Source organism: Acipenser ruthenus, chromosome 44 (genome assembly GCF_902713425.1).
Source record: "Acipenser ruthenus chromosome 44, fAciRut3.2 maternal haplotype, whole genome shotgun sequence".
Taxonomy (NCBI): Eukaryota; Metazoa; Chordata; class Actinopteri; order Acipenseriformes; family Acipenseridae; genus Acipenser; species Acipenser ruthenus.
Genome location: NC_081232.1, coordinates 6,215,709 through 6,359,887, shown reverse-complemented (window position 1 = coordinate 6,359,887; position 144,179 = coordinate 6,215,709). Strand labels below are relative to the sequence as shown.

Here is a 144,179-nt window from a genome sequence, read left to right as displayed (position 1 = left end):
CTTAAGTCACAAGCACGTAATTCCTATTTCAAGTCCCAGGGCTCACTCCTCGCAGCCCTTGCTCCTGTTCAGTGAACTCTTAATTAAGAGAGAGAGAGAAAACCAGACGGTTATTTATGAGGCAGCAATGGTACATTTCTTCTGTACATTGCTTGCTATTTGCATGATGCCTGGGTTTATCCCTGTGATACATACAAGGCCAGCCTGCCTGTCCCCTGCCTGCCTATCTAGTACCATGCAGGCCTTATTGACAGTCCAGTTACTGTCTAGCTCGCTGAGGCAGCAGCAGTACAGTTTTACTGTACATTACTTGTTATTTGCATAATGCCAGGATTTTATCCCTGTGACACATGAAAAGCCAGCCAACCTGCCAATCTAGTACCAAGCAGGCCTTGTTGACAGTGCAGTTACACTCTTAACAAGCTGAGGCAGCAATGGTACATTCTTTTGTACATTGTTTGCTATTTGCATGAGGCTGGAGTTTATCCCTGTGATATATGCAAGGCCAACCTGCTGAGGCAGCAAATGTACATTTTTACTGTCAATCAATCGTTATTTTATATAACGCCTTTCAAAGTGGACCACCATCACAAAGCGCTTTACAGGACAGTGAGGGACAATGCATAATACATTAAATACAGTGAAATAGTACATTAAATACAAACAGGAAAAAAATAAATGCAAATACATTAAATAGAAGGCTAGAATGTGAATTCTAGACATTGTGGATGCGTGTGTCATACAGAATCATACGAATAAGATGGACTGAAAAACCTGAAATAGCAATTTAGACAGCAACTAATAACAGATATCAGGCTTAAAGAGCATTGAAAGCAAGAGAGAAAAAGTGGGTCTTGAGAGTTGATTTGAAGCGAGCGACTGTGAGAGCTGCACGCACTAAAGCTGGGAGAGAGTTCCAGAGAGTTGGGGCCATGAAGCTAAATCAAGCTAAAAGAGCGCTCTCCGAGTGTGGTGCACTTTTGCTTGGGTATAACAAGCAAGTCAGAGTCAGAGGACCTCAGCTTGCATACAGGGACATAGCAGGTCAGCAGGTTGGAGAGATACTCTGGACCTGTGTGATGAAGGGCCTTGTAGGCAAGCAGGAGAATTTTGAAAGTAATCCTGAACTTTACAGGTAGCCAGTGCAGCTGGGCAAGACGGGGTAATGTGATCATGTTTTTTACATCTGGTAAGGATCCTAGCAGCGGCATTTTGTTCCAGCTGCAATGGGTTTATGGCACGTGACGGAAGACCACCATAGAGAGAGTTGCAGTAGCCAAGTCGAGAGGAAAGGTAGGGACGGACCTTTGAGATGTTTCGGAGGTGGTAGAAGGAGAATTTGACTAAGAGGAGATTTGGGCATCAAAGGAGAGGTTACTATCCAGAAGTACACCAAGGCTTCGTACACTGGCAGCAGCAGACAGTTTCCAAGGTTCAAGAAAGCAATATTGAGATTCTTGAGTTGAGTTTTCAATCCTACTAGAAGTAGTTCAGATTTGTTATTGTTGAGCTGAAGAAAATTGGCAGACATCCAGGCCTCGATGTCTTGGATGCAAGCTGAGAACCGGACCACGGCAGAGGGACATCCGGGGTCTAGTTTTAGGTTGAGCTGGGTGTCCTCTGCATAGGAGTGAAACATTATGTTGGCAGATGAGGTGACCCAAGGGAAGCATGTAGATGTTGAAGAGAAGAGGCCCAAGAAGAGAACCTTGAGGGACACCGCAAGTGACCGGGATAGAAAACAGACTGCATGTGTCCAGATAGGTAAGAGGACAGCCAGGAGAGACAGGTTCCAGAGATCCCAGCATACTTCTGAAGGCAGTGAAGAACAATGCTGTGATCTATGGTATAAAAAGCAGCAGTTAGGTAGAGGAGGACAAGGACAGAGGGAGAAGCAGCATCCGCATTAAGCAGAAGATCATATACAATCCGGAGCAAAGCAGTTTCAGAACAGCCCTTTCAAGAGTTTTGGAGAGAAAAGGAAGATTGGATATGGGACATAAGTTAGATAAGACAGCCGGGTCAAAGGAGGGTTTTTTGAACACTGGCGTTACTCGGGCAGTCTTGAGGGCAGCAGGAACCAGGCCTGAAACCAGGGACAGGTTGAGAGTGTGCATAATGGAAGGAGCAAGGTCAGAAGCACAGAGACGGACGAGATTTGTTAGCCAGGGGTCCCAGGGGCATGTGGCAGTAGTTGATTTCAACAACAACAATCTGAGTAAGGGTGGCGTTCTAGAGGGACACCGCATCATTGACCGAAGATGGGAGAGTACCAGTCAGAGAGGAAGAAGAGACAGATTGTTTTTACTGGCCCGGATGCAATTTTATCTAGCCCAATATATTTATATATTTTTTCGTGATGCTTTTTATTTTCAGTATGTTTCTAACTGTGTATGGTAACCAAAGAGAGCCCACGTCTCAAAAGAAAGTGGCTAAACGAAGCCTTTCAATATATGTTGCTTCAGCCATTTAACATGCACCCATTTGTGTGCTTGTCAGAAAATGAAAATACTATTTGAAAATGTATGTATACAAATGATACTCATTTTTTCACAAGCAAACCCACAACCAAGCTGTTCGAATAGCATTACATATTTGAGTACACAAAAAAGAACCTTATACATTAGCTACTAGTAGAAGCAAACGCGTCTTATGTTTTTTAATGCTGACTCTTTAACACGTGTTACGTCAGTCATAATCCTGTTGTTATTTGCATATTAAACATAAGGACCCTAATTAATTATGCAATGCTTGTAAAGCAACATTCTACAGTAATCATATTCTGTTTTGAAATTGTTGCCAATTTTATTGCCTTGTTTTTAGCTAATGTTAACAGATCCCTGCTTAAGTTCCTCTGTAATGACTGTACACAGCAGCTTCTGCAGCTGTTGCTAGCCAGTCATGAAACAGCTTCCGGGAGCATGGCACCAGCAAACTTTGACTGTGTGAACTGAAATAAAATAATGTGTATAGCAAGTGCTAAAAGAAGTAATCCAAAACTTGGGTAACATCGAAATTAGAAAGGTAATTTAACGTTATGATGAATATAAAGACGTACTAAATGTTAAGCAGAACAACGCAGTGACTAATAAGGAAAGGCAAGATACTTGGAGTTGGAAAGAAGTTATTTTTTAACTCTGGACTGCAGTTCAATGTAAAACATCTACTGTTGACTTTCTGTGAATGGATGGAGTAAAGTCAACATTTGCACTGACCAGTAAAAGTACAGCCAGGTGTCCTTGTGTTGAATTATTTACAGGTTATTGAATAAACAAAGTAACTTGACTTAGATTCATCTGATGTCAGTACTTGATGGCTAGTTGTAATTAGTAATGTTAAACTATTGTAATGTTGGAATGTATTTTCTGTTTTGGCCAGGTTACAATATTTAGACTTAAGATTATTTTATAAATATTATTTGTTAGAATTAAACAAATGTAGAATATTTAGGTTGCTATGACCGGTGTTATTTTATTCTGAATACACTACAGCAAAGATTATTATTTGGTGGTTTGCGCAATATTATGCTACTGTTGCTTTAATTAGAAGAGATACGTGCTGTGATGTTGCTGCTCATTGAGTTCTGTGTTTTAATTCAGTAAACAAAAGGAAAAACTTGTGCCTAAGGAAATAGGGTATTGAACGAAGAAATCTCGTCTTGGACATTGTACATTTTGTGAACCCGGCTAAACTTTACCGGCTTACACTGGTATGCTGACTGCTTGTACACACACACATTTGCTTTTTACTCTTGGGAGCGTAAGGGACCAGAGTTCGGGTAATCGAACACACACACATGTTACATCCTGTGTATTGAAATAGGAAACTATTCGAAATTTCCATCCCCAATCCTAATAATAAACACTACTGAAACAATATTCATAATACAGAATAATAACAATCCTTCTCCGAGCGTTGTCTCTTGTGTAGCCTCTCCCAAGTCCGCTCCAATCTTACTGAGTGATACCAAAGAGTCCTGGAAAGATTGTGAATTAAATTTTTGACCTGAACATATCGGATCCCAAATCAAGAAGTTAGATCGATCGCTTATCTGGGTGTCGATTGGGACGTCTTACTGTGAGACTGGATATGATGTAAACGAAATGTTGAATTCACAACAAATAAAGCTGTTGTTTTAAGTTGAGAAACTGACGCCAAACAAGGCAGAACGTTACTTTTTTTTCCCACTGTCATAATGAAGCCAGATGAAGCGACCACTCTAAATGTTCATCTTCATTTTTTTTCCATAATTACTTTCTTTATGATTTATTGATTTCAGCGCTTTCCTTTTGGCTTATTGGTTGCTTAGTTGTAGAAAACCCAATTTGTAAAAGATTTGCCATATCACAGGAACGAGTACCAACACAGCACTTCGGTACGCAGTCTCAGATTCTGACTGTACAACAAATATGACGTGCGGCGGGAAAGTTAGGATTAGTTTGCAGTTATGTTTTGAAGAAATGGCTTGTAAATTAGTTTTCAGCTTTTTGGCACACTGGCCCATTTCCCTGGATTCATGAAACAGCAGCCATGTGCACTATATAGATATTATACCAGGGGTCACAAATGGAGATTAGATAAAGGGGCATTCAGAACAGAAGATAGGAGGCACTTTTTTACACAGAGAATTGTGAGGGTCTGGAACCAACTCCCCAGCAATGTTGTTGAAGGTGACACCCTGGGATCCTTCAAGAAGCTGCTTGATGAGATTCTGGGATCAATAAGCTACTAACAATCAAACGAGCAAGATGGGCTGAATGGCCTCCTCTCGTTTGTAAACTTTCTTATGTTCTTATATTATACTGGTTAAATGTAACCGGCCCAGTCGGGCCTGTGGTGCTTCATAACTACCGGCCAAGCTGTGATCTGTGCCGGCGCCGGGCCATAATTAATATTGAACCCTGATTGAGAGAGATTTGGACAAGGTTTTTGCTCTACCTGTCCTCGCTCTAACTATCACAGCTCAGACTGCCCTTGGACGTGTGGCCCTTGCATTGTATCGTTTGACAACTATCGATAGTCAAGCCAGTGCATTGTTTTTGTGTAAAGGGTTTTAACAAAGGAAAACTTATTTTTTTATTAAATTTGGAATCGGCAATTATTTTTTGCATTAAGCGCAGAGCTTCTCTGCTCCCCTCAGGTCTGACTCACTGAATCTGCATCCGATTGAGCTCACCTTCTCCCACCTGCCCCGCCCCCTGTGAGTGTTTACTGATGGGACTGCATCTATACAGGAGTCTTCAAAGCAACAGAGCAAGTTAAGAGCGTTGTGCTAGAATTACAAATACTGTATCCAGAGCTTTCGATGTTTCGCAAATTATTTTCTAAAGTAAGACGGCAAGAAAGAAAAGTAAAGAAAGTAATGTTTGGGAAACTCCAGTAACACAACTAATTTGCGTGACCATTTAATGAGATGCAGAGGTCGCGCTAGCCTTTAAAGATGTGCATTTGTAAAAAGCATACCATCTCAAAATCTGCTTTTTCAAACATAACATCTGTTTTTTTTTTTTACATATTAAATCAACATAGTTATATTAATTTTCCAGTGTGACTATTTCAGATTATTGAAGTTAACATGCAAAGCAGTACACAGTTTAAATAATGGTACCGGTAGCAGAAATAGACATAAAACTATTTATTTTGAAAATCCCCCCCCCCCCGTTCACGACGTGTTGTTGAACATGTACCAGTATCTCTGCGGGGAGCTGTCAACATCACGACTACTTACAGTTTTGCTATTTTAAAAGTTATTACATTTTTCTTTTAGCACCCAAGTCAGAAAATTACTCATGCTCTTTCCAAATCAAAGTCTTAATTCTCAGGAGCTTCCATTGAAATTGTCTTGTTTTAGATGATCCTCACGTCAGCTTGCTGGCCTGCCCTTTGTTCTGACAGCTAAAACCCTGTTCTGCTGGTACACTACATGAGACATCTGTGGATTTTTTTTTTTTTTAATTTTTTTTAAAAGAAGCAGTGCAAATATTTTTACATGTTGCATTGCATCAAACTACTTCTTAATATAAACAAAATTGGATAGGGATGAATAGGCACTGCTGTTACTGTTTTGCGTTTTATTAAAATGTGCTGTATAGTTTTTCTCTTGATTGGTTGTTACTCTGACTGGTTATGGATTTAAACAACTTTTGAGTTTTTAACGTGTTAATTGCAATGTTACACAGTAATCCACAGCTGTACATTTATTACTGCTTTTTTTTTTTTTTTTTTAACCCTTCCATAACGTTGATGAATCAATGTAGCAGCTTTTTTGGAGAACGATATATCGATAGTGAAAAATTATTCATCGCCCCAGCCTTACTTTTTTTTTTTTTTTTTTTACATCGCTACAAATAGTTGTGCAGCACACATGTCGCCTTGATCACCTTGTCCACGTTACATAGAAGAAGGTTGATATGCCTTTGGTATACTCTCCATCCAGCTGCGAGTATACAAAAGCGTTCTCAACAGTCTTCAGGGCAGTCTAATTGTAAATGCGGTTCTCCTCGCGGAGATAAAGACCGGGGGACGGTCTCATCAAGTAGGTTTTTAAAGGGAATGCTTGGTCACCCACAATTACATAAGGCATCGGTCCCAACTCGGGAGCTCAAGGAAGTTCACAGTCTTGTGGAATTTCCAGAGTTTTGTTGTTAAGAGCCCGTCCCAGAGTGTTTGAAAACATCCCCCCATCGCTGTTTCTGCTGTAAGATCCCCCCTCGCTAACAGTAAAGCAATAATTAGCATTTACAAGTGCTAAAAGGACTATGGAAAAGGTCCCTTTATAATTAAAGTACTTCAACCCAGATAGAGAGGGAGCTTGTATTAAGATGTGCTTCCCATCCATCGCTCCTGTACAGTTAGGAAAGTTCCACTGCTTGAATCCCTCTGCAATTTCCATCCATCCATTCTCATCTGGTACCTTCATATATACCAGATGCAGGCACTGCCACAGCACTTCTGTCACCTCATTAACCACTTTGGAGACAGGTATACAGCAGCTCATTTATCAAGTTGGTCACGTGTGGTTTTATCAGGTTGGTCCATCTGGTAAAATGAAGTTGTAAGTGAATTAATTTCTGAATTTTGTTTTCTACAAAGTCAAGTTCAAATCTGCTTCTGAAAGTGGTCCAAAATGGCTCTGAATGCATCTGAGAGCATGTACAACCCGAGACCCCTGGCCAAAATATTGGTTTTGCCTCAGGAGTCTCAGTCAAAATGATCGTCGGCCACTTTCACCCGTGTGTGTGCGTGCGTATGTATCTCTCTCTCTCTCTCTCTATTCTGAGTCCCCCAGTGCTCCCAGTAACCCTCCCACTCTCTCTCTCTCTCACTGGTTCCCAGTATGTTGTGGTCCCGACCCGTCGCTCCACAGCCGAGGCGTTCCAGATTGTCCTGTCACACCTGCTGGGGGATGCAGGGAGCCCCTACCTCATTGGAGTGGTAAGTACACCTCAAAACTGAACTTGAGTCCAGCCTTCCCCTCTCCCCAGAGTGGTGAGTGCACCCGAAAAACAGATGCCCACTCCCCTACTCATTCCCTTTCTCTCTCCCCCCTCACTCAAGCTCTCTCTTCTCTCTCTCTCTCTCTCTCCCTCTCACTCTCACTCTCACTCTCTTCCTCCCTCCCTCCCTCTCTCTCTCTCTCTCTCTCTCTCTCTCTCTACCTTTTATTCAATCTCAAATTCAAAAAGGTTTTATTGGAATGACAAATTAAAATTAAGTTTTGCCAAAACACTTCAACAACAAACATCAATAGAGACACAATACAAACAGATAACCCCAGATAAGGTTGTGGCAGGCGACTACATACTGGATAACAAGCTCTGCTGTCTGCTGCTCTTCTACTAACAGGACTGATATTTTCTCTGTGTCGGAGAGTAAAGGGAATTCTGCGGCTTGATTGGCCAATTTGGGGAAGAACATGTCCCTGGTTTGTATTTGGGGCAGTGTAACAGGAAGTGCATCTCTGTCTCGACCTCTCCCAAATCAAAGTGACAGCACAGTCTCTTTTCTTTGGCTATCCAGGATTTATGGCCAGGTAGTGGTCACTGAGTCTGTACTTGGTCAGGATCTGCCTTTGTTTTGTATTGTTGACCCTGACAAGATATTCTGCCAGGGTAAACTTTTTTTTTTTAGGGCCAGATAGCATTATAGTTTTATTATGTGATTTAATTTCATTTTTCCAATGGAATTTTATATTTGTTTTTAAGGAGTCTTTTGTTGGAGTTGTTCTGAAGCTCTCTGGTGTTAATTTGAGCAGGGCGTCCTGCAGCCCGGGACTGCTGTGTTTCAGCATCTCGTTGTTGATGCTGTCGGGCCCACAGGCTTTCATGGGCTTGAGGGCTTGGAATTTATCTTTCAGCTCCAGTACAGTTATTGGAGTGGGTTCTGGTTTTCTTTAATTATTGTTTCTAATTGTTTTAGTTTTTTTAAGATTGAATTTTGATCTGGATTTTGTTAATTTATATCAAATTTTTGGTAGAGCTTACAAAGTATTTTTTTCCAAATATTACCATTGTCAGTTTCTGAAGTATTTAATTTGTTCCATAATTCCCAAAAGGAGTTTTGGTCAATGGATTCCTTCCTTACACATATTCCTATTTTTTCTGTATTTCTGGTTGGATTGTTGGGTTCTGTGTGTTTCTGGTTGGATTGTTGGGTTCTCTGTGTTTCTGGTTGGATTGTTGGGTTCTGTGTGTTTCTGGTTGGATTGTTGGGTTCTCTGTGTTTCTGGTTGGATTGTTGGGTTCTGTGTGTTTCTGGTTGGATTGTTGGGTTCTCTGTGTTTCTGGGTGGATTGTTGGGTTCTGTGTGTTTCTGGGTGGATTGTTGGGTTCTGTGTGTTTCTGGTTGGATTGTTGGGTTCTCTGTGTGTTTCTGGTTGGATTGTTGGGTTTTGTGTTTCTGGTTGGGTTGTTGGGTTTTGTGTTTCTGGTTGGGTTGTTGGGTTCTGTGTTTCTGGTTGGATTGTTGGGTTCTCTGTGTTTCTGGTTGGATTGTTGGGTTCTGTGTTTCTGGTTGGATTGTTGGGTTCTGTGTTTCTGGTTGGATTGTTGGGTTCTCTGTGTTTCTGGTTGGATTGTTGGGTTCTCTGTGTTTCTGGTTGGATTGTTGGGTTCTCTGTGTTTCTGGTTGGATTGTTGGGTTCTCTGTGTTTCTGGTTGGATTGTTGGGTTCTGTGTTTCTGGTTGGATTGTTGGGTTCTGTGTGTTTCTGGTTGGATTGTTGGGTTCTCTGTGTTTCTGGTTGGATTGTTGGGTTCTGTGTTTCTGGTTGGATTGTTGGGTTCTGTGTTTCTGGTTGGATTGTTGGGTTCTCTGTGTTTCTGGTTGGATTGTTGGGTTCTGTGTGTTTCTGGTTGGATTGTTGGGTTCTGTGTTTCTGGTTGGATTGTTGGGTTCTGTGTTTCTGGTTGGATTGTTGGGTTCTGTGTGTTTCTGGTTGGATTGTTGGGTTCTCTGTGTTTCTGGTTGGATTGTTGGGTTCTCTGTGTTTCTGGTTGGATTGTTGGGTTCTCTGTGTTTCTGGTTGGATTGTTGGGTTCTCTGTGTTTCTGGTTGGATTGTTGGGTTCTGTGTGTTTCTGGTTGGATTGTTGGGTTCTGTGTTTCTGGTTGGATTGTTGGGTTCTCTGTGTTTCTGGTTGGATTGTTGGGTTCTCTGTGTTTCTGGTTGGATTGTTGGGTTCTCTGTGTTTCTGGTTGGATTGTTGGGTTCTGTGTGTTTCTGGTTGGATTGTTGGGTTCTCTGTTTCTGGTTGGATTGTTGGGTTCTGTGTTTCTGGTTGGATTGTTGGGTTCTGTGTGTTTCTGGTTGGGTTGTTGGGTTCTGTGTGTTTCTGGTTGGATTGTTGGGTTCTCTGTGTTTCTGGTTGGGTTGTTGGGTTCTCTGTGTTTCTGGTTGGGTTGTTGGGTTCTGTGTGTTTCTGGTTGGATTGTTGGGTTCTCTGTGTTTCTGGTTGGGTTGTTGGGCTCTCTGTGTTTCTGGTTGGATTGTTGGGTTCTGTGTGTTTCTGGTTGGATTGTTGGGTTCTCTGTGTTTCTGGTTGGATTGTTGGGTTCTGTGTTTCTGGTTGGATTGTTGGGTTCTGTGTGTTTCTGGTTGGATTGTTGGGTTCTGTGTGTTTCTGGTTGGATTGTTGGGCTCTCTGTGTTTCTGGTTGGATTGTTGGGTTCTGTGTGTTTCTGGGTGGATTGTTCTCAGTAGTTTTCTAGTTGTTTTATACTCAGTGTCAAACCATTTTTCATGTGGTTTATTTAAGTTTCAGGGTTTGAATTTCAGCGCAGAATCGTGGGAATCACATATTTTGCAAGTTGCTCCCGCATATCTGCAACTTTCAGTGCGGGAAAATCTTGCAGAGATATTTTAAGACACCAAGCTACTGTATTTTCCACCCAATTTAGAATGCCTGAAACGCTGCAATAATCTCTAAGGAAGTGGGTGTCAGTGAAGAAAGTACTATGAGCTGCATTCTGCATAAATAAAGAAATAGAAGTAGTGCTGGATATTTTAAGTGCTGCGAGACTTTATTCTCTCTTACGTGATTCTCTCTTTAAGCATTATAAAAAGTCAGTACATTGCAGTAAGTAAACAGTTTTGAAAAAAAAAAAGACGATATTAAGTCTATCTAGGTGTTGTTTTGCAAGCTGTGACTAGCTTTAAGTCTAAAACTGAACCCCATTCATTTTGGGACGCCAGCGCACCGACAGTTACGCACATATTACTCAGGCAACTTAAAAGCCACCTACCTGGTTCATGGCTTGTTTAAAAGTACAGACTCGGGGGTTTTCCAAAGACGTATTCAGTGTGTGTGTGTGCGGTACACCTAGCCGGAACTACGATCGCCTGAAGTTAAGCCTCTCATCATGTGACAGAGTTCACAGCTTAGGTTTCGTTTTGAGTCTATTGCTCCATTGTTGCAGCTAGACTGAAGGGGCGGTATCGTTGTAAAGCTTAGAAACTCAGCCCCCCCCCCCATATTCATTTCATATTGAGGTTCAATGGTGCAGTGAAATTGTGGCCTTTCATTTGATATGTTACATGCATGCAGTACAAACTATCCAGTAGTTAAACACACATAAATGAAAACAGTGAAAAACAGGCGGAAATAGGGATAAGTGTAAAGAGTTAAAAAAAAAAAAAAAAAAAAGAAATGGCGCGCTGGTTTCTGGTTGGATTGGACCTAATACTGATCCCTGTGGAAAAGAAAAGCACATTTTTCTTCTGCTGCATGCAAAAGCTTCATGCCAGGCAATGGCAAAAGCAATGGAGAGTGCTCTGTGTCACAGTGATGAACAGCTTAGGTCTCCTGAAAGCAGCTTATTTTAAAGCAACACCAGTGTGAATGATGATGCAGTAAAATGGTAGAAAAATAGGAGGAGTGGCAAACACTGTTGCAGCAGCAAAGGTCATTCAAAATTATCTAGACAGCATTCAGAACTGGGCAGACACATGGCAAATGACATTTAATAGAGAAAAGTGTAAAGTATTGCATGCAGGAAATGAAAAAGGTGCATTATAAATATCATATGGGAGATACTGAAATTGAAGAAGGGAACTATAAAAAAGACATAGGAGTTTATGTTGAGTCAGAAATGTCTTCATCTAGACAATGTGGGGAAGCTATAAAAAAGGCCAACAAGATGCTCGGATATATTGTGAGAAGTGTTGAATTTAAATCAAGGGAAGTAATGTTAAAACTTTATAATGCATTAGTAAGACCTCATCTAGAATATTGTGTTCAGTTCTGGTCACCTCGTTACAAAAAGGATATTGCTGCTGTAGAAAGAGTGCAAAGAAGAGCAACCAGAATTATCCCGGGTTTAAAAGGCATGTCGTATGCAGACAGGCTAAAAGAATTGAATCTATTCAGTCTTGAACAAAGAAGACTACGCGGCGATCTGATTCAAACATTCAAAATCCTAAAAGGTATAGACAATGTCGACCCAGGGGACTTTTTCGACCTGAAAAAAGAAACAAGGACCAGGGGTCACAAATGGAGATTAGATAAAGGGGCATTCAGAACAGAAAATAGGAGGCACTTTTTTACACAGAGAATTGTGATGGTCTGGAACCAACTCCCCAGTAATGTTGTTGAAGCTGACACCCTGGGATCCTTCAAGAAGCTGCTTGATGAGATTCTGTGATCAATAAGCTACTAACAACCAAACGAGCATGATGGGCTAAATGGCCTCCTCTCGTTTGTAAACTTTCTTATGTTCTTTTGTTCTTATGTTCTTAAAAGACTAAATCAAGGCATGCCTCCCCTTTAGTCGGTGCCTTGACATATTGCGTTAGGAAGCAGTCATTTGTCATTTCCACCATTTCAATTTTGTCCGTCGTGCTCCCCACCGGGTTCTCCCATTTTATACGTGGGGAAGTTGAAATCCCGCATTAGTATGGCTTCTCCTGTTCTACACGCATTTCGAATGTCATTGTATAACAGATTATTTTGCTCAGCATCTGAATTTGGCAGTCAGTAGCATGCTCCTATTATTATGCCCTTTGACTTTTTGTCCATTATTCTGACCCATATTGATTTGGCGTTGTTTTCTTTGTCCTGATTTAACACCTGGTCTTCAAGACCTATTTCTTAAGTATAGCGCTACCCCTCCGCCTCTTCTGTCCTGCCTGTCTATCCTATACAGTGTGTACCCACTAATATTATATTCGTCTCCATCACTCTCAGACAACCAAGTTTCTGTGACACCTATCACATTGTAGTTACTTGTTAGTGCAGTAGCTTCAAGTTCTAACATTTTGTTTCTGAGACTTCTAGCATTAAGATAAATACATTTAATAGTTGTCTTACCTGAGTTGTTGCCCTTGTTTTTTTGTTTTCTTCCCCCTTACTTTCTAGTTTAAATGCTTCTGGACCTCCTCAAAGATCCTTTCTCCGAGTAGATTGGTTCCCTTTTTGTTTAAGTGCAGTCCGTCCCACCTATATAGATAGTCCTTGTTGCAGAATGTGCTCCAATGTTCAAGAAAGGTGAAGCCTTCCTGTGTGCACCACGATTTCAGCCATGCATTTTGATTTTGTATTTCCAGCTGTCCATATGGTCCTTTGCAAGGTGCCGGCAGTATCCCAGAAAATACCACAGTTTTGGTCTTGTCTTTTAATTTCCTTCCTAGCTCTCTGAATTTGTTTTGCAGGGATCTTGGCCTGTCTCTTCCAATGTTGTTTGTACCGATGTGGATGACTACTACCGGGTCGTCTCCTGTTCGTTCTAGGAGCCTGTCCACGTTCTCAGTGATATGCTTGACAGAGGCTCCTGGAAGGCAGCACACTGTTGTAGTAAGGGGGTCCAAACTGTGAACTGAACTTGCTGTGTTTCTCAATATGGAGTTCCCAACAATCATGACCTCCCTTCTTTTTGCTGCCTTGCCAGCACTGTTTATAGGGTCCTGGATGTTGTTCCTTTCATTCTCTTGATGTTTGTTTTGGTCATCTAAATGTTGAAGTTGTTCAAATTTGTTGGATGTTTGGATTTCTAGTGATTGTGTTTGACGAAGTTTCTTTTTTTCCCTGCTTCTGCCTATCTGAACCCAGCTGTTTTGACTCGCTTCCATCTCCCTGGTGGCTTTCAGTCTGCTAGGGGTACAGACTTCCATAAATTGTGGGTGTGTCAGTTCCTCAAGCTCCTGTTGCTGTCTCATTTCCTCCAGCTCCATTTCTAACAGACTTACTCGTTGAAGCAAGTCCTGGATCGTGTGGCACTTTACACACACTTGCTTGAGCTCTGTTGGGTTTGTTGAGCTCTGTTGGGTTTGTTGAGCTCTGTTGGGTTTGAACAAAGAAAACTACGTGGTGATCTTGATGAGATTCTGGGATCAATAAGCTACTAACAACCAAACGAGCAAGATGGGCTGAATGGCCTCCTCTCGTTTGTAAACTTTCTTATGTTCTTAAGTACCCCTCTTTGTGATAGGGGGAGTCAATTGGTTGTATGTAAGCTGCACACAGATATGTGTCTGATTGGGATTGGAAAATGTATTTTTTAACTGAGCCATAAATGTGTCCCCCCTCTTTTAATAGGGGCAACATAGTCTTGGACATCCCCTGTGTACCACACCATGATGCCCCTGAGTCTCTGCCCCGTTTGGTTTGGGCATTCTTTAGGGAGGGCGAAATGAACTCGCTGTAGCCTGTGGGACAGTTGGTACACACATCTGCACAGGTCCAGCTTTCGTGGAGTATGATTATATCCAAATTGTTGGTGCCGTTTATAAAATCTGGAGTTTTTGTTTTACATCCAAATGTGGATCTGTACAAACTCTGAACCTTCCAACTAGTTATTGAAAAGTTAATTTTAATGGGTGATCATTTTCAATAGAATAAATCATGAAATACTGTGTGTCTCTCTCTCTCTCGCTCTCTCAGGTCTCCGATGCTATTCATTCTCGTTCTCCAGACTCGTTCCTCTGGGAGTTTCGTTCTCTCCAGTTCTCTCTCCTGCTCTGCTCCTTCGTGGGTGTGGTCGGGGGTGGGTTCTTCCTAGCTACGGCCCTCTTCATCGAGAAGGACCGCCTCCGAGCCCAGAGCCACGTTCCCTCAGGTAAGAGACCAGGGACTTATATATAGACAGAGAATCAGTTGGGGTCAATTACTGTTTTTCATTCCATTTCCAATTCCCATTTCCTATTAATCAATTCCAAAATCAGTTTGAGCAGGGTTAGAAAGTCATGCTAGCCCTGCTGATGCACCCAGTCCTGGGGTTCAGAACTCTCCTCAATGATGTCTATTATTATTATTATTATTATTATTATTATTATTATTATTATTATTATTATTATTATTATTATTATTATTGTTATTGTTATTATTATTATTATTATTATTATTATTGTTATTGGTATTATTATTATTATTATTATTATTATTATTCCAGTGGTTTGATTTCATATGCACAACAAATCAAAACTTCAGAAGCAATGGGCTGTTCTGATACATTTACACTCCACTGTATATACTGTGATGTTTTTACAAAATGGTGCTTTTGCTTGGTTTAGTGAAGGAAATGTCATGTCATCCAGAACTATGTAAAAGTGCTGAATTTAGAAACACTGAAAGACACTTAATAAATTCATTGACAAATGTTTCCACTAGAAGTCTTTCTTAGTGTCTTCACTGTAAATTCAGTGACAGACGTTTCCACTAGAAGTCTTTGTCAGTGTCTTCAGTGTAAATTCAGTGACAGATGTTTCCAATAGAAGCAGTGGCGTAGCTAGGCATGGAAATCTGGGTGGGCCTAAACTTTGGGTGGACAGGGAATGACCAAATGTCTGACATCACAGGAAATAGTTGCAAAATGATTTAACAATTTAAAGCCTGTATACATCAAATATTTCCCTGTCAATTCATTTAAAATGTTTTAAGTAGACAAAAAATAAATGTACTTATATGCAGTGAATGCACTTTTATATGTACAGTTATTCTGTCTTTGTTATTTGAAAAGACTAAATCAAGGCATGCCTCCCCTCTAGTCAGTGCCTTGTCAAATTGCGTTAGGAAGCAGTCATTTGTCATTTCCACCATTTCAATTTCATCCATCGTGCTCCCCACCAGGTTTTCCAATTTTATATGGGGGAAGTTGAAATCCCCCATTAGTATTGCTTCTCCTTTGCTGCACGCATTTCGATTGTCATTGTATAACAGATTATTTTGCTTGGCGTCAGAATTTGGCGGTCTATAGCATGCTCCTATTATTTTGCCCTTTGAATTTTTGTCCATTATTCTGACCCATATTGATTCTGCGTTGTTTTCTTCGTCCAGATTTAACACCTGGGCTTCAAGACTATTTCTATATATTGTGAGAAGTGTTGAATTTAAATCAAGGGAAGTAATACTAAAACTTTACAATGCATCAGTAAGACCTCACCTAGAATATTGTGTTCAGTTCTGGTCACCTCGTTACAAAAAGGATATTGCTGCTCTAGGAAGAGTGCAAAGAAGAGCAACCAGAATTATCCCGGGTTTAAAAGGCATGTCGTATGCAGACAGGCTAAAAGAATTGAATCTATTCAGTCTTGAACAAAGACGACTACGCGGTGATCTGATTCAAACATTCAAAATCCTAAAAGGTATAGACAATGTCGACCCAGGGGACTTTTTTGACCTGAAAAAAGAAACAAGGACCAGGGATCAGAAATGGAGATTAGATAAAGGGGCATTCAGAACAGAAGATAGGAGGCACTTTTTTACACAGAGAATTGTGAGGGTATGGAACCAACTCCCCAGTAATGTTGTTGAAGCTGAAACCCTGGGATCCTTCAAGAAGCTGCTTGATGAGATTCTGGGATCAATAAGCTACTAACAACCAAATGAGCAAGATGGGCGAGTGGCCTTGTGACAAGGATGACAGAGGTTTGAGGCTCAGAGACCGTGAAAAGGGCAAAATAACGATCTTTATTAAACAAAAAATAATCAAATAAATAGGCACAAGGGCCAAACAAAATGGTTTTTAAGGCACAAAATAAACACAAAACAAAACTTACAAAAATAAGGCTTCCAGGCTGGGCGTTGCCTTCACTGGATTACCAAAAACTTTACAAAAACAGCACACACAGACAAACACAGTTGCTTCCTCTCCTTCTGGAACTCACTCTCCCAAATGGGAGGCTGAGGCCTCCTTTTATGTCAGATGGCTGGTGACTAATTGAATAATTAATTGACACAATCAATCTGGGCAGGGAGGAAAATTTAACTCCTTCCCTGCCAGTATTTCTAAAGTCAGAGCCCTGCTCTGCCGCACACCTCCCTCCACGTACAAAGTACGGAGGCCGCAATCGGCCAAACTCTCCCCCCCCCCCCCCTTTGAACCCAAGCCCTCCCCACAAGAGTCCCCTTATGTCCCTTGGGTGGGCTATTTCAATGGGCGGTGGTGGGTGGGGTTGATTTCGGCTCCCCCAAGCTTTCTTCACCAGCGGGGGCCCCGGACCTTCCAAGAACATGAACGCTGGCAGGGAGCTTGGACCTTCCAGCAGGAGCAGCGATGGTGGCACCTCTAGTGGCGGAGGCGGGAACGGCGGCCCGTCTCCCTCTGCTGGCGGAGGCGGGAACGGCGGCTCGTCTCCCTCTGCTGGCGAAGGCGGGAACGGCAGATCGTCTCCCTCTGCTGGCGAAGGCGGTGATGTTGGAAGTGGTGGGGTGGCTGCCGAGGAAGGGGCCTCACAGCACCCACACCAGTCAGCTGGTGGCCCATCTGGGCAGGACCTCCACCGATGATCCTCCTTCCCGCACCAGGAACACCACGGGAAGAGGCTCGCTGGGTCCTCCCACAGGGTTTGGGGTGGTGGTGGCAGCTGCTGTTGTTGCTGCTGCTTCTGTCGCTGCCTCTGTCTGCTCTTCTTGCCCATTTTTTTTTTTTTTTTTCAAAAAAACTCACAAAATTCAAAAAATAATAAAAGAAATACTGCCCTGAGCCTCCAGGTGGCGTTATCCCACTCTGACACCAACTGTGACAAGGATGACAGAGGTTTGAGGCTCAGAGACAGTGAAAAGTGCAAAATAACGATCTTTATTAAACAAAAAATAATCAAATAAATAGGCACAAGGGCCAAACAAAAAGGTTTTTAAGGCACAAAATAAACACAAAACGAAACTTACAAAAATAAGGCTTCCAGGCTGGGCGTTGCCTTCACTGGATTACCAAAAACTTTACAAAAACAGCACACACAGACAAACACAATTGTTTCCTCTCCTTCTGGAACTCTCTCTCCCAAATGGGAGGCTGAGGCCTCCTTTTATGTCAGGTGGCTGGTGATTAATTGAATAATTAATTAGTCGATTGCTCCCACCTGACACAATCAATCTGGGCAGGGAGGAGAATTTAACTCCTTCCCTGCCACTATTTCTAAAGGCAGAGCCCTGCTCTGCCACAGGCCTCTTCTTGTTTGTAAACTTTCTTATGTTCTTTAACCCTTTGCGGTCCATTTATTAAGCGCATCTCAGGCGCGTCGGGTCCAATTTATTTTCACACGCGCAGTTTATGTTAGACGTGCTGTTTAAAAGTATTTTTTTTTCACAGTAAAACAGGTTTAAAAGGCACTGCATATCATCAGGACACTCAGTACTGCATCTCCAGCCCGGCCCCACCCCTAGTCGTGCATACAGATAAATCATCTCCTGATCACTCGTTTTATCACCAAACTCCTCAGTAATGCGATCCAAGTCGTTATTTTATTGCTATAACATCTCAAAAAGCTCTGCAAATGTCTGTGATATTCTTTGAGCGCTGGATGCGGAAGCAGCTATCTTGTTTGTTTATGTCCGTGTTATCTCTGTGGTGCCGGGGCTATCTGTATTCATGAGATCCGCCCCTTTTTTTTCCGGCTCCTATCGGTCTCACTCGGCCATTGAATGGTTTTCTCGGCTTTTTCCGCTGAAAAAACGACTAGAGACCGTGTTTTACGTCTTTTTGATGATGTCGGACAGGGACAGGGACAATTTTCCCTTTCCGGTCCAATGTCGGACCAAGTCTGACATAGGACCGCAAAGGGTTGACCCTTTGTTACAGAGGGAAAATTCTAAACTCTGCCTCTAAAATGGCAGTTTCTTGGTCTTTTTCTTGCTCACTTGATAGTAGGTCCTACCCCCTAATATTGTATATCTTTTAAAAAGACCACAAATTGCACTTTATATATATATATATATATATATATATATATATATATATATATATATATATATATATATATATATATATATATATATATATATAGGGATGTGCTTTTGGTAAATTTTTATGAACGTTTATCTTTGCAATGTCAGCATTTAAGCGTTTAAACTATATCTACATACACACACTCTCTTTATATTATATTCTGATACTGACAGCCGTGGTTAGTATTTTCTAAGCAAATAAACCCTAACCCTTTGCAGTCCATTTATTAACTGCGCGTCAGGTGCGTCGGGTCCAATTTATTTTCACACGCGCAGTTAATTTTAAATGCGCTGTTTAAAAGTATTTTTTTTCCACAGTCAAACTGGTTTGAAAGGCCCTGCATATCAATAAATCACTCACTAGGCATCTCCAGCCCCGCCCCACCCTTTCATTCAATATAGCTTTCACATATGCTAAGAAATAAATAGTAATAATAATAATAATAATAGTCGTACATACGGATCAATCATCTCCTGATCACTCGTTTTATCACCAAACTCCTCAATAATGCGATCCAAGTCATTATTTTATTACTATAACATCTCAAAAAAGCTCTGCAAATGTCTGTGATATTCTCTGAGCGCTGATTCAATAACAGCCAGCTTGTTTCCTTATGGCCGTCGTTATCTGATGCCAGGGGCAAGTATGACTATTCATGAGATACGCCCTTATTTATTTTTATTTTTTTCGGCTTGTCTCAGCTCCTGTCGCTCCCACTCGGCCATTGAATTTTTCCGACATAGGACTGCAAAGGGCTAAATAAGCAAATAACGTTTCAACATCGCAAAGACTTAACTACAAAGTAAAAAAATAAAAACAACACCTACACATCAAATTATATATTGGAATGTTTATATTTATGGTTGTAATTAAAGTTGCTAGTGAAGATATAACTATATACTATATACATATTGAACACATTGTCGGATCGTATAATGTTTTTAGAATAGTTTCTTAAAGGTTAATTTAACAACAAAACAGGAACCTATTACATTTTTTTTGTATTTTTTGTTTTGTTATAAGTAACTTTGCCCCAAATTATATGGTTTAATAATAATAACAATCTTTATTTTTATATAGCGCCTTTCATAGTGGACCACCATCACAAAGCACTTTACAAGATATGAGACTAGGGTGTGTGACCTATGCATCAGTCGCAGAGTCACTTACAACAACATCTCACCCGAAAGACGGAGCACAAGGAGGTTAAGTGACTTGCTTTGGGCCACACAGTGAGTCAGTGGCTGAGCTGGGATTTGAACCGGGGACCTCCTGGTTACAAGTCTGTTTCTTTAACCACTGGACCAAAAAGAGATGAACATCACCCACTGTACAACGCGAAAGCCAGTTGTGCTTACAATTGAAAAAAGTTGGAAATACTTTCACTTCTGGAAAGGTAATTACCATGGATAAAATAGCACAATATTTTGTCATTTTAAAGAGCAGTGTGACTGATATTAAAAAGTCTGCCTCAGAGATTTAAAAGTTTGCAATCTTTCATAGTAGCAGTGGGATTTTTGAGATCTATTGTTGCTCGAGACGAGCACAATTTCCGAGTACTTGAATCAAACGCCACTCTCCTCTACATACTGTACTAGTGTACATAAACCTCCCAACATTGCCACAGGTCCTATTATAAATGCCGAATTAACACACAATCAAGTAATTTATTGCCAGGTTTTATTTTTTAATGGGAAAAGGGTAAAGTCAACGTGAATTGATTAACCATTTCCACAGTTTATCCTGTGTTTTCCGGTGTTTATTAGCTATCCACCAATTTCATTTTTTTTGTATCGGGGGTGTTTAATCGGTTAAAACCGAAAATCAGAAGCCCTAATTATAACACACAAAAAAGAAAACTGTGGATGAAAAACAGTCTGTTGCAAAGGAGATATATACAGTGCCTTGCAAAAGTATTCAGACCCCTGACCAATTCTCTCATATTACTGAATTACAAATGGTACATTGAAATTTCGTTCTGTTTGATATTTTATTTTAAAACACTGAAACTCAAAATCAATTATTGTAAGGTGACATTGGTTTTATGTTGGGAAATATTTTTAAGAAAAATAAAAAACTGAAATATCTTGCTTGCATAAGTATTCAACCCCTGTACTGTGGAAGCTCCCAGTTTACACCGATGAAAGAAATTGCCCTAACGAGGACACAATTACCTTACCATTTGCCTCCACCTGTGAACCATTAAAGTTGCTGTCACATTTTCTGGATAAAAACCCCACTGTTGAAGGATCATTGGTCAGGCTGTGAATCTGAAGGAAAATGAAGACCAAAGAGCATTCTACAGAAGTTAGAGATAAAGTAATACAAATGCATAGATTAGGGAAAGGGTACAAAATAATATTCAAGTGTTTGGATATCCCAGTGAGCACAGTTGGATCAATAATCAGGAAGTGGAAGCTGCATCACACCACCCAGGCACTGCCAAGAAAAGGCCGTCCCTCAAAACTCAGCACTCAAACAAGAAGGAGACTTGTGAGGGAATCCACAGAGAGGCCAACAATCACTTTGAAGGAGCTACAGAGTTCAGTGGCTGGGAGTGGAGTAATGGTGCACCAGTCAACCATATCAAGAGCTTTGCATAACACTGGCCTGTATGGGAGGGTGGCAAGAAAGAAGCCGTTACTCAAAAAGTACCATCTGAAAGCATGTCTGGAGTTTGCCAGAAAGCATGAGAGTGACCCAGCTGCGATGTGGGAAAAGGTGTTGTGGTCAGATGAGACCAAGATAGAGCTTTTTGGCCAAAACTCAAAGCGCTATGTGTGGCGCAAACCTAACACTGCCCATGCCTCAAGACACACCATCCCTACAGTGAAGTATGGCGGTGGCAGCATCATGCTGTGGGGATGCTTCTCATCAGCAGGGCCTGGGCATCTTGTTAAAATTGAAGGAAGAATGGATGGAGCAAAATACAGGGAAATACTGCAAGAGATCCTGCTTCAGTCCGCTAAAAAACTGAAGATTGGGAGGAAATTCACCTTTCAGCAGGACAGTGATCCCAAGCACAAGGCCAAAGCAACATTGGAGTGGCTCAAGAACAAAAAGGTGAATGTCCTACAGTGGCCCAATCAAAGTCCTGATCTCAATCCCATTGAGAATCTGTGGCACTATTTGAAAATTGCGGTCCACAAGCGTCGTCCAACCAACCTGAACAACCTGGAGCAAATCTGCCAAGAAGAATGGGCCAAAATCACTCCGACACTGTGTGCAAAGCTGGTACATACTTACCCCAAAAGATTTAAAGCTGTTATTGCAGCGAAAGGTGGCTCTACCAAATATTAATGTGTGGGGGTTGAATACTTATGCAAGCAAGATATTTCAGTTTTTTATTTTTCTTAAAAATATTTCCCAACATAAAACCAATGTCACCTTTACAATAATTGATTTTGAGTTTCATTGTTTTAAAATAAAATATCAAACAGAATGAAATTTCAATGTACCATTTGTAATTCAGTAATATGAGAGAATTGGTCAGGGGTCTGAATACTTTTGCAAGGCACTGTATATATACACACATACAGTGCCTATACAATGCCTATACCCTCTTGAACTTTTTTCACATTTTGTTGTGTCAGTTGAGTTTCATGCATTTAAATGAGGATTTTGTCCCACTTGACTATACATCATACTCCACACTGTTAAGGGGGAAAAAAATTATATATTAAAAATACAAAACTGAAAGATCATAATTGGATAAGTCTCCACCCCCATGAGTTAATACTTGGTGGAACCACCTTTGGCAGCAATTACAGCTGTGAGTCTGTTGGGATAGGTCTCTACCAACTTTGCACACCTAGATTTGGCAATATTTGACCATTCTTCTTACAAAACTGTTTCAGCTCTGTCAAGTTCCTTGGGGAGCGTTGATGGACAGCAATCATGCCACAAATTTTTGATTTGGTTTAGGTCGGGGCTCTGACTGGGCCACTCAAGGACATTTACCTTTTTGTTCCTTAGCCACTCCAGTGTAGCTTTGGCTGTGTGCTTTGGGTCGTTGTCATGCTGAAAAGTGAACTTCCGTCCCAGTTTCAGCTTTCTTGCAGAGGGCAGCAGGTTTTCCTCAAGGACTTCTCTGTACTTTGCTCAATTCATTTTCATTTCATTTTCCCTTCTATACTGACAAGTGCCCCAGTCCCTGCCGATGAGAACAACCCCATGATGCTGTCACCACCATGCTTCACAGTAGGGATGGTGTAAACGCTTTGCATTTAGGCCAAAAAGTTCCATTTTAGTTTCATCAGACCACAAAACTTTTTGCCACATGGCTACAGAGTGTTTTTTTGCATACTTCAAACGGGATTCAAGATGGGCTTTCTTGAGTAATGGCTTCCTTCTTGCCACCCTACCATACAGGCCAGATTTGTGGAGTGGTTGGGATATTGTTGTCACATGCACACTTTGACCAGTCTTGGCCATAAAAACCTGTAGCTCTTGCAAAGTTGCCATTGGCCTCTTTGTAGCCTTTCTGATCAGTCTCCTTCTTGCTCGGTCATCCAGTTTGAAGGGACAGTCTGATCTAGGCAGGGTCTTGGTGGTGTCATACACCTTCCACTTCTTAATAATCGTCTTGACCATGCTCCAAGGGATATTCAAGACCTTTGATATGTTTTTTATACCCATCCCCTGATCTGTGCCTTTCAATAACTTCCGGAGTTCCGGAGTTCTTTTGAAAGCTCCTTGGTGCTCATGTTTGAGTCTTTGCTTTGAAATGCACTACCCAGCAGAGAGAACCTACAGGAACTGCTGAATTTATCCAGAAATCCACGAAGCTTAAAATCTTAAGGGTCTTAATCTTTAAATCATTTACTATCCATGATACTTTTACTTGCATTAGTAAAGGAATAGTATATTGCATTGGCTGCATCAAATATAACAAGTTATCTATTGGTGAAACAAAACAACGCTTGGCTGATCGCTTCGTGGAACATCTGAGAAGTATATGAATTAACACCTCTACCTTTCCTGTCGCCAGACATTTTAACAGAAATGACCACACTATAGAAGACACCACAATTTGTGGGATGGTTCAATGCTATGGAACTAATGCTGTCAGGAAACAAAAGGAATGTGAACTTATTTTCAAACTAGGCACTTTGGAGCCATTTGGAATGGACATTCTATTCTGAGGTCATCATCATCATCATCATTCTGGAATTTTGTTTAAAAGACTACTTGTTTGTTTTTTATCAACTTCTTAAAGCACTGTTTTTTTGTATTCAGCCGATGAAGGACTTGTAGTCCGAAACGTCCGGATAATTGATTTGTAATTTCTACCTTTTTAAGTACCTGAAATATCCTTTTCTCTTTTCTCTTTTTTCTTTTTTCTTTTATATATATATATATATATATATATATATATATATATATATATATATATATATATATATATATATAGTTAGCAACATGTATAGACAGTAAAATAAACATTTTATATACATAAGAAATATTCTAGTTTTTTTTTATGTAAAATATGTACAAAATTACGCACACAATATATAAAAGGAATACAAAAACATATTTTTTGTAAAATGAAATACTACACAGTGCCGAGAAAAGGTTTGTGAACCCCTTAGGATTTTCACATATTTCACATATTTCAAACCTAAAATGTTATTAGATCTTAATCTAAGTCCTGATAATAGATAAAGATAACCTGATTAAACAAATGACACAAAACATGATACTTTTTGACATTTATTTATCCACAAATGATTCAACATTCAATATCCATGTGTGAAAAAGTATGTGAACCTTTAGATTCAGTAACTGGTGGCACCCCCTTGAGCAGCAATGACTTCATCTAAGAGTTTCCTGTAACTGTTGGTCAGTCTCTCACATCGGTTTTGAGGAATTTTGGCCCATTCCTCCTTACAGAACTGCTTCAACTCAGTGACATTTGAGGGCTTCCTTGCATGGACAGCTCGCTTCAACCAAGTAATGTTGTTGAAGCTGACACCCTAGGATCCTTCAGGAAGCTGCTTGATGAGATTCTGGGATCAATAAGCTACTAACCACACTAGAATCTTCTGATACAATGCAGAATTCATGGTTGCAGACCTGCTAACCTCTCTGCATTTTGCGTATCCGCTACGCATTTTGGTAATACGCGGGTACGCTTTTATCAGAGATGATACGCAATAATACGTAATCCATATTTCGCTCATCGTCTATGATGTTGCCTGTAGTTAGAGAAAGTGTTGCATCTAACGTCAGGGCCGGCCTTAGGGCAAGGCAAGCAAGATAGATTAACCAATCAGCTTTTGAGTTTAGTTGACGATCCAACCTCCGTTTAAAAAAAAAAAAAAAAAAAAAAAGTTATCGTGGGTTGACTGACAGAAATTCCTAACACCCAGTTTCTTTGTATAATCACTGACATTCTACTGTAGCCTATCAGGCTTTGTTGAGCTGACTCGCTTGTGTTTCAACTGCCAGTTTCGGACACACTGGAGGGAGTGTGAAGTACTGTGACTTGTGAGGAAATTATTTATTTCAAACTGGCTACGGTACGTTTAAAAAAAAAAAAAAAAAAAAGTGCTGGGTTTAGATAAGTGCATCGCATGAAAAGAAAATACAGCTGAATGAGGATTTTACGAGAATGGAGAGGGAGTAAGTACAAACATTTATTATAATAATATAGTACAATATTTAAGTTTAATACTCTGTTTTTGGCTCGTTGTCCAGTTTTTCACAAATGCCTGTTACCATACAGGGATGTCAGTAAAATTCGATTTTATAAAAATGAGCGCAGCATTAACATTGTTAATGTGGTTAAGGTACGTAAGGCTTCTGTTTACTTTGCAAGTAGCGTACAATTACATTGTAGATAAATGCCGTTTCATTGTGCTTTAAACAAGTCATAAACTGCTGGTTTGTGATTTTATATTGAAGTTCAGTAAGATCATTAATGTAGCATTATGGATTTTGTTAGCGGTAAAATATCTTTATGTAAGCACTGGGAATCACCGACCTGCATAAGTGTAATCCTGTTTAACTGTGTAGCTAAATATTTATGAAAACAACGGCCATACAAGTAAGTGTGTTGTAGTGGGACCTAATACTACTACTACTACCAATAATAATAACGTAATATCAGAACTACCAGTACATGCTTACTGGTATTAACTTTTTATGAAGCGCTCACTATCATACGAATGGGTCCAGTCTTTTTTTTTTTTTTATTCTCTTTTAATCTCTGAAATCCTGTAGAAGGAAACTTTATATTTCTGTCCAGAACAAAAGAATCGGGCATTACTGTAATGTTACCGCGCTAGGCATTTTGGTCATCTTCCACAGTAATGCTGACTGTGAAAGAGTGTTCAGCTTGGTGACCAAAACAAAACCCAACACAGAGCCAGCCTGAGCACAGACATGCTAAGATCACTGGTAATGCACAAAGTCATGATGTCAGCGAAGCAGCAAGTGTGTCACACACAGACAGCTTGCTCAGGAAAGCCAAGTCAGCCACCTGTGAAGCTAAATATTCAAGATCTGAAAGTTCAGTTTGACCTGTTGGATTCCTTTCTGTTCCAAACAACTCACTTTGTGGATAGCTATTACATTTGGTGCTGACTCAGTGACTATTTACAAGGTTTTTTTTTTTTCCTTTTTTGAAAGTGCATTGTTTCTCTGTTTTTAGAAGCTTATACATTTCAATTTGTTATGTTTTGACAGTAAATAAAATACAAACATACTACAAAAATGGCTATTTTCTGTACTTGAAATAATTTCCAGTTGGTAAAAATTAAAAAGGTTTCATCTATACTATAGTAAACAAAATTACATTTAAACTGGAACAATCGGCTAATCTCGTATTTTTTTACTGAAAAATTCATACTCAAAACTCACCAGAGTGTATCATTTAGCTGTTTTATACCCTAAAACAATTCTGTGGGGAAGCCCCCGGACCCCCCCCCCCGAGATGTCCGTGTGAAAGAGTGCTACTCAAAAAAAAAAAATGTCAAGGTTGGCAGGTCTGTGGTTGTGTCAATGATGGCAAGCCGTCCCGGTCCTGAGTTAGTTGAGTCATGAACACTCACATTTGCCAAGGCGAGAGTGGCCTGCAGATCCTTGGATGTTACTCTGGGGTTCATTGTGACTTCCTTAATGATTTTCTGGTTTGTTCTTGGAGAGATTTTGGTAGGATGACCGCTCCTGGGTAGAGTGACTGTGGTCTTGAACTTTCTCCATTTTGTAGTCTATCTGTCTGACAGTGGAGTGGTAGAGCCCCAAATCCTTAGAAATGGTTTTGTAACCCTTTCTAGACTGATGAGCATCAATAACTGTTTTTCTGAGGTACTCAGAGATTTCTTTTGATCGTGGCATGACATGTTTCCACACACCTGTATGGTGAAGACCAAACTCACAAAGTTTCTGATCTTTATATAGGATGGGGCCTCCCAAACTCACCCCTGAAGATCTACCTAATTATGTAAACACCCGATTCTAATTATCCCCTTAATTGAGCTGATAAAACCAGGGGTTCACTTACTTTTTCACATACCCTGAATCTTAATTACTCATTGTTTCTCTAATTCATATATCATTTTGTTTCAAAAGACAAGGAATTGGTTAATATAAACCCTATTGGATATTTAAGAAGAGACAAGGTTTTGATTCAAGAAGGCTATCATGGTAAAACTATGGAATTTCCATAATTATCATTGGGGTTCACAAACTTTTTCTTGGCACTGTATATACTTTAGATTGTTGATTGTTTCCTGTGGTATCTCCAACTCTTCTCAATGTCTTCACAGATAGATAGGGATTTTTGCACAGAATGCAATTGAATAATAGTCACCTGATGATTTTGATCTCTCTGCTTCAAGACACATATTGCATTACAAACACAGCCTTAGGACATTGTGAAAGAGAGAGAAGAAATCTGAGCTGGAAATCTCAGTAAAAAGAGGACGTAGCGCCGTGTTTTTGTTTAAGAACATAAGAACATAAGAAAGTTTACAAACGAGAGGATGCCATTCGGCCCATGTTGTTAGTAGCTTATTGTTCCCAGAATCTCATCAAGCAGCTTCTTGAAGGATCCCAGGGTGTCAGCTTCAACAACATTACTGGGGAGTTGGTTCCAGACTCCCACAATTATCTGTGTAAAAAAGTGCCTCATATTTTCTGTTTTGAATGCTCCTTTATCTAATCTATTTTTCAGGTCGAAAAAGTCCCCAGGGTCGACATTGTCAATACCTTTTAGAATTTTTAATGCTTGAATCAGATCACCGCGTAGCCTTTGTTCAAAACTGAATAGATTCAATTCTTTTAGCCTGTCTGCATACGACATGCCTTTTAAACCCGGAATAATTCTGGTCGCTCTTCTTTGCACTCTTTCTGGAGCAGCAATATCCTTTTTGTAGCAAGGTGACTAGAACTGAACACAATATTCTAGATGAGGTCTTACTAATGCATTGTAAAGTTTTAACATTACTTTTAAATTCAACACTTTTCACTATATATCCAAACATTTTGTTTGCCTTTTTTTATAGCTTCCCCACATTGTCTAGATGAAGACATTTCTGAGTCAACATAAACTCCTAGGTCTTTTTCATAGATTCCTTCTTCAATTTCACTATCTCCCATATGATATTTATAATGCACATTTTTATTGCCTGCGTGCAGTACCTTACACTTGTCTTTATTAAATGTCATTTGCCATGTGTCTGCCCAGTTCTGAATGCTATCTAGATCATTTTGAATGACCTTTGCTACTGCAACAGTGTTTGCCACGCCTCCTATTTTTGTGTCATCTGCAAATTTAACAATGTCATATGCTTTGCAATTATCCATTGTCGATGTTGCATCCTCAAAAAAATCAAGCAGGTTAGTTATGTTTATTTGTGTAGCAGAGGACTAGCGGGTCGGGAGCTGCAGCCACAGAGCCAGCACAGACCCCACAGCACGACTAGGACTGCACAGCAGAGCACAGCACAGCACAACAGAGCACCCCTGCACTACAACCAGAGCACTTTCCCATGCACTTGTGTTATTATTTCGTGAAACCTTTTTGTTTGGGTTTTCAGTCCCAAAAAAGGTTTCACAAAATAATAACACAGTACAACAATTATTAATTTAAAATCAGACTGTTTTAGTAATTAAGAAAAAAAATCACCCACACCACTCACCACCTAACAGGCATGTTATTATTATTATTATTATTATTATTATTATTATTATTATTATTATTATTATTAATAATAATAATAATAATAATAATAATAATAATAATAATAATAATAATAATATTTATTTCTTAGCAGATGCCCTTATCCAGGGCGACTTACAATTGTTACAAGATATCACATTATTTTTTACACATTATTTTTACATAAAATTACCCGTTTATTCAGTTGGGTTTTTACTGGAGCAATCTAGGTAAAGTACCTTGCTCAAGGGTACAGCAGCAGTGTCCCCCACCTGGGATTGAACCCACGACCCTCCGGTCAAGAGTCCAGAGCCCTAACCACTACTCCACACTTTGTATACAAAGAGATCAGATTGAACAAAAAAAACTAATGAATAAACGGCAAACCTTGACGTACGCAGGTACGGCTTGGTACTGCAAGAGCTCTTTCATTTGACGTATATACGTAGGTCCTGGAGCTGAAGTGTGTGCATATTTGGAAAGATATATATATATATATTTTTTTATGTTTGATAAATTTTAAAAAGCGGACGGGCTCTGATGGGCTCTCCATCGGGAATGTTCTGATGTATTAATTTCTTCTGACTGTGTTGGGTGGAGGAAGGAGAGTGGAGATCGATTGGTGATTCATTTAATTGATCATGTATTCATGTTATTGTCGTCTCATTGTCTCTCTCAGACGATGAAAGGATCGTGGTGCCGAAGCGAGGCCGCTCCACAAAGGTCCCAGTATCCAGCGTCCTGATTTGACGAGAGCTGAGGGGGCGGAGCGGGCGGGAAAGATGCAGCTCTCCCATTGGCCAACTGACAGGAATTTCAAGCAAGGAGGACCAATGTTACACGCGACCGGAGAGAGTGAATCTTATAGTTTTGTGTGCACTTTCTTTTTATTTAAGTTATATGAATAAACTGATAACTCAACACATAGCTGTTTCTGAATTCTTCATAACATATATATATATATATATATATATAAGCAACTAATCTTGAATTTTATTTTTCATCCTCTCGCTCCTCTTCTCTCCTCACTCTCCTTCCTCGCTCTTCTTTCTCCCCCTCTTCTCTCTCCTCTCTATCTGTTCTTCTGTAAATTAATTAAGGATTGTTTAAAAACCTGGCCACTAAACCTCTGTTTTGGTTGATCTTTGTGTTTAGTTTAGCGTTTTGTTCATTGGCTTGCAGTTCAAACTGAGAAGGACTGTGAAGTGCAGAGGAGTCGGGCTCAAGTAACACAGGAACACAAACATTTCTACTTAAAAAAAAAAAAAAAAAAAGATGTCAAATTAAAAATTATTTTCAAAAATCGAAAACTGTCTTTCATTGTCAACAAGTAACAACTATTTGCACCTTTATGGGTTTTGCAGTGGTTCTGAGCAGTGGCGACTCCAGGATTCTGGGGAGACGAAGGGGTATCATTTGTGTGTGATATGTAGCTCTATTACTTACTGTAATGCATACAGTAAAATCTAATATCAATGCAATAAAGTCAACTTTTTTAATAGTTTCACCTCACAGAGGAAGTAGAACATTATCCATCCATGACCCATTTAATCTCTAGTAATGCAGTATATTATCAATACTCACTAGAATCCTGTAAGACATCAAACAAATAGTTTTAAAACTCAGCAGGCACATTCCAGCAATGCAGTTTACCAAGACAACACATTCATCTGTTTTTTAAATTATTTTTCCAACAGCATTCGTAATTCATATGTTTTTCATACTACTCAACATTTCTTAACACGTTTACTTTTTTCCAAGCAATACAGAAAATGTGCTCTTTGTAAACCGTCACACAGTAACATACTGGCTCAGTGAAAGCATATAATTTTGAATGGAGTATGTGAAGTTGTACTCAAATATGAATGGAACCTACACGTTCTAAATTATACATCACACACTCTTCCTGTGTCAGCAGGGTTTTTATGATTAGCCCCTTTTCCGTGCATACATCGATTCGTAAGCATTAACCCAAACACCATAGCGCTTGGGTTTCTTACAGCCGTGTGTGTGTGTTCTACACAAGGTTCTTTATCAGCTCAACGGCACTTTTTTCATTGAGCTTTGACACCGACTCTGGAATTACGTTACTTGGGTCCTGTATTTAACATCAAATTCTTCATCTCAGTTAACTTATTAAAATGTACCATGGAATAGCTTACAAGCTCACACTAGAGAGTGACATTAGGACAGGACTCCAGTGGTCAAGGTATGTCATACAGCAAGAGGTCAAAAGAAAGAAATCAATCTCTTCTTTTTCTTAACTATCACAGGACAGGATGGGACCTTTTTTGACAAGACGGGATGTGGCGGGAATGTACGGAACAGAGTATGGGATGGGAAAGATTCTGGTGGGAAAGGATGGGAACAAAAATGGGGACAAGAACAATTATGATGGGACAAGATGGAACGGAACTCATGTTTCATTCCTGTGTCACTCTCTCGCTCACACCACAGCAAAATAAAATAAAGAAATACATCAATTATAAAATATATATGTTATACAACAGTTTATTTTAATATTATAGACACCTTTCTTACTGCAGTTGGTACGAATCGTGGGCCCAGTTTAGTTTGCTTCTCAAGTGAGTAAATGTTTCAACCAAATGCACACAGCACTGACAATGACTGAGTAGCTTTCAAATGTTCTTAATTCTTACTCTGATTGGCTGTAAAGGTAATAAGGCTAACCATAGATTGGATAATGCATTGTTGGGTGGATTTTTCTCTTGTACTATTGCCTAGTAACTGAAGACATGGTATTCTGGAAGTTTTTAGTGGGTATTTTAGGGAGCCGGGAGTAGAGGTGCCCGCCACCCCTGGCGCTACTGGTTCTGAGTGATTCTTTTATGGGGTTTGCAATGGTTCTGAGTGATTCTGTTATGGGGTTTGCAATGGTTCTGAGTGATTCTGTTATGGGGTTTGCAATGGTTCTGAGTGATTCTTTTATGGGGTTTGCAATGGTTCTGAGTGATTCTGTTATGGGGTTTGCAATGGTTCTGAGTGATTCTTTTATGGGGTTTGCAATGGTTCTGAGTGATTCTTTTATGGGGTTTGCAAGGTTCTGAGTGATTCTGTTATGGGGTTTGCAAGGTTCTGAGTGATTCTGTTATGGGTTTGCAATGGTTCTGAGTGATTCTTTTATGGGGTTTGCAAGGTTCTGAGTGATTCTGTTATGGGGTTTGCAATGGTTCTGAGTGATTCTGTTATGGGGTTTGCAATGGTTCTGAGTGATTCTGTTATGGGGTTTGCAAGGTTCTGAGTGATTCTGTTATGGGTTTGCAATGGTTCTGAGTGATTCTTTTATGGGGTTTGCAAGGTTCTGAGTGATTCTTTTATGGGGTTTGCAATGGTTCTGTTCTGAGTGATTCTTTTATGGGGTTTGCAATGGTTCTGAGTGATTCTGTTATGGGGTTTGCAATGGTTCTGAGTGATTCTTTTATGGGGTTTGCAATGGTTCTGAGTGATTCTGTTATGGGGTTTGCAATGGTTCTGAGTGATTCTTTTATGGGGTTTGCAATGGTTCTGAGTGATTCTTTTATGGGGTTTGCAAGGTTCTGAGTGATTCTGTTATGGGGTTTGCAAGGTTCTGAGTGATTCTGTTATGGGTTTGCAATGGTTCTGAGTGATTCTTTTATGGGGTTTGCAAGGTTCTGAGTGATTCTGTTATGGGGTTTGCAATGGTTCTGAGTGATTCTGTTATGGGGTTTGCAATGGTTCTGAGTGATTCTGTTATGGGGTTTGCAAGGTTCTGAGTGATTCTGTTATGGGTTTGCAATGGTTCTGAGTGATTCTTTTATGGGGTTTGCAAGGTTCTGAGTGATTCTTTTATGGGGTTTGCAATGGTTCTGTTCTGAGTGATTCTTTTATGGGGTTTGCAATGGTTCTGAGTGATTCTGTTATGGGGTTTGCAATGGTTCTGAGTGATTCTTTTATGGGGTTTGCAAGGTTCTGAGTGATTCTTTTATGGGGTTTGCAATGGTTCTGTTCTGAGTGATTCTTTTATGGGGTTTGCAAGGTTCTGAGTGATTCTGTTATGGGGTTTGCAATGGTTCTGAGTGATTCTTTTATGGGGTTTGCAAGGTTCTGAGTGATTCTGTTATGGGGTTTGCAATGGTTCTGAGTGATTCTTTTATGGGGTTTGCAATGGTTCTGTTCTGAGTGATTCTTTTATGGGGTTTGCAATGGTTCTGAGTGATTCTTTTATGGGGTTTGCAATGGTTCTGAGTGATTCTGTTATGGGGTTTGCAAGGTTCTGAGTGATTCTTTTATGGGGTTTGCAATGGTTCTGAGTGATTCTTTTATGGGGTTTGCAATGGTTCTGAGTGATTCTTTTATGGGGTTTGCAATGGTTCTGAGTGATTCTTTTATGGGGTTTGCAATGGTTCTGAGTGATTCTTTTATGGGGTTTGCAATGGTTCTGAGTGATTCTTTTATGGGGTTTGCAATGGTTCTGAGTGATTCTTTTATGGGGTTTGCAATGGTTCTGAGTGATTCTTTTATGGGGTTTGCAATGGTTCTGAGTGATTCTGTTATGGGGTTTGCAAGGTTCTGAGTGATTCTTTTATGGGGTTTGCAATGGTTCTGTTCTGAGTGATTCTTTTATGGGGTTTGCAATGGTTCTGAGTGATTCTGTTATGGGGTTTGCAATGGTTCTGAGTGATTCTTTTATGGGGTTTGCAATGGTTCTGAGTGATTCTTTTATGGTGTTTGCAATGGTTCTGAGTGATTCTGTTATGGGGTTTGCAATGGTTCTGAGTGATTCTTTTATGGGGTTTGCAATGGTTCTGAGTGATTCTTTTATGGGGTTTGCAATGGTTCTGAGTGATTCTTTTATGGGGTTTGCAATGGTTCTGAGTGATTCTTTTATGGGGTTTGCAATGGTTCTGAGTGATTCTGTTATGGGGTTTGCAAGGTTCTGAGTGATTCTTTTATGGGGTTTGCAATGGTTCTGTTCTGAGTGATTCTTTTATGGGGTTTGCAATGGTTCTGAGTGATTCTGTTATGGGGTTTGCAATGGTTCTGAGTGATTCTTTTATGGGGTTTGCAAGGTTCTGAGTGATTCTTTTATGGGGTTTGCAATGGTTCTGTTCTGAGTGATTCTTTTATGGGGTTTGCAATGGTTCTGAGTGATTCTGTTATGGGGTTTGCAATGGTTCTGAGTGATTCTGTTATGGGGTTTGCAAGGTTCTGAGTGATTCTTTTATGGGGTTTGCAATGGTTCTGTTGTGAGTGATTCTTTTATGGGGTTTGCAATGGTTCTGAGTGATTCTTTTATGGGGTTTGCAATGGTTCTGAGTGATTCTTTTATGGGGTTTGCAATGGTTCTGAGTGATTCTGTTATGGGGTTTGCAAGGTTCTGAGTGATTCTTTTATGGGGTTTGCAATGGTTCTGTTCTGAGTGATTCTTTTATGGGGTTTGCAATGGTTCTGAGTGATTCTGTTATGGGGTTTGCAATGGTTCTGAGTGATTCTTTTATGGGGTTTGCAATGGTTCTGAGTGATTCTTTTATGGTGTTTGCAATGGTTCTGAGTGATTCTGTTATGGGGTTTGCAATGGTTCTGAGTGATTCTTTTATGGGGTTTGCAATGGTTCTGAGTGATTCTTTTATGGGGTTTGCAATGGTTCTGAGTGATTCTTTTATGGGGTTTGCAATGGTTCTGAGTGATTCTGTTATGGGGTTTGCAAGGTTCTGAGTGATTCTTTTATGGGGTTTGCAATGGTTCTGTTCTGAGTGATTCTTTTATGGGGTTTGCAATGGTTCTGAGTGATTCTGTTATGGGGTTTGCAATGGTTCTGAGTGATTCTGTTATGGGGTTTGCAAGGTTCTGAGTGATTCTTTTATGGGGTTTGCAATGGTTCTGTTCTGAGTGATTCTTTTATGGGGTTTGCAATGGTTCTGAGTGATTCTGTTATGGGGTTTGCAATGGTTCTGAGTGATTCTGTTATGGGGTTTGCAAGGTTCTGAGTGATTCTTTTATGGGGTTTGCAATGGTTCTGGGTGATTCTTTTATGGGGTTTGCAATGGTTCTGAGTGATTCTTTTATGGGGTTTGCAATGGTTCTGAGTGATTCTGTTATGGGGTTTGCAAGGTTCTGAGTGATTCTTTTATGGGGTTTGCAATGGTTCTGAGTGATTCTTTTATGGGGTTTGCAATGGTTCTGAGTGATTCTTTTATGGGGTTTGCAATGGTTCTGAGTGATTCTTTTATGGTGTTTGCAAGGTTCTGAGTGATTCTTTTATGGGGTTTGCAATGGTTCTGAGTGATTCTTTTATGGGGTTTGCAATGGTTCTGAGTGATTCTTTTATGGGGTTTGCAATGGTTCTGAGTGATTCTTTTATGGTGTTTGCAATGGTTCTGAGTGATTCTGTTATGGGGTTTGCAATGGTTCTGAGTGATTCTTTTATGGGGTTTGCAATGGTTCTGAGTGATTCTGTTATGGGGTTTGCAATGGTTCTGAGTGATTCTTTTATGGGGTTTGCAATGGTTCTGAGTGATTCTTTTATGGGGTTTGCAATGGTTCTGAGTGATTCTGTTATGTGGTTTGCAAGGTTCTGAGTAATTCTTTTATGGGGTTTGCAATGGTTCTGTTCTGAGTGATTCTTTTATGGGGTTTGCAATGGTTCTGAGTGATTCTGTTATGGGGTTTGCAATGGTTCTGAGTGATTCTGTTATGGGGTTTGCAAGGTTCTGAGTGACTCTTTTATGGGGTTTGCAATGGTTCTGAGTGATTCTGTTATGGGGTTTGCAATGGTTCTGAGTGATTCTGTTATGGGGTTTGCAAGGTTCTGAGTGATTCTGTTATGGGGTTTGCAAGGTTCTGAGTGATTCTGTTATGGGGTTTGCAATGCAACTTCCTGAGGTGCCCCTGTTTTTCACACTGAAGGCACCTCATTAACTCATTGCTAACAAAAACAGTATGATTAACACTGTCGATATTAAAACTCCACGAGACATCAATAACAGAATTTGGATCGTTTAAGAGAACAAAAGCCTGCCTCCTAAACGACAAAACATGCTTTACTTCAGGATGCTCACACCCGAGTGGAATGGGTTTAATCAGGGACAAAACATGCTTTACTTCAGGATGCTCACACCCGAGTGGAATGGGTTTAATCAGGGACAAAACATGCTTTACTTCAGGATGCTCACACCCGAGTGGAATGGGTTTAATCGGGGACATAAGCTTCCCATACCGAGCAAGTTCCCTGGCTAACTTCTCATTTTCAATGAATGGCGGCACATTTGAAAGAATAACCTTAGTGACGGGGGAAGATAGCGGCAACACGCTGACAAAATTTTCATTTATAGTTAGCCCCTCAACTACAACACGGTGTACTAGCTGCTCATCATTAAGAAACACCACAATCGCCTTATTCATTCGGGAAGCCGATTTGATATTACTGTATCCAATGTTTTCACCAACTGCTAACAGAACGTCCTCTATGGAAACATTATCATCGGGGATGCATTTAAAACCATGCCTGCAGGACAACCCGCTCCCCCCTGAGTTAGAGCTCATAGCAGAGCTTACTTGCACTAAATAAATAAATAAGTAAATAAATGAAATAAACTCTGATTTCCACTCACTCAGAATCCGCTCCGAACTCACTCCACTTTCCAGCCCCTCCCACTACCCACAATCCTCACAGAGAGAGAGAGAGAGAGAGAGAGGCAGAGAGAGACACACACAGACAAGCAGAGAGAGAGAGACACACACAACATTTTAAAAAATTGCAATCTATCAAATTCATTTTTATTTCTGGTGTAATATTTTTGATAACAGCAAAATACACGATACACAATATTAATAAATATACCTCCCTTTTCCCTTATTAAGCACCGTAAAAATCTTTTAAAATCAAATATATATTTTTTTTAAATCACATTTTTTTTATATTAGTTTGTGTTTTAAGCACTAACCACAAAAAACCTAAAAACAGAGAAAGACTTTTTGTGAAAACGTCTGTCATTGAATTTACACTAAAGACATGAGAAAGACTTCTAATGGAAGCGTTTGCCCACTCTAATGTGTACTTCTAATGGAAACGTTTGCCCACTCTAATGTGTACTTCTAATGGAAACGTTTGCCCACTCTAATGTGTGCTTCTAATGGAAACGTTTGCCCACTCTAATGTGTACTTCTAATGGAAACGTTTGCCCACTCTAATGTGTGCTTCTAATGGAAGCGTTTGCCCACTCTAATGTGTGCTTCTAATGGAAGCGTTTGCCCACTCTAATGTGTACTTGAATGTGGAATCATATTTTTTAGATTGTCAACTTTGCGAATTGATTACAGCCATTTTCAAAATGACACATATGGCCTCAAGAAAGCTGTGTTTGCATGCTTGCCAAAATTGGACACATTCGGCAATAGAGAAAGTCTACACAACTGGCATGTGCTTTGTACAACGTTAATATGGATGAAGCTGCAGTTTCAGTCTCGTTCAACAAATAAAGCGCAAATTAAATGATCCAACATTAACTGAAGTTTTAGATGCTTGCAACTTGATATGTTTCCAAATATGCAAACACTTACGAGTTTTGATAATGCATAAATCTGGCAACTAGTAATAAAGTTGTCAATAAGCGGCATGCAGTTGCTAATAGCAAACGTAATACCGATCCACAAAAAGGGAGACAAAACCAAAGCAGGTAACTACAGACCAATAAGCCTGATTTCTATTATATGTAAACTTATGGAAACTATAATAAGATCCAAAATGGAAAATTACCTATATGGTAACAGTATCCTGGAAAACAGTCAGCATGGTTTTAGGAAAGGGAGATCGTGTTGAGCAGATCGTTTCTTTCTTGAATAAAACTAAAGGAGTTAGGGGTGTTGTACAGAGGGAATATTTTCCTAATGATCAGTTGTTTATTTATTCCCGCTGAAATAGTGATGAGGAAAGCCACATTAAATGAGCTCGATCAGAAAAGATACAGGCTAAAGAAACTGGTCTCAAAGGAAAAAATGGATTAATGAGCAGAAGAAAAAAACAAAATAGTTTTTTAAATGGCTGCACGGGGGGGTCACGTGATGACACTGATCTGAGGGGAGCAAAACCGCTGATCTCTTCCTGCCACCGTCCCATTTTCCACATTAAAACATATAAATCTCACAAAATTTACTCTGAACCACTTAAAGTTTGCTGTGAACATATCTTCTAAAGAAATGTATCAGTCTGGGGCCGAAGCTGCATCAATGACACATATGGCCTCAAGAAAGCTGTGTTTGCATGCTTGCCAAAATTGGACACATTCGGCAATAGAGAAAGTCTACACAACTGGCATGTGCTTTGTACAACGTTAATATGGATGAAGCTGCAGTTTCAGTCTCGTTCAACAAATAAAGCGCAAATTAAATGATCCAACATTAACTGAAGTTTTAGATGCTTGCAACTTGATATGTTTCCAAATATGCAAACACTTACGAGTTTTGATAATGCATAAATCTGGCAACTAGTAATAAAGTTGTCAATAAGCGGCATGCAGTTGCTAATAGCAAACGTAATACCGATCCACAAAAAGGGAGACAAAACCAAAGCAGGTAACTACAGACCAATAAGCCTGATTTCTATTATATGTAAACTTATGGAAACTATAATAAGATCCAAAATGGAAAATTACCTATATGGTAACAGTATCCTGGAAAACAGTCAGCATGGTTTTAGGAAAGGGAGATCGTGTTGAGCAGATCGTTTCTTTCTTGAATAAAACTAAAGGAGTTAGGGGTGTTGTACAGAGGGAATATTTTCCTAATGATCAGTTGTTTATTTATTCCCGCTGAAATAGTGATGAGGAAAGCCACATTAAATGAGCTCGATCAGAAAAGATACAGGCTAAAGAAACTGGTCTCAAAGGAAAAAATGGATTAATGAGCAGAAGAAAAAAACAAAATAGTTTTTTAAATGGCTGCACGGGGGGGTCACGTGATGACACTGATCTGAGGGGAGCAAAACCGCTGATCTCTTCCTGCCACCGTCCCATTTTCCACATTAAAACATATAAATCTCACAAAATTTACTCTGAACCACTTAAAGTTTGCTGTGAACATATCTTCTAAAGAAATGTATCAGTCTGGGGCCGAAGCTGCATCAATGACACATATGGCCTCAAGAAAGCTGTGTTTGCATGCTTGCCAAAATTGGACACATTCGGCAATAGAGAAAGTCTACACAACTGGCATGTGCTTTGTACAACGTTAATATGGATGAAGCTGCAGTTTCAGTCTCGTTCAACAAATAAAGCGCAAATTAAATGATCCAACATTAACTGAAGTTTTAGATGCTTGCAACTTGATATGTTTCCAAATATGCAAACACTTACGAGTTTTGATAATGCATAAATCTGGCAACTAGTAATAAAGTTGTCAATAAGCGGCATGCAGTTGCTAATAGCAAACGTAATACCGATCCACAAAAAGGGAGACAAAACCAAAGCAGGTAACTACAGACCAATAAGCCTGATTTCTATTATATGTAAACTTATGGAAACTATAATAAGATCCAAAATGGAAAATTACCTATATGGTAACAGTATCCTGGAAAACAGTCAGCATGGTTTTAGGAAAGGGAGATCGTGTTGAGCAGATCGTTTCTTTCTTGAATAAAACTAAAGGAGTTAGGGGTGTTGTACAGAGGGAATATTTTCCTAATGATCAGTTGTTTATTTATTCCCGCTGAAATAGTGATGAGGAAAGCCACATTAAATGAGCTCGATCAGAAAAGATACAGGCTAAAGAAACTGGTCTCAAAGGAAAAAATGGATTAATGAGCAGAAGAAAAAAACAAAATAGTTTTTTAAATGGCTGCACGGGGGGGTCACGTGATGACACTGATCTGAGGGGAGCAAAACCGCTGATCTCTTCCTGCCACCGTCCCATTTTCCACATTAAAACATATAAATCTCACAAAATTTACTCTGAACCACTTAAAGTTTGCTGTGAACATATCTTCTAAAGAAATGTATCAGTCTGGGGCCGAAGCTGCATCAAAATCTACCAGAAAAGAAAGTCGAAGGAAAACTCAGGTTCCGGGCCCGGACGCTGAGAACAGTAATGATGGCGCCTCAGAGACGTTGAAGGATGATTCTGCGCAGATAGTAAGCGAAATCACAAAAAACATCACCGAAGTGATGGAGAACAAATTTTCCAAGTTCTCCAGTACACTAGATTTAATATCTACTGAAATTCAGGACAATGCAAAGCGCTTGGGTGAAGCTGAATCCCATATTTCGAATACGGAGGATACAGTGTCCGCTATGGAAACGAAATTAGCCGAGGCTGAAAAAAACATCTCAGCGAAGGCAGCGAAGCTTGATGATCTGGAGAACCAGGGGAGACGGGAGAATATTCATCTAATTGATGATCTGGAGAACCAGGGGAGACGGGAGAATATTCGTCTAATTGATGATCTGGAGAACCAGGGGAGACGGGAGAATATTCGTCTAATTGATGATCTGGAGAACCAGGGGAGACGGGAGAATATTCGTCTAATTGGTTTACCGGAGGGCACAGAGTTTTTTCGAATCCTGGCTACCTAAACTACTTGGCTTAGAGACAAAACGGGGTTATGTAAAAATCGATCGGGCCCACAGATCTCTGGCTACTCCACCCAGAAATAATGAGCGACCACGACCACTGATCACACCATGTAACAATTTTTTTTTTTATTTTTTGTTCCTGGGTAGTAAGTGTTATTATTTCCTAATTGCTTATGCCTCAGAAGTATAGAAAATGGCTATTATTCCCCACAAACTTTGCTTTTGTGACCAGGACAGTGATATTTTGAAATTTACCTATTTTCCAGAACATTCCAGATAGATTCAGTGCTGAGTAAACTTGGAGTAACTTCTAGAACTTTCTAGAACTTTCCAGTAATATAAATAGTAGTATAAATACAGGGGCCTTAAGCCCACCAGTTCAGTTTAGTTCCAGCTGCCTAAGTGGATACATATCTGCATTTTTCTGAGATGGCATCAAGGTCATAGGAGACTTCAAAATGGTGGCATTCCTGATGGGTCTCCAAGGCGGTTTTACCAAGTTTCCCTGCTATCTTTGCCTTTGGGACAGCAGGGACACCAAGGTGCACTACCACAGGCGGGACTGGCCACAGCGGACCGAGTTCTCTGTGGGGAGGAACAACGTCAAGTGGGAGCCACTGGTGGACCCCCGGAAGGTACTGATGCCACCACTGCACATCAAATTGGGCCTTATGAAACAATTTGTCAGAGCTCTAGATAAGGAGTCGACAGCCTTCAAGTACCTTCAAGACTTCTTCCCTAAGCTGTCTGAGGCAAAGGTCAAAGCCGGTGTCTTCGTCGGACCACAGATAAAGAAGATCCTGGAGTGCAATGAATTCCCCAAGAAGCTCACTAGTAAGGAGAAAGCGGCTTGGAACAGCTTTGTCGCAGTGGTTCGGGGCTTCCTGGGCAATCACTAGGCCGAAAACTATGTGGAGCTGTTTGAGACTCTGGTGAAGAACTACAGCACAATGGGCTGTAGGATGTCCCTCAAAGTCCATATCCTTGATGCTCATCTTGATAAATTCAAGGAGAACATGGGAGCGTACTCGGAGGAGCAAGGCGAGCGCTTCCACCAGGATATACTGGACTTTGAACGCCGCTACCAAGGACAGTATAACGAGAACATGATGGGAGACTACATTTGGGGGCTGATTCGTGAAAGTGATTTACAGTATAATCTTAAATCTCGAAAAACTACTCACTTCTAAATCTTTTGTAGTCATTTTTGTATTACTTTAGTATAAATACATGTTAATTTGGATTCATATGTTGTTTTTTTCTGACTTTATGTGAACGAAAAGACACAAATTCGCCCGTTTTCTCATTGGAAATAGGTAAATTTCAAAATATCACTGTCCTGGTCACAAAAGCAAAGTTTGTGGGGAATAATAGCCATTTTCTATACTTTTGAGGCATAAGCAATTAGGAAATAACACTTACTACCCAGGAACAAAAATTGTGTTACATAGTGTCATTAAACTGCATAATTTCCAGGATAAACAGCGAATACTGACAGTCCAGAGCTAAGGGGCAGCTGTTGCACGACGGGCATAAACTTTTCATTTTTCAGGATTTCTCTGTAGCTGTGCAGCAGAAGAGAAGGCGCTTCAGTGACATCTGTGGGCAACTTAAAGATACGAACATTTGTTTCAGGATGCTATTCCCAGCAACTCTGAAGGTGTTTTTTTCATGACAACACCAAATCTTTCAACTCTCCCAAGGATGCACAGGCGTTCATGAATGACACCGTACTAAATATGGTTTGCAGCTATTTCTTTGATGTGGTTTAGAGTTAATGAAGGTAGCGATGCCGTTTGGGCACCGACTAAACTTAAACTTGACTGTTTCTCCCCCCCCCCCCCCCCCCCCCCCCCCCTGGTTTTTGTTGCTTCTTTCCGGGGTTTTTTTTGAAGTATTTGAGGAATAAGAAACAATCTACACGTTTGTACTTCAGTACTATTAAAATATTCCAGGCCTACTATATATTATCATACCCCAGAAATTGACATTATCTGATTTAATTTTAATAACGGGGTTCCTCTCATTCAATATCTTACTTTTGTAGATATTGAACTAACTATAGGTTACATCTGCAGCTCTTTTTTTATTTATTTTATTTTATTTTATTTATTTATTTATTTATTATTAAAATGTACTAATCTATCTTATATTGTGATAACACTTTTTTATTTAATTTTATCATTATGAATAACGATGTTACCACATTAGAGGGTCATATTAGAAGCCTGATCTGGCTTTCTTTAACGTTGCAATGTTTTCTGTTTTGTCCTTCTTTCCGTCCCCCCTCCCCCCTCTTTTTTTCCCTCTTTTTGCTCCTCTTTTCCTTTTTTGGCTTTTGAGGGAGGGGGTCTGGAGAATGTTGGTTTAAATAACTCAGTTGGGACGGTGGGGCTGAGTAATTGGAGTGATTGATTCACTATGCATAGCTTGTTGGTGTTATTGTTCTTGCTGGTGTTTCTGTATTTTTCTCCAGGCGGACAGCTTGCTTTCAGTATTACGTGCTCCGTTTCACGTGTACAGCTAAAATCTATTTTCATTGTTTTTCTTTTATTGATTTCGTGTATTTGGGTTTTTGGATTTTCAGGGTTTGATTTTTTGTACTGTGCCTTCCCATCGTTTGGGGATGGGTTCTGTTTACTAAGCAGTGCTTTTATGGAAAACGCATATAATATATCGAGGGCTATTATGCAGAGTCTTTTTCTGTTTAAAGACAAAGAAATAGGGTATGTGTATATTGTTACTTTTTCTGTCTTCATGTCATTTAGTTTTTTTGCGTATTTCTGACTCAGCTATTATTGGCACCTGTGTCCTCCTCTGTGTAAGAGTCTCCCTTGCTCTTCAATCAATATTTGTACTGGTTAATAAATATGAGCGTGACAAAAATATATTCGTGGAATGTTAAAGGAATAAACCATCCAATCAAACGGAAAAAGATTATCTCTTTGCGTAAAAAAGAAAATGCCCAGGTCACCCTTTTGCAAGAAACCCATCTAACTGACGCTGAACATGAAAAATTAAAAAGGGGCTGGGTAGGGCAAGTTTTTTACTCTTCTTTCAACTCGCATAGTAGGGGGTAGCAATCCTGATTCACAGACGTTTGCCTTTTACTTTAGATGCTATTCTAAAAGACTCAGAGGGTCGTTATGTTTTAATTACAGGCTTCTTATATGGAGAACATGTTTTGATTGGTTCTGTATATGCCCCTAATTCATTTGAGGCCACCTTCTATTCAGGGCTGTTAAGAGACATATCCTCAGTATTCTTGCCTTACTCTGTTATAGGTGGGGATTATAATTGCGTACTGAACCCTGAAATTGACCAAAAACCGGTGACCTCTAAATTTTCTTCAAGAAAATCTAAAGTTATAAAGGAGCTGTGTAGGGAGGGAGTTGAATCCAGGAGAGAAGGATTATACATTTTTCTCTCCTCCACATCAATCTTTTTCTAAAATTGATTATTTTCTGACTTCCAGACTGCTTTTAAATAGAGTTAAAAAATGTAGTATTGGTTCTCGTACTATATCGGATCATGCTCCAGTTAGCATTGATATTGCTCCCCCTATTGGGACCCTGCCTCACGAATGTGGCGTTTAAATACATCCCTTCTAAACAGCCCGGCCTTTTTGGAATACTTAACAGATCAATGGAATCTCTATATAGCTATTAATGATACTCCTGAAATTAGCGCTTCTACACTATGGGAGGCAGCGACGGCCTTTCTCAGAGGTGCTATAATCTCATATGCTACCGCAAAGAAAAAGAAGACACTAAAAGTACAGCTAGAGCTAGAAGATAGGATACAGGATCTAGAGACAAGATTTAAAAGTACACTATCTAAAACGTTTTTAAAGAGTTACAGGCCACTCGCTCAGCTCTGGATCAGTTATTAACTCAAAAAGCTGAATCAGCGATTTTTTTTGCAAAACAGACTTTATGAATCAGGTAACAAACCAGGCAGATTTTTTGCATGCCTGGTTAAGGGCAGAACTGCCTCTAACTTGATTTCCTCACTTAGAGATAGGGAGGGCAAAAGACACTTTGTATCGAAGGAAATAAATAGAATTATGAAAGACTATTATTCAATGTTATATAGTTCAGATCTCACAAATTCTAGCGACAGAATTCAGAATTTCATGAATAAAATCTCCCTTCCATTACTTTCTGAAGAAAATAAAGCTAGATTATGTAGGGAAATATCAAAAGAAGAGATTTTAGGAGTTATTCATTCTCTAAAGAGGGGCAAAGCTCCTGGTCCGGATGGGTTTGGCCCAGAATTCTACAAAAAATGTAAGAACCTCGTGGCTGGCCCTCTGCTTTGTATGTATTCAGATTCCCACCAGAAAGGTTTTTTGCCTCCCACACTTAACCAGGCAAATATTTCTCTAATATTGAAAAAAAATAAACCACCAGATGATTGCGTGTCATACAGACCTATTTCGCTGATCAATATGGATAGTAAAATATTGTCTAAGATCCTCGCAAGGAGATTGGAAGAGTTTTTACCAAGTCTGATCAAGCCGGACCAAACTGGTTTTATACAGCAAAGATACTCTTTTTCAAATGTTAGACGTGTTCTCAATGTAATTCAATATTCTAGTCACACTCAGCAGAGGGCTTTGCTTGTGTCCTTAGATGCTGAGAAGGCTTTTGATCGCGTTGACTGGGGGTATTTATTAGAGGTTCTTCGTTGATTTGGGCTGGGCACTGAATTCATTAGATGGGTCCAGGTGAAGTATCACTCCCCAATGGCCTCAGTATTGACAAATGGCATACGTTCTCTGCCGTTTCCCCTGGGCAGAGGTACGAGACAGGGCCTTTATCCCCCCTTTTATTTGCAGTAGCACTTGAGTCACTCACGGAGGCCATTAGATGTCATCCTGATATAAAGGGAATCCACATCAGGGACTCAATTCATAAGATAGCTCTGTATGCCGATGACATATTATTATTTATCTCAGAGCCTGAAACATCAGTCCCAGCTTTAACAGCGTTAATTAATATGTTTGGCTCTTTTTCAGGTTACAAAGTTAATTACAATAAATCAGAGGGTATGCCATTGGGTAATTTTGGCGATCTAGCTGCTTTAACTGAGTTCCCCTTTAGATGGTCACAAAAAGGGTTCTCTTATCTGGGGGTCAGCGTCTCACCCAATTTGAAAGATCTATTTAAACTAAATTTCCTCCCAGTTGTTAGGGCAGTAAAGGGCGATCTGGACAGATGGTTAGATCTACCGATCTAATCAAAATGAATGCCCTCCCAAGACTTCTATATCCCTTACAGATGCTTCCGCTATGCCTGACAAAAAAAGTTGTAGTAGACTTGGAGAGACACTTATAAGAACATAAGAAGAACATAAGAACATAAGAAAGTTTACAAACGAGAGGAGGCCATTCAGCCCATCTTGCTCGTTTGGTTGTTAGTAGCTTATTGACCCCAGAATCTCATCAAGCAGCTTCTTGAAGGATCCCAGGGTGTCAGCTTCAACAACATTACTGAGGAGTTGGTTCCAGACCCTCACAATTCTCTGTGTAAAAAAAGCGCATCCTATTTTCTGTTCTGAATGCCCCTTTATCTAATCTCCATTTGTGACCCCTGGTCCTTGTTTCTTTTTTCAAGTCAAAGAAGTCCCCCGGGTTGACATTGTCTATACCTTTTAGGAATTTGAATGTTTGAATCAGATCGCCGCGTAGTCTTCTTTGTTCAAGACTGAATAGATTCAATTCTTTTAGCCTGTCTGCATACAACATGCCTTTTAAACCTGGGATAATTCTGGTTGCTCTGCTTTGCACTCTTTCTAGAGCAGCAATATCCTTTTTGTAACGAGGTGACCAGAACTGAACACAATATTCTAGGTGAGGTCTTACTAATGCATTGTAGAGTTTTAACATTACTTCCCTTGATTTAAATTCAACACTTCTCACAATATATCCGAGCATCTTGTTAGCCTTTTTTATAGCTTCCCCACATTGTCTAGATGAAGACATTTCTGAGTCAACATAAACTCCTAGGTCTTTTTCATAGTTCCCTTCTTCAATTTCACTATCTCCCATATGATATTTATCATTCATATTTTTATTGCCCGCATGCAATACTTTACACTTTTCTCTATTAAATTTCATTTGCCATGTGTCTGCCCAATTCTGAATGCTGTCTAGATCATTTTGAATGACCTTTGCTGCTTCAACAGTGTTTGCCACTCCTCCTATTTTTGTGCCGTCTGCAAATTTAACGAGTTTGCTTACTATATCAGAGTCTAAATCATTAATGTAGATTAGGAATAGCAGAGGACCTAATACTGATCCCTGTGGTACACCACTGGTTACCTCGCTCCATTTTGAGGTTTCTCCTCTAATCAGTACTTTCATTCTTCCTGTGCCAGATAAATTTATCAAAATTTATCTGGCACAGGAAGAAACCCAGACTTAAAATCCAAAAGCTACAGCTACCAACTGAGAGAGGTGGCTTGTGCTCTACCAAATTTAACTTTTTATAACTGGGCTTGCCATGCTCGCATTATTTCAGAGTGGATCCGTAATGACCCAGAGTCCACGTGGGCTTATATGGACTCATGGTGTTCCTCACCATTCTCATTGCTAAGTGTGTTGACTGCTAATGGGGACAAAGTCACTCCTGAAATTAAGACTAATCCACTCGTACAGAACACTGTCAGGGTATGGAGAGACATCACTAAATTTATCGGTAGAAAGGGATTCTCTTCAGCTTTGGTGCCTCTAATTAAAGATAAGTCCTTTACTCCTGGTATAAAAGACAGTGTCTTTCATATTTGGCATCGTAGGGGTGTCAGATTCATTGCTGATCTGTATGACGGTGACACATCCTTACCAAACGCGTGCAGACTCTGGCCGAGGGGTAATAAGATAATTAACAACTAGTTAATCCCTCAGCCAGAGTATATAAACCTGCAGCTCTCTGCACTCGGGGTTGAGTGTAGAGAGGAGAGTACGGGAGAGCGGAGAGAGAGAGAGAGCGCGAGGAGAATAATACTACAGAATTAACAATTGCTAAAACGTGCTGGATTAGCCAGCAAGACACTTACTTGTTTGTCTGTTTATTCGTTTGGCCCTCGTGCCCTTTGGTTTCTGTTTTATTTGTTTAAATCTTTTGTTTTGTTTGTTTATTAATAAATCCACGCTGAATGCCGTTGCATTCAGCTTCAACTGCCCATCCACTGTTTTGACTCAGTTATTTCCTGGTGCGTGACGTCACCACTGCAAGCCAGCCTGTCACATATGGTGTCCTGCGTGGGACAAAACAAACGCCTCCAACAGTCGGACCAGGAAGGATAAGGACGTTTTTTTGTTTTTTCCAAAGTGTTTTTTGTGTGTTTTTAAAAAAAAAAAAAAAAAAATGGGGAAAAGTAGCCAGAGGAGAAAGCAGCAGCAGCAGCAACAACAACAGCAGCAGGAGGTACAGGGGCCCCGCTGCTGTTTCCAGCGCCAGAGGGAGAGGAGCCATTGCTGCCGTCTCCAACGCCAGAGGGAGAGGAGCCATTGCTGCCGTCTCCAACGCCAAAGGGAGAGGAGCCATTGCTGTCATCTCCAACGCCCGAGGGAGAGGAGCCATTGCTGCCGTCTCCAGCGCCAGAGGGAGAGGAGTCATCGCTGCCTTCTCCAGCGCCAGAGGGAGAGGAGCCATCGCTGCCGTCTCCAGCGACAGAGGGAGAGGAGCCATCGCTGCCTTCTCCAGCGCCAGAGGGAGAGGAGCCATCGCTGCCATCTCCAGCGCCAGAGGGAGAAGAGCCATCGCTGCCGTCTCCAGCGCCAGAGGGAGAAGAGCCATCGCTGCCTTCTCCAGCGCCAGAGGGAGGAGCCACCGCTGCCGTCTCCAGCGCCAGAGGGAGAAGAGCCATCGCTGCCGTCTCCAGCGCCAGAGGGAGAAGAGCCATCGCTGCCTTCTCCAGCGCCAGAGGGAGGAGCCACCGCTGCCTTCTCCAGCGCCAGAGGGAGAGGAGCCATCGCTGCTTTCTCCAGCGCCAGAGGGAGAGGAGCCATCGCTGCTTTCTCCAGCGCCAGAGGGAGAGGAGCCATTGCTGCTGTCTCCAGCACTAGGAGCAGAGCAGCAGGAGCTGCCTCTGTCTCCACCACCACCAGGAGCAGAGCAGCAGGAGCTGCTTCTGTCTCCACCATCGCCAGGAGCAGAGCAGCAAGAGGTGCCTCTGCCTCAGCCACCTCCACCAGCAGAGGGTGAATGCCTGCTGGTTCTGCCTCAACCGCCGTGGGAGGACTGCTTGCCCCTCCCACCTCCACCAGCAGAGGGTGAATGCCTGCTGGTTCCGCCTCAGCCGCCGTGGGAGGACTGCTTTCCCCTCCCACCTCCACCAGCAGAGGGTGAATACCTGCTGGTTCCACATCCACCGTCATGGGAAGGACTGCTCCTGCCCTGCCTCGCACCGCCCAAGGATGCCTGCCTCGCACCGCCCAAGGATGCCTGCCTCGCACCGCCCAAGGATGCCTGCCTCGCTTCGCCCAAGGATGCCTGCCTGGCTTCGTCCAGAGATGCCTGCCTCGCTTCGTCCAGAGATGCCTGCCTCGCTTCGCCCAAGGATGCCTGTTTCTCCGCATCGCCTGGGGCTGCCTGTTGCTCCGCATCGCCTGGGGCTGCCTGTTGCTCTGCATCGCCTGGGGCTGCCTGTTGCTCCGCATCGCCTGGGGCTGCCTGTTGCTCTGCATCGCCTGGGGCTGCCTGTTGCTCCGCATCGCCTGGGGCTGCCTGTTGCTCCGCATCGCCTGGAGAGCCACCAGTTACAGGGAACGAGGGAGAAGTGGAGCTGCCGCCTCCATGGCCAGGGGCTCCCCTCCCGAGGGTCCGCTGCTGCTGCTGCTGTCGCCTCCCGAGGGTCCGCTGCTGCTGCTGCCGTCGCCTCCCGAGGGTCCGCTGCTGCTGCCGTCACCTCCCGAGGGTCTGCTGCTGCTGCCGTCGCCCCCCGAGGGTCCGCTGCTGCTGCCATTGCCTGCCGAAGGTCTGCAGCTGCTACCTTCGCCTCCCGAGGGTCCTGTTTTGCCTGGGGTCGCTACCAGTCTGTGGCTGGAGCCCCATGAAGGGCAGCTGCCGGCCACGAAGAAGGGGGGGGAGGTCAGAATACCAGCTCCCCCAGCCGCACTTTCGCGGCAGGAAATACTATGGGTGGAACCCCATTAAGGGGAGCTGCCGGCCATGGAAAAGGGGGGGGGAGGTCAGGAGACCAGCTTCCCCCGCAGCAATTTCGCTGCAGGAGAAAGGGTGGCCGGAGCCCCACGGAGGGGAGCTGCCGGCCATGAAGAAGGGGGGGGGCAGGTCTGGAGACCACCCCCAAACTTTTTCTGGCCAGAGGAACCGGCCTGTGCGTGGTCCACTGGAACGCTACAGTTGTTTGGGTGGGAGGAGAACATCCCACCGTGACCGCCACCTTTGGTCCGTTGCTGCCCCTGTTCCTGCGCCAGGACTGCTAACCGGGACTTTAGGGAATAAGGGGGGAGGTGGCCGAAAAGGCCATGTGTGCTGCGCACAAGGGGGGGCATGTGTGGCGGAGTGTCCCGCCCCTATTTATTATTATTTGTATTTTTGTTTGCGGCGCGGATAAAAGCGCCGCGTCTTTTATTATTATATTTAAAAACCCCGTGAGGATGCATGGCTGATCAGCTACTGATTATTTAACTAGCTGACAGTCATGCATCCTTACCAAACGCGTGCAGACTCTGGCCGAGGGGTAATAAGATAATTAACAACTAGTTAATCCCTCGGCCAGAGTATATAAACCTGCAGCTCTCTGCACTCGGGGTTGAGTGTAGAGAGGAGAGTACGGGAGAGCGGAGAGAGAGAGAGAGCGCGAGGAGAATAATACTACAGAATTAACAATTGCTAAAACGTGCTGGATTAGCCAGCAAGACACTTACTTGTTTGTCTGTTTATTCGTTTGGCCCTCGTGCCCTTTGGTTTCTGTTTTGTTTGTTTAAATCTTTTGTTTTGTTTGTTTATTAATAAATCCACGCTGAATGCCGTTGCATTCAGCTTCAACTGCCCATCCACTGTTTTGACTCAGTTACTTCCTGGTCCGTGACGTCACCACTGCAAGCCTGCCTGTCACAATGCTGTAGGGCGCACTCTCATTTGTAATAGAGCAAGGGAGACTCAATATAAGGTTCTGCATCGCATTCATACAACACCCTATGTTCTTCATAAAATTAACCCTCATAACTATCCTACCTGTTCCAAATGTAAAAAGGACTCTGGGACATATATACACTTGTTCTGGTCTTGCCCACTGATAGCCAACTTTTGGTGTAAAATAAAACAAGAATTAAACAGAATGCTAAACTGCAGATTAGAAAAAGACCCATGGCTCTTTCTCCTGGGACTGATGTCTGGCACGATAGGACTGACCTCAGCCCAGCTAAAACTGATGACAAAATTGTTATTTGTTGCCCGAAAATGTATACTGATCAACTGGATCAAAGATAACCCTCCAACCACCAATCAGTGGTATACTGAGATTTTTAAAATTCTCCCCTTAGAGAGACTTAGTGCAGTTGTGAAAGGTGATGAGGAGTCCTTCCTGTCCATCTGGTGTCCTTTCTTGGATCTCCTCCCTAATGACCTGGCTAATATAATAGAGAATGGGCAAGTGCTCTTCAGGTGGAGTAGGTAAAACGCACTGCTGGGGTTTTTAAAAAAAAAAATTATCCTTGTTGTTTTTCATTATTGTTATTGTTAGTTAGTGTTTTAAAGAAAGAAAGGGAAAAACGATTGTAACATTTTATTGTTTGTGCATTGCCTTTCTTTTTCACGTGTATGTATATGTGTGTGTGTGAGTATATATATATATATATATATATATATATATATATATATATATATATATATATATATATATATTTTTTTTTTTTTTTTCCGTCAATTGTTTTGCGTTTTATATTTCAATGTTGTTATAAGAGAAAAACCAATAAAGTTTTCATTTAAAAAAAAAAAATGGCTGCACAGGGTTTCATAGGTTTTTTTCTTCTCTGTGTCTGGTTTTTATTCAGCGACTCCCACCCCCATTCAAGTAGCGACTCTTAACATGAATGGGGGTAGGAGCAGCTCCTGATTGGCCAAATAATGGAAAAGCACAGTATTTTATACTAGTTAATAAATGTAAGGGGACTGTTTTCAAATTCTCATAGCTGAAATGATGACACCTAGCCTCTGAATCTTCAAAACTGGATAACTTCTTGATCGCTAGTTACTGAACATCTCTCTCTCTCTCTCTCTCTCTCTCTCTCTCTCTCTCTCTCTCTCTCTCTCTCTCTCTCTCTCTCTCTCTCTCTCTCTCTCTCTCTCTCTTTAATTACTTAGGTCAAGAAATTAGTTTTATTTTTAAATGTTTAATCTTTTAAATGGAGACAGATGCTCCCCTCTCTCTCACTCTTTTTCTCTCTCTCTCTAATTCTCTCTCTCTCTCTCTCTCTCTCCATTTCAGTTTGACACTACCCCATATAACACTCTGTGGAGTTTATGCCACAACCCTGATACATAGGCATGGAGACAGGAAGTGAAGCTGGAAGGTAGTTTTTCAGTGACACTGCCAATTTCCTGTGTGCTCAATAACATGACCAGAAAGCCACAGAAAGATAAAGTGAAATGGAACAGCTGAGCTAGAGAGAGAGAGACTGACTGACTGACTGACTGACTGACTGACTCACACTCACTGGTTTTATAGGACTGATCTGTGGAGAAAGGGTTAGTGTTAAGAGAAAGGCTGAAAGAATTAAATCTGTTTAGAGTAAAGAAAAATCGATACTTGAAGTACACAAACCAGGACCAGAGGAAACACAGTGTGGACACAGTGTGGAGACAGACTTAGGAGACACTTCTTCACACACAGAGTGGTGAGGGGGTGGAATGGGTTACCTAGTCCTGGTGTCGATACTGAATCACTGGGATCCATTAAGACCCGACTTGACAAAGTTCTGAGATCAATCAGCAGTTCGGAACTGGACGAGCTCTGATGGGCTGAACGGTCTCCTCTCCATCGGGAATGTTCTGATGTATTAATTTCTTCTGACTGTGTTGGGTGGAGGAAGGAGAGTGGAGATCGATTGGTGATTCATTTAATTGATCATGTATTCATGTTATTGTCGTCTCTCTGTCTCTCTCTCAGACAATGAAAGAATCGTGGTGCCGAAGCAAGGCCGCTCCATAAAGGTCCCAGTATCCAGCGTCCTGATTTGACGAGAGCTGAGGGGGCGGAGCTGAGCGGGGAGGATGCAGCTCTCCCATTGGCCAAATGACAGGGATTTCAAGCAAGGAGAACCAATGTTACATGCGACCGGAAAGAGTGAATCTTATTGTTTTGTGTGCACTTACTTTTTATTTAAGTTATATGAATAAACTGATAACTGAACACATAGCTGTTTCTGAATTCTTCATAACATATATATATGATCCCTTATTGATTATTGATGTAACCTGTTAAATCCACTTCAATCAGTGTAGATGAAAGGGAGAAGCCTTGACACAATTGAGACATGGATTGTGTATGTGTGCCATTCAGTGGGTAAATGGGCAAGACAAAAGATTTACAGTAAGTGCCTTTGAACGGGGTATGGTAGTAGGTGCAGGCGCGCCAGTTTGAGTGTGTCAAGAACTGCAACGCTGCTGGGTTTTTCACGCTCAACAGTTTCCCGTGTGTATCCAGGATGGTCCACCACCCAAAGGACATCCAGCCAACGGCAGGCCAGTGGTCGAAAACGGCTCATTGATGAAAGAGGCCAAAGGAGGCTGACACGAATTGTGCAGAGTCAACTGACAGTCCAGTACAACATTGGTGCTGAAAGACCCATAAAAGAATTCACAACTCGTCCTACCTTGACATGAATGGGGTATGGCAGCCAACGACCTAACAGAGTTCCACTTCTTTCAGCAAAACACAGGAAACTGCGGTTGCAGTGGGCTAAGGAACGAAAACACTGGACACTGGAGGATTGGAAAAACATTGGCTGGTCTGATGAATCCCAGTTCCTGCTGTTTCACGCTGATGGGAGGACTAGGGTATGGAGAAAACCACATGAGTTCATGCATCCATCATGCCGCGTGTCAACATTGCAGGCTGGTGGTGGTGGTGTGATGGTGTGGGGTGTGTTTTCATGGCACACATTGGGCCCCTTGATAAAAGTGGAGCAATGTTTGAATGCCACAGGATATCTGAACATCATTGCCAATCAGGTGCATCCCTTCATGGCAGCAGTGTATCCATCTGCTAATTGATTTTTTCAGCAGGATAATGCCCCATGCCACAAGGCTAGGATTGGCCAGGAATGGTTCCACGAACAAGACAGTGAATTCAGCTTACTGCAGTGGCCTGCCCAGTCACCAGATCTCAATCCAATTGAGCATCTGTGGGATGAAATAGAACGAGCTATTCGGAGTAGAGATCCACTACCAGCCAACTTTACACAACTGTGGGAAACATTGGAGTCAACATTGGCCGCATCCCTTCTTCTCTCTTCTGTCCTCATTCTTTCATTACTCGCTCTTCTCTCTCTCCCCCTCTTCTCTCTCCTCTTTATCTGTTCTTCTTCAAATTAATTAATGATTGTTTAAAAACCTGGCCACTAAACCTCTGTTTTGGTTGATCTTTGTGTTTAGTTTAGCTTTTTGTTCATTGGCTTTGCGGTTCAAACTGAGAAGGACTGTGAAGTGCAGAGGAGTCGGGCTCAAGTAACACAGGAACACAAACATTTCTACTTAAAAAAAAAAAAGATGTCAAATTAAAATCGAAATCTGACTTTCATTGTCAACAAGTAACAACTATTTGCACCTTTAGAGTGATTCTTTTATGGGGTTTGCAATGGTTCTGAGCCAGGCGACTCCAGGATTTTGGAAGAGGGGAGGCGAAGGGCTGGCAGACAGATGGGCATCAGGGGTGGAGTTTTTTTTAATCCTAACCCTAACCCAGCACACACATGTTTCTCACACACACACACACACACACACACACACACACACACACACACAACACACACACACAATATCATGAAAGAAACAGGTAAACATTATTCAGAAAAAAAACACATAGGATTTCTGTATAAAAGATGAATTATCAAACTGAACGCAGTAGGGATTCAAGGAAATGCATTGACATGGATTAGGACGTGGTTAACATGTAAAAAACAGAAAGTAATGATTAGAGGAGAAACCTCAAAATGGAGTGAGGTAACCAGTGGTGTACCACAGGGATCAGTAAATACAAAATCAAAATGCATGGCGAAATCGTGGTGCACACAAGAAGGCTTCATCTTTCTTGAACATTGGAGCACATTCTACAACAAGGACTATCTACATAGGCGGGACGGACTGCTCTTAAACAAAAAGGGAACCAATCTACTCGGACAAAGGATCCTCGAGGAGGTCCAGAAGCTTTTAAACTAGAAAGGAAGGGGGGAGAAAACAAAAAAACAGAAGGGAGACCACATCAAAACAAAGGCAACAACTCAGGTAAGACAACTATTAAATGTATTTATCTTAATGCTAGAAGTCTGAGAAACAAAACGTTAGAACTTGAAGCTACTGCACTAACAACTACGATGTGATAGGTGTTACAGGAACTTGGTTGTCTGAGAGTGATGGAGACGAATATAATATTAGTGGGTACACACTGTATAGGAAAGACAGGCAGGACAGAAGAGGCGGAGGGGTAGCGCTATACATAAGAAATAGTCTTGAAGCCATACTAGGGGAATTTCAGGTCAAAAAAGTCCCCTGGGTCGACATTGTCTATACCTTTTAGTATTTTGAACACTTGAATCAGATCACCGCGTAGTTCTAGAAAGAGTGCAAAGAAGAGCAACCAGAATTGTCCCGGGTTTAAAAGGCATGTCGTATGCAGACAGGCATAAAAGAATTGAATCTATTCAGTCTTGAACAAAGAAGACTACGCGGTGATCTGATTCAAGCATTCAAAATCTTAAAAGGTATAGACAATGTCGACCCAGGGGACTTGCTCTTCTTTGTACTCTTCTTTCTAGAGCAGCAATATCCTTTTTGTAACGAGGTGACCAGAACTGAACACAATATTCTAGGTGAGGTCTTACTAATGCATTGTAAAGTTTTAACATTACTTCCCTTGATTTAAATTCAACACTTCTCACAATATATCCAAGCATCTTGTTAGCCTTTTTTATAGCTTCCCCACATTGTCTAGATGAAGACATTTCTGAGTCAACATAAACTCCTAGGTCTTTTTCATAGTTCCCTTCTTCAATTTCACTATCTCCCATATGATATTTATAATGCACATTTTTATTGCCTGCATGCAATACTTTACACTTTTCTCTATTAAATTTCATTTGCCATGTGTCTGCCCAATTTTGAATGCGGTCTAGATCATTTTGAATGACCTTTGCTGCTTCAACAGTGTCTGCCACTCCTCCTATTTTTGTGTCGTCTGCAGATTCCGTCTATGGTATAATTATGTTGTAGAGTGAATGTAATGTGTACTGTTTCTCCATATATCTGTGCCCCCCCTCCCCACCTAATGGATTCCAGAACCTCCAGTTCAAATTTAGAATTCTACAAACGATTCAGTAAAATCACAGCGTGGCATAAAGGTCTTAAGCTGTCTGAGACTTAGGTAGGTAAGTCCCTTTGTAAAAACTCTTCGACAAAGCAAAATGTTGAATGTTTTAGGTAAGAAGATCCTTAACTAGTTGTTGCAGTGAGTGCCTTTTATAAAATACTCTTAAAACAAATCAGAATAAAAAATATATATATTAATGATATTGTAGTGCCGGCCTGTCTTACAGACACAACGGGCTTGGAACTGCATTGATCTGAAAATAAATAATAACAATAATATTACTACTAATAATATAAACTATATAGGTAATGTAATGACAGATGGAACCAACAGAGCTTTATTTATAACAGCTGTATCTATTTTTTTTGTTGTAATACAGTAAAGTATTTATTAAGAGTATCCAGATATTTTAACAACAACGTCAGTACAAACTGAAAATAAATTTAAAACAATTAGATATTCATTTATGGCTGAGTTATAAATGCCTGTTTTCATTCTTCTAATAAATGGAAAACTTAAATTAAAGATACTTTTATTATGTGTTTTTCTTTTTTTATTATTATAAAATCAAAGTTTACACCAATAAATTTAAATATAGTTGTTTGGCCTCAACCCGTTTCAATGTGAAACTGCGCTGCATATTAAACATAATCTGAGGCTGTGTGGTCCAGTGGTTAAAGAAAAGGGCTTGTAACCAGGAGGTCCCCGGTTCAAATCCCGGCTCAGCCACTGACTCATTGTGTGACCCTGAGCAAGTCACTTGACCTCCTTGAGCTCCGTCTTTCAGGTGAGAAGTAATTGTAAGTGACTCTGCAGCTGATGCATAGTTCACACACCCTAGTCTCTGTAAGTCGCCTTGGATAAAGGTGTCTGCTAAATAAACAAATAATAGTAATAATAATCTTTTAAATACATTTGAATGATATATAAAGACTTTTGATGGATATGAGGTTGAAAGTACTGTAGAATATTTCTGAGGAAAAATAAACAAAGCTTTCAGTGCATACTTCTACATGATTTGCATGGAAGGCTCCACCACAGTTGGCTGAGTTTTTATCTTGCTCTTATCTGTCATATATTTCCGTTAGAACATGCTTTTGAGTACAGTGGCCAATGTACAAAGTTTTGGATCCTCAGCAGCCTGGGACGTCAAGTCGGACAGACTGGGACAAATGTGTTCTGTGTGAGGAGGACACACCGGAGGCTGTGTGGTACAGTGGTTAAAGAAAAGGGCTTGTAACTGGAGGTACTCCACTGTCCAGCTGATTCAAGACATGGTACAGAGGGAGCAGTTACAAGACCCTAGTTGACAATCTCATTGGTTTCAACAAGATTGGTTGCTTGCCAAGAACAATACAGTTGTCACGACTGGATGATGGTGAGGGCATTGAAGCAACGAACCGTCCAGACTGTAGTTCAATAAAACAAAACTTCATCAGACAGAGAAGAGGAAATCGTCTGGTGAAGACAATGCAGATGTGCTCAAGAAATACTCTTGAGGGTCGTGGGTTCAAACCCAGGTGGGGGACACTGCTGCTGTACCCTTGAACAAGGTACTTTACCTAGTTGCTCCAGTAAAAAAAAAAACAACTGTATAATTAGGTAATTGTATGCAAATAAATAAATAAAAAAATAAATAATAAAAATATAAATAATGTGATATCTGTATAATGTGATATCTTGTAACAATTGTAAGTCGCCCTGGATAAGGGCGTCTGCTAAAATAAATAAATAAATAAATAAATAATAATAATAATAATAATAATACACTGTCAAAGTGTGGGACAAGCACCCCCTTCTACTGTAATATGTTTCTTTTGTGGCGGACCTGCAGCTGGAGAGACGTGTGAAGCATCAACATTTAATCTTGATGTCAAGGTCAGGCAGTGTGCTCTCAACCTGCAGAACAAGCGTCTGCTCGCCAAACTCAGTGCTGGTGACTTGATTGCACAAGAGGCCAAGTACCACATCAAGTGCTTGGTCTCTCTGTACAATAAAGCACGAAAAACCAAGTCATCTGAAGAAACAGATGTCAACGCTATTAACCACGACATCACATTTGCTGGACTAGTGTCCTATATTGACAGCCTTGTGGCAATCTGCGTGACATGGCTGCACTGGAAGTCCAGCATCCTGATGTCTTTGCAGAGTGTGGAGTATTGGTTAGGGCTCCAGACTCTTGACCGGAGAGTCGTGGGTTCAATCCCCGGTCGGGGACACTGCTGCTGTACCCTTGAGCAAGGTACTTTACCTAGATTGCTCCAGTAAAAACCCAACTGTATAAATGGGTAATTGTATGTAAAAATAATGTTATATCTTGTAACAATTGTAAGTCGCCCTGGATAAGGGTGTCTGCTAAGAAATAATAATAATAATAATAATAATAATAATAATAATAATAATAATAACAGAGTTTCTCAAAAGGAACTTTACGCTGAAGCAGACGGCACATGCGTTCTGTGCTATAGCCATAGACTAGGTCCACGAGCAGAACAACGCTACAGTCAAAGGTGATGGCAGGGTTGTGGCTCTGACTGAGAGGATGGTATCTGGTCCCGAGATGGCCCGGGTGATTGAAGAGTTGAAGCCTCAATGGAGAACAGAAAGAAGACAGAACTCCAGCATCATGCGCAGTCACGACGTGCACACATGGGTTTTGCGTGAGATGTCAAATCGCTAACAGGTGTCATAGAAGAGATGGGGAATCCATTTAGTGATGACAGCAATGATCTCCTCATACTGAACAGCAGAGAACTTGACGATCCAACTGTCATAGACACTGTACGCCAGATTGAGAAGCTTGGACAAGAGCAGTATGACACCTATATCAAAGAGCACCTTGTCAACCAAACAAAGCCCATTGCTGATCCTATCAAGAGGAACAACCTCCCCTTCTTCAGTTGACCTCCAGTCCGACAGAAGTCAAGAGCACAGCTACAGCTGTCATCCCTGAAGAACGACTGTTCCCTCTTCTCCAGGCTGTACATTGCATCACAGATACGAGATGGAGACCTTGACAAGTTCTTTGAGCATGAAAACCAGGCATGTCCACACACGTTATCACAAATGGGCAAGCTGAGAACAAGCTGAGAACAAAATCTGACCTTGTAGGTTGCTTGGAAGATCTGGTCCCTGCACTAAACAGTGCTCCCATTCCCACTGCTGAAGTCATTATCTTTGATGGGGCTACTATCTTGAACATGCTACAACCTGGCCCTGCCAAGACATTCAGTGATTATGCAACACAAGCGTTCCTGCCATACATCGAATCCCAGCTGCAGCAAGCAAGTCAGGTAGATGTTGGGTGGGATGAGTACTTCCCGGAGAGTTTGAAAGCAAGTACACGAAGCAAGAGGGGAAGGGAGTTCTGAGTCGTATGGAGCCATCCAGTGCAGTTCCTCAAACCTGGCATGAGCTTCTCAGAATTGATGACAACAAGATGGAGCTGTTCTTCTTCCTAGCTACCAATGCAGCAGCCATGGACACTAATAAACAAATGGGGTAAAGATGGGAGTGGAGAGATGAGGGAATGGGAGAAAGAATGGGGTAAATAGGAGAGGGAGAGAGGGAAAGAGGACAGAGGGGAATGAATAAGGTCAAGGGGACAGAGAGGGAAAGGGATAGAAGGAGAGGAGAGTGAGAATGGAGAGTGAATTGAGGAGAGAAGAGAGTGAAGAGAGGAATGATTTTTTTCTATTCTGGGTGAGGGAGAGAGTAAAGTAAAAAGAGGAGTGATGGTATTCTATTCTGGGTGAGGGAGAGAGGAGAGTGAAGAGAGGAGTGATGGTATTCTATTCTGGGTGAGGGAGAGAGGAGAGTGAGAGAGGAGTGATGGTATTCTATTCTGGGTGAGGGAGAGAGGAGAGTGAGAGAGGAGTGATGGTATTCTATTCTGTGTGTGGGAGAGAGGAGAGTGAAGAGAGGAGTGATGGTATTCTATTCTGGGTGAGGGAGAGAGGACAGTGAAAAGAGGAGTGATGGTATTCTATTTTGCGTGAGGATAGCTGTCAGTTTTACTGAATTGTTTTTCAAAATCTTATATAAAGATTCAGTTTTTTTTTTTAAGTTGTTGTGGTTTCATCATTGCAGCCGAAAAAAACCGACAACTTCCTTCCTGCAGGTTATTTCCTGTTTGAGAAGCAAGAGATAGAGAGAGAGAGGAGAGAGAGAGAGAGAGAGAGAGAGAGAGAGAAAGAGAGAGAGAGAATTAGAGAGAGAAAGAGAAAAAGAGTGAGAGAGAGGGGAGCATCTGTCTCTTCATTTAAAAGATTAAACATTTAAAAATAAAACTAATTTATTGACCTAAGTAATTAAAGACTAAACTAATTAATGAATTAATTAAATAATTAAAAGGTTCACTTCAGGATTCTTTTTTTTTAGCGTACGAAAATTTTCGTAAAAAATTTACCGGAAAACAGAATCAAGCACATTTTCATCAGAAAAGGTAAGAACTTAATTTTAAAAATAACGTACAACCCTGATGATTTAAATTACATTTAATTCTTATTTTCATAGATTTTAATTGTATGTTTTTTCATATTTAGTGTTTATTAAAAAAAAAAAGGGTTTATTAATTGTAATTCCTCCCACCCCCATAACTTCACAAACATAAATGATTATGTTTTAATTTTATATATATATATATATATATTAAGCAGATCAATCATTCGGCTACTCCCTCCACTACTTGAGAGTCAAAATGCTTTTTGCTTGAGTTTAGTTTATGAAGGCATTAGAGCCCAACCTTGTCTGTTTGACTCAGTCTCTTCTAGTTTCAATAGCACTGATGAAGGCACTGGAGCCCAAATGCTTGTCTGCTGCTTGACTCTCTTTCTTATTTTCTTCTATTTTTTTCACCCTATGCAGTTTCTGATTGAGTGTTTTGAAGTAGTGGATGAACTACCCCTAAATTTCACAAGATCCACTCAACACATACACAAACAACAGGAGAAGAAGCAGATACATCCAATATATCAATTCAATTTTCAATTTCAAGTGCTTTATTGGCATGGCTGATTTTTCACAAGTATTGCTAAAGCAATGATGGGTAAATTCCATCTTTACAATGAACATTTAAAACATATGTAAATAAAACAAAAACAACACTGTATATTTAAAACAAATCACAGCAACAATAATAATGAGAATAATGATATTATATATATATGTATGTATTTATTTATTCTTCTTTTCCTCCCTGTGTGAGGAGCCTCAGTGTCACTCCCTGTCCCTCAGGCTGTGTGAGGAGCCTCAGTGTCACTCCCTGTCCCTCAGGTTTTGACAGCCGCTTTTGAGTTGGGCTGCCTGTTTAATGCAGCTTGTTTCCTCTCCTAAGAGGATGGGGAGTTTTTTCTGTTCTGGCAGGTCTGGGAATTGTTTGCTGATTTTCTATTTTTGGGAAGAAGGCTTCCCTTAATGGATTATATTTGGAGCACTGCACTAGAAAGTGTAACTCTGTATCTCTCTCTCTCTCACACACACACACACACACAGACACACAGACACACACTGACACACTCATGTGTGTGTGAATCACTCGGAGGTGAACTTTGTGGTTTGCTGCGCGTTGGAGGCATTTTGTATGAGCCGTGCAGAGCTCTCTCTCTCTCTCTCTCTCTCTCTCTCTCTCGCTCTCTCTCTCTCTCTCTCTCTCTCTCTCTCTCTTTCTCTCTCTCCCTCTCTCTCTCTCTCTCTCTCTCTCTCTATATTAAGCTCAGGTCAGGGTATTGTGTATTGCAGTACAGCTCCATGTAATCTGTGGTGTGTGTGTTCGTTTGTGGTCACTGATGTCTAGCTGAAATGGTCATTTTGTGGTTGCACTAGCGTTCTGCACTGCACACAGAATAAAGGCTAGTTAAACCCATGCTTTCTGAGTGCTTCATATTATTTTTTAAATGTTTGTGATAACTCAATTTTGCTTTGACTGTGAGTTCAGGAGCTGCGCTTCAGATTTAGTTGTACTGCCATCGACATGTGTAACACAGGCTGACCAGACAAACTGTCTTTCCAGAAGAGCCAGCGCCCTCCTAGTGATCTGCCATTGTGAATCAAGTTTATCTTCTCTCTATCTTCTCTCTCTCAGATGTCTCCCCCATTGCTTGTGTCTATGCTGTGGTCTTTCTTCTTGTTGCTGCCGTTAGTCCTGCTCTCCACACTGTGCAGCTACTGCAGACAACAACGTGAGTATCTCTGTGTCTGTCTGTCTGTCTGTCTGTCTGTCTGTCTGTCTGTCTGTCTGTCTGCCTGCCTGAATGTCTATGTGTCTGTCTGTCTGCCTGTGTCTGTCTGTCTGTCTGTCTGTCTGTCTGCCTGCCTGAATGTCTATGTGTCTGTCTGTCTGCCTGTGTCTGTCTGTCTGTCTGTCTGTCTGTCTGTCTGCCTGCCTGAATGTCTATGTGTCTGTCTGTCTGCCTGTGTGTGTCTGTCTGTCTGTCTGTGTGTCTATCTGTCTGTCTGTCTGTCTGTCTACCTGTGTGTGTCTGTCTGTCTGTCTGTGGCTCTGTCTCTCTCTTTGTGTCTCTCCCTTCTCTCGCTCTCATCCCCTCTTCTCTCTTTCAGGACGGATTCAGCAGTCAGTGGAAGATTATGAAATCAAGTGAGAAATCTTTAATTCTGAGTCTCTATAATTACAAAATTATGTGATTAATATGTGATTAATATCCTCTCTCTCTCTTCCGCCTCTCTTTCTGTCAATTCAAATTCAAAAAAGCTTAACTGGCATGAGCATTTGTATTTAAAATAAAATACAATACATATATGGAATAAACCGATATTTATAGAACATTTCATATTTAACATATATACAGAGTGTGGAGGCTGGTTATTTACATTGTTCACAATTTGGCCTCTCTGTCTAGCTGTGGAAAGTCGAGAGCCCTGCTTGTGAATTGGGGGTATAAGTCTCTCCGGCCTGGGTGTGTTTTGCACAGTCCAGAGTGAAGTGTATTTCTGTTTCTTTTCCCCCGGATCCACACTGGCCACACCTGTCTCTGGGTTTCCAGGTTTGCCTGTGTCAGCCCGTTTCCACCTCCAGACTGTGATCGCAGTCTCTGTACTTTGTCAATGTATGCCTCAGTTTTGGTTCTTTTATTTGCACAGGGTACTCTGCCAGGGGATAGTCTCTATTTCAGCTCTGTAACACACCAGCGTGTTTTGTGTTTCAATTTAAGAACATAAGAACATAAGAAAGTTTACAAACGAGAGGAGGCCATTCAGCCCATCTTGCTCGTTTGGTTGTTAGTAGCTTATTGATCACAGAATCTCATCAAGCAGCTTCTTGAAGGATCCCAGGGTGTCAGCTTCAACAACATTACTGGGGAGTTGGTTCTATACCCTCACAATTCTCTGTGTAAAAAAGTGCCTCCTATTTTCTGTTCTGAATGCCCCTTTATCTAATCTCCATTTGTGACCCCTGGTCCTTGTTTCTTTTTTCAGGTCAAAAAAGTCCCCTGGGTTGACATTGTCTATACCTTTTAAGATTTTGAATGCTTGAATCAGATCACCGCATAGTCTTCTTTGTTCAAGACTGAATAGATTCAATTCTTTTAGCCTGTCTGCATACGACATGCCTTTTAAATCTGGGATAATTCTGGTTGCTCTTCTTTGCGCGCTTTCTAGAGCAGCAATATCCTTTTTGTAACGAGGTGACCAGAACTGAACACAATATTCTAGGTGAGGTCTTACTAATGCATTGTAAAGTTTTAACATTACTTCCCTTGATTTAAATTCAGCACTTCTCACAATATATCCAAGCATCTTGTTGGCCTTTTTCATTGCTTCCCCACATTGTCTAGATGAAGACATTTCTGAGTCAACATAAACTAGATTAGGAATAGCAGAGGACCTAATACTGATCCCTGTGGTACACCACTGGTTACCTCGCTCCATTTTGAGTTTTTTCCTCTAATCAGTACTTTCTGTTTTCTACATGTTAACCACTCCCTAATCCATGTGCATGCATTTCCTTGAATCCCTACTGCGTTCAGTTTGAGAATTAATCTTTTATGTGGAACTTTGTCAAAAGCTTTCTGGAAATCTAAATAAACCATGTCGTATGCTTTGCAATTATCTTTTGTCGATGTTGCATCCTCAAAAAAATCAAGCAGGTTAGTTAGACTCCAATCTCCCTTTCCTAAAACCATGCTGACTGTCTCCCAGGATATTGTTACCATATAGGTAATTTTAGATCTTATTATAGTGTCCATAAGTTTACATATAATAGAAGTGAGGCTTATTGGTCTGTAGTTACCTGGTTCGGTTTTGTCTCCCTTTTTGTGGATCGGTATTACGTTTGCTATTTTCCAGTCTGTCGGTACAACCCCTGTGTCAAGAGACTGTTGCATGATCTTGGTTAGCGGTTTGTAAATAACTTCTTTCATTTCTTTGAGTACTATTGGGAGGATCTCATCCGGCCCAGGGGATTTGTTTATTTTAGGAGCTCCTAGTCCCTTTAACACTTCTGCCTCTGTTATGCTAAAGTTATTTAAAATTGGATAGGAACAGGTTGACATGTGGGGCATGTTGTCTGTGTCGTCCTTTGTAAAAACCTGTGAAATAATCATTTAATATATTTGCTATTTTTTTCTTCATCTATGATTTTGCCATTTGTGTCTCTTAGACATTTAACCTCCTCTTTGAATGTTCTCTTGCTGTCATAATATTGGAAAAACATTTTGGAATTGGTTTTAGCCCCCTTAGCAATATTGATTTCTATCTCTCTCTTGGCCTTTCTAACTTCCTTTTTGACTTGTGTTTGCAGTTCAAAGTACTCTTTCTGTGTACTTTGTTTTTGGTCCCTTTTAAACGTTCTATTAAACCATTTTGGCTATTTTGTTTTAGATTTAGATTTGTCTACTTTTGGGATGTAATTGTTTTGGGCCTCTAGTACTACATTTTAAAAAAACAGCCATTCTTTTTCTGTGGATGTTTTCTCTATTTTACTCCAATCTACTTCTATTGGTCTCCGTTTCATACCTTCATAGTTTGCTTTTCTAAAATTGTAAACCTTAGCTTTAGTCATTACTTTTGGGGTAATAGTTACTTTTTGAGTTTGCCAATGGCTCTCTGACCTCTGTTTTAGTTATTCTGTCTTCATTATTTGAAAAGACTAAATCAAGGCATGCCTCCCCTCTAGTCGGTGCCTTGACAAATTGCGTTAGGAAGAAGTCATTTGTCATTTCCACCATTTCAATTTTGTCTGTCGTGCTCCGCACCAGGTTTTCCCATTTTATATGGGGGAAGTTGAAATCCCCGTTTAGTATGGCTTCTCCTTTTCTACACGCATTTCGAATGCCATTGTATAACAGATTATTTTGCTCGGTTTCTGAATTTTGCAGTCTATAGCATGCTCCTATTATTATACCCTTTGAATTTTTGTCAATTATTCTGACCCATATTGATTCGCCGTTGTTTTCTTTGTCCAGATTTAACACCTGGGCTTCAAGACTATTTCTTATTTATAGCGCTACCCTTCTGCCTCTTCTGTCCTGCCTGTCTTTCCTATACAGTGTGTACCCACTAAAATTATATTCGTCTCCATCACTCTCAGACAACCAAGTTTCTGAAACACCTATCACATCGTAGTTACTTGATAGTGCAGTAGCTTCAGTTCTAACATTTTGTTTCTCAGACTTCTAGCATTAAAATAAATACATTTAATAGTGGTCTTACCTGAGTTGTTGCCTTTGTTTTGATGTGGTCTCCCTTCTGTTTTTTTATTTTCTCCCCACTTCCTTTCTAGTTTAAATGCTTCTGGACCTCCACAAGGATTCTTTCTCCGAGTAGATTGTTTCCCTTTCTGTTTAAGTGCAGTCCGTCCCATCTATATAGATAGTCCTTGTTGTAGAATGTGCTCCAATGTTCAAGAAAGGTGAAGTCTTCCTGTGTGCGCCATGATTTCAGCCATGCATTTTGATTTTGTATTTCCAGCTGTCCTTATGGTCCTTTGCAAGGTGCCGGCAGTATCCCAGAAAATACCACAGTTTTGGTCTCGTCTTTTAATTTCCTTCCTAGCTCTCTGAATTTGTTTTGCAGGGATCTTGGCCTGTCTCTTCCAATATTGTTTGTACCGATGTGGACAACTACTACCGGGTCGTCTCCTGTTCATTCTAGGAGCCTGTCCACATTCTCAGTGATATGCTTGACAGAGGCTCCTGGAAGGCAGCACACTGCTGTAGTGAGAGGGTCCAAACTGCGAACTGAACTTACTGTGTTTCTCAATATGGAGTCCCCAACAATCATGACCTCCCTTTTTTCTGCTGCCTGGCCAGCACTGTTTATAGGGTCCTGGATGTTGTTCCTTTCGTTCTCTTGATGTTGGTTTTGGTCACCTAAATGTGAAGTTGCTCAAATTTGTTGGATGTTTGGATTTCTAGTGATTGTGTTTGACGAAGTTTCTTTTTTCCCTGCTTCTGCCTACCTGAACCCAGCTGTTTCGACTCTCTTCCATCTCCCTGGTGGCTTTCAGTCTGCTAGGGGTGCAGACTTCCATGAATTGTGGTGTGTCAGCTCCTCAAGCTCCTGTTGCTGTCTCATTTCCTCCAGCTCCATTTCTAACAGACTTACTTGTTGAAGCAAGTCCTGGATCGTGCGGCACTTTACACACACTTGGTTGAGCTCTGTTGGGTTTTCTCTGATTTCCCACATCATGCAGTTGTCACAGATTACTGGATTGAAGACCTTTTTTTTTTGGGAAGTTTAGTTCAGCGTCTGCAGCTGTCAACCTGCTTTCAAACTGCTTCTAACTGTGATGTACTTGTCCACTTGTACTTCTCCCACGCTGTTGCAGTGAATACTGGCTGCTTTCTGTTTGTTTTCTGTACTCCCAAAATTACCGTACCCCTAGTTTTAAAAAGCTCTTTATTTAAATGAAAGATAATACATTGGATTTATTTAGCACCTTTCATCCCATAGGATCCCAAAGCTCTTTACACGCGGCAACTATTCTGTGCCAGCACGCTAAGAAATAAATAAGCACACTGACACAGCAGTTAAAGTGGGATGTTGCATCCTCAAAGAAATCAAGCAGGATAGTTAGTCACGATCTCCCTTTCCTAAAACCATGCTGACTGTCTCCCAGGATACAGTAACCATACAGGTAATTTTCCATTTTGGATCTTATTATAGTTTCCATAAGTTTACATAGAATATAAGTCAGGCTTATTGATCTGTAGTTACCTGGTTCGGTTTTGTCTCCCTTTTTGTGGATCGGTATTACGTTTGCTATTTTCCAGTCTGTCGGTACAACCCCTGTGTCAAGAGACTGTTGCATGATCTTGGTTAGCGGCTTGTAAATAACTTCTTTCATTTCTGTGTTTCGACTCTCTTTCAGGCCCTATCAATACACTAACCCTAGTGGAGGATTTACTGTGATCCGACCAAACTGTAAATATTATTATTATTATTATTATTATTATTATTATTATTATTATTATTATTATTATTATTATTATTATTATTAGCATCTATATTATTATTGATGATTATTTTGTGTTTTTCTTTTCAGATGCCCCTCCTGGGATCCTCCCGGTTCGCTCAGTCACGTCTCCCACTCACTTCCTGTCCGTTCCGTGAGTTTCTTCTCCACACTTGCTGTGCACTAGATAGAGCTGACTTATATAAAGATTGGCTGATCTAGCCTTTGTTCCGTGTGTCTATGGCAGAGCAACTAGAACTGAAGAGCAGCTCCTGAACATAAGAACATAAGAACATAAGAAAGTTTACAAACGAGAGGAGGCCATTCAGCCCATCTTGCTCGTTTGGTTGTTAGTAGCTTATTAATCCCAGAATCTCATCAAGCAGCTTCTTGAAGGATCCCAGGGTGTCAGCTTCAACAACATTACTGGGGAGTTGGTTCCAGACCCTCACAATTCTCTATGTAAAAAAGTGCCTCCTATTTTCTGTTCTGAATGCCCCTTTATCTAATCTCCATTTATGACCCCTGGTCCTTTTTTCAAGTCAAAGAAGTCCCCCGGGTTGACATTGTCTATACCTTTTAGGATTTTGAATGTTTGAATCAGATCGCCGCGTAGTCTTCTTTGTTCAAGACTGAATAGATTCAATTCTTTAAGCCTGTCTGCATACGACATGCCTTTTAAACCCGGGATAATTCTGGTTGCTCTTCTTTGCACTCTTTCTAGAGCAGCAATATCCTTTTTGTAACGAGGTGACCAGAACTGAACACAATATTCTAGGTGAGGTCTTACTAATGCATTGTAGAGTTTTAACATTACTTCCCTTGATTTAAATTCAACACTTCTCATAATATATCCAAGCATCTTGTTAGCCTTTTTTATAGCTTCCCCACATTGTCTAGATGAAGACATTTCTGAGTCAACATAAACTCCTAGGTCTTGAACTCAGAGTCTGTGTGTGTGTGTCTGTCTGTTTGAATGTGTGTGTGTGTGTGTGTGTGTGTGTCTGCACTGACATCATTAATACAGATCCTGCCTACTGTGCCAAATTACAGCTGCAACTCTCATACAACTGGGAGAATGCAACATGAATTATTCATTCATTCTCCCACTCTCTCTCTCCCTCCTTCCCCCTCTCTCTCACACTCTCGCTCCCTCAGATCCCCCCATCCAGCAGAGAGCCGTCGGAGTTCCTTCGCTAAAACAGATGACGACGGTGAGAGGGGAGGGGAGAGGGGAGAGGGGAGAGGGAGGAGGGAGGGTCCGTCATACACAGACACATGATTCGAGAGAGACACCCAACACTTAGAAACTTATTATAAGAGACACCCGACACACCACAGATTAATTTATATAAAACTGAGGTACAGTGAGTGGGGAGAGGGATGAGGGAAGGTTTACATACAAAGAGTGCAAAAGAATGAAACACACTCCTGCATGATTAGAGAGAGACACTTAGAAACATATTATAAGAGTCACCCGACACAAGATAGTGGATTTTGTAGCCTTGGTTTGTGCTCCATTAACGTTATGTTTTTTCTTGGTTTAATTTCTCTGTCTGTCTGTCTGTCTACAGAAAGTGCACCGAGCTATGAAAATCAAGGTGAGGTTCTATATATTATTATAATTAGTTTTTAAAATCTTGAAATTCATAATATTCGGGGTGTTTAACGTAACCCAGCCTATAAAAATGATGATGATAATTATTATTAATTATTATTATTATTATTACACTATGTAACACAATTTTTGTTCCTGGGTAGTAAGTGTTATTTCCTAATTGCTTATGCCTCAAAAGTATAGAAAATGGCTATTATTCCCCACAAACTTTGCTTTTGTGACCAGGACAGTGGTATTTTGAAATTTACCTATTTCCAATGAGAAAACGGGCGAATTTGTGTCTATTTGTTCACATAAAGTCAGAAAAAAACAACATATGAATCCAAATTAACATGTATTTATACTAAAGTTATACAAAAATGACTACAAAAGATTTAGAAGTGAGTAGTTTTTCGAGATTTACGATTATACTGTAAATCACTTTCACGAATCAGCCCCCAAATGTAGTCTCCCATCATGTTCTCGTTATACTGTCCTTGGTAGCGGCGTTCAAAGTCCAGTACATCCTGGTGGAAGCGCTCGCCTTGCTCCTCCGAGTACGCTCCCATGTTCTCCTTGAATTTAACAAGATGAGCATCAAGGATATGGACTTTGAGGGACATCCTACGGCCCATTGTGCCGTAGTTCTTCACCAGAGTCTCAACCAGCTCCACATAGTTTTCGGCCTTGTGATTGCCCAGGAAGCCCCGAACCACTGCGACAAAGCTGTTCCAAGCCGCTTTCTCCTTACTAGTGAGCTTCTTGGGGAATTCATTGCACTCCAGGATCTTCTTTATCTGTGGTCCGACGAAGACACCGGCTTTGACCTTTGCCTCAGACAGTTTAGGGAAGAAGTCTTGAAGGTACTTGAAGGCTGCTGACTCCTTATCTAGAGCTCTGACAAATTGTTTCATAAGGCCCAATTTGATGTGCAGTGGTGGCATCAGCACCTTCTGGGGGTCCCAGACGTACTCATCATACTTCAAGGCGTCCAGCAAGGTCTTGATGCTGTTGTAATCCTCTTTGAGGTACACTGAGTGAGCCAGGGGAAGAGACGGGTACTTGTTACCATTATGGAGCAGCACGGCTTTGAGGCTCCTGGATGAGCTGTCAATGAAGGACAGTATAACGAGAACATGATGGGAGACTACATTTGGGGGCTGATTCGTGAAAGTGATTTACAGTATAATCGTAAATCTCGAAAAACTACTCACTTCTAAATCTTTTGTAGTCATTATTGTATTACTTTAGTATAAATACATGTTAATTTGGATTCATATGTTGTTTTTTTCTGACTTTATGTGAACGAAAAGACACAAATTCGCCCGTTTTCTCATTGGAAATAGGTAAATTTCAAAATATCACTGTCCTGGTCACAAAAGCAAATTTTTTTGGGAATAATAGCCATTTTCTATACCTTTGAGGCATAAGCAATTAGGAAATAACACTTACTACCCAGGAACCAAAAAAAATATATATATGTTACACGGTGTAATTATTATTATTATTATTATTGTTGTTGTTGTTGTTGATGTTGGTTTTGTTGTTGTTGTTGTTGTTGTTGTTGTTGTTACCTTCATCTTTATAATTAATGATCATTGATTGTTATTGATTTTCATTGCTATAATTGGTCATTATTGGTAATTATTTATTGTTATTATTACAGTAGTAGTGGTATTTGTAGCATTATTAATGATTATCTGCCCCCTGTTGGATGTGAGTAGCATTTGTTCTGTGTAGTATTTCTTACTGCTGTATTTCATTACATCTTAGGGGGCAGTGTTGCTGGTTATAATGATACAAGACTGCTGTATTCAGGTCCATATGTATATATATATATATATATATATATATATATATATATATATATATATATATATATATACAGGAGTATATATATTTCTTACTGCTGTGTTTCTCCCCTCCACTAGGGGGCAGAGTGTTGCAGGGAGTAGGTTAATAATAACGGCTCCACTCTGGTGAACCTGCTGCAGAGTTTAGATTTAGACATGATTCTGAGAGCTCTATTGAGGCCACAGGGTTTGCTTTAAACTTTAAAAAAAAGTGCCCAGGATGTGACGAGTGGAACAGAAATACAAAGTGAATATGAAACAGGGAAGAAGACGAAGTTGATTAACGAGTTGAGATAATTTCGGATTCTCGTTGCAGATCAAAACCTGGATAGCGACTACGTCAATGAAGACAACGAGGAGCAGGAGAGACCAGGAGAGGGATACATGTGAGTGTGTGTGTGTGTGTGTGAGAGAGAGTATGTTTGTCGTATGTGAGTCTGTGTGGCTGTGTGTGTCTGTGCGTCTCTGTGTGAATCTGTGTGAGTCTGTCTGTGTGCGAGTCTGTGTGTGAGTGTGTCTGTCTGTATGTGAGTCTATGTGCCTGTGTGTGAGCCTGTGTGTCTGTCTGTGAATGCGTGTTGTATAATGATATTAATGACATCACTGGTGATGTCACTGTCTTTGTCTCACAGCGTCGTGCTGCCAGACCCCCCGGCCCCGCCCACACACACAGAGCCATGCCCACAGACAGACGACCCTGCCTCCAACCGGAGCTCAGGTACCGGGTGATTATGATGACATCATTCAATGACATCATTCCATTCTTCTGCTTATCATTATTATTATTCTTATTATTCTTATTATTATTACTATTGTTTTATTTTAGTTACAGAAGAATACGTCAATGTGCCTGATGACTCAAGTGATAGAATCGGTGGGTCCAAATCTGTGCCTGTCTGTTTGTCTGTCTGTCTATCAGAGTGAATTGATTTTTAAAATATTATTATTATTATTATTATTATTATTATTATTATTACAGATTCCAATAGTGGAGACTACGTCAATCTGAATGAAGAAGACATTTCCAGTATCTCTCATGGTAAATATCTCTCTGTTCTAACTAGCAGTGTCAGCAGCATTAGTGTATCAGTAATATAAGTGAGTCCCTCTGTGCTTTGCTGTGATTCCAGTGCTCCAGGACGACTATCACAACGACAGCGAGGACGATGGACCAGACTATGTGAACGCACCAGAGAGAGGTGAGAGAGAGTGGTGGGAGAGAGAGGAGAGGGGGAGAGTAGTTCATTAAAAATAGTTTCAACAAAATTAATAACACTTGGTTAGTTTTGGATACTGAAAATGAGACTGAAAACGACTCTGATTTTAACTTTATAAATGTGGCTGCTCCATGTGACGTTTCAGTGGCACAGCATGACAGTGGAACTGTATGTGTAGAGGGACCCGAAAAGGTACATATTGATGAAAGGCAGGAGGTGAGTGTGGACTGTGTAACTGTTAGAAAAAGTACAAAGAGGAGGACGACACCGAGCAGTCAGCATAGAGAGGAGATTGATCTAGCTAATAGATTCCAAGCACTGAGCAATGACGACCTAGTGCTGGATGAACACAGGGGTGAGGTGTTGTTAGTAGGTGATTGTGACAGTCTGGCTGAGTGGTGACATCAGAAACAGGAAATGAATAACACAAAAAAGGACGGATGAAATGGTAAATGCGCTTGCTTGCGCCACTTTATTGTAAATAAAAAGGTTGAACAAAACAGGAAAACACGGCACTTTGGGCCAAAATAAATAGACGAACAAGACAGACAGTGGACGAACACTAAACAAGTACGGTGCTGGTACTTCCAGCACTCGTAGCAATTATTTATTTTCCTACTTTTTTATTCTCCTCTCCACACCTGTTCTCCACTCACAAACACACAACCCCAAGTAAGTAAAACGTGCATCTATATATACTGTTGTGCCGGGATTCAATTACTAATTAATTATTCACTTGAATCCCAGCATGTGAACTAATTCTGTGCAACCCCGTGCTCACATACTATTACATACTTTAAATGCATGTGAAGTGAAGTGCAATCCCCGTGCCTAAATACAATTAACATTTTAAATAACTCGTGCTGCACACACCCATTTATATCGCGTGCAGCCATATCTATACACCAACATTAACACACGCAACATACAACATAAAACACAAAAATACACACAGGTGCGGGGCACATTGCCACATTGATTCAATTATACGCTGTGTTGACAGTGATTTCAGCCGTACAAGATCCCATAAATAAGGTTGTTACCTGCCTCCCTGGAGCAAAAGTAAAGGATATTGAATCACGAGTGCACAGATTATTAAATCACAAAAAAGAGTCACTGTACATGCTGGTACAAATGACATGAGGAACAGAAAATCTGAGGTTTAAATCATTAACAAGACAGCTGAAAAAGTTAGGATGCCGAATTATTCTCTCAGGTCTACTGCCTGTTGTTGGTGGTGGGGATGAAGTATTCAGTAGAATTAGGGCCTTAAATACTTGGCTGGCTGGTTGGTGTGTGCAAGAAGGGCTGGGAGTTATAAACAACTGTGATTGCTTTTGGAAAATAAATTGATATTATAGGAAAGATGGACTGCACCTAAATAAGTCAGGGGCAAGCAGGCTAGCTGATAACATCGAACATCACCTAGCAAGGTATTTAAGCTAGGTACTGGGGGGGGGGCGAATCTAAAGAGGCATGTAAAATTCAGGTTAAAAGATACTGCCTTCCCGCTACCTGCTGAGTAAACACAGAGGTGTGTGCTACAGTAACCTTCGTCAAATTCTTATTACCCCTGCGCAATCACATGCTCTTGATTGGACCAATTTGTGCCTAGGTTTATTCAATGTCAGGTCTCTGTCTAATAAGGCTCTGTTAATTAGTGATTTTATTCAGGATTACAACATTGATATTCTCTCTTTATCTGAAACCTGGCTTGGACCAAATGACAATGTTTCCCTGATTGAGGCTTTCTACCTAACTATTCTTTTTTTCCAGAAAGCTTGCTCTACTGGGTGGGGAGGTGGACTTGCTACCATAGTTTTCCATAGTGAACTTAGAATCAAACAGGAAATTGTTGAAGATTATTCATCTTTTGAAGTTTCCATGCGGGTCAATTTACGCGTGAAATGGTGATGCGCGTGTACGTTTGGGAGAATTACTCGGATAAATCAGGTTTGTGGCCAAGAAAAACGGCCAGAGAGAGGGATAGGGTAAATCTCATTTACTCGTGTAAATGATGAAACACACTGGAAATCCATGCCCAGTTTTGTATGGAAACCCGCATTTCACGTGTAAATGTTAATGAGCGTATTGCAAGGGATCAGGTCAGTTGTTACTGTGGATTCCAAGACGGCAGAAAGTAGTGGCTGATGGGCAATTTTATGGTTAGCAGTGGAGTAGTTCACCTGAATGCTAATGCGGGCGGCCTTTTTTATTATTGTTTTTTGCTGTGTCTGGTCTGTCATGTTGTATATATCTTGTAGGTTTACAGTTCTGTATAAAACCACTTACCACAAAATGCATTATGCATTTGTTATAGTATTAAAGCAGCTGTTTGAGAAAACCCTTGCTGTAAAAACTACACTAAAGTTAAACACGAAGAGCAAGTGAGCTGCTTAACTGAATTAACTCCTGTCCTTTTTATGATCCCAGCTATGTCCAAAGACAACGCGTGTCTGCCCTCCACGTTAATAGTTTGTGAACTGGATGTCATAACCCAGCTTGATCGCCCAAAACAACACAACAACATCCAAGCCCTTTGAGAACTGACCAAATAAAATTGCAAATGAACGTATTGATTGTGTTTTATTTGTTTGCATCATTAATATTTAACACAGCAGTAAATCCAACACAACTTAAAGAAAGGAGAGCATCTCTGACGGCACGAGCCTCCTCAAATCACTGCTGTCATAAGAACATAAGAAAGTTTACAAACGAGAGGAGGCTATTCAGCCCATCTTACTTGTTTGGTTGTTAGTAGCTTATTGATCCCAGAATCTCATCAAGCAGCTTCTTGAAGGATCCAGGATGTCAGCTTCAACAACATTACTGGGGAGTTGGTTCCAGACCCTCACAATTCTCTGTGTAAAAAAGTGCCTCCTATTTTCTGTTCTGAATGCCCCTTTATCTAATCTCCATTTATGACCCCTGGTCCTTGTTTATTTTTTCAAGTCGAAAAAGTCCCATGGGTCGACATTGTCAATACCTTTTAGAATTTTGATTGTTTGAATCAGATCACCGCGTAGTCTTCTTTGTTCAAGACTAAATAGATTCAATTCCTTTAGCCTGTCTGCATACGACATGCCTTTTAAACCTGGGATAATTCTGGTTGCTCTTCTTTGCACTCTTTCTAGAGCAGCAATATCCTTTTTGTAACGAGGTGACCAGAACTGAACACAATATTCTAGGTGAGGTCTTACTAATGCATTGTAAAGTTTTAACATTATGCATTGTAAAGTTTTAACTAATGCATTGTAAAGGGAACTATGTTAACAGTTTTAACATAGTTCCCTCAGCACTTAAGGTAGCGGCGGTAAAGCCTATGCTTAAGAAACACAATTTGGACCCTAAAGCCCTCAATAACTATAGGCCAATGTCCAACCAACCATTCTTTGATAAGGTTCTAGAGAGAGTTGTTGCAATTCAATTACAAATTACTAAGTGCTGCCTTTGATACTGTAGACCAGTGGTCTTCAACCCTGGTCCTGGAGATCCCCAGTCCTGCAGGTTTTATAGGTGTCTTTACATTATCAGTGGCTAAAGATCTGGAACACCTGTTAATCTTGACTAATGAATAATTGGTGCAATTGAGTAACTGAGAACTCAGTTGAAATGAAAACCAGCAGACCCAGTAGCTCTCCAAGACCAGGATTGGAGACCATTGCTGTAGACCATTCCATCCTACTGAATCGTCTTGAAAGCACAGTGGGACTGTCTGTCCTTGTCCTATCCTGATTCAAATCTTATCTTTCTGATAGGTTTCAGTTCGTCTCTATTGGGGAGGTAGAATCTGCATTATCAGAAGTTGTCTGTGGTGTTCCACAGGGCTCCATTCTAGGTCCCTTGTTGTTTTCATTATATATGCTACCGTTGGGTGACATTATCCGCAGACACGGAGTGAACTTCCATTGCTATGCTGATGATACCCAGCTAGATTTGTCTCTAAAGCTTGTTTCTTCTGCCTGGGTGTTATTAGCTAATTGCCTTACAGACATCAAGCATTGGATGTCACAGAATTTTCTAATGTTGAATTCAAATAAAACAGATGTTATGCTAGTGGGATCACAGAACCAGCTGAAAGGAAATGTGGGATTACATCAGCTCAACCCTTGCAGTCTCTCATCAAAACATCTTTGATCCTGATTTATCATTTGAGACTCATATTAGGGAAGTTACTAAAGTGTCTTTTTACCATTTGAGAAATATAGTCAAACTTAAACCAATTATTTCTGTATTTGATGCTGAGAGTCCAATGCATGCCTTTGTTTCGTCTAGAATTGATTATTGTAATGCACTTTCTTCTGGTGTCTCAAAATGTGTGGTATCCTGCTTGCAGCTTGTTCAGAATAAAGCCGCTAGAATTCTGACTAAAACCAGAGAAAGTGAACATATTACCCGTTTTGGCCTCTACACTGAGATCACAGGATGTGAGGCTGCTGGTTATTTCTAGGGTCAACGGGAGGTACGAATTTTTCTTGTAGAGCTCCTAAATTATGGAATGCTCTGCCTTCATTTGTCAGGGAAGCTGGGATAGTTACAGTTTTCAAGTCAAGACTAAAAACACACTTTTGTAAAATGGCTTTCTTATCTTAGTAGGTTTGAAGGTGACTTTCAAATTGCTGCTTTTGTATTATTATGTGTATACTGTTGTTTAAATGTTATTTAAATGGTCTGACTTTGGCAGTTGTATGTGTGACATGCTATACAAATGTAGTGGTTTGTTCTGTTTTTCAGCTATGTACTGTACAGTGCTTTGCTATACTTTTGTTTAAAAAGTGCTATATAAATGCAATAAATAAACAAATAAATAAGAGGGAGAGAGAGGAGAGGGGGAGAGAGTGAAAGATAACAGAGAAGCGATACAGTTCTGTCTGTCTGTCTGTCTGTCTGTCTGTCTGTCTGTCTGTCTGTCTGTCTGTCTGTCTGTCTGTCTGTCTGTCTGTCCTGGCATCATTAATACAGATTCTGCCGACTGTGCCACGTTGTATCTCCAATAATACAACTCTCTCTCTCCCTTTGTCTCCACCCCTCTCTCTTTCTCTCCCCCTCCCGCTCTCTCTGCAGCTTAGCAACAGACTTTGAACCCAAGATACCAGTGACTGGCTCAATTGGAGGAGAGTCCAGATAAACTGCTGGAGAGAAACACCTGAACAAATACTGTGCACAATCAAATATAATGAGAGAGGGGAGAGAGGGGAGCTGCAGTTATATATTAGTACTTTTATTCTGATTACTTACATAGATACTATCCCTTATAAAAGTCTACCATAGTAAAAGCACAGTAAAGCATAGAGAAGCATTGTAAAGAACAGAGAGGTATGGTAAAGACTATATTATAGCATGGGGGGAAACTGCAAAAATACTGTGGTAAACTTTTATAAGGGGTGAATGGTACAGAAATGCTGTATATTTTGAAAGAAAAAAAGGGTTTGTTTAGTTATATTATTTCATTTTATTTAGTTTGTTTAAAGATTAGTTTAAACTAGGGGTTTTAATCTGACGTTTTCGATTCATTGATTAATCAACTGATCTACGCTATCGATTTAATCGATTCATCACACCAGTTTGCTTGTGATATGAAATTGAATTGAGACAAGTAATCCCTTCTAGTGACATAATCTGACATTTTCTAAAAAAAAAAAAAAAAAGAATTAATAATACATCGAGATCATATCTATTACTGTAAATGAATACTGTAATATATACTGGAATACTGTGTTTAACAAATCACAGATACTGTGAGCTTCAGACTTACTGAGTTAGCTGAAGAGAAATGCAATTTACTGAGTGATGTCTTATCTAGGTTAGCTGAAGAGAAATGCAATTTACTGAGTGCTCTTTTATTTTAGCTGAAGTATGATAGAGCTGTTCATTTTTTGATACCGTTTGACTAAAAAGAAAAAACAGCGTACCTGTGACTAAGATGGTATGATAAGTGTGTAGCACTGCTGTGAAAGGAAAGAAGGAAAGTTCATTTTCTCGTACTATTTTTAATTAATTGCATGTGTAGCCTATTAAAGCATCCATTCAATTAGACAGTCACCAATTTGCCTATTTAGACAATATTCCAAGATTTTCAGTTCCAGTGGTTTGATTTCACATGCACAACAAATAAAAACTTCAGAAGCAACAAGGTGTTTTATAAATGTGCATGCCACATTTATAAAATGTGTGTGTGTGTGTGTATATATATAGAGAGAGAGAGAGAGGAGAGAGGAGAGAGAGAGAGATAGATATAGCTATATAGATATAAGCAATGGAGTGTTCTAATACATTTGCACACTACTGTATAATATCTTTTTTTATATACTGCACTTAGGTAGACAAGATTAATCAATTGATTATTTTTTAATCGATCAAAGCCCACAGGTGTGATTAATCAATTATAGATTCATCGATTAATCATTAATCAATTAAACCCCCTGTTTATCCCTTTTTTGTTTGTGTGTGTTTATGACTTATCCTGAGAATAATTTTATTACAATTGCTGTTTAATAATTTGTTATATATATTTTTTGGTTTTGTTACTTAATCTAAATTAAATTAGCTTTTTGAAAAAAATGAATATATCGTATAGCGTCCTGAGATCCAGTTCAAATAAAAGTGTTTTAAATTCAACACTTATAGAGTGCTATTGTATATATTTAAAAAATATATAATAATAAATCAGAATTTAATTCTAGGTGTTTTTGATAATAATTTTATTTTTGTTAGTTCAGTTTTCGTTTTTGTAAAAATTATATTTTAAAAAATAAAATCAGATTTGAATTGCGGATATTTTTTTCATAAATGTTTTCATCTCTGTTGTATTAATGCTTCTACTGACACTTCTGTCATGTAAGAAATTTATTTAGAAATCAGGTGATAAAATCAGGAGATTTGAGACAAATCAAGAGCTTTCAGCGAAATCTGGAACTATATAGACATTAATACATGACTGACAAGCCTGAAGATTAGACAGAAATCAGGAGATTTTAAAGAATTTAGACAACAATCAGGAGATATGATAGAAATCTGGTGCCAGTTTCACAAAGCCCTGCTAGCAACTATCTTATTTCTACCTGTTTAAAGAAACAGTATTTAAGATAGAACGATGACATTTAGTAGCAATCCACTCAGCAAGTCTATATGATTAAAGGATGCTTGTGTTATTTTCTTTAGTTTATTTTTATTTAATGGAAGTGAATTGGATTGAACAGACTCCTACCAAGAACTGCTTTGTGAAACTAGCCCCTGCTTTGTGAAACGTAATAGAAGTCTGGAGGTTTACAACAATTAAAATAAATCAACCCCACAATCTTATTGAACTGTATAACCTGAGAGAAGAGATCTAAGGTGATTTTATTTTAACAATTAAAAAATATATGAGAAAAACAAATGCTTTTCCTGAGAAACTGCTGAATATCGTGCTACACTGAAATAATCTGTTTAATAATGCTGACTGCGTGTCTTATAGATAAATGTGTGTTTTCTTGTACAATAAAACTCTTCTAAAAATATTATTATGTTATTATTTTTTTAATTATTATTATTATTACTAGTAGTAGTCGTAGTCACCTCGCTACAAAAAATATATTGCTGCTCTAGAAAGACTGCAAAGAAGAGTATATTAAATAGACATATTAACTGATAGAAGAGACAGGGTCGACCAGACATATTAACTGATAGAAGAGACAGGGTCGACCAGACATATTAACTGATAGAAGAGACAGGGTCAACCAGACATATTAACTGATAGAAGAGACAGGGTCGACCGGACATATTAACTGATAGAAGAGACAGGGTCGACCAGACATATTAACTGATAGAAGAGACAGGGTTGACCAGGCATATTAACTGATATAAGAGACAGGGTCGACCAGACATATTAACTGATAGAAGAGACAGGGTCGACCAGACATATTAACTGATAGAAGAGACAGGGTCGACCGGACATATTAACTGATAGAAGAGACAGGGTCGACCAGACATATTAACTGATAGAAGAGACAGGGTCGACCAGACATATTAACTGATAGAAGAGACAGGGTCGACCAGACACATTAACTGATAGAAGAGACAGGGTCGACCAGACATATTAACTGATAGAAGAGACAGGGTGGACTGGATATATTAACTGATATAAGAGACAGGGTGGAATGGACATATTAACTGATATAAAAGACAGGGTGGACTGGACATATTAACTGATATAAGAGACAGGGTGGACTGGACATATTAACTGATAGAAGAGACAGGGTCGACCAGACATATTAACTGATAGAAGAGACAGGGTTGACCAGGCATATTAACTGATATAAGAGACAGGGTCGACCAGACATATTAACTGATAGAAGAGACAGGGTCGACCAGACATATTAACTGATAGAAGAGTCAGGGTCGACCAGACATATTAACTGATAGAAGAGACAGGGTCGACCAGACATATTAACTGATAGAAGAGACAGGGTCGACCAGACATATTAACTGATAGAAGAGACAGGGTCGACCAGACATATTAACTGATAGAAGAGACAGGGTTGACCAGGCATATTAACTGATATAAGAGACAGGGTCGACCAGACATATTAACTGATAGAAGAGACAGGGTCGACCAGACATATTAACTGATAGAAGAGACAGGGTCGACCGGACATATTAACTGATAGAAGAGACAGGGTCGACCAGACATATTAACTGATAGAAGAGACAGGGTCGACCAGACATATTAACTGATAGAAGAGACAGGGTCGACCAGACATATTAACTGATAGAAGAGACAGGGTCGACCAGACATATTAACTGATAGAAGAGACAGGGTCGACCAGACATATTAACTGATAGAAGAGACAGGGTGGACTGGATATATTAACTGATATAAGAGACAGGGTGGAATGGACATATTAACTGATATAAAAGACAGGGTGGACTGGACATATTAACTGATATAAGAGACAGGGTGGACTGGACATATTAACTGATATGAGAGACAGGGTGGACTGGACATATTAATTGATATAAGAGACAGGGTCGACTGGACATATTAACTGATATAAGAGACAGGGTGGACTGGATATATTAACTTATATAAGAGACAGGGTGGACTGGACATATTAACTGATATAAGAGTCAGGGTCGACCAGACATATTAACTGATGCAAAAGACGGGGCCTATTAATATTAACTCGTACAAGACTTATGTAATAATTTGGTGAATTGAAAAAGGAGCGTGAATTCTGAGGAGTAATTCAATCTCTATTTGCCTGGACGTGACTTGACCGTTTGCCCCATTCCCTAAAGCCTGGGACTCTGCACTCTGAATAGAGGACGTTGTTTGTGCTGAGTCATCATGACAGCAAGGTGTCTTCTGCAAACTGCAGAGCCTTTATAAAAACGTGAACGAGCATGAGGAAAACTCACACACACAGCATGGAACAGGGGACAGAGGTAAGGCTCATAATAATCTTTTTTGATTAAAATGTAAATAAAATACTTTGTAAGGAAATGGAAAAATTGATTTAAAATAAATAAATGCATAATAATAATAATGACATTAACAGCAATTATATAATAAATAATTATTAGTAATTATAAATGATAGAAATGAGAATATTTCTTTATTCATCAATATTCATAAAAAAAAAAACAAGAAAATGCAGACGGTCCCTTCTATTCCTGCTGAGAGTAAAGTTATTTTATCATGTTACATAATTCTTGGGGGGGGCGGGGGGCGGGGGGAGGGATCAGCCAGCCCAGATGTGAGGGAGAGACTGAGATTTATAATCCTTTATATTCCTGATGCACACAGGCGGAGAGAGGTCCTGGGTGTTGGTGAGTACATTTGAAAATACATTTTTCTACATAGCTGCAATTCTCATTGGAGTATTTAATTTAAATCGCTTCTTCTTTTATCTCGAAGTGCGCTGATTTGATATCAGTGTGTGGAAAAGGGAAAGAAAAAGAAAGAAAGAAAGAAAGAAAGAAAGAAAGAAAGAAAGAAAGAAAGAGCAAGGCCCTTCTCAAAGTTTACTGCTTTGGTATCACTGGTAAAAGCACAGCACAGTGTAATAAAGCACAGAGTAGATAATGAACCAGCCCCTTCTCAAAGTGTATTGCTAAACCCATTCTACCAGCCTTATCCCATTGCTGCCCTGTACTTGTGCTACCATTTCCGCTCAGTATAATACAGAACCATTATTGCTTGCTATTGTACTGCCACTGTCTGTTTGTCTGTCTGTCTGTCTGTCTGTCATTTGGGATAATTACCACATGTTGACCTGTTCCTATCCAGTTTTAAATATCTTTAGCATAACAGAGGCAGAAGTGTTAAAGGGACTAGGAGCTCTTAAAATAAACAAATCCCCTGGGCCGGATGAGGTCCTCCCAATATTACTCAAACCGCTAACCAAGATCATGCAACAGTCTCTTGACACAGGGGTTGTACCGACAAACTGGAAAAATTGCAAATGTAATACCGATCCACAAAACCGACTTCTATTATATGTAAACTGTAGACAATGTGGGGAAGCTATAAAAAAGGCCAACAAGATGCTCGGATATATTGTGAGAAGTGTTGAATTTAAATCAAGGGAAGTAATGTTAAAACTTTACAATACATTAGTAAGACCTCACCTAGAATATTGTGTTCAGTTCTGGTCACCTTGTTACAAAAAGGATATTGCTGCTCTAGAAAGAGTGCAAAGAAGAGCAACCAGAATTATCCCGGGTTTAAAAGGCATGTCGTATGCAGACAGGCTAAAAGAATTAAATCTATTCAGTCTTGAACAAAGAAGACTACGCGGTGATCTGATTCAAGCATTCAAAATCCTAAAAGGTATAGACAATGTCGACCCAGGGGACTTTTTCGACCTGAAAAAAGAAACAAGGACCAGGGGTCACAAATGGAGATTAGATAAAGGGGCATTCAGAACAGAAAATAGGAGGCACTTTTTTACACAGAGAATTGTGAGGGTATGGAACCAACTCACCAGTAATGTTGTTGAAGCTGACACCCTGGGATCCTTCAAGAAGTTGCTTGATGAGATTCTGGGATCAATAAGCTACTAACAACCAAACGAGCAAGATGGGCTGAATGGCCTCCTCTCGTTTGTAAACTTTCTTATCTTCTTATGTTCTTATTAGATAAAGGGGCATTCAGAACAGAAAATAGGAAGCACTTTTTTACACAGAGAATTGTGAGGGTCTGGAACCAACTCCCCAGTAATGTTGTTGAAGCTGACACCCTGGGATCATTCAAGAAGCTGCTTGATGAGATTCTGGGATCAATAAGCTACTAACAACCAAACGAGCAAGATGGGCCAAATGGCCTCCTCTCGTTTGTAAACTTTCTTATGTTCCTATGTTCTTATGTGTTTATCAGTTACTGGGAGCGTGTTGGGAATCTCATACTGGGAGTGATGAAAAGTCAAAAGGCATATACTGAGCAGCTGAAGGATGTCAAGGAGGTGTTCCAGCGATTCACACTGAAACCAGTACAGGGGGTCCCGCTAATGAAGCCCATTGCTGATAACTGGGAAAAGGTGGAGAGCTTCCGAGCCCAGCCCACCGACCTCCTGATTGCAACCTACCCCAAAGCAGGTGAAATACCCTAACCCTAACCTACCCCAAAGCAGGTAAAATACCCTAACCCTAACCTACCCCAAAGCAGGTAAAATACCCTAACCCTAACCCTAACCTACCCCAAAGCAGGTGAAATACCCTAACCCTAACCTACTCCAAAGCAGGTGAAATACCCTAACCCTAACCTAAATATCCTCAAATACCCTCAAACACGAAATACCCTGAAATACCCCCAAATACCCTCACATACTCACAAACAAACAATCACAAATACCCTTAAATACTCTGCAGGTCAGAGACGGAGACACAGACAGACAGACATGCAGACACACACACACAGACATACACACACACAGACATGCACACACACACACTCACACAGACACGCACACAGACACAGACACACACAGAGACAAGCACACTCACACAGACACACACAGACACACAGTCCTGAAGTCTCTCTCTCTCTCTTTCACCTCTCAGGCACCACCTGGATCCAGGAGATGGTGGATCTCATTCTAAACAATGGAGATGCAGAAAAATGCAGACGTGCTCCGATTGTTGAGAGAATACCATTCCTGGAGATCTTCTCATCCCCCACCATCCCCTCAGGTGAGTCTGTCTGTCTGTCTGTGTCTGTGACTGTGTGTGTATCTGTGGGTGTCTCTCTGTGTCTGTATGTGAGTGTGTGTGTGTGTGTGAATCTGTATGTTTGAAAATGTGTCTGCGTGTGTGTCTCTATGTGTGGGTCTGTTTGTATGTGTGTGTTTGTCTGTGGCTGTGTGTATGTCTGTAGGTCTGTATGTGTGTCTGTATGTGTGTCTGTTTGTGTGTGTATGTCCGTCTACATGTATATCTGTCTATGTCTCTGTGTGCGTGTGTGTGCACATTTGTGTGTGTATTTGTGTGTGTATGTGTGTGTGTCAGTATGTATGTGTGTCTGCGTCTGTATGTTTGTGTGTGTGTGTGTCTCTGTGTGTGTGTGCAAGTGTGTGTGCAAGTGTGTCTGTACCTCTCTGTGTGTCAGTCTGTCTGTATGTGTGTCTTTGTGTTTGTGTGTGTCTGTGTCTGTGCTAGTGTTTATGTGTCTGTGTGTGTGTCTGTGTGTGTGTGTCAGTCTGTATGTATGTGTGTCTCTGTGTGTTTGGTTATTAGTAGCTTATTGTTCCAGAATCTCATCAAGCAGCTTCTTGAAGGATCCCAGGGTGTCAGTTTCAACAATATTACTGAGGAGTTGGTTCCAGACTCCCACAATTCTCTGTGTAAAAGAGTGACTATTATTTTCTGTTCTGTATGCCCCTTTATTTAATTTCCATTTGTGACCCCTGGTCCTTGTTTCTTTTTTCAAGTCGAAAAAGTCCCGTGGGTGCACTGTCAATACCTTTTAGAATTTTGAATACTTGGATCAGATCACCATATAGTCTTCTTTGTTCAAGACTGAATAGATTCAATTCTTTTAGCCTGTCTACATACGACATGCCTTTTAAACCCGGGATAATTCTGGTTGCTCTTCTTTGCACTCTTTCTAGAGCAGCAATATCCTTTTTGTAACGAGGTGACCAGAACGGAACACAATATTCTAGATGAGGTCTTACTAATGTATTGTAAAGTTTTAACATTACTTCCCCTTATTTAAATTCAACACTTTCCACAATATATCCGAGCATCTTGTTGGCCTTTTTTATAGCTTCCCCACATTGTCTAGATGAAGACATTTCTGAGTCAACATAAACTCCTAGGTCTTCTTCATAGATTCCGTCTTCAATTTCAGTATCTCCTATATGATATTTATAATGCACATTTCTATTGCCTGCGTGCAGTACCTTACACTTTTCTCTATTAAATGTCATTTGCCATGTGTCTGCCCAGTTTTGAATGCTGTCTAGATCAGGCAGTGTGGTCCAGTGGTTAAAGAAACGGGCTTATAACCAAGAGGTCTCCGGTTCAAATCCCACCCTCAGCCACTGACTCATTGTGTGACCCTGAGCAAGTCACGTAACCTCCTTGTGCTCCGTCTTTCGGGTGAGATGTAGTTGTAAGTGACTCTGCAGCTGATGCATAGTTCACACACCCTAGTCTCTGTAAGTCGCCTTGGATAAAGGCGTCTGCTAAATAAACAAATAATAATAATAATAATTTTGAATGACCTTTGCTGCTGCAAGAGTGTTTGCCACTCCTCCTATTTTTGAGTCGTCTGCAAATTTAACAAGTTTGCTTACTATATTATTTATTATTATTATTTATTTCTTAGCAGACGCCCTTATCCAGCACTATACCAGAATCTAAATCATTAATGTAGATTAGGAATAGCAGAGAAACTAATACTGATCCCTGTGGTACACCACTGGTTTCCTCGCTCCATTTTGAGGTTTCTCCTCTAATCAGTACTTTCTGTTTTCTACATGTTAACCACTCCCTAATCCATGTGCATGCATTTCCTTGAATCCCTACTGCGTTCAGTTTGAGAATTAATCTTTTATGCGGGACTGTCAAAAGCTTTCTGGAAATCTAAATAAACCATGTCATATGCTTTGCAATTATCCATTGTCTGTTGCATCCTCCAAAAAGTCAAGCAGGTTAGTTAGACACGATCTCCCTTTCCTAAAACCATGCTGACTGTCTCCCAGGATACTGTTACCATATAGGTAATTCTAAATATCATATGGGAGTGTGGAAGGGTGGTGGGTAATTCACTGACACACAGGACACAGAGAAGTAACTTAGGAACACCGCACAGGTGCCCAGTTTTATTATGGGAGCTTAATTTCTTTTCAGCCCGCAGAGGGCGCTGTCGTCTGTGGTCTGCCGTACCAACTATGGTAGCGACAGAGCCACAGCTATACCGGGGGCGGTACAGGATACAGAGGTTCAAACAAAACAATAATCAAAAGGCGAAAGGAACAGGGAAAATAAAACACAGTAAACAAAACTACAAATAAAAGGTGCTGCGCTCGGCAGCTTCACCCCAACCGTCGCTACCCGCACGGCCCGGGTCTCCGTCCTACACTATCGGCTCCCTCAGCCTGCTATACACTGTTTACCGGGGCTGCCCAAGGTTTTTCCCCGCTACCGCTAATTCTTTTATTTATTTATTTATTTATTTTTCTTGTTGGGATTTCCGTCCCTGCTGATTTTTCTCCAGCGCTTCCGCACACCGTTTACATCTCAGAGGGCGGACCTGAGGGAACAGCAGAACGTTAACTTATAGGGCCAGCAATTCCTCCAAGACCCGCCTCTCAGCCACTCAGAGAGAAGGAAAGTCTGCACACCCACTCTCTCACCTCTCCTTGTCACTGCCATGACTGACAGGCGGATATTGACGGGCTGCTGCCCTCTCCCTGCAGCACTATGAACACGTCAGAAGAGTCAGCACAGGTCTCCCCCTGTTACAGGGAGATACTGAAATTGAAGAAGGAATCCATGAAAAATGTCTTCATCTAGACAATGTGGGGAAGCTATAAAAAAGACCAACAAGATGCTTGGCTATATTTTTAAAAGTGTTGAATTTAAACAAGGGAAGTAATTAAAACTTTACAATGCATTAGTAGTAAGACCTCATCTAGAATATTGTGTTCAGTTTTGGTCACCTCGCTACAAAAAGAGTATTGCTGCTCTAGAAAGAGTGCAAAGAACAGCGACCAGAATTATCCCAGGTTTAAAAGGCATGTCATATGCAGACAGGCTAAAATAATTGAATCTATTCAGTCTTGAACAAAGAAGACTACGCGGCGATCTGATTCAAGCAGTAAAAATTCTAAAAGGTACTGACAAAGTCGACCCAGGGGACTTTTTCAACCTGAAAAAAGAAACAAGGACCAGGAGTCACAAATGGAGATTAGATAAAGGGGCATTCAGAAGAGAAAATAGGAGGCACTTTTTTTGCACAGATAACTGTGAGGGTCTGGGATGAACTCCCCAGTAATGTTGTTGAAGCTGACACCCTGGGATCCTTCAAGAAGCTGCTTAATGAGATTCTGGGATCAATAAGCTACTAACAACCAAACGAGCAAGATGGGCTGAATGGCCTCCTCTCGTTTGTAAACTTTCTTTCTTATGCAAATATCAGGACCTTGAAGTTACTGAAATAAGCACTTCCAAAACCCGACATTTGCCATTTCCCCTAGCTCTGATGGAACTGTGTGGTATCAAACCAAAAATATGCAGTTGTGCATTTTTTTTTTTAATTGGAAAGTTTAAGGCGGGTGTGTTGGAATGTTTTTCATGAGTTATAAAATGCCCATAGTGTTCCTTGAGAAACTGCTGGTCTTCTGAGTGCAATTACTGGTAAATTAACTAAGGGTGAAACAAATCTCAATTCAAGCAATCCCTTTGTAACAGCTGATTGGAGCACTTATCTGCAGAGCCATCGGGCAGGATTTTCAAAAAACAGTGTTACTGTACTGAACTCATGGTATAGTAACGAGAGCTTTAGTAGCAAGTGATTTTCAAATGAAATGTGTTAATTAAATCAATCCATTAATGCTTTAAAATTGAGTCGATGAGGTCGTTAATGAACACATTTCTCATTAAAAAGCTTAATTGTTGCAGGTCACCTACATCACTTTGTCTCAACGACTAGATAAGGGGAATTCGTTAATCAAAATGCATGTTAACGAGTTTAAGAAAAATGAATGGAAGCATAATTCGGTTTTATTGAAACTACTAGCGTACAGGGAGGCGGCTCACCTACCAGCGAGCAGCAGCCAAATAGAAATAAAAAATAATGGGAATATCTATGTTGTGTATATTGTAATCTTAATTTAAAATTGTGCATTTTGTCATGCAGAATGTACATTTATTTAGAAAACCTCACATATAAAATGCTGATTTACGATTTTCTGCTGTGTGGGTAAAAATCGAACGGCACGGATTAAAAAAAATTAAAAATTAAACCCCATTAGTAATTTACCCTTAATCGGGGGGATATTTTGCCACAGTTTACTATATACAACTCTTTGAATATGCATTTTGCAATCTTTTTTTGGTTAAAAAGAAGACATTCCGTAAGATATCTATGTATATTGATTGGAATTATTTTTTTTATGTTGATATCTACTTTTCTATGTATTTTAATATGTATGATTGTAGGCTATAAATACATACTGTAGCGTCGGGTCAAACAAGATAACAAATGAGGACTTTGTGTGTTCTGTGCTGAACTGGCCTCCCGATTGTGATCATCACTGTTATTTTATTGCTGTGTGTGTGTATGAGCTGCTGCTGCCTGTTACTTTCTCGTGTGTGTGTGTCTCTGCCTGCCTCTTGTTGTGTGTGTGCACCGTCCCCTGCGGGGTGAGTGGTGGAAGGTTATGCAAATCACCTAATGCAGGGCTTCTCAAACTCGGTCCTGGGGACCCCCTGTGGCTGCTGGTTTTCATTCCAACCAAGCTCTCAATTACTTAACTAGACCCCTAATTGAACTGATAATTTGCTTAATTAGACCTTTTTACTTGTTTTCAGCTCTTAAACAGTTGCAGTTCAAGTAACTTATCAAATGTTATAGCTTACTTGAAATATGCAACTGTTCAAGAGCTGAAAACAAGTAAAAAGGTCTAATTAAGCAAATTATCAGTTCAATTAAGGGTCCATTTAAGTAATTGAGAGCTCAGTTGGAATGAAAACCAGCAGCCACAGGGGGTCCCCAGGACCGAGTTTGAGAAGCCCTGACCTAATGTAACCCCAACCAATGAGCAGTGAGGATGAGCCTATATTAAGCGCAACCTGCACGCTGCAGTGTTGTGTTGTTGCTGGGAGTGTAAAAGATTTAAATGTGTCTTTTTGAAAGAGCTAAAAAATTAAACAGCACATTTTAGAGCCAAAAAGAAATTGCTACTAGCGTCTTCATTACCGCCGTTGAGGAGCCACCACATGCTGCCGCTACTATAGGTTCCAAGAGCCATGTGTGTTTGTAGTTGTTAGTTATTATACATGTATACCATGTATGTAACACTTCATTATATATTTATTAAGCTTTTAAAATACGATAGAACTCCCTACCCAATACACAGTTTGTTTATAATGAATTGTTCGGTGAATCTTCTACTCATGCATTTTCGCTGGTGCTCCTTGCTCGGCTCTGCGATAAACTCAACATGATTAGAAGCAGCCACTGAACGCTTACAGTATTATAAGAACATTGTATATGCATACAAACGTGTGAAAGTGAAAGTTTACATTGTACATAAAGTGTGTGGGGGGGGGGGGGGGTGGAGTCTGACTACATTGCGAAATACGTTTAGGCAAAATCCATGTCAATGATCTCGATCACATTCCTAGTGCATCGCTGTGTCTTTGACGCCTGTTCTTCGTTCTTGTGTGTATTAATTAACCACAGATGGCAAATGAATACACATTTAATATCTGAAAAGTGTATATATTTGTATGCAAAATTGTACAACTTAAACGACATAACCAAATTAATAATAATTATAAAAATGAAAGTTAAATCATTGGTGTAACTTCGGATGTACCGCATGCTAACCTGAATCTTTATGTAACTTTTAAGTGGAATACAATATATCAATTGTTCCATTGTTTTCGGTAAATTAGCATTATTGATTGCCCAATGTTCCTAAGTCTATGGTGATAGGATTACAAAGATAAAAAAAAAAGTTAGCAAACAAACATAGTTGAAAAAGTGTGTGGGCCTAATTGGCATGTTTACCGTTATGTAACAGAGATCTTTGTTATAACTAGCTGTAGTCATAAGTAACCAGTGTTTACACCCTGTAGCAATGTCATTGTTATTTAATAAACATTAATTATAACTTTTATAAATATTTGAAAATAAATCACATTTAAAAAAAAATGGATTTAAGTAATTTCAGTGGACACTAATGTTTTTAATGTATTGTAACAGGGCGAGGTGCCCTGTACATTGATTTGTTTATTTTATTTTAGAACGGGGTCCCCCTCCACCCCTGTATTATTATTATTTTTTTTTTTTTTTAATTTTTGTCGTTGCCAATTAGTTTTTATTATTTTCTCCCCAATTTGAAATGCCCAATTATTTTATTATGCTCAGCTCACCGCTACCACCCCTGCGCTGACTCGGGAGGGGCGAAGATGAACACACGCTGTCCTCCGAAGCGTGTGCCGTCAGCCGCCCGCTTCTTTACACACTGCGAACTCACCATGCAGCCGCCTCAGAGCTACAGCGTCGGAGGACAACACAGCTCTGGGCAGCTTACAGGCAAGCCCGCAGGCGCCAGGCCAGACTACAGGGGTCGCTGGCGCGCAGTGAGCCGAGGACACCCTGGCCGACCTAACCCTCCCTCCCCCCGGACGACGCTCGGCCAATTGAGCGCCGCCCCCTGGAAGCTCCCGTCCACAGTCGGTTGTGGAATAGCCTGGACTCGAACTCGCGACGTCCAGGCTATAGAGCGCATCCTGCACTCTAGCGAGTGCTTTTACTGGATGTGCCACTCGGGAGCCCTACCCCTGTATTATTTTGTATTTGTTTTGTATTATTATTATTATTATTATTATTATTATTATTATTTATTTATTTATTTATTTATTTATTTATTTATTTATTTATTTATTATGTGTAGAAGACAGCGAAGCGCCGCGGGTTTTGTTATTGTTTATTATTGTTTTTATAGATGACGGCGTAGCCGAATGTTTGTTTGTTTTTGTATTAAGTAGCGTGGATGGGAAGCCCCATCCACACAGTGATTAGAAAGCTTGTGCAGAAGGTGGTCACCTGTATAAAAAACCTGCAGCTCTCCAACTCGGGGTGGGAGTTCAGAGGAGTGTAGAGAGCGGGAGCAGAAACTTAAAAGAAAACATAACATACATACAGGAACAGTGAAGGCTATTGCATAACATACATACAGGAACAGTGAAGGCTATTGCATAACATACATACAGGAACAGTGAAGGCTATTGCATAACATACATACAGGAACAGTGAAGGCTACTGCCCAGCCTGACCTGTCTGGTTGTAGTGTTCGTGATTATACACTATGCAACACAATTTTTGTTCCTGGGTAGTAAGTGTTATTTCCTAATTGCTTATGCCTCAAAAGTATAGAAAATTGCTATTATTCCCCACAAACTTTGCTTTTGTGACCAGGACAGTGATATTTTGAAATTTACCTATTTCCAATGAGAAAACGGGCGAATTTGTGTCTTTTCGTTCACATAAAGTCAGAAAAAAACAACATATGAATCCAAATTAACATCTTTTTATACTAAAGTAATACAAAAATGACTACAAAAGATTTAGAAGTGAGTAGTTTTTCGAGATTTACGATTATACTGTAAATCACTTTCACAAATCAGCCCCCAAATGTAGTCTCCCATCATATTCTCGTTATACTGTCCTTGGTAGCGGCGTTCAAAGTCCAGTATATCCTGGTGGAAGTGCTCGCCTTGCTCCTCCGAGTACACTCCCATGTTCTCCTTGAATTTATCAAGATGAGCATCAAGGATATGGACTTTGAGGGACATCCTACAGCCCATTGTGCCGTAGTTCTTCACCAGAGTCTCAACCAGCTCCACATAGTTTTCGGCCTTGTGATTGCCCAGGAAGCCCCGAACCACTGCGACAAAGCTGTTCCAAGCCGCTTTCTCCTTACTAGTGAGTTTCTTGGGGAATTCATTGCACTCCAGGATCTTCTTTATCTGTGGTCCGACGAAGACATCGGCTTTGACCTTTGCCTCAGACAGCTTAGGGAAGAAGTCTTGAAGGTACTTGAAGGCTGCCGACTCCTTATCTAGAGCTCTGACAAATTGTTTCATAAGGCCCAATTTGATGTGCAGTGGTGGCATCAGCACCTTCTGGGGGTCCACCAGTGGCTCCCACTTGACGTTGTTCCTCCCCACAGAGAACTCGGTCCGCTGTGGCCAGTCCCGCCTGTGGTAGTGCGCCTTGGTGTCCCTGCTGTCCCAAAGGCAAAGATAGCAGGGAAACTTGGTAAAACCGCCTTGGAGACCCATCAGGAATGCCACCATTTTGAAGTCTCCTATGACCTCCCAGCCGTACTCACTTCAAGGCATCCAGCAAGGTCTTGTTGCTGTTGTAATCCTCTTTGAGGTGCACCGAGTGAGCCAGGGGAAGAGACGGGTGCTTGTTACCATTATGGAGCAGCACGGCTTTGAGGCTCCTGGATGAGCTGTCAATGAAGAGGCGCCACTCATTCTGGTTACAGGCGATTCCGATTGCCTCAAACAGACGCAGAGCCCATCTTGATGGGTGAAGAAGCTGGAAAAAGGTTGGTGACGCTTCCTCTGCGACTTGCACACTTTCATCCAGCAAGTTCCACTGCTTGAGCCTAGACATCAAAAGCTCGGCATTGGACTTGGTGAGACCAAGATCTCTAATCAAGTCGTTGAGGTCTTTTTGGTTGGGGTAGTATAGGTTTCTCTCCTCAGCTCCACCTCTGAAATTGTCATCTGGATCTACAACGTCTTCCTCGCTCTCTGACTTGCTGCTCTCTTCTAAAGACGGCTGCTCTCTCTCCGGAGGAGTGGGTACGGGGAGCTCATGGCAGTGTGGCACCGGGGCGATGGATGAAGGAAGGTCCGGATACGTGATAGCAGGTGCATTCTTGCCAGTCCGACGTCTGGAAGGGTCCACCATGCAGAAGTAGCAGTTGCTTGAGTGGTCAGTGGGTTCCCGCCAAATTCTTGGGATAGCGAACTTCATGGCTCTCTTTTCCCCTCTGTACCATCCTACAAAAATACATTTATTTCACCCATGACTAATGTGTAAGAGATTCTCGCAACATTTTTCATATATAATATATTTTTTCAATAACATTGAAAATTGTAAAACATTTTAAAATTAAAAACTTTTACAATTTTAAAAATTTTAACAAATTTTATAACATAAAATTCCGAGCAACAATTGTCCATCTTACCTTCCAGTGTTTTTTTGCAATGCTCGCAGGTGAAATGAGGTGCCCAGGGTTTGTCTTGATCCCCGACAGGCATGCCGAAATATGCCTTGTAGGCCTCACACATCTTAGCAGATGCTTCCACGGAGTACTTTTTCGCTCGTCTTGATAAATTGGCCGCAGACATAGCAAAATGCCTCTGCCGGATGCTTGCAGCCTCTTGATGCCATCTCAGAAAAATGCAGATATGTATCCACTTAGGCAGCTGGAACTAAACTGAACTGGTGGGCTTAAGGCCCCTGTATTTATACTACTATTTATATTACTGGAAAGTTCTAGAAAGTTCTAGAAGTTACTCCAAGTTTACTCAGCACTGAATCTATCTGGAATGTTCTGGAAAATAGGTATATTTCAAAATATCACTGTCCTGGTCACAAAAGCAAAGTTTGTGGGGAATAATAGCCATTTTTTATACTTTTGAGGCATAAGCAATTAGGAAATAACACTTACTACCCAGGAACAAAAAAAAAAAAAAAGTGTTACACGGTGTTATTTTTGTTTACCTTTTTTATTTCGCTCTGTAAGCACAGTCTGTTTAAACCTTTGATTTATTTTTGTTGTTTGAAAATAAAACGGCGCGCCGCGTCATTTACTTTAAACTGCAGTGCCTGGTGTCAGAGTTCTTCCTTCCTGCTTCTGCCGTGACGTCACCGCCCAGCCACCCTGCCACATGTATATAGATATAAGTTAAAGTTACACATATATATATATATATATATATATATATAATTACTCATACCTTGTGTGCCCTCTTCTGTCAAAATTTCAATGCAACTGTGCTTGCAACAACCGTGCATGTGTTTCTCCTTCTAAAATGTGACGCCTTTCTTTTTGCGTCACTGTAGAGGTGGAGTTAGAGGCGGAGTTATAAGGGTACCAGGCTTGGGGTGTGAGGCGTGTGACGTCCGTCTTGCAAGTATACACTGTTGACGGATTTTGCAGACTGAGCGTGAACAGCTTTGGGATGTCGGCTGCTGAGCAGACAGAGAAAACATGGAGGCCGAATTGTGTGAGACCTTATTGCAGAAGAAGTGCACGCATTAGAAGTTTACTTATTCCTCACAAATGTGATATCTTCCTTAATTATCTAAATTGTATTGAAATGCACTACGTTGAATAGTGTTTAAACATAGCAGTTTTACCAATTTACCAAACTTGGTTGTCTGAGAGTGATGGAGACGAATATAATTTTAGTGGGTACACACTGTATAGGAAAGACAGGCAGGACAAAAGAGGCGGAGGGGTAGCGCTATACATAAGAAACAGTCTTGAAGCCCAGGTGTTAAATCAGGACAAAGAAAACAATGTAGAATCAATATGGGTCAGAATAATGGACAAAAATTGAAAGGGCATAATAATAGGAGCATGCTATAGACCGCCAAATTCAGACTCTGAGCAAAATAATCTGTTATACAATGACATTAGAAATGCGTGTAGAAAAGGAGAAACCATACTAATGGGGGATTTCAACTTCCCCCGTATAAAATGCGAGAACCCGGTGGGGAGCACGACGGACGAAATTGAAATGGTGGAAATGACAAATGACTGCTTCCTAACGCAATTTGTCAAGGCACCGACTAGAGGGGAGGCATGCCTTGATTTAGTCTTTTCAAATAATGAAGACAGAATAACTAAAACAGAGGTCAGAGAGCCATTGGCAAACTCAGACCACAACATGGTCTCATTTGAAGTATTTTTTAAAACCCCAAAAAGTAATGACTAAAGCTAAGGTTTACAATTTTAGAAAAGCAAACTATGAAGGTATGAAACAGAGACTAACAGAAGTAGATTGGAGTAAAATAGAGAAAACATCCACAGAAAAAGGGTGGCTGTTTTTTAAAAATGTAGTACTAGAGGCGCAAAACAATTACATCCCAAAAGTAGACAAATCTAAAACTAAAACAAAATGGCCAAAATGGTTTAATAGATCAATTTAAAAAAATATTCAGCGAAAAAAGGCACTTTTCAGAGCGTTTAAAAGGGACCAAAAACAAAGTACACAGAAAGAGTACTTGGAACTGCAAACACAAGTCAAAAAGGAAGTTAGAAAGGCCAAGAGAGAGATAGAAATCAATATTGCTAAGGGGGCTAAAACCAATTCCAAAATGTTTTTCCAATATTATAAAAGCAAGAGAACATTCAAAGAGGAGGTTAAATGTCTAAGAGACACAAATGGCAAAATCATAGATGAAGAAAAAAAATAGCAAATATATTAAATGGTTACTTTTTACAGGTTTTTACAAAGGAGGACACAGACAACATGCCCCACATGTCGACCTGTTCCTATCCAATTTTAAATAACTTTAGCATAACAGAGGCAGAGGTGTTAAAAGGACTAGGAGCTCTTAAAATAAACAAATCCCCTGGGCCGGATGAGATCCTCCCAATAGTACTCAAAGAAATGAAAGAAGTTATTTACAAACCGCTAACCAAGATCATGCAACAGTCTCTTGACACAGGGGTTGTACCGACAGACTGGAAAATAGCAAACGTAATACCGATCCACAAAAAGGGGGACAAAACCGAACCAGGTAACTACAGACCAGTAAGCCTGACTTCTATTATATGTAAACTTATGGAAACTATAAGGAAGGTGCAGGGATTTGGCCACATCTCCTCTGTCTGCGCGCAGGTTGTTGGTGCCGGTGTGGATCACGATGTATTTTGGGCTCCTCTGTCTGTTTTTGGACAGAATTTGCAGGGCGCTCAGTGTCGTTGGGCACTTGATCTTGTCGACACTTCGGCCAGGGAAAAGCCATCTTTCATCCAGGTACCTCCCATTAGAATTTATTAGGATGAGCACCTCCGCACTGCCTTGTTGTTCCGACTGTGTGGCTGGGGCTGTCTGTGTGTCTGTCTGTGTGGCTGGTGCTGTGTGTGTGTTTTGGGCTGTCTGTGTGTCTGCCTGTGTGGCTGGTGTTGTGTGTGTGTGTGTGTGTCTGGGTTGTCAGTGTGTGTGTCGGTGCAGGCCGTGCGGGTGCTTTGTTGCTCTTGTGCTGCTGGTGTGCGGAGCTGGATGCCTCTCAGTCCCTCCAGCTCTCTCTGCAGGCTCCTCAGCAGGCTGTGCTGCTGTGCTGTCTTGCTCGTCTCCTCTCTCAGTCCCTCCAGCTCTCTCTGCAGGCTGCTCAGCAGGCTGTGCTGCTGTGCTGTCTTGCTCGTCTCCTCTCTCAGTCCCTCCAGCTCTCTCTGCAGGCTGCTCAGCAGGCTGTGCTGCTGTGCTGTCTTGCTCGTCTCCTCTCTCAGTCCCTCCAGCTCTCTCTGCAGGCTCCTCAGCTGGCTGTGCTGCTGTGCTGTCTTGCTCGTCTCCTCTCTCAGTGTCCGCAGCTCTGTCTTCATGGCCTGGTTGTCCTCCTCCAGTCCTCTCATCGCCGCTCTCAGCTCCTGCACCTTGGCCCTGTGCTCGGTCTTCAGCCTGTTCACCTCGTCCCTGAGCTGCTCTGATGGGCTGGCCTGGCTCAGGGTGGCCAGCTTGTGCTCAGTGTGTTCCCTGAACTCCATGAACTCCAGCTCCAGCACTGACAGGCACTCCTTCAGGGCTTTGATGTTGTTGAACTGTCTGGGGGAGTCAGTGACGGGGTTGTGCTGGGGGTGGGGAGGCTGGCTGCTGGGTTGTGCTGGGGGTGGGGGGAGAGGCTGGGGGTTTGCAAGCTCCGGTATTGTCTTCTCTCTCTCCACACGCTCTCTCAATGCTGGGAAGCTGTGTTAAAACAAGTCCAGACAGTACCATTGTTGTAGACATTGACGGTGAGCATGATGCTGTCAGCATCACTGTCCTCGAACACGGTCAGCTGCCTGCCTCTGCCGATGCCTCCCTTGGGGATGTTGCAGTAGGTGCTGCACAGCGCAGAGTGCCAGCCGCTGGGGTGCTCGGTATAGAGCAGCAGGTTACACTTGACCCTGCAGTTGTCCACTGTGGAGTAGTTTGATATTAGAGTCTCTGGGGACTCCCTCAGCACTCTGTAATTTTTTCTGGCCTTTGCAGAGCTCAGCTCCTCTGGGTATTTAATCTCAATGCTGCAGCAGCTGTTGATGCTCAGTGGCATTTGGGGGGCCCTCTTCAACAGTCACTTCACTCTGCATTTTTTAAATTTCTCACAGCAGTTTCTATGAAACTACACTGATTTTTCTTATAGATTACGGATTACGGATGATGATGATGATTATTATTTTTTGATTGGTATTTGTTGTTTTATCTATCTTGCTGGTTATATAGATTCTTACCTCCTGTCTCTGTGCTCTATTCTGACTGGCTGTCTCTCTGTTCTCAGTATTTCTGCTGTCTTCTGCTTGTTTTTTTTCTTCTTTTTTTCATTATTTTTATTTAATTTCTCCTTGTCTTCAGTAAACCTCCATTTAGTATTTTATGCAAACAAAAATCACAATTTATTACTTTAACTACTATTAAAACACTAATGTTTAAGAGCTCATTTTCTCCTGCTGTCTCTCTCTCTCTCTCTCTCTCTCTCTCTCTCTCTCTCTCTCTCTCTCTCTCTCTCTCTCTCTCTCTCTCGTGTGTTATTAACTCTGTCATTGATTCTCCTCTCATATCAGGAGTGGAGTTGCTTGAGCAGATACCTTCTCCGCGGGTTATAAAGACACACCTCCCCTTCCAGCTCGTACCAAAGTCCTTCTGGGAGCAGCGCTGCAAGGTGAGCGCACACACACACACACAGAGGGAGACACACAGACACACAGGGAGACATACACACACAGACAGAGGGAGACACACAGACACACACACAGAGGGAGACACACAGACAGAGAGTGAGACACACAGACACAGAGAGAGGGAGACAGACAGAGAGGGAGACACACAGACAGACAGAGAGGGAGACACACAGACACACACACACAGACACACAGGGAGACACACACACAGACAGAGAGGGAGACACACAGACACACACAGAGAGAGAGGGAGACACACAGACACACAGACACACAGGGAGACACACACACAGACAGAGAGGGAGACACACAGACACACACAGAGAGAGAGGGAGATACACAGACAGAGAGGGAGGCACACAGACACACACACACACAGACACACAGACACACAGGGAGACACACACACAGACAGAGAGGGAGACACACAGACACACACACACACACAGACACACAGACACACAGGGAGACACACACACAGACAGAGAGGGAGACACACAGACACACACAGACAGAGAGGGAGACTGTGGCGGAGTGTCCCGCCCCTATGTATTTATTTATTATTATTTGTATTGGTTTGCGGCGCGGATAAAAGCGCCGCGTCTTTTGTTATTGTTTTTATTATTTATATTTAAAAACCCTGTGAGGATGCATGACTGATCAGCTACTGATTATTTAACTAGCTGACAGTCATGCATCCTTATCAAACGCGTGCAGACTGTGGCCGAGGGGTAATAAGATAATTAACAACTAGTTAACCCCTCGGCCAGAGTATAAGAACCTGCAGCTGTCCGTTCTGCGAGGTTGGTTGTTGAGTGTAGAGAGGAGAGTACGGGAGAGCGGAGAGAGAGAGAGAGAGAGAGAGAAAGAGCGAGAGCGAGGAGAATACAGAATTAACAATTGCTAAAACGTGCTGGATTAGCCAGCAAGACACTTACTTGTTTGTCTGTTTATTCGTTTGGCCCTCGTGCCCTTTGTTTTGTTGTTTTGTTTAAATCTTTTGTTTTGTTTGTTTGTTAATAAATCCACGCTGAGTGCCGTTGCATTCAGCTTCACCAGCCCATCCATTGTTTGGTTTCAGTTACTTCCTGGTCCGTAACGTCACCACACCTCACCACTGCGAGCCAGCCTGTCACAGAGACATACAGACACACAGAGAGAGGGAGACACACAGACAGAGAGGGAGACACACACACACACAGACAGAGAGGGAGACACACAGACACACACACACACAGAGACAGAGAGCGAGACACACGCACACACACACAGAGGGAGACACACAGACAGAGAGGGAGACACACACCCAACAGAGAGGGAGACACACAGATACGCACACACAGACAGAGAGGGAGACACACAGACACACACACACATACAGAGAGGGAGACACACACACACACACAGACATACAGAGAGGGAGACACACACACAGACAGAGAGGGAGACACAGAGGGAGACACACACACACACAGACAGAGAGGTGAGACACACACACACAGAGGGAGACACACACACAGAGACAGAGAGGGAGACACACACACACATACAGAAAGGGAGACACACAGACACACACAAACACAGAGAGAGGGAGACAGACAGAGAGGGAGGCACACAGACAGAGAGGGAGACACACAGACAGACATACAGGGAGACACACACACAGACAGAGAGGGAGACACAGACACACAGGGAGACACACACACAGAGAAAGGAAGACACACAGACAGAGAGTGAGACACACAGACACACACACACAGAGAAAGGAAGACACACAGACAGAGAGTGAGACACACAGACACACACACAAAGGGAGGGAGACACACAGACACACACACACACAGAGGGAGACATACAGACACACACACACACACAGAGGGAGACACACACACATACAGAGGGAGACACACACAGACAGTTTGTCAATTTTTAATGATTCCTTTTCATTTATTTACTTGTACTTTATTGATGTACTTTGTAACTGCTTTGGCAATGCTACTAATGTTGTCATGCCAATAAAGCACCTTTGAATTTGAATTTAAGAGATGGAGAGAGTTATATTATTGTAGATACAATTTGGCACAGTTGGCAGGATCTGAATTCATGATGTCAATACAGGCAGACAGACAGACAGGCAGGCAGGCAGACAGACAGACACACAGACAGATAGACCCTGTGTGTATACCCTGACACTGTATTGTGTTCATTTTCTCTCTCTCTCTGTGTTTACAGGTGATTTATGTCGCTCGCAATGCGAAGGACAATCTTGTCTCCTATTTCCACTTCGACAGAATGAACCTGACCCAGCCTGAACCCGGGCCCTGGAGTGGCTACATCACCAAATTCATGAGGGGAGAGTGTAGGTACCCTGAAATACAGAACAGGGGGGCACAGTTACCCTGAGATAGATAGATAGATCAACAGAGAGACAGACAGACAGACAGACAGGTGGATAGGTAGATATATATTTTTAATTTTTAAAATAACTTTATTAACAAATATTATTCACTATTACAAAAACGCACATTGAAAAAAATTCCATTTACAAATTCTAGACAATTTTCAGTATTTTCAATAAACAACCAAATACAATAAAATATATACATATATTTACATTGATTTTCTTTTTAAATATTGATTATTTAAAATACATGTATTGTGCACACTTTCACCTTCTTGCATTTGGATTATTCACAGGTTCATACATAATTGTCCCTCCTCAATTGAGCACAGCACACCCTCCATTCCCCAAACCCTCTGAAACAAATCCAGTTGGTGCTCCAGTCTATAATAGGTGAACTCGAGTCTGATACGAGACAACACCAGCACCACACATAGGCAGTGAGTTATATGGGCCCGTGGTGTCCGTGCTCCACCAATATCCAGGAACGTGGGCCCCGCTCCACCAATGTTTGCGCTTATATTTTACATATATTTTGATGTGAACGTTAGCTAAATAGGTCAGATTCTGCACATAATCTGCGTAAAATGATCTCCGTGAATGCACTCAGCATTTAAGAACATAAGAACATAAGAAAGTTTACAAACGAGAGGAGGCCATTCGGCCCATCTTGCTTGTTTGGTTGTTAGTAGCTTATTGATCCCAGAATCTCATCAAGCAGCTTCTTGAAGGATCCCAGGGTGTCAGCTTCAACAACATTACTGGGGAGTTGGTTCAAGACCCTCACAATTCTCTGTGTAAAAAAGTGCCTCCTATTTTCTGTTCTGAATGCCCCTTTATCTAATCTCCATTTGTGACCCCTGGTCCTTGTTTCTTTTTTCAGGTCGAAAAAGTTCCTTGGGTCGACATTGTCAATGTCTTTTAGAATTTTGAATGCTTGACTCAGATCACCGCATAGTCGTCTTTGTTCAAGACTGAATAGATTCAATTCTTTTAGCCTGTCTGCATACGACATGCCTTTTAAACCCGGGATATTTCTGGTTGCTCTTCTTTGCACTCTTTCTAGAGCAGCAATATCCTTTTTGTAACGAGGTGACCAGAACTGAACACAATATTCTAGGTGAGGTCTTACTTATGCATTGTAAAGTTTTAACATTACTTCCCTTGATTTCTGCCAGACAAGCAGTGGGCGTGCTCTTCATTTCCTGCTTGTGTTAACTAGCATCTGATTTGCTGGTCCCATCCAACCAGCGGATCAGTTTTGAAAATGCTTTGTAAGTACGTGTGCTCGATGTAAACAAACAAAAACAAAAACAAAAAAAGCGGGCCGCTGTTCTGACAATCTGAGCTTCCACTCAGGATGAGCGACCTGCACAAAGTGCGCATGCCCACACAAAATTGCATGCGCCGTGGTATTTTTTTGACTTTACTTCCTCCCTCTTCGATACATGCCCATAAATCCGAGCTACCATTTTTGGTAAGTTATAATATATTAGCTTATAATAACTTTGTACAGGTATCAAATACAGTCAATATTGCTATTAACTAGATAGGAAAGCATGTATGGGCTATCCAAAACCAGTGCAAACGTAATACCGATCCACAAAAAGGGAGACAAAACCGAACCAGGTAACTACAGACCAATAAGCCTGACTTCTATTATATGTAAACTTATGGAAACTATAATAAGATCTAAAATGGAAAATTACCTGTATGGTTACTGTATCCTGGGAGACAGCCAGCATGGTTTTAGGAAAGGGAGATCGTGTCTAACTAACCTGCTTAATTTTTTTGAGGATGCAACATTGACAATGGATAATTGCAAAGCATACGACATGGTTTATTTAGATTTCCAGAAAGCTTTTGACAAAGTCCTGCATGAAAGATTAATTCTCAAACTGAACGCAGTAAGAATTCAAGGAAATGCATGCACATGGATTAGGGAGTGGTTAACATGTAGAAAACAGAAAGTACTGATTAGAGGAGAAACCTCAAAATGGAGCGAGGTAACCAGTGGTGTACCACAGGGATCAGTATTAGGTCCTCTGCTGTTCCTAATCTACATTGATTTAGATTCTGGTATAGTAAGCAAACTTGTTAAATTTGCAGACGACACAAAAATAGAAGGAGTGGCAAACACTGTTGCAGCAGCAAAGGTCATTCAAAATGATCTAGACAGCATTCAGAATTGGGCAGACACATGGCAGATGAAATTTAATAAAGAAAAGTGTAAGGTACTGCACGCAGGCAGCAAAAATGTGCATTATAAATATCATATAGGCTGTGTGGTCCAGTGGTTAAAGAAAAGGGCTTGTAACCAGGAGGTCCCCGGTTCGAATCCCACCTCAGCCACTGACTCACTGTGTGACCCTGAGCAAGTCACTTAACCTCCTTGTGCTCCGTCTTTCGGGTGAGACGTAATTGTAAGTGACTCTGCAGCTGATGCATAGTTCACACATCCTAGTCTCTGTAAGTCGCCTTGGATAAAGGCGTCTGCTAAACAAACAAATTATAAAATAAAAATAATATAGGAGATACGGAAATTGAAGAAGGAATCTATGAAAAAGACCTAGGAGTTTATGTTGACTCAGAAATGTCTTCATCAAGACAGTGTGGGGAAGCTATAAAAAAAGGCCAACAAGATGCTCGGATATATTGTGAAAAGTGTTAAATTTAAATCAAGGGAAGTAATGTTAAAACTTTACAATGAATTAGTAAGACCTCATCTACAATATTGTGTTCAGTTCTGGTCACCTCGTTACAAAAAGGATATTGCTGCTCTAGAAAGAGTGCAAAGAAGAACAACCGGAATTATCCCGGGTTTAAAAGGCATGTCGTATGCAGACAGGCTAAAAGAATTGAATCTGTTCAGTCTTGAACAAAGAAGACTACGCGGTGATCTGATTCAAGAATTCAAAATCCTAAATGGTATAGACAATGTCGACCCAAGGAACTTTTTCGACCTGAAAAAAGAAACAAGGACCAGGGGTCACAAATGGAGATTAGATAAAGGGGCATTCAGAACAGAAAATAGGAGGCACTTTTTTACACAGAGAATTGTGAGGGTCTGGGATGAACTCCCCAGTAATGTTGTTGAAGCTGACACCCTGGGATCCTTCAAGAAGTTGCTTGATGAGATTCTGGGATCAATAAGCTACTAACAACCAAATGAGCAAGATGGGCTGAATGGCCTCCTCTCGTTTGTAAACTTTCTTATCTTCTTATGTTCTTATTAGATAAAGGGGCATTCAGAACAGAAAATAGGAGGCACTTTTTTTACACAGAGAATTGTGAGGGTCTGGAACCAATTCCCAGTAATGTTGTTGAAGCTGACACCCTGGGATCATTCAAGAAGCTGCTTGATGAGATTCTGGGATCAATAAGCTACTAACAACCAAACGAGCAAGATGGGCTGAATGGCCTCCTCTCGTTTGTAAACGTTCTATGTTCTTATGTTCTTAATCATCAATATTTACTTGTGTGCCCAATTAATCGATTGCTATTTTGAGGCTTAACTGACAGCCCTATTGTGTACCATATCATTTATTTTGTTTCTGTCTGTGTTGTTGCTTTAAAATGACTCTGAAGTATTGTTTACACTCCTTGCTTTTGAAATTAAATGCTGGTTTAATCATTTGAAGTTAAACACAGTGTTTGGGCGTCCAGAGCAGCAACACAGAGAACTTTGTCAGTTTACCTGGAAACAATTAGAACATCACAAAAGTAGGAGCTACTTTTTTTAAAATGTAATTTTATGAAGTATTTGCTTTAGTATCAGCACTTGGTTGTTACTGTATTCCGCAGAGTTTTGTCGTTTATCCTCTAATATACCATTTTATAGGACAATGTACTCCAACTCAGTATGTCATATGAAAGCAATAATATATAATAAAATAGACAGCTAAGTACTACCACAATGCGTTTTTCTTACGGCAGTGGTTGTATGCAATATAGAGAAACTGTTAAACGTTTTACTGTTTCCAATCCATCCATACATTATTATTTTTATTTTTTTTATTGGACTGCAAGTATTGGAGGCGGGACTGTGACCCCTGCTGGGCACCACCAAAAATTATATAAACCCGGCTCCTATGTCACCACATCCCCGTCAGCACCACATCCCCCGTCAGCACCCCTCTCTCCTGGTTCTTCCGGCTCTTTAGTATTCCCAGTTTGGCCTGACCCAAGAGAAAATTATCCAGCGGCACTCTATGCTTTTCCCCCTTGTAGGACCCCAAATATAAAAACAGTTGGAGAAAAAGTTAACCGCAGACCAGTAAACAGGTCCTTTAAAAAACATAAAAGAGGATGTAACCTTGAACAGTGCAAATAACAATGGAATATGGTTTCTCTGCTATTGCAGAAAATACACTTATCAGAATCCCCTTGTTGGATAATTCTAAGGAATAAGTTAGTGGCCATAACGGTGTGCAACACTCTCTACTGTTAGTCTCCTACCCGCTTCTGCAGTGGTGGCTTATACAAAGCCCTCCAGGCTGGAACAATGGCCTCTTCTACATTTAATTTTTCATGCTAACATGTGTCTGGAAGTTCCTTAATGTTTTTAAAGTGTTTTATTTTCACACACAGTCTATACAGTTCTTTCTTATCAATTTCACTAAAGTGTATTCTATAACGGTCCCCAAGCTGTAAAAGCTTCCCTGGGCTGTCCCGACTCTGCTCTACAGCTGGTCTAGCCTGTATCTCAAACGCTGGGGGCTCTAACGCTAGGCTGACTGTACCTGTAAAGAACTCCTTCAGTACAGCCAGACCCTCTCCTGACAGGGCAGCACGCAGCTGCATTAAAAACACACCGATGAATCTCACAGACCTCACCCCCAACTGATCCAACAGGAACTCAGGGCTTTTCCAAACTCGCCTGTCCAAATGTAATAGATGGGCCATCTTAAGGACTCCTCTAGACATTACATTTAAAATTGGATAGGTTAAAGCCTGATTATATACCAATGGTTCCTCCAGTAACCAATACAGTACCACTTTACTCATGTCTCGCTGAACCCTAAACAACCTCCATGCAATCTCCTTATAAAACCCAGGCAGAACAGACAGGTTGAGCTTTTCAGGATTTATTAAAAACATCTGTCTATCTGTCTATCAAAGTTCAGATTCCCCACTTTGTAAAGTGACAATCAGGGTCAAACAGCAGCCTGTGCAGAGACTGGAGTCTAAATACTGCAACCCTGCTACACACATCCACCAAGCCCTGCCCACCCTCCTCTACAGGCAGATACAGCACACTCTGTTTAACCCAGTGAATATCGCCCCAGAAAAACTGTGTAGAAGTCTTTGGATCTCCTTTACCAGAGACGGTGGGGGGTCTACACACCTGAGCTTGTGCCACAACATTGAAGTGACCAAGTTGTTAATAACCAAAACCCTACCCCTAAAGGACAGTTTTGTAATAAACCAACTCCAGCTCTGCAGCCTTCCTTTTACCTGTTCAATAACCCCACTCCAGCTCTGCAGCCTTCCTTTTACCTGTTCAATAACCCCTCTCCAGCCTTCCTTTTACCTGTTCAATAACCCCACTGCAGCTCTGCAGCCTTCCTTTTACCTGTTCAATAACCCCTCTCCAGCTCTGCAGCCTTCCTTTTACCTGTTCAATAACCCCACTCCAGCTCTGCAGCCTTCCTTTTACCTGTTCAATAACCCCACTCCAGCTCTGCAGCTTTCCTTTTACCTGTTCAATAACCCCACTCCAGCTCTGCAGCTTTCCTTTTACCTGTTCAATAACCCCACTGCAGCTCTGCAGCCTTCCTTTTACCTGTTCAATAACCCCACTCCAGCTCTGCAGCCTTCCTTTTACCTGTTCAATAACCCCACTCCAGCTCTGCAGCTTTCCTTTTACCTGTTCAATAACCCCTCTCCAGCTCTGCAGCCTTCCTTTTACCTGTTCAATAACCCCACTGCAGCTCTGCAGCCTTCCTTTTACCTGTTCAATAACCCCACTGCAGCTCTGCAGCTTTCCTTTTACCTGTTCAATAACCCCACTCCAGCTCTGCAGCCTTCCTTTTACCTGTTCAATAACCCCACTCCAGCTCTGCAGCTTTCCTTTTACCTGTTCAATAACCCCACTGCAGCTCTGCAGCCTTCCTTTTACCTGTTCAATAACCCCACTGCAGCTCTGCAGCTTTCCTTTTACCTGTTCAATAACCCCACTGCAGCTCTGCAGCTTTCCTTTTACCTGTTCAATAACCCCACTCCAGCTCTGCAGCCTTCCTTTTACCTGTTCAATAACCCCACTCCAGCTCTGCAGCTTTCCTTTTACCTGTTCAATAACCCCACTGCAGCTCTGCAGCCTTCCTTTTACCTGTTCAATAACCCCACTCCAGCTCTGCAGCCTTCCTTTTACCTGTTCAATAACCCCACTGCAGCTCTGCAGCCTTCCTTTTACCTGTTCAATACCCCCCTCTCCAGCTCTGCAGCCTTCCTTTTACCTGTTCAATAACCCCACTGCAGCTCTGCAGCTTTCCTTTTACCTGTTCAATAACCCCTCTCCAGCTCTGCAGCCTTCCTTTTACCTGTTCAATAACCCCACTCCAGCTCTGCAGCTTTCCTTTTACCTGTTCAATAACCCCACTGCAGCTCTGCAGCTTTCCTTTTACCTGTTCAATAACCCCACTGCAGCTCTGCAGCCTTCCTTTTACCTGTTCAATAACCCCACTCCAGCTCTGCAGCCTTCCTTTTACCTGTTCAATAACCCCACTCCAGCTCTGCAGCTTTCCTTTTACCTGTTCAATAACCCCTCTCCAGCTCTGCAGCTTTCCTTTTACCTGTTCAATAACCCCACTCCAGCTCTGCAGCCTTCCTTTTACCTGTTCAATAACCCCACTCCAGCTCTGCAGCTTTCCTTTTACCTGTTCAATAACCCCACTGCAGCTCTGCAGCTTTCCTTTTACCTGTTCAATAACCCCTCTCCAGCTCTGCAGCTTTCCTTTTACCTGTTCAATAACCCCACTGCAGCTCTGCAGCCTTCCTTTTACCTGTTCAATAACCCCACTGCAGCTCTGCAGCTTTCCTTTTACCTGTTCAATAACCCCACTGCAGCTCTGCAGCTTTCCTTTTACCTGTTCAATAACCCCACTCCAGCTCTGCAGCCTTCCTTTTACCTGTTCAATAACCCCTCTCCAGCTCTGCAGCCTTCCTTTTACCTGTTCGATTTTCAGTTGAAGGTCTTAAATTATTTTTTTCTATAAAAGTAAAAAACATGATAGCACAGATCAAGTTCTGAAAACTGCCATGCGTATCCGAGTATTAAATAAGAAACCGCCCGTACCCTAAACAATGATCGCTAGCAAACGTGATTGTAAGTAAATGAAAACATACAACAAATAAACTAGAAAATATCAGCACGAACAAGGCACAGTAAATGTTTAAGATTTAGATGTTGACTATAAACCGACTACACTTTTCATCACTGACTTCTATTAATTTATCGAACCAAATAAGTATCATCAGTGCACTCGTCACACAAAGGATTCGGTCAAATGACGTGAAATGTTGTAAGCACATACACCAATGCAGATCATCAGAAAGCGAGCTCAATTGTGTTGTGGGGATTTGGATTTTCTGTATTAAAAAATGAATACAATATTATTCCCATTTTTTAAAAAAATGCCGCTTAACCTACCTTAACTGTGCCTTTGACATAAGTGACATTTCCTATCATGATCGCTCATTGAAGGAGCAAAGAAGTAAATAATTGTTATAACTTGTTAACGCCGAAGCAGATACTGTGTGTGGTAGTGTGCGCTCTCATTAGAATCAATTTCTACAGTCACTCGTATTCGATATCCCTTTCAAACCCCTCCTGTATTGCTAATTTAATCAAATACGAGGAGGAGGGGTGTGCGTCTGTGTGTGTTGGAAATAGAGAGAATGTAGATTACGTTGTTGCATATTTAAACCTATAACAAACTTGTAGTAGCTAAAAGTTGTATTCTAGTCTGTTCAAAAGCGCAGCACTCGCTCGTAGTACAAAATATTTATGAAAGTCTTCAAATTATTCATCTGACGACCGCTTGACGGCCAATCTCCCACGCCAATCTTTTAATCTAATAAATATTTTGTACTAGGAGCGAGTGTTGCGCTTTTTGAACAGATTCGATTTTATTATTTTGGATGCACCTCGACTCGAGTTGGTTCAGAGCACAGACGTCAATGAAATAAATATTGACATTGCTACAGCCTAATGTTATAACTGTTATAAACTTGTTTTTATCGCAATATTGAACATTTCTGCAGTATATGTCCCTGAAGTATAAGTTCTCATGCTGGAATTTGCAGATGACATTAGCAATATCCACGGTCCTATTATACACACATAGTACTTACATATTCACAATGCATTACTGTATGCTTTCAATTATATAGATACGAATAATGATACTGTAATATGTGTTTATAATTGTTTTTGGTCAGTGGTAGAAGTCCAAACACAAGCTGAAAGACCACCTGGAAGTTGGTTACTGATTCCCGGTTCCTTATTTGCGATGCAGTTGACAAAGCAGCGCGTCCTTTTTCTGTGTGTGTTAACTCACTTACACATCTTGCTCAATTAATATATTGCTACTATTGAACAAATAATCGCTCCTTCTTTAAAAAAAAAAAAGAAAATATTAATAACAAATCTGTATCAGCAGCATAGCAGTACCCTATATTACCCGCTTGTTTCGCCTCATTTACCCCCTTAGACACCTTGTTCACTAAATATCCAGCTATCCCTAGATAGGTTATAAACCCCTCTTTGCAAAAACACTAAAGATTTTATTGAGCAAGCCGTACCCCACGATCAGCAGCACCCCAAATTGTAACCCATTATAACCTATGCAGAACGCATGGGGGCACGTCTTTGGATGACCCATTTACCCCCCTTAGACGGCTTGCTCACTAAAATCTTGTTTTGCAAAGAGCAGATGATAACCTATTTAGGGATACCTCGATATTTAGTGAGCAGAGTGAGCAATTTATCCAGCCTGGCTAAAGAAATATTCCCAGCGCTCCCTTTAACCCATGTGTATTGCCTGATATTATTATGTGTTGACCTCCAGACATCCAGAAGATCATTTGCATTTAGAACTGAAATCAGTTCCCTGACTGACTGCGGGTGGGGCTCAGAGCCATTCCTGTCAGACTGATAGTCAATAGTGCAATTAAAATCACCTGCAAATAAAACAACCTCTTCCGGCTGACACTGCGATGAGACACTGTTCGGTGTCCATCATTGGGAGCATACATATTAATAAATATAAAAGTTGTGTTTTTTTACACAAGCTTTTACCTGTAACAATTGTCCCTGTACTACTTCAGTAGTAGAAAAAGAATCAAGTTTAAAATCTTTTGCAAATAACATTGCAACCCCTGCTCTGAAATTAGTTCCATGACTTAATATGACCTCCCCCCTTCCATTCATTAGACGAGTCTGCTCGATTATTTCTATCAGTGTGTGTCTCCAGAAGATAAGCAACACTCACTTTCTTCTGCAATTAATAATCAAACATAGCTGCCCTCTTTACTGTATCCATCCTGCCACTGACATTTAAAGTACCCAGCTTAATGTTCTGCACAAGAAATAAAAAAAACAGATAATCAGGATAATAAAAATAGATCTTTATTAGACCATTAATCCTTTTTTTAATGAACCTCTAACTTTACTAATAGGATTATTTATCCTATCTTTTTCTTTCTTTTCAAGCCCCAGTGTTATAGCGTCCCGCATCACCTGCTGAGCAGAACTTAAAAATAGCACCAGATCAGGAAAGTGTTCAACCACACTAATCCCTCTTTTTCTGTTTATCATTTCTAAAAATTCCCATATGCTCTGAGCACTATACCATCCACTAACCTGCTGGCTAAGAGAGAGCTCACAGCTGTACAAGGAGTCTGTCACGAGTGCCGCCACATCACTCGTTATTTTCACTCTCAGCTGTGCTCACCTCACTCTGAGGTGCTGCACATTTACAACAACCAGAGTCTCCCATTTCTGACACGCCTCCCTCTGCTCTCTCAAAACAATCAGCACTTTTCTCTGAGATCATACTGCGTTTCGCTAAACTATCAATGTATGTTGTTTTTCTTACTCTTTCTCTCAGGTATTTTAAACTCTGCATTGTCTATCAATTCTACCTCTACTTCAGTAACCTCCTCTCCCGAAACCACAGTCACTGTCTCCCCCTGCTCACTGACCTGAGTGTCGACATCTTCCTCACCCCCCTCCCCAACATTTCCTTTGTCTACCTGTGCAGAGCCAACACTCCCTCCCTCACCCTCTGCCTCATTAATCACCACCGTCATGTTAGCTTTCTGGCTTCTCAGCTCAGCAATACTTTCATCTGCTTCATGTTCATTCTCTTCTGGGTTATCCTCTGCAGATCGTTTACAGCAGTGGTCGGCAGGTAATTTAAATAGCGGGCCAATGATCCCTTGGCAGCCGCAGAGCAGGCCAATAGCCGTTCCCCAATAACACCACCCCCACCCCCCCACCCCCCCGACATGAGGGATTATTATTTTTTTAATCATTGAGATGTATACATATGATCATACGTGATTTAAAATTGTAACAGCCAACTAAAATTTACAAACTATAGAAACTGAAAATTAACTGACAGCTCAACGATCATGTCATTATTACCGATAGACCTTCTCTGTCTGACCTGCCATCCCAGCATGCACTGGGGGACGCGCCAGCAAATACGTTCTTATTATAGTAGTGCATGTTGGTAACAACATTATTGTGCGACAATGTCCCTCTCTACCCTTAAACGAAAAGTCGACGTAGAAAACCGCAGCTTTAAGGATGATTGGAAAGAGAAGTATGTGTGTATTTTACCATCCTTTTGCGAACGCTAAACCTTTGTGTCTGTTGTGCAACAAGAGTATCTCAGTAATTAAAAGAATTAGGGTTACCATATTTGAACTTACAAAAAAGAGGACACTCTGGAGAGGGGGGGGGGGGGGGGGTTGGTGTATCTACCAACTCAAGTTGTATTAATATGTGTTTATATATATTATATATATATATATATATATATATATATATATACACTGTGTACTACACGTCTACACATCTACAACAAGTGTTATAGCCTCAGAAATCAATGTCATTCAAATTTAAATGTACCTTTTTACATGTGGTGAGTCATTTTCTTCTGTGCTTCCTCCTGATGTGCTCATCAAGTAGCCATAAAAGAAAGTCTTTGCCTGAAATGTGATCCCTTTCAGTGTCTATTTATTTTTTTTAAAAAAAAGTGTAATGGCCTAAAAAAAACAACGAATTTAAATGTCTTTTTACATCCACCAGTCCTTTTTCAGTCCTCTTCCTCCTGATGTGCCCATGCATACTTCTCTGTAGATCGCACCTTTCTCAGCAGTGGTTGATTGCTCATCAAGTAGGCATGAAAGTCTTTGCAAGACGTTTGTCTGAAACTGTACTGTACAAGTAGAATCCCTTTCAGCGACTCAACAGTCAAGTGGTTCCTTTCCTTTGTCCACTGGCTTTGTATCAGTGAGAAAACTCGCTCTACATTTGATGTTCGAAAAATGTCTTAATCACCGTGGATAGTTTGTCCTGTGACAGAAAGAACGACTTAAAGGCCGGAAACATCTGTAGCAGCCTTGTAATGCCTGGGAATAAGGACAGCCATCGTGTCTTGCTGTGAGAAAGCAGCTTTCTGTATTTGATATCAACAAACTCACAGTACTCTTTCAGATGCTCAGTTCGGACAGTATTGGTAAATTTTAAAAATAATGTTCTCAATGTCAACATCCAGTGTGTCTGCCCCATGATGGACATAATTGTTCAAAATGTGTGCTGGGCAACCCACACCGATTAAAGTCCTCTTCTGCAACAAATTCTTTAAGTTTGCAAACACGTTCTTTCCTCCTTCATCACGCCGGAGTCATCCGAAATTTGTATTGCAGTTTTCCCCCGTAAACGCGATACACTTCTCAAACAAACCGTTCTTTTCCAGAGTTTCCTTGACGTATTGCGCAATCGTATCGGCAGTCTCATTAGGTGTGTTCTGGACCTCGATTAATTTTGACTGCAAACCGCCGTTCTTCCAGTCAAAATACTGAATTATTACGGGGAATATTTTCACTGAACCGTGATTGCTTCCATCTGTAGCAATTCCACAGTAAGCTATGTCATTTTGTTCAAGCGCTTTTAGAGCAGTGTCAACAGAACGCGGTGCAAGCACAGAGTTAACAATCGCTTCTGTCTTGGTTCGAGCACTGGAACATTTCTCAGACTCAGGGAATGTCTTCTTCAACAAGACAGAAAGAAGTGCAATCCATTGACTTGAAACTATTGTGATGCTTAACGGTGTGAAATGCTAGAGCACCCTCAGCTGCAGTAAGAGCATCCTCTGATTTGCTGCCTGGTTTTACAAAATAATCTGTTAATTTTGCTAATGAGCTCTCTCCTCGAACTGCCTTCTTATGCTTCTCAATTCCACATGAGATTGTAAATCAATAGCACCTTTATTTGCCACAGAGACGTAAGTACCAGCTCTACATACCAAGCACTCGGCTTCCAATTCTACTCGACCACTTCGAAAACACGGAAATTTTGTTTTTAATAGTAATACTGCAGTCAATTTACACTTTCGTTTTGGCATTGTGTTCGGTGGTAGGTGTCTTCATTTAAATAAAAGTGTTCAACAATTTCAAATCAAATTCTAGACTATTTCGCACCTGCTGCCACTTACCCCGCTTCTAGCTCTGCAGTGTCAGTTGGCTACGCTCGTGCCTGCACTATGGAAGCGTATTGCTGCCACACATAAAAAAAAAAAAATTATTACTTAATTACTTGATGACGATCACGTAATTACGTGATAGGGAACTAACACCTCGTGGAAGCTCACAGGAGCTGCTGACAATCCTTAACAGCAAGTTCCAAAGAGTAGATATTATTAAAGTAAATAATACGATCGAGGCTGTATGCAAGTTCAGTTTGTTCTTATTACGTGATAACTCCATATCACGTAATTACGTGATATATATATATATATATATATATATATATATATATATATATATATATATATATATATATATATATATATATATATATATTTTATGTGTGGCAGCAATACGCTTCCGTACTGCACAGACGTTAAAGGCCTCTTCTAAACACGCACGGCACACACCGTTCGTTATAGGGTATATGCACACTCGGAATTGTAGTTCAATCGAAAGAGCAGGGCAAAATCCCGGAGATTTTTAGAAATTTAAAAAACCCGGCCGGACGGAGATTTAAGGACCAAAAAAGAGGACATGTCCGGGAAAAAACGGACGTATGGTAACCCTAAAAGAATATAACTTGAGGCGCCACTTCGAGTCCGGGCACAAAACATTTATGAATAACCCCACTCCAGGGGACGAAACAAAACCATCATCGACCTGGTGGAAAAACTGGATGCTTTTGGGAAGAAACAGGATATATTTCTGTAAGACTTAACATCACATAGGCTGCTGCACTTCAACTGGCTACGCATTCAGCCCATCTTGCTCGTTTGGTTGTTAGTAGCTTATTGATCCCAGAAATCTGTCACACCTGATGTTCTAAAGCTGACCGCAGAAGGAAAATGTAATTTTGCTCATTGAATTTGCCATGACGCAGTTAAGCTTTTGCAATGGATTTTGTTTTTCATTCTGTGATGTTGAGTGTAGGGGTCGCAACTGTAGCATTGGTTTACAGTTTTTTGCTAAATGCTCTACCCGACTACAAGAAAAACATCTTGTTAACTCAGGAGTGGCAAAGACTACATAGTGACTGCCCTCTACCCGAAACCTGAAAGCGACATTTAATTAAATATTGATGTCATTTAGCAACATATACAGCTGTCTCCTAAATGAGACTACATGTTTTAATTCTTGATCTTTACAGCCCAGTGGAATTATTGTAATCTTTAACATTATTTGCCCATGGCGGTTCAGCTCTCTGATTAGTAACTTATTCTTTATAAACGGTCTGACATTTGAAATAATAACTTTTTTCACCGGAACAGCGAGAGGCAAAACAGAAACCAAAACATCATTAATTACTAAACCCTCCTGAACAGCTGTCTGAACTAAATCTTCACTGTTCAGAAAGACAACCACTACCTTGTTCATTCGAGAAGCCGATTTTATGTTTTTATACCCCACTACTTTTCAACACTGACAATGGCATCAACTATGATTTTAATGCTGTTTCTCCTTGTAATATTGTCAAAACCAGAGCCGTGCCCTCTCAGGACTCCCCCTCCCGTGGCCATAAGGCCATCTCTATTTAACCAAACAAACCAACCATAGAAAGAAAAAAAAGACTGGGGACAAAAACCCCTTACTTACTCAGAAATTCACTCAATCCCAGCATGCACAGCGACAGACAACACCAACAGATAAATAGATACATACATAGATAGATACATATATAGATAGATACATATATAGATAGATACATATATAGATAGATAGATACATATATAGATAGATACATATATAGATAGATACATAGATAGATAGATAGATAGATAGATAGATAGATAGATAGATAGATAGATAGATACATAGATAGATAGATAGATAGATAGATAGATAGATAGATAGATAGATAGATAGATAGATAGATAGATACATAGATAGATAGATAGATAGATAGATACATACATAGATAGATAGATAGATACATACATATATAGATAGATACATATATAGATAGATACATAGATAGATAGATAGATAGATAGATACATACATATATAGATAGATACATATATAGATAGATAGATACATATATAGATAGATACATAGATAGATAGATAGATAGATAGATAGATAGATAGATAGATAGATAGATAGATAGATACATAGATAGATAGATAGATAGATAGATAGATAGATAGATAGATAGATAGATAGATAGATAGATAGATAGATAGATAGATAGATACATAGATAGATAGATAGATAGATAGATAGATAGATACATACATAGATAGATAGATAGATAGATAGATAGATAGATAGATAGATAGATAGATAGATAGATAGATAGATACATACATATATAGATAGATACATATATAGATAGATAGATAGATAGATAGATAGATAGATAGATACATACATATATAGATAGATACATAGATAGATAGATAGATACATAGATAGATAGATAGATACATAGATAGATAGATAGATAGATAGATAGATAGATAGATAGATAGATACATACATAGATAGATACATAGATAGATAGATAGATAGATAGATAGATAGATACATACATACATACATATATAGATACATATATAGATAGATAGATAACAAGGAGTTTGATTTGATGTGGTTTTCTTCTATCCATTCATCTATCTCTGTGTCTCCTTCTGTCTCCCAGTGTCGTGGGGTTCCTGGTATGATCACGTTAAGGGATACTGGGAGGAGAGAGAGAAGAGAGGGATACTCTACCTCTTCTACGAAGAAATGAAGCAGGTAAGGGGGAGAGAGGGGAGAGAAGAGTGAGAGGGGAGAAGAGAAAGAGGAGAGGAGAGAGGAGACGGGAGAGGGGAAAAGTGAGAAGAGAGAAAGGAGGGAAAGAAGAGAGTAGTTGTTTTTTCATTCCAATTAAACTCATGTCTCTGTGCTTCTCTCAGAATCCTCGACAGGAAGTTGTGCGGATTATGCGCTACCTGGGTCGGTCCCTTCCTGATGACATCATTGACAAGATAGTTGAGCTCACGTCCTTTAAATCGATGAAGAGCAACCCAATGGCAAACTACACCTTCTTCCCTGACTATATCTTCGACCATAAAGTGTCTCCATTCATGAGGAAAGGTCTGTGTGTGTGTGTGTGTGTCTGTATGTGTGTGTGTGTGTCTGTGTGTCTGTCTGTACTGACATCACTAACCCTTTGAGTAGTACAAACATACCTACGTTTGCTGCTCTCTGGTCCCCAGGGAGTACAAACATACCGGTACATTCTGCAACTTTAAACTTGAATTGCTGAGCCTGCAAACTCCCTGATCACATAATATTGTAACACTAGGTTTCTGTAGCACCTTTTATTGGTCTCTTGCGCCCTCTGCCAGATATTGACTGAATTACATATAATAAACCCAGTCACAAAAATGTCAACAGTGTTTGTAAACCGGCGAAAATCACTCAGTGAGAAAGAAGTATTAGTATAAAGTTAAATTCAAATACATGCAATTCATCCACTGAATCGGATGTCAGCGAGTGTGTCAGTGAAGACATAAGCAAAGAATATTTACCATCAACATCAAATGACAGCGAAGAGGCGGCGCCAAGCTCTGTGCGTTGCTCCATGCTTCAGGAATATCATACACTGAAGCATTAGACACTCTCACTCCCTCCGCCCCCACAACCTGTTTACCCGGATATGATTTGTTCATCTCTCTCTCGCCCTTTTTTTTGTTAGGATGGGTCGTTGTGGTTGTTACACCCCGTTGTTTACTGTTTATTGCCTACATGTTATTTTTTAGTCAAAACCTTTCCCTGTGACAAAATAAAAATATATATTTATTTGTTTTATTTAATTACATACATACATACAACATATAGCTTTCAGCTTGTTTGTACGATGTACTCGTAATAATCAAGCCCATGCAGAAGACAAAAAAAAAAAACTCACTCCCGTAGGACCAGCAGTGCATTTTCGAACTCACTACTCAAAGGGCTAATGTAGATCATGCCTACTGCTCCAATTTTCAGCACCAGAAATTATTATTTTTGTTAATGCTATTGATTATTATTATTATTATTATTATTATTATTATTATTATTATTATTAGGCTTCCAAGCTGGCTTAGGTAGCCTATTGTTTTGTAAAGATTTATTTATTTATTTATTTATTTATTTATTTATTTATTTATTTATATTGTCATTTTTCCTTCCAAAACTTTAAACTGCTCCTGTTCACACGCTGTGTAACCAATCAACATGAAACTTGGCAGGTATCATCCCGTGTAGTTTACAGTTCAGATGCTAAAAGAATTGCGCTCCTGCGTCAACCAAGATAGATGTCATCCTGCCTGTCTTTCCTATATTGTGCGTACCCACTAATATTATATTCGTCTCCATCACTCTCAGATAACCAAGTTTCTGTAACACCCATCACATCGTAGTTACTTGTTAGTGCAGTAGCTTCAAGTTCTAACATTTTGTTTCTGAGACTTCTAGCATTTAGATAAATACATTTAATAGTGGTCTTACCTGAGTTGTTGCCCTTGTTTTGATGTAGTCTCCCTTCTGTTTTTTTGTTTTCTCCACCCTTCCTTTCTAGTTTAAATGCTTCTGGACCTCCTCAAGGATTCTTTCTCCGAGTAGATTGGTTCCCTTTCTGTTTAAGTGCAGTCCGTCCCATCTATGTAATGTTTACTATGGAACACATATAGGAACCCATATATGCTCTTTTCAGAAATTGCCTTGTCTGTGACCTTTGATTTCTCCTTAAGGTTAAATGTAACACTAGCTTACAACTCCTTACAGTGTGTAGATAGGGTCATGGTTAATGTGGTGTTTAAAGTTATAAAGTATCATGAGATGATGAACTAATGTAGTATTTTGAATTGAAACTGCTCCATAAAACTGATCTGTTGCTGACACTTGTGCTGCAGTGCTACAGCTTGCCAACATTTTATACTGAACTTGGAAGCCGTAAAACTGCCTGGCCATTCTAGTTATTATTATTATTATTATTATTATTATTATTATTATTATTATTATTATTAATAATAATATTAACGGCTATCAATGATCAATAATAATAATAGTAGTTCACATGCCTCCATGCTTTACTATTTATAATAATAACAGGGATGGGAATCACACTCCTATTGCACATTACTTGCTTATTTAGCAGACGCCTTTATCCAAGGCGACTTACAGAGACTAGGGTGTGTGAACTATGCATCAGCTGCAGAGTCACTTACAACTACGTCTCACCCGAAAGACGGAGCACAAGGAGGTTGAGTGACTTGCTCAGGGTCACACAGTGAGTCAGTGAGTGAACCGGGATTTGAAACGGGGACCTCCTGGTTACAAGCCCTTTTCTTTAACCACCGGACCACACAGCCTCCTTCTTCTTGTTTAATAATCAGGGATGGAAACGCATAGCAGTTTGATCAATTCCCTGGTTTCACCTGAGCTTGTTACCTAGACACACTGCGGCTAATCAAGCTGGTAGTAAAACCTGGAATGGGTGACAACGCTGTGCAATAGGAGTGTGATTCCCATCCCTGTTATTATTATAAATAGTAAAGCATGGAGGCATGTGAACTACTATTATTATTATTGATCATTGATAGCTGTTAATAATAATAATAATAATAATAATAATAATAATAATAATAATAATAATAATAATAATAATAATAACTAGAACGGCCAGGCAGTTTTACGGCTTCCAAGCTCAATACCAGTTGGAAATGTTGGCAAGCTGTAGCATTGCAGCACAAGTGTCAGCAACAGATCAGTTTTATGGAGCAGTTTCAATTCAAAATACTGCATTAGGTCATTATCTCACAATGCTTTATAACTTTAAATACCACAGTAACCATGAGTTGTACGCTAGTTTTACATTTAACCTTAAGGAGAGGTCAAAGCGTAGGAGCACAGTTTTTTTTTTTGCATCTGCACTGTAATCTACACGGGGTGATACCTGCCAAGTTTCATGTTGATCGTTACACCACTTGAGAACAGGAGCAGTTTAAAGTTTTGGGAGGAAAAATTACAAAAAATAAATAAAAATAAATAAATCTTTACAATAACAATAGTTACTACTACTACTAATAATAATTATAATTATTATAATTATTATTATTTATTATTATTATTATTACTTGGAAGCCTAATAATAATTATAATACTACTAATAATAATAGTAATAATACATGTGTGTGTTATTGACAGGGGAGGTTGGAGACTGGCAGAACCATTTCTCTGAAGAGGAGAGAGGGATTTTCGATGCTCACTATGCAGAACAAATGAGAGGATCGGAGATCCCATTCAAAACAGTGATCTGAGGGGAGCGTCTGCAAACTAAAGCCCCTCACTGATACCATCACCAGCACTGAGGGAGCATCTGCAAATTACAGCCCCTCACAGATACCATCACCAGCACTGAGGGAGCGTCTGCAAACTACAGCACCCCATCGACACCATCACCAGCACTGAGGGAGTGTCTGCAAACTACAGCTCCTCACCGATACCATCACCAGCACTGAGGCAGTGTCTGCAAACTACAGCCCCTCACCGATACCATCACCATCTGTTGTGTAATAACTGTAGAGAAAATGATCGATTTTGAATGTGAAAACGCAATTTCTTTGTACCGTGAATAAAATAAAGCCCTACACTGCACACTGAAGTCAATCAGTGGAGACACCTTACACACAGTGTATTAAAGTATCAGTGAATGGTTATAAATCACACAGAAGAAGATTCTCAGGAATAGCTTTAAAATGACAAATATTTTTTTATTTTAGAAAAACACAGTTTTTACACCCCCCCTACTCCCCCCCCCCCCCCCCCTGGAATTTTGGCAAATACTTCACTGTGATTTATAACATATTCTGTTTATTAATCATCATTTTATCATTATTATTTTTATCGTTATTATTGATCATTACTCTTATTATAATTATTGTGAATTGATTAATTTGTCATAACCCCCTCTCTCCTCTCCTCTCACTTTTAATTGAAGTATTAAATATTACTGATTATTAAACTATTGTGTTTCTGTCTGTGTTGTATTTCAATATTTGGTTTCTATACAAACCGATTCTCCAGTAAATATAGATTTAAACACCCTTTCTATTGCCTGCGTTATTACAGTTGTTATATAACCAGACTAGCCCATGCACTTTATAGCGCTGAATGCCCCTTTATCTAATCTCCATTTGTGACCCCTGGTCCTTGTTTCTTTTTTCAAGTCGAAAAAGTCCCCTGGGTCAACATTGTCAATATCTTTTAGAATTTTGAATGCTTGAATCAGATCACTGCGTAGTCTTCTTTGTTCAAGACTGAATAGATTCAATTCTTTTAGCCTGTCTGCGTACGACATGCCTTTTAAACCCGGGATAATTCTGGTCGCTATTCTTTGCACTCTTTCTAGAGCAGCAATATCCTTTTTGTAACGAGGTGACCAGAACTGAACACAATATTCTAGGTGAGGTCTTACTAATGCATTGTAAAGTTTGAATATTACTTCCCTTGATTTAAATTCAACACTTCTCACAATATATCCGAGCATCTTGTTGGCCTTTTTTTTATAGCTTCCCCACATTGTCTAGATCAGGGCTTCTCAAGTTAGCTATAGATATATACACATACAGACGTGCTCAAATTTGTTGGTACCCCTCCACAAAAAACGAAGAATGCACAATTTTCTCTGAAATAACTTGAAACTGGCAAAAGTAATTGGCATCCACCATTGTTTATTCCATATTTAATAGAAATCAGACTTTGTTTTTGATTTTTTATTCAACATAATATTGTAAATAATAAAACAAATGAAAATGGCATGGACAAAAATGATGGGACCGCTAACCTAATATTTTGTTGCACAACCTTTAGAGGCAATCACTGCAATCAAACGTTTTCTGTAGCTCTCAATGAGACTTCTGCACCTGTTAGCAGGTAGTTTGGCCCACTCTTCCTGAGCAAACTGCTCCAGCTGTCTCAGGTTTGATGGGTGCCTTCTCCAGACTGCAAGTTTCAGCTCTTTCCATAGATGTTCGATAGGATTCAGATCAGGACTCATAGAAGGCCACTTCAGAATAGTCCAATGTTTTGTTCTTATCCATTCTTGGGTGCTTTTAGCTGTGTGTTTTGGGTCATTATCCTGTTGGAGGACTGTCACAAAGACGGCCAGAGTGGGTGGCGTCAGACCGGAAGCAGGAAGGAATACACAGAGAGATGTGGTTTGGTATAAGCTGGGCGCGTGATCGCGCTCAGCATTTAATAAACAGAAAATAAAAGGTTTGAAACACAAAAACACGGGACACGGCACTATACGCCAAAATAAAGAGACAAACAAAACAGACTAAACAGTGAACAGACAAACGGACAAACACGGTGAGTGAAAACACTAATTACTTTACTTTACTTTTGACTTTCTTTTCTCCTTCTCTCTCTCCCGTTCTCCACTCACCGAACACCAACCCCGACTGAGTGAAACTGTGCATCTATATATACTGTTGTGCTGGTATTCAATTACTAATTAATTACTCACTTGAATCCCAGCACGTGAATTCATTACGTGCAACCCCGTGCCACACATTATACACATTTTATCTGCACGTGAAGTGATGTGCCATCCTCGTGCCTAAATATAATTATACACTTTAAACACACGTGAAACACAGACCCGTTTATATCCCGTGTACCAATCTATACACCAACATTAACATACGCACGCATATACACAACACAGAACACACAAATGCACACAGGGGCGGGGCACTTTGCCACAAGGACCCATGACCTGCGACTGAGACAGAGCTTTCTGACACTGGGCAGTACGTTTCGCTCCAGAATGCCTTGATAGTCTTGAGATTTCATTGTGCCCTGCACAGATTCAAGGTACCCTGTGCCAGACGCAGCAAAGCAGCCCCAAAACATAACCGAGCCTCCTCCATGTTTCACTGTAGGTATGGTGTTCTTTTCTTTGAAAGCTTCATTTTTTCGTCTGTGAACATAGAGCTGATGTGACTTGCCAAAAAGCTCCAGTTTTGACTCATCTGTCCAAAGGACAATCTCCCAGAAGGATTGTGGCTTGTCAATATGCATTTTAGCAAATTCCAGTCTGGCTTTTTTATGTTTTTCTTTCAAAAGTGGAGTCCTCCTGGGTCTTCTTCCATGGAGCCCACTTTCGCTCAAAAAGCGACGGATGGTGCGATCAGAAACTGACGTACCTTCACCTTGGAGTTCAGCTTGTATCTCTTTGGCAGTTATCCTTGGTTCTTTTTCTACCATTTGCACTATCCTTCTGTTCAATCTGGGGTCGATTTTCCTCTTGCGGCCGCGCCCAGGGAGGTTGGCTACAGTTCCATGGACCTTAAACTTCTTAATAATATTTTCAACTGTTGTCACAGGAACATCAAGCTGCTTTTACCTTTACCATGCTTGTCTATTATTTTCTTTCTGATCTCCTCAGACAAAGGGGTCATAAATGGAGATTAGATAAAGGGGCATTCAGATCAGAAAATAGGAGGCACTTTTTTACACAGAGAATTGTGAGGGTCTGGAACCAACTCCCCAGTAATGTTGTTGAAGCTGACACCCTGGGATCCTTCAAGAAGCTGCTTGATGAGATTCTGGGATCAATAAGCTACTAACAACCAAACGAGCAAGATGGGCTGAATAGCCTCCTCTCGTTTGTAAACTTTCTTATGTTCTTATGTTCTTATGTTCTTATGTAACTCTCTCCTTTGCTTTCTCTGGTCCATGTTCAGTGTGGTGCACACAATGATACCAAACAGCACAGTGACTACTTTTCTCCATTTAAATAGGCTGAATGACTGATTACAAGATTGGAGACATGTGTGATACTAATTAAAGAAACTAATTAGTTTGAAATATCACTATAATCCAATTATTTATTATCTTTCTAAGGGGTACCAACAAATGTGTCCAGGCCATTTTAGAATATCTTTGTAGAATCAGCAATAATTCATCTCTTTTCACAGCTTCTTTGCTTTATTCTATGACATACCAAAGGCATGCAAGTATACATGATAAAATAGCTTTTAATTTCATCACTTTTCAGGAGGAATGAAGCATTGTTTCAATGAGCTGTAAGGGTACCAACAAATTTGAGCACGTCTGTATATATATATATACACATATATAGATAGATATACATACATATATACTGTACATACACATACATATATATACATACATATACATATATACATATACATATATATACACAATGCTGTGAAAAAGTATTTGCCCCCTGTCTGATTTTCTGCACTTTTGCACGTTTTTCACATTGTATTTGGTCAGATTTTTTTGTGGGTTGTAGTAGTATATAGAGGGAATCAGAGAGAAAAAAGGACAACAAAGTTTGGTGCTTTTTTCATTTGTTTTGTGTGCAAGGCAATCAAACATGCAATCTTCAGGTGTGAAAAAGTTATTGCCCCACCCCCTCCCCTAGTTAACTCAACCCAATTAAAGGGATATTTAGGGTCAGCTGTTTGAGTACTTTGGTTAACAACCAGGCCTGATTTGGGCCAGCCCTGCCCAATATAAATCTGACTAACTTTGGCCCTTACCATCAGAGTGAAGTTGTCTGCACACAGGTTCTAGAGGCACATCATGCAACGAACAAAAGAAATTCCTGAAGACCTCCGGAAAAAAGTTGTTGATGTCTATCAGTCTGGAAAGGGTTACAAAGCCATTTCTAAGGCTCTGGGGTTCCACTGAACCACAGTCAGAGCCATATTGTCAAAATGGAGAAAGTTTGTGATAGGAAGTCACAAAGAACCCTAGAACAACATCCAGTGATCTGCAGGCCTCTCTCGCCTTGGCTAAGTTCAGTGTTCATGACTCCACCATCAGAAAGACACTGGGCAAAAATGGGATTCATGGCAGAGTAGCAAGGCAGAAACCATTGCTCACTAAGAAGAACATGAATGCTCGTCTCAAGTTTGCCAAAAAGCACATGGATGAATCTCAAGAGTTCTGGAACAATGCACTATGGACAGATGAGTCAAAAGTGGAACTTTTTGGCCGACATGGGCCCTGTTATGTCTGGTGAAAACCAAACACTGCATTCCTCAGTAAGAACCTCATACCAACGGTCAAGCATGGTGGTGGTAGTGTCATGGTTTGGGGATGCTTTGCTGCATCAGGACCTGGATGCCTTGCCTTCATTGAAGGAACCATGAATTCTGCTCTGTACCAGAGAATTCTACAGGAGAATGTCAGGCCATCCGTCCGTGAGCTGAAGCTGAAGCACAGCTGGGTCATGCAGCAAGACAATGAACTGAAACACACAAGCAAGTCTACATCAGAATGGTTGAAGAACAAGAAATGTAAAGTTTTGGAATGGCCTAGTCAAAGTCCAGACCTAAACCCCATTGAGATGTTGTGGCAGGACCTGAAACAAGCAGTTCATGCTTGGAAACCCACAAATGTCACTGAGTTGAAGCAGTTCTGCATGGAGGAGTGGGCTGAAATTCCTTGCGCTGTGAGAGACTAATCAATAACTACAGGAAGCGTTTGGTTGCAGTTATTCACATTGATGTTGGGTGACTTTATGCCACTCCTGGCGCAAAAATTCAAGCAGCTCGGCTTTGTTTGATGGCTTGTGACCATCCATCTTCCTCTTGATCACATTCCAGAGGTTTTCAATGGGGTTCAGGTCTGGAGATTGGGCTGGCCATGACAAGGTCTTGATCTGGTGGTCCTCCATCCACACCTTGACTGACCTGACTGCGTGGCATGGAGCATTGTCCTGCTGGAAAAACCAAACCTCAGAGTTGGGGAACATTGTCAGAGCAGAAGGAAGCAAGTTTTCTTCCAGGACAACCTTGTACTTGGCTTGATTCATGCCAAAGCTGTCCGATTCCAGCCTTGCTGAAGCACCCCCAGATCATCACCGATCCTCCACCACATTTCACAGTGGGTGCGAGACACTGTGGCTTGTAGGCCTCTCCAGGTCTCTGTCTAACCATTAGATGACCAGGTGTTGGGCAAAGCTGAAAATTGGACTCATCTGGAGTCCAAGTCTACCGGAGCGAACCTCACTAGCCAGAGTAGACGTGTAGCCCGATGAGCAGTAAAGAGACTCCTTCTCCTGGAGTGAGTCAGTTGACACCGGTAAGCGTGGGACCAACTCCCTTTGTCAGAGTTGTTCTGTACTGCAGGACAGGTTCCCTCTCCTGGAATGATCCAGTAACACAGGTAAGTAGAAAACGTGCTCCCTCTGCTGGGGTAATCCTGTAACACAGGCAAGTAGAAAACATGCTCCCTCTCCTGGGGTAATCCTGTAACACAGGTAAGTATAGGGCAACTCCCTCTGCTGGAGTAATTCTTAAACACAGGTAAGTATAGGTTAGGTCCCCTCCTTAAGAAGGGTTCCAGGAACACAAATGAAGTGACCCTGGACGTCCAGAGACAGGAATACAGATGGCAATAAATTGTATCCAGACTGTGGGGAAGAACCAGGGCAGCCAACTCCCGGTTGTCCACGGATGCAAGTTGAAAATAAACCAAAAACCACATGTCCACCTTCCCTGTGCAAACTCTATGCAGAGTGTCTCCTACAAGTGTTCAAAATAAACAGCGTCTTATAAATCAAGCCTGACGACTCCTTTGTGTCTGATTTATTTTGCTGTCTCTGCCGTGTATGAATAACCAACACACCTCCTGGTCCCGTGTTACAAGACGTAAAAACAGACGCTGCTGTTGTGACGGTGCACAACTACACACCGCGGAACACCTTAAAAATCGATCACTGAGAAGTGATATAAACTTCAAAAACAAAACGTTTCACAAGTAATAATCCACCTTTAACAAAACAAAAGGCTACCTCACCAAGAGGAAAAACGCACTTGCATTAACTGAATGCCAAACTACTTTTAAATACAAGCGTTCACTTTACCTTCCAATGTTCTACAGCACACTGAAGATTACAGGTTTCTTTCCACAAGACAATAAGGTGGAGTTCCCCACGATCACCTATCGCCCCGATTGTTCTGCCCTGCTTCCTTATAAACCCAGTAACCCCTCCCAATTAACTGGTACTCGGGATTCTGGGTTGTGTAGTTTCACCCACAGTGTCGCCATTCCTTAAAGGCGACACCGCTCTTTCCTCACACTATATATATACATATATATATATATATATATACAGTGCCTTGCATAAGTATTCACCCCTCTTGGACTTTTCCACATTTTGTAGTGTTACAACCTGGAATTAAAATTGATTTAATTAGTATTTTTTATCACTGATCTACACAAAATAGTCCATAATGTCGAAGTGGGGAAAAAAATCTACATATTTTTGAAAATTATTTACAAATAAAAAACTGAAAAGTCTTGATTGCATAAGTATTCACCCCCTTTGCTGTGACACCCCTAAATAAGCTCTGGTGCAACCAATTGCCTTCAGAAGTCACATAATTAGTTGAATGGAGTCCACCTCCTGTGCAATTAAAGTGTCACATGATCTCAGATGAAATACACCTGTTTCTGGAAGGCCCCAGAGTTTGTTATAGAGTATATCTAAACAAACAGCATCATGAAGACCAAGGAGCTATAAAAACAAGTCCGGGATAAAGTTCTGGAGAAGCACCAATCAAGGTTGGGTTATAAAAAAATATCCCAAACTTTGAACATCCCCCGGAGCTATCAAAACATATATAAGGCAGGATTTGAACCCTAACTAGTCATACTTTCACTCCAACTACATAAACGGTACACTACACAGATTCATATCTTAACCCTTTCAATAGACTAGGCTACTGTTTACATTGACCCTATCCAAACGGCAATACATTGCCCCAATATAGGTTGAACAATTTTGCTATTCCCGTAGTGTGTGTGTGTTATAAGGTGGGGGTCAAGGTTGCTACTATTGCTATTATTGTTTCTACTAACTAGGCTTGTGTTTTTCAGGCACAATAAAACTGGATCGAACTTGCATGAAAAACACAAGCCAAGTTAGTAGAAACAATTGGGAAAACCTTGACCCCTACCGGTTTTACAGTTTGCTTGGTACTGGCCAATGTTGCACCAATGGTTTCTTGAAACTTGCCTTATGTTTTTGATACCTCCCCTTTAAATGGCTGGGCACTTTTAATAACTTGGCGTTTTTTCAATTTCCAATGTGTTTTTGTTTCAGATAATGAAACACACAGACACACACACACACACACACACATAATGACATACTCACACTCACACACACACACACACACACAATGACATACTCACACTCACACACACACACACATAATGACACATTCACACTCACACACACACACACATAATGACACATTCACACTCAGGATTGTTAGGATTATTATTAGGCTTCCAAGCCATAGGCTGGAGAAGCCTATTGTTTTTGTTAGGATTATTATTATTATTATTATTATTATTATTATTATTATTATTATTATTATTAATAATAATCATTTATTTATTTATTTATTTATTTATTTATTTATTTATTTTTTCTGCCAAAACATGCTCAAAAACTCATTAAATTCCGTACACTGGTAGATGCCTATGGGGAATAGTTGATGATATTGAGCAAGCACATGGTTCGGCACAGGGCCGTCGGAATTGGGTGAGCCAGGGGGCCATGGCCCTTGCACTTTTAACCCTTCCACTTGTTAACAAAATAAATATGTGCACTGTGGTAAAACATATCATAGTCAATATCCTCGGAGCGATAAACTAAGCCTTTACTTCCACCACACTGTATGCAAAGGGTCCTGGTATGCCAGAGTTCACGCGAGGTCTGACATATACTGGTCCTTTGCGTACAGCGTAACACGTCACTCATTGAAAAGTGTGTTAGACCTAAAAATCTGTACGACCGATTAGAGTAAGACAAGCCACCATGAACAGAAAGGGAGAAAAACTTGGACCCTCCAGTAAAAAACAAAAGCTGTCTAAATTGAATTTTTTTGGTACACCGTCAGCAGCGAGCTCCGAGTCCGACACGGGCTGCTGCTGTTCAAAGTCTTCAGCTTCAGTGTGTGACAGTGAGATAGAATCAACCATAACTAGACCAACTTCTCCGCATCAAGATTTTCAGGGAGAACCGATGGATGGGCGGGTCGGGCGAGATAGAATGTAATTCAGTGCGCTGCTGTATCAACGACTCCGGCAAGGGCATTCAACTAATAGAATGTAATTCAGTGTGCTGCTGTATCAACGACTCCGGCAAGGGCATTCAACTAATAGAATGTAATTCAGTGTGCTGCTGTATCAACGACTCCGGCAAGGGCATTCAACTAATAGAATGTAATTCAGTGTGCTGCTGTATCAACGACTCCGGCAAGGGCATTCAACTAATAGAATGTAATTCAGTGCGCTGCTGTATCAACGACTCCGGCAAGGGCATTCAACTAATAGAATGTAATTCAGTGTGCTGCTGTATCAACGACTCCGGCAAGGGCATTCAACTAATAGAATGTAATTCAGTGTGCTGCTGTATCAACGACTCCGGCAAGGGCATTCAACTAATAGAATGTAATTCAGTGCGCTGCTGTATCAACGACTCCGGCAAGGGCATTCAACTAATAGAATGTAATTCAGTGTGCTGCTGTATCAACGACTCCGGCAAGGGCATTCAACTAATAGAATGTAATTCAGTGCGCTGCTGTATCCACGACTCCGGCAAGGGCATTCAACTAATAGAATGTAATTCAATGTGCTGCTGTATCAACGACTCCGGCAAGGGCATTCAACTAATAGAATGTAATTCAGTGCGCTGCTGTATCAACGACTCCGGCAAGGGCATTCAACTAATAGAATGTAATTCAGTGTGCTGCTGTATCAACGACTCCGGCAAGGGCATTCAACTAATAGCACCTAAGAAAGATACTGCAAGAGTGTACGGAAACGGATAAAAGGCTCGAGAAAGACATTTTAATTTTGAATGGTACAAAAACTGGGAGTGGCTTGTTTTATGTAAAACTCGAATGAGAGCTTATTGCACAGTTTGTCGGTTTGCTGTAGCTAAACAGCTTGTTACCTTCTCAAATTATGGAGATGAAGATTTGTTAAAGTCGGAACAAATAACTGGAAGAATTGTCCTGCAAATTTGGATTCACATGAAAATTCACATTTTCACAGAGTGTTTGTTAAGACTCAATGCTTCTTTGAAACAAGTGCCTGTGAATGCACAGCTCGTCAATCAAAAGATTACTGATCAGGAAAAGAACAACATTGTTTGAACAAATGCGCTGTTTGCAATTTCTTGTAAGGCAGGGTCTTGCTGTTAGAGGTCACATAGACGAAGAAAGTAACTTCCAAAAGTTAGTCGAGCTAGTGTCACAAAATGACCCTGAGTTACAATCCTTTATGAAGAATGGAAAGCATGCATCACACGATATTATGAATGAATTAATCAAGGAAATGTATCGAGAGTGTCTCAATAATCTTCTTTCACAGACTAGGGCTGCAGAAATCTATTCAATTATAGTTGACGAAACACAAGATGTAGCTGGACATGAGCAGTTATCTTTATCAGTACGGTGGGTGTCACAGAATTTGTTCTTGCATGAAGACTTCATTGGAATGCATGACTGCCCTAAAACAGACGCAGAATCAATTTTCTTGATAATAAAGGACATTTTAGTATGTTGCGGATTGGATATGGATTGTATACAAACTTACAATGGTGCATCGGTCCTCCAGGGCCAGATCTGAGGTGTAGCTAAACGAACCAAAGACGTTAACCCAAAAGCTCTTTCAGTTCATTGTATGAACCACAGTTTAAATCTTATTCTGCAGGAAGCTGGTAGCAAGTGTGGTACCATGATTCGTAGCGCTTTGAGTTTGCTGCATGATCTTCATGAAATTATTCATTCATCGCCAAAAAGACTTGCCTTTTTTGAGAACATCCAAGCGTCCTACTCCTGCCCACCTGCTGGGTTTCATTCGCTGAAGCCTCGCTGTCCCGCTCGCTGGACAGCAAGAAGTCAGGCAATTTAATCAGTATTGTACAATTACAAAGCAATTTATGACTGTGGCAAGATGGCTTGCAGTGGTGAGGTGTGGTGATGTCACGGACCAGGAAGTAACAGAACCAAAACAATGGACGGGCGGGTGAAACTGAACGCAACGGCGTTCAGCTGAATTTATTAAATAAATAAACAAAACAAAAGATTTAAACACTCAACAAACCAAAAAGGCACAAGGGCCAAACGAATAAACAAATACGATTTAGCAGTCGTTTTTAAATCTAGTTTCTCTCTCCTCGCTCTCTCCGCTCCCCGTACTCTCCTCTGTACACTCCCCCCCGCAGCACGGACAGCTGCAGGTTCTTATACTCTGGCCGAGGGGTTAACTAGCTGTTAATTATCTTATTACTCCTCGGCCACAGTCTGCACACGTTTAGTAAGGATGCGCGACTGTCAGCTAGTTAAATAATCAGTAGCTGATCAGCCACGCATCCTCACGAGGTTTTTAAAAATACAAAAACAATAATAAAAGACGCAGCGCTTTTATCCATGCCGCAAACAATAATACAAAAACAGTGCACAAATAGATAGGGGCAGGACACTCCGCCACAATGACACTTTAGAGGAACTCCTTTCCACCGGGGGTAACACAGAAGCAGCAAAGAAAGCACCTGGACTCCGAGCACTGATGACACGCTTCGATGTCCTTCTTGGCCTTAAAGTGTCTTTCAAGATTTTCTCATCAGCTGAAGAAATGGCTAGGGTGCTGCAGTCAAAAGATATCATGTCAGAGACTATTAATTCTACGGTTGAAATGCTGCGCTCTCATCTGACCAAAATGAGAGGGTACGAAGAATTTCACACAATCTTTGAGGATGCATAGCAATTTGGAACTGGAATCATAGAGGCTCTTGCCATTCCCCAGAGAAGAAGAGTGCCACGTCGCTATGACGATGGAATAGAGCCTCACCAGTGGACAACTCCCGAGGACTATTTTAGAAGTCATTTTTTTGACTTGCTTACCACTAAACTGAACTGTAGATTTGACCAGCCCACTTTGTTACTTCTTATGAGCATTGAAAAACTGCTCATAACCGCGATTAATGGTCAGTCAATTAGTCAAATACCAAAAAAGATTGTGGGTACATACTCCGGTGACATTGCATTTGACAAACTTTTAATACAGCTTGCAATGCTGCTAGACCTCTTGAAAACTCACAATAATGCGTCAAGGATGTGTATCACAAACGTGACAAATATTGCCACCATAATAGAAATCTTGACAGAAAGACCAGACATGCGCTCTCTGTTTTCACAAGTTGATATCCTTTTAAGGATCTGCCTTACTATCCCAATGTCTAATGCTACTGCTGAGCGCAGCTTTTTGTGTCTCCAACTGTTTTATATATACTGTATATATAAAACTGTCTATAACTTCTTATCGGCTACACCAAAACGCACAAAATTTGACATGGATGTAGGGGACTATGGGATGTTGTGCCGTGGTCAATATGGCAGCCTTTGGTCACATGGTGTGGCAGCCATCACGACGGCTCTATTTTCATACATTCGTGCATAAATCCAAGGTGTAATACACTACAGTCATGGAACTTTATATGACCATAGAGACTCTCGTGAAGTACTGGTGATATGAAAATGACACATTTTGGTTACATGGTTTGACGGCCATATTGATAATTGTAAGAAAAACTTTTGCAACCCATAATTAGAACACCATTGCACTTATGATCTTCAATGTCAATACAATTGTACAAACCATTGGAAAGTAATAACTGCTGAAGATTGAAACAGATTGCTCACACGACGCAGTGGCCATATTGGAATTTACGTTGAAATTTTAACCCCTAGGGCGTGCCGACAGGGTCATAGTTATAATGGAACACGTATAGGAAGTCATATGTGCTCTATGAAAAAATGTCATTGCCCGTGACCTCTGACCTCTCCTAAAGGTCAAACGTGATGCATGACATCATCAACATATGCAAATGGCTATAAAACTGCCTATAACTTTTTATCGGCTGCACCAAAATGCACAATATTTGACACGGATGTAGAGGACTATGGGATGTTGTGCCATGGTCAATATGGCGGCCTTTGGTCACATGGTGTGGCAGATATCTTGGATTAAATGGAAATTGAGCAGTTTTCAAAAGTCTTCTTCTCATGAACGGTAAATATCACAGCTGTGAAAAATTTTGTACATAAGAAAGTTTACAAACAAGAGGAGGCCATTCAGCCCATCTTGCTCGTTTGGTTGTTAGTAGCTTATTGATCCCAGAATCTCATCAAGCAGTTTCTTGAAGGATTCCAGGGTGTCAGCTTCAACAACATTACTGGGGAGTTGGTTCCAGACCCACACAATTCTGTGTAAAAAAGTGCCTCCTATTTTCTGTTCTGAATGCCCCTTAATCTAATCTCCATTTGTGACCCCTGGTCCTTGTTTCTTTTTTCAGGTCAAAAAAGTCCCCTGGGTCGACATTGTCTATACCTTTAAGGATTTTGAATGCTTGAATCAGATCACCGCATAGTTTTCTTTGTTCAATACTGAATAGATTCAATTATTTTAGCCTGTCTGCATACAACATGCCTTTTAAACCCGGGATAATTCTGGTTGCTCTTCTTTGCACTCTTAGCTGCAATATCCTTTTTGTAACGAGGTGACCAGAAGTGAACACAATATTCTAGGCGAGGTCTTACTAATGCATTGTAAAGTTTTAACATTACTTCCCTTGATTTAAATTCAACACTTCTCACAATATATCTGAGCATCTTGTTAGCCTTTTTTATAGCTTCCCCACATTGTCTAGATGAAGACATTTCTGAGTCAACATAAACTCCTAGGTCTTTTTCATAGATTCCTTCTTCAATTTCAGTATCTCCCATATGATATTTATAATGCACATTTGTATTGCCTGAGTGCAATACTTTACACTTTTCTCTATTAAATGTCATTTGCCATGTGTCTGCCCAGTTCTGCCCAGATCATTTTGAATGACCTTTGCTGCTGCAACAGTCTGTTTGTCTGTAGCTTAATGAAACTAAAGTCTGGGAGGATGTAGTAAACTATATAACTAACACAGACAGCAAGAAGATGGAATTCTATTGCGGAGTCAAACTTAACACGATTGAGGTACGTGTATGTGTTATACCACGCAGGTGTTCCTATTTTTTATTTTGTCCGTATCTTCCAAACAATCAACATTTGGAATCCGGGACTTTTACAATCCCGAAATCCTCCTCGCTGGCTAGTTATGCCATTCGCGACACGTCTAAACAGATGACGCGTCCATCAGAAACATGAACAGATCGTAATGTTGGGATTTGTAGTTCTTTCTGCCCCCTTTTCGTCGTCGATTCCTATACAATCTGAAGGTCGTATTAAACTATAATTCCCGATACGCTCAGCGACACCGATTTTGTGGGACGCCGGTCGTGGTGACGTGGAAGGGAGTTTGGTGTTGAATCTCAAACCGGGTCTATTCAAATTCGTGATTTCTTTAAAGCGAGCGCAGTTGCTAACATTTCTTTTTGAAAAAATTGTTACGTTGTTTTTTCAAGCTAAAAACATCACGGTTTATTTCTTGAAAACACGAATTCATTTATATATTCAGCGAAGTTATGTCTGGGAAGGTGAAGTCTAGGGCCGCGGCCAATGCCGATTCGATGGCTGGGAGCGTCTCCTGCAACGAGCGCATTCTGCGGGAGTGTCACCAACTCTACACCGAGGCCGATAGCGGTATTATTATTATTATTATTATTATTATTATTATTATTATTATTATTATTATTAGTAGTAGTAGTAGTAGTAGTCGTAGTAACAACATTAGTATAGTAATAGTTTAGTAATTGCTGTTTATTATTGCTACTATTCATTCATTTTGTATTATTATTGGTATAATTTCATATTAGTATTTGTAGTAGTCGTAGTATTGTCTATTATTATTTATTTATTTATACAAAGCGCTTCGTGCTTTATTAAAACTCATGGCTTTTTGTTTTAGTAGACACATTTTCTATTTAACAAATATATTATCCAACAATGCTTACCGGTACATAAACACAATACATATTACTTTGTCGAGAAGTCTCACTAAGAATTGAATCTATTACAACATAAGAACATAAGAAAGTTTACAAACGAGAGGAGGCCATTCAGTCCATCTTGCTCGTTTGGTTGTTAGTAGTTAATTATCCCGATTCATTCAGTCTTGAACAAAGAAGACTACGTGGTGATCTAATTTCAAGCATTGAAAATCCTAAAAGTAATAGACAATGTCGACCGAGGGGACTTTTTTGACCTGAAAAAAGAAACAAGGACCAGGGGTCACAAATGGAGATTAGATAAAGAGGCATTCAGAACAGGAAATAGTAGGCACTTTTTACACACAGAGAATTGTGAGGGTCTGGAACCAACTCCCCAGTAATGTTGTTGAAGCTGACACCCTGGGATCCTTCAAGAAGCTGCTTGATGAGATTCTGGGATCAATGAGCTACTAACAACCAAACGAGCAAGATGGGCTGAATGGCCTCCTCTCGTTTGTAAACTTTCTTTTGTTCTTACTTCTCTCTCTCTCTCTCTCTCTCTCTCTCTCATATTTTTTTTTTCAAATTCAAATAAACTTTGTTAGCATGACAGAGATGCACCAATATTGCCAAAGCATTTAAACACATTAGAAACCAACACTAACACATACATATGAACAAATAAAACCCTAATTCCCACTATGTATCTAGAACATTATTATCCCAATATAAACAAACAGATGCTGGTTTATTTTAGACAGCAACCCCCCCCCCCCCCCCCTTAATATATAAATGTGTTTGTTTATCCGCGTGATAAGGGTGACATGGAGCCACGGATGTGTGAAATCCGCGGTGTGATTGCGTGTGACTAGAATGCATGAACAAACTACAGAAACTAGTAATGTAAACCCAATTAGCGTTTACTGGAGATGTATGCAATACAGTATATTACAAAGAGAAGAATGTTTTTAAATGAGTTTACTTTGACAGCGTTAGTCCTAGCAAAATCAAAATACAATACACCTCCAACCTAATTTCCATTTTTTTCTGATATTAAAAAAATAGTAATATAAATACTACAAAGCTACGAGATCATAAGACATTTTATGACGGGGAATAAGCTATCAGCCCATCAGAGCTCACAATTTTCCTATAAACCTAACCACTACTCCACACTGCTGCCCTTGTTGTTATACAGTTAAATACAATAATGCAAAAGCTTTATTTTTACAGTTGGTTTTTAGTTATTAACATTGAAAACTCTGTTAACTCCTTAAATTAGGTCTTTGTTGGGTTTTCAGGTCTGATCACCATCTCTGTATCTGTCTGTCTTTCTCTCTCTCTGTTTTCAGGTCTGATCACCATCGCCTCTGCTCTGGGCCTCTCTCTCCTCCCCCCTCGTAAGAAGATCACCGTCATGCTGATGGGAAACCACTCTGCTGGGAAGAGCTCCTTCATCAACTGGTCAGTGTGGATCCCTGTGTGTGAGAGAGAGACTGTCTGTCTGTGATTATATTTTAATACTGTGTGTCTGTAAAACCAGGAATGGATCTAACTGCTATGCAACAAGTCTTATTTCCATTCCTATGATAACCAGCATTATTACTGCATAGATGGAAATAAGACTCGTATTTCATTTGTATCCATTCCTGGTTTTACCATGAGTTTAATAAGACACACCTGAGCTTACCTATACACACTTTGGCTAATCAAGCTAGTAGTAAAACCTGAAATGGGTGAAACTGCTGTGTAGGGGTCTTGTACAACAGTAGGAGACTCCAACTCTGTATATATTGTGTGTGATTTATATTTTCATACTGTGTATCTGTGTCTGATTGTGTGTTAATATGGTGTCTCTGCTTGGGTAACCTAGCTTGTATGTGAATGCAGTTCCCCTGTCTCTGTTTGTGTTTCTCTGTGTATCTCTCAGGTGTATCATGGTGTTTCCCTGTCTCTGTGTGTATAAGGCTGTGTATTAATGGTCTGTCTCTCTCTCTCTCTCCAGGTACATCGAGGAGCACATCCAGCGCACGGGCGTGGCAATCGAGACGCAGGGGTTCAGCTTCATCACCAGTGGTAGGAAGAGGGAGTCGCTTACGGTGAGGAGGAGCGCTGTCTGACTGGGATGAAACTTGCTGAAGACCTTACAAACACAAGTTATTAAGAGTATCAGAATCTGTCTGTCAGTCACACTTACATTATTACATATATCTAAATAAGCGTTTGTCCGATTGTGGTGAAGCTTGCTCAGGACCTTCTTTAGCTCATGTTATTGAGAGTATCCGAATCTGGGTGTCTGTGGAGGCTGGCTGTCTGGTGTTTGAATCTGGGGGTGTGCAGATGCTGTTTGGGGGTGACTGTCGCTGATGCACTTGTTCTTCCTCTCTCAGGGTAATGCCACGCTGCACCTGTACCCCCATTTTAAACCCCTGCAAGAGTTCAAAGGTGAGGCCTCAGATTGCTTAATTCTTCTGCTTGCTGCTTGTTCAGAATACTGCTGATAGAATTCTGATTAAAACCAGGAAAAGTGAACATATTACCCCTGTTTTGGCCTCTTTACACCTTTTCCCTGTGCAGTATAGGAGTTACAACAAAAGCAACACGGGAGGTAGGGCTTTTTCTTGTAACTCTAAATTATGGAATGCTCTGCCTTCGTTTGTCAGGGATGCTGGGACTGTTAGTTTAAGTCAAGACTAAAAATGCACTTTTATAAAATGGCTTTGAATGTAAGCTTAAAATTTCTGCTTTTGTGTTGTGTTTACTGTTATTTAAATGGTCTTACTGTGGCAGTTGTATGTGTGACATGCTATACAAATGTATTGTGGTTTGTCCTTTTGTGTTATGTACTGTACAGTGCTTTGCGATAGTTTTGTATAAAAAGCGCTATATAAATGCAACAAATAAAATAATTCGGGGCAACCGAAAATGTGTTTGAAGTCCTTGTTTTCGTTTTGAAGTTTGATAGTTTCTTCTGGTCATTTTATTTAATTTCTTTCTCCTCTCTCCCTTCTCTTTCTCCTCTCTCCCCTCTCCCCTCTCCCCTCTCCCATCCCCTCTCCTCTCTCTAGGAGTCTCCGAGTACCTCAGCACTGAGATCTCCACCTCCAAGCAGAAGAAGTTCAGTTTGGTCACTTTCGTGGACACCCCAGGGCTCGTGGATGGGGACATGAAGTACCCCTTTGACGTGGACCAGGCCATTCTGTGGCTCGGTGAGGGAGGGGTGTCGGCCCAATCTGTGGTCTTGTACCACGATACAGACCTCTATTAGATAAAATACAATCATGTAAAGAAAGCATTGCAATTCATCGATACACAGTGAATCAGTACAGCCCTAAATAATAGTAATAGTAGTGGTAATAGTGATAGTTCTGGTGTTGATAGCAATAGTATTGATCATTATTATATTAATTAAGGATTTACAGTGCCTTGCAAAAGTATTCAGACCCCTGACCTCTTCTCTCATATTACTGAATTACAAATGGTACATTGAAATTTCGTTCTGTTTGATATTTTATTTAAAACACTGAAACGCAAAATCAATTATTGTAAGGTGACATTGGTTTTATGTTGGGAAATATTTTTAAGAAATAAAAAACTGAAATATCTTGCTTGCATAAGTATTCAACCCCCACACATTAATATTTGGTAGAGCCACCTTTCGCTGCAATAACAGCTTTAAGTCTTTTGGGGTGAGTATGTACCAGCTTTGCACACAGTGTCGGAGTGATTTTGGCACATTCTTCTTGGCAGATTTGCTCCAGGTTGTTCAGGTTGGTTGGATGACGCTTGTGGACCGCAATTTTCAAGTAGTGCCACAGATTGTCAATGGGATTGAGATCAGGACTTTGACTGGGCCACTGCAGGACATTCACCTTTTTGTTCTTGAGCCACTCCAATGTTGCTTTGGCCTCGTGCTTGGGATCATTGTCCTGCTGAAAGGTGAATTTCCTCCCAAGCTTCAGTTTTTTAGCGGACTGAAGCAGGTTCTCTTGCAGTATTTCCCTGTATTTTGCTCCATCCATTCTTCCTTCAATTTTAACAAGATGCCCAGTGCCTGCTGATGAGAAGCATCCCCACAGCATGATGCTGCCACCACCATACTTCACTGTAGGGATGGTGTGTCTTGAGGCATGGGCAGTGTTAGGTTTGTGCCACACATAGCGCTTTGAGTTTTGGCCAGAAAGCTCTTTCTTGGTCTCATTGACCACAACACCTTTTCCCACATCACAGCTGGGTCACTCTCATGCTTTCTGGCAAACTCCAGACGTGCTTTCAGATGGTACTTTTTGAGTAACGACTTCTTTCTTGCCACCCTCCCATACAGGCCAGTGTTATGCAGAGCTCTTGATATGGTTGACTGGTGCACCATTACTCCACTCCCAGCCACTGAACTCTGTAGCTCCTTCAAAGTGATTGTTGGCCTCTCTGTGGCTTCTCTTACAAGTCTCCTTGTTTGAGCGCTGAGTTTTGAGGGACGGCCTTTTCTTGGCAGTGACTGGGTGGTGTGATGCAGCTTCCACTTCCTGATTATTGATCCAACTGTGCTCACTGGGATATCCAAACACTTGGATATTATTTTGTACCCTTTCCCTAATCTATGCATTTGTATTACTTTATCTCTAACTTCTGTAGAATGCTCTTTGGTCTTCATTTTCCTTCAGATTCACAGCCTGACTAATGATCCTTCAACAGTGGGTTTTTTATCCAGAAAATGTGACAGCAACTTTAATGGTTCACAGGTGGAGGCAAATGGTAAGGTATTTGTGTCCTCGTTAGGGCAATTTCTTTCATCGGTGTGAACTGGGAGCTTCCACAGCACAGGGGTTGAATACTTATGCAAGCAAGATATTTCAGTTTTTTATTTTTCTTAAAAATATTTCCCAACATAAAACCAATGTCACCTTACGATAATTGATTTTGAGTTTCAGTGTTTTAAAATAAAATATCAAACAGAACGAAATTTCAATATACCATTTGTAATTCAGTAATATGAGAGAATTGGTCAGGGGTCTGAATACTTTTGCAAGGCACTGTATATCTATGTGGAGAATCTGAATAAATATTAATAATAATAATGCTGATAATGCTTGCTTTTTCCAGGGGAGCTGTGTGACCTCGTCCTAGTGTTTTTTGACCCCATGGGTCAGGCGCTGTGCAAACGCACCCTGAACATCGTGGAGAACCTGAACCAGGGCAATGGAGACAAACTGAGATTCTATCTGAGCAAAGCAGACGAGGCAGGGAGCGAGAGTGACAGACAGGTGAGAGGAGAGAGGGAGTGAGAGAATAAAAAAGCAAGAAAGCTGTACTGTGATAAAGGCAATGCTTAACTTTATTTTGAAGGAACTACAGCTCACAGCATGCCTCTCTATTGCAGATGGTGCTGGGAGCTGTAGTTTCTGATCCAGTGTCTGTCTCTCCATGCAGAGGGTGATGATGCAGATTGTTCAGGAGCTGTGCAAGAGGCCCGGGCTGAACAAGTGTGGTTTTGATATGCCAACGATCTACATACCCAACCCCAACAGAGTGAGTGTGTGTCTGTGTCTCTCTTTCTGCCTGTGTGTGTGTGTCAGCACTGACATCATTAATAATGCAGACTGCGCCAAATTACAGCTGCAACTCTCATAAAACTGGGAGAATACACCTGTCTGTGTCTGACAAGAGGTATGATGAAGACACAAGAGCCCAAACGCTTGACTTTTTATTATTTTCTTCTATTGTATTTTTCACCCTGTGCAGTTTCTGATTTAGTGTTTTGAAGTTTGGGATGAACCATCTATAATATCACAAGATCCACTCAACAAACAAACGTTAAGGAGAAGAAACAGTAACTTCCAATATCTCTGTCACACACACATTACACTTCTCTGCTTGACCCGGTTTCTTTTATTTTCAGTAACACTGATGAAGGCAGTGGAGCCCAAACGCTTGTCTGCTGCTTGACTTTCTAGTTTATTAGGAGGTCAGAGTTTCTGATTGTTTCCTGTTTGTTTTGTAGCCGAGTCGCTGTGTGAATCAGATCGAGGAGGCGTGTCGCACGATTGAGAGAACGATAAACCAGACCGTGCAAAACACACTGAATTCTGTCGAGAAGGACTGCGAGCTCATAGCAGAGGCTGTGGAGAAGAGACTGAGAGGGGACAGGTAGAGAGGGGATTGAGAGGGGACAGGTAGACAGGATACTGAGGAGACTGGTAGAGAAGGGACTTGTAGAGATGGGAGGGGAGAGAGGACTGAGAGGAGGGGGGAGAATACACCAAGGGAAGAAAGGTGTGTGTGTGTGTGTTGTATTGGTTTTTAACCCTGCCTCTGTCTCTCTCTGTCTCAGCGAGTCCTGCTCCTATAACCGGAGAGCTCGCACTCAGGGATGTCTCTTTGGGATTTTGGGGTTCCTTCTCCCCCTCTTCCTTCTCGCCTCTTTGATTCTGGGGAGCCTCTCGCGGGACGTCCTGGTTTTGGCTATGGGAGAGGACGGGACAGAGACTCTGTCGCTGTACCTGGTGAGTTAAACACAAAGAAGATCATGAACCAGCCCCTTGTGGCAGATATTTATAACTTAATACTTAAATATTATCTAGGGTGAATTAAGTTAAACACAGATGTTGGTATCTAAATTAATTAAAGTTAAGGCTACAATTTTGTCACAGATCACGGAAATTGTGAATTTGAACAAGTCTGAAATCTTGGAAATGGATAGAAAAAAAAAACATTTGGTTAGGCACTTCCTTTATTTCCTTTTAAAAATGCAGTATGTCATGTACTGAAAATACATATCTGCGAGTGTCTGTAAATTGTTTGGTTGTGTATGCACACAGCATTTGTGTAGAGATGTAGGTCAGCGAATGAGATTTGTAATTTGTGTTTTGTAGCTGAGCGAGCATGTAAATGAACACAGATCGGATGTTCACGGACAGCATTTGTTAATTTCTTTTTAAACAAAGTGGGCTTGCATCTTCAAAAAGTAGTCTGTTGAAAATAAATACTCAATTTCAATCAGTGGTATTGTAAAGAAAAATGAGTTCCTAATTCTTAATATTTAACATCTTATAAATTGTAGACCTTTTTACTCCACACCTGCTTTGGTAAAAGCACAGCACAGTGTAATAAAGCACAGAGTAGATAACGAACCAGCCCCTTCTCAAAGGTTACTGTTTTGGTATCCCCTGGTAAAAGCACAGCTCAGTGTAGTAAAGCACAGTGTAGTAAGTTGTGTTTCACTACATTTGTTCTGTTGCTAGAAAAACAATCCAGGTAGATTTCTAGAGCCACACAAGTTTCTGAATTGCAAAAGTCTAATGCATTCCTGTAAACCTCGAACCAAAACAATATACTCACATATACATATCTCTTTAATTCATAATCCCTCAGTCACACACACAGTAGCAAATGTACTTCAATGAATGCAACCATATTAGTAATTTACATTGCTTTTGTCTACAGTAGGAGTGCAGTAAAGTTTGGCTGCCAGCTGTAGGAAGAACATATAACATAATAAAGATTACAAAAAGCTTTAAACTTATGTATGTATGTTTTTATATACAGTACTGTGCAAAAGTTTTAGGCAGGTGTGAAAAAATGCTGTAAAGTAAGAATGCTTTCAAAAATAGACATGTTAATAGATTATATTTATCAATTAACTAAATGCAAAGTCAGTGAACAGAAGAAAAATCTAAATCAAATCCATATTTGGTGTGACCACCCTTTGCCTTCAAAACAGCATCAATTCTTCTAGGTACACTTGCACAAAGTCAGGGATTTTGTAGGCATATAGTCAGGTGTATGATTAAACAATTATACCAAATAGGTGCTAATGATACACTATAACACCATTTTTGTTCCTGGGTAGTAAGTGTTATTTCCTAATTGCTTATGCCTCAAAAGTATAGAAAATGGCTGCTATTCCCCACAGACTTTGCTTTTGTGACCAGGACAGTGATATTTTGAAATTTATCTATTTCCAATGAGAAAACGGGCGAATTTGTGTCTCTTCGTTCACATAGTCAGAAAAAAACAACATATGAATTCAAATTAACATGTATTTATACTAAAGTAATACAAAAATGACTACAAAAGATTTAGAAGTGAGTAGTTTTTCGAGATTTACGATTATACTGTAAATCACTTTCACGTATCAGCCCTCAAATGTAGTCTCCCATCATGTTCTCGTTATACTGTCCTTGGTAGCGGCGTTCAAAGTCCAGTATACCCTGGTGGAAGCGCTCGCCTTGCTCCTCCGAGTACACTCCCATGTTCTCCTTGAATTTATCAAGATGAGCATCAAGGATATGGACTTTGAGGGACATCCTACAGCCCATTGTGCTGTAGTTCTTCACCAGAGTCTCAACCAGCTCCACATAGTTTTCGGCCTTGTGATTGCCCAGGAAGCCCCGAACCACTGCGACAAAGCTGTTCCAAGCCGCTTTCTCCTTACTAGTGAGCTTCTTGGGGAATTCATTGCACTCCAGGATCTTCTTTATCTGTGGTCCGACGAAGACATCGGCTTTGACCTTTGCCTCAGACAGCTTAGGGAAGAAGTCTTGAAGGTACTTGAAGGCTGTCGACTCCTTATCTAGAGCTCTGACAAATTGTTTCATAAGGCCCAATTTGATGTGCAGTGGTGGCATCAGCACCTTCCGGGGGTCCACCAGTGGCTCCCACTTGACGTTGTTCCTCTCCACAGAGAACTCGGTCCGCTGTGGCCAGTCCCGCCTGTGGTAGTGCGCCTTGGTGTCCCTGCTGTCCCAAAGGCAAAGATAGCAGGGAAACTTGGTAAAACCGCCTTGGAGACCCATCAGGAATGCCACCATTTTGAAGTCTCCTATGACCTTGATGCCATCTCAGAAAAATGCAGATATGTATCCACTTAGGCAGCTGGAACTAAACTGAACTGGTGGGCTTAAGGCCCCTGTATTTATACTACTATTTATATTACTGGAAAGTTCTAGAAGTTACTCCAAGTTTACTCAGCACTGAATCTATCTGGAATGTTCTGGAAAATAGGTAAATTTCAAAATATCACTGTCCTGGTCACAAAAGCAAAGTTTGTGGGGAATAATAGCCATTTTCTATACTTTTGAGGCATAAGCAATTTGGAAATAACACTTACTACCCAGGAACCAAAAAAAAAAAAAAAATTGTTACACGGTGTGATCATCAATTCAATATGTAGGTTGAAACACAATCATTAACTGAAACAGAAACAGCTGTGTAGGAGGAATAAAACTGGGTGAGGAACAGCCAAACTCAGCTAACATGGTGAGGTTGCTGAAGACAGTTTACTGTCAAAAGTCATACACCATGGCAAGACTGAGCACAGCAACAAGACACAAGGTATTTATACTGCATCAGCAAGGTCTCTCCCAGGCAGAAATTTCAAGGCAGACAGGGGTTTCCAGATGTGCTGTCCAAGCTCTTTTGAAGAAGCACAAAGAAACGGGCAACGTTGAGGACCGTAGACGCAGTGGTCGGCCAAGGAAACTTACTGCAGCAGATGAAAGACACATCATGATTACTTCCCTTCGCAATCGGAAGAGGTCCAGCAGTGCCATCAGCTCAGAATTGGCAGAAAACAGTGGGACCCTGGTACAACCATCTACTGTCCGGAGAAGTCTGGTCAGAAGTGGCCTTCATGGAAGACTTGCGGCCAAAAAGCCATACCTCCGACGTGGAAACAAGGCCAAGCGACTCAACTATGCGCGAAAACACAGGAACTGGGGTGCAGAAAAATGGCAGCAGGTGCTCTGGACTGATGAGTCAAAATTTGAAATATTTGGCTGTAGCAGAAGGCAGTTTGTTCGCCGAAGGGCTGGAGAGCGGTACACGAATGGGTGTCTGCAGGCAGCAATAAAGCATGGTGCAGGTTCCTTGCAAGTTTGGGGCTGCATTTCTGCAAATGGAGTTGGGGATTTGGTCAGAATTAATGGTCTCAA

The 144,179-nt window shown here is 40.8% G+C and overlaps 4 protein-coding genes across 6 annotated transcripts in view; all 4 read left to right on the top strand.

Annotated features, from left to right (window-relative positions):
* The window catches only part of spns1 (SPNS lysolipid transporter 1, lysophospholipid), a 58,902-nt gene extending 29,161 nt beyond the window's left edge, over positions 1 to 29,741 (top strand). The window contains exons 11-13 of one of the 2 annotated variants that reach the window (XM_059012245.1): positions 7,336 to 7,434; positions 14,374 to 14,548; positions 29,500 to 29,741. In XM_059012245.1, the coding sequence (XP_058868228.1) occupies positions 7,336 to 7,434; positions 14,374 to 14,548; positions 29,500 to 29,570 (345 nt within the window). In that variant the 3' untranslated portion in view covers positions 29,571 to 29,741. Of the gene's footprint in view, positions 1 to 7,335; positions 7,435 to 13,145; positions 13,284 to 14,373; positions 14,549 to 29,499 lie in introns of those variants that run through there. The other variant, XM_059012246.1, reaches the window with a different exon arrangement.
* Positions 29,742 to 60,104: 30,363 nt separating this feature from the next.
* LOC117399065 (uncharacterized) lies at positions 60,105 to 79,491 on the top strand. The gene is made up of 13 exons (XM_033998219.3): positions 60,105 to 60,365; positions 62,004 to 62,100; positions 62,480 to 62,516; positions 67,251 to 67,303; positions 67,425 to 67,488; positions 68,493 to 68,548; positions 68,909 to 68,935; positions 71,101 to 71,170; positions 71,417 to 71,502; positions 71,611 to 71,658; positions 71,764 to 71,823; positions 71,915 to 71,983; positions 77,066 to 79,491. The coding sequence occupies exons 2-13, from the start codon at positions 62,004 to 62,006 to the stop codon at positions 77,068 to 77,070; spliced, it is 672 nt and encodes a 223-aa protein (XP_033854110.1). The 5' UTR covers positions 60,105 to 60,365; the 3' UTR covers positions 77,071 to 79,491.
* A 2,253-nt stretch (positions 79,492 to 81,744) lies between these two features.
* sult1st6 (sulfotransferase family 1, cytosolic sulfotransferase 6) lies at positions 81,745 to 119,713 on the top strand. Of its 2 annotated transcripts, XM_059012506.1 has the most exons (8): positions 81,745 to 81,811; positions 83,361 to 83,578; positions 84,044 to 84,172; positions 98,014 to 98,111; positions 100,363 to 100,489; positions 115,935 to 116,029; positions 116,191 to 116,371; positions 119,468 to 119,713. In XM_059012506.1, exons 2-8 carry the CDS (start codon positions 83,398 to 83,400, stop codon positions 119,578 to 119,580), a joined length of 924 nt encoding a protein of 307 aa, XP_058868489.1. In that variant the 5' UTR covers positions 81,745 to 81,811; positions 83,361 to 83,397; the 3' UTR covers positions 119,581 to 119,713. The 2 variants fall into 2 exon arrangements, with proteins under 2 accessions (XP_058868489.1, XP_058868490.1); XM_059012507.1 differs by lacking the exons at positions 81,745 to 81,811; positions 83,361 to 83,578 and adding an exon at positions 83,678 to 83,689.
* A 13,916-nt stretch (positions 119,714 to 133,629) lies between these two features.
* The window catches only part of si:ch211-11k18.4 (uncharacterized), a 15,551-nt gene continuing 5,001 nt past the window's right edge, over positions 133,630 to 144,179 (top strand). The window contains exons 1-9 of the mRNA XM_033998204.3: positions 133,630 to 133,963; positions 135,603 to 135,714; positions 136,256 to 136,349; positions 136,641 to 136,695; positions 137,319 to 137,459; positions 139,351 to 139,511; positions 139,678 to 139,776; positions 140,249 to 140,394; positions 140,579 to 140,750. Of these exons, the coding sequence (XP_033854095.1) occupies positions 133,846 to 133,963; positions 135,603 to 135,714; positions 136,256 to 136,349; positions 136,641 to 136,695; positions 137,319 to 137,459; positions 139,351 to 139,511; positions 139,678 to 139,776; positions 140,249 to 140,394; positions 140,579 to 140,750 (1,098 nt within the window). The 5' untranslated portion in view covers positions 133,630 to 133,845. The remainder of the gene's footprint in view (positions 133,964 to 135,602; positions 135,715 to 136,255; positions 136,350 to 136,640; positions 136,696 to 137,318; positions 137,460 to 139,350; positions 139,512 to 139,677; positions 139,777 to 140,248; positions 140,395 to 140,578; positions 140,751 to 144,179) is intronic.

What these genes read in the sequence shown, in the direction of transcription:
- sult1st6 (XM_059012506.1), top strand. Translation starts at nt 83,398, where the DNA reads ATGAAAAGTCAAAAGGCATATACTGAGCAGCTGAAGGATGTCAAGGAG. An exon ending in TGCAACCTACCCCAAAGCAG is followed by an intron (nt 83,579 to 84,043) that starts GTGAAATACCCT and finishes TTCACCTCTCAG; the next exon opens with GCACCACCTGGATCCAGGAG. An exon ending in TCTGGGAGCAGCGCTGCAAG is followed by an intron (nt 98,112 to 100,362) that starts GTGAGCGCACAC and finishes CTGTGTTTACAG; the next exon opens with GTGATTTATGTCGCTCGCAA.
- LOC117399065 (XM_033998219.3), top strand. Translation starts at nt 62,004, where the DNA reads ATGTCTCCCCCATTGCTTGTGTCTATGCTGTGGTCTTTCTTCTTGTTG. An exon ending in CGCTAAAACAGATGACGACG is followed by an intron (nt 68,549 to 68,908) that starts GTGAGAGGGGAG and finishes GTCTGTCTACAG; the next exon opens with AAAGTGCACCGAGCTATGAA. An exon ending in TGACTCAAGTGATAGAATCG is followed by an intron (nt 71,659 to 71,763) that starts GTGGGTCCAAAT and finishes TTATTATTACAG; the next exon opens with ATTCCAATAGTGGAGACTAC.